Source organism: Nelumbo nucifera, chromosome 6 (genome assembly GCF_055504915.1).
Source record: "Nelumbo nucifera cultivar China Antique chromosome 6, China Antique-T2T, whole genome shotgun sequence".
Classification (NCBI taxonomy): Eukaryota; Viridiplantae; Streptophyta; class Magnoliopsida; order Proteales; family Nelumbonaceae; genus Nelumbo; species Nelumbo nucifera.
Genome location: NC_142654.1, coordinates 30,019,079 through 30,148,464, shown reverse-complemented (window position 1 = coordinate 30,148,464; position 129,386 = coordinate 30,019,079). Strand labels below are relative to the sequence as shown.

At 37.7% G+C, this 129,386-nt stretch overlaps 7 protein-coding genes and 1 non-coding gene across 9 annotated transcripts; 4 read left to right on the top strand and 4 right to left on the bottom strand.

Annotated features, from left to right (window-relative positions):
- The first annotated feature begins 11,285 nt into the window (after positions 1-11,285).
- LOC104598460 (sphingomyelin phosphodiesterase) lies at positions 11,286-24,994 on the top strand. Of its 2 annotated transcripts, XM_010260534.2 has the most exons (5): positions 11,608-11,741; positions 11,822-12,991; positions 22,975-23,121; positions 23,853-23,969; positions 24,125-24,994. In XM_010260534.2, exons 1-5 carry the CDS (start codon positions 11,658-11,660, stop codon positions 24,758-24,760), a joined length of 2,154 nt encoding a protein of 717 aa, XP_010258836.1. In that variant the 5' UTR covers positions 11,608-11,657; the 3' UTR covers positions 24,761-24,994. The 2 variants fall into 2 exon arrangements, with proteins under 2 accessions (XP_010258835.1, XP_010258836.1); XM_010260533.3 differs by having other exon boundaries at positions 11,286-12,991.
- Positions 24,995-37,244: 12,250 nt separating this feature from the next.
- TRNAS-GCU (transfer RNA serine (anticodon GCU)) lies at positions 37,245-37,326 on the bottom strand. The gene has a single exon. It is a non-coding gene; the product is annotated as a tRNA-Ser (tRNA).
- A 67-nt stretch (positions 37,327-37,393) lies between these two features.
- ATG3 (autophagy 3 (APG3)) lies at positions 37,394-53,204 on the top strand. Its single transcript, XM_010260535.3, has 10 exons — positions 37,394-37,732; positions 38,147-38,217; positions 38,743-38,859; positions 38,937-39,103; positions 40,530-40,615; positions 42,239-42,290; positions 48,203-48,268; positions 50,990-51,117; positions 51,286-51,388; positions 52,969-53,204. Exons 1-9 carry the CDS (start codon positions 37,572-37,574, stop codon positions 51,380-51,382), a joined length of 945 nt encoding a protein of 314 aa, XP_010258837.1. The 5' UTR covers positions 37,394-37,571; the 3' UTR covers positions 51,383-51,388; positions 52,969-53,204.
- Positions 53,205-59,160: 5,956 nt separating this feature from the next.
- On the bottom strand, positions 59,161-60,135 carry LOC104598463 (PLAT domain-containing protein 1-like). Its single transcript, XM_010260536.3, has 2 exons — positions 59,977-60,135; positions 59,161-59,856 (listed from the first exon to the last, which is right to left on the bottom strand). Exons 1-2 carry the CDS (start codon positions 60,049-60,051, stop codon positions 59,383-59,385), a joined length of 549 nt encoding a protein of 182 aa, XP_010258838.1. The 5' UTR covers positions 60,052-60,135; the 3' UTR covers positions 59,161-59,382.
- A 23,905-nt stretch (positions 60,136-84,040) lies between these two features.
- Positions 84,041-85,159, top strand: LOC104598464 (PLAT domain-containing protein 3-like). The gene is made up of 2 exons (XM_010260537.3): positions 84,041-84,256; positions 84,419-85,159. The coding sequence occupies exons 1-2, from the start codon at positions 84,173-84,175 to the stop codon at positions 84,917-84,919; spliced, it is 585 nt and encodes a 194-aa protein (XP_010258839.1). The 5' UTR covers positions 84,041-84,172; the 3' UTR covers positions 84,920-85,159.
- An 11,325-nt stretch (positions 85,160-96,484) lies between these two features.
- Positions 96,485-105,872, bottom strand: LOC104598465 (type III polyketide synthase A-like). The gene is made up of 2 exons (XM_010260538.3): positions 105,106-105,872; positions 96,485-104,978 (listed from the first exon to the last, which is right to left on the bottom strand). The coding sequence occupies exons 1-2, from the start codon at positions 105,335-105,337 to the stop codon at positions 104,005-104,007; spliced, it is 1,206 nt and encodes a 401-aa protein (XP_010258840.1). The 5' UTR covers positions 105,338-105,872; the 3' UTR covers positions 96,485-104,004.
- Positions 105,873-107,180: 1,308 nt separating this feature from the next.
- Positions 107,181-116,455, top strand: LOC104598466 (uncharacterized). Its single transcript, XM_010260540.3, has 10 exons — positions 107,181-107,342; positions 107,484-107,542; positions 107,652-107,709; positions 107,836-107,875; positions 113,243-113,365; positions 113,452-113,504; positions 113,639-113,699; positions 114,339-114,430; positions 114,547-114,783; positions 116,096-116,455. Exons 1-10 carry the CDS (start codon positions 107,298-107,300, stop codon positions 116,228-116,230), a joined length of 903 nt encoding a protein of 300 aa, XP_010258842.1. The 5' UTR covers positions 107,181-107,297; the 3' UTR covers positions 116,231-116,455.
- Positions 116,456-123,608: 7,153 nt separating this feature from the next.
- On the bottom strand, positions 123,609-124,733 carry LOC104598467 (transcription factor MYB114-like). The gene is made up of 3 exons (XM_010260541.3): positions 124,488-124,733; positions 124,244-124,373; positions 123,609-124,083 (listed from the first exon to the last, which is right to left on the bottom strand). The coding sequence occupies exons 1-3, from the start codon at positions 124,621-124,623 to the stop codon at positions 123,771-123,773; spliced, it is 579 nt and encodes a 192-aa protein (XP_010258843.1). The 5' UTR covers positions 124,624-124,733; the 3' UTR covers positions 123,609-123,770.
- Positions 124,734-129,386: the final 4,653 nt, after the last annotated feature.

Sequence of the window (129,386 nt, the reverse complement as noted above, 5' to 3'; positions counted from 1 at the left end):
AACACACCAATAATAACATAAAACAATTATATACTTTAATCATTTACCGATAAATTTTTATATTTATCAAGAATAAGAAGAAACTGAGGGCAAGAAAGGAGAAAAAGGGTATTTCTAAACTCTAACTTCTTTCTACTAATATTAATGGTTGAATGGTCAACAGGTCAAACGGCATATTTAAGTACTTTCCTAAAACTACAAGCATTATAGAAATAAGCGCCTTTACCGGTGGTCAAAACTACCCCAAAAGGTGCTCAAAACTATCACTAGAAGTTTTATCGATAGTTGGCAAAAACGCTAAATCAATAGTCACAAAAAGAAATAGTACCAATTTTGACGACTACCAGTAAATTAAAAAAAATGACACTAATAGTGTTGTTTTAGCAACGATAAGACCTATTGCTCAATGTTGTCTTCTATGTGACGGTTGTACAACTAGTAGCAATCCTGATTGCAACTAATGCTGATTTTGGAAGGAGTACAGAAATTCGTAGAGTGAAAACCTTATATTTTATATTTTGTACTATACATATTTGTATTTGTATTCCTTTCAAATTAAATCTAAAGTTGCTTTTGATAGTAATATAAATAAATTTGCACTGATGCGAAATCATAGCAATGCAAATGATTTGAGTGTAAATTTTAACCTATTTTTGTTTCTAATTTTAGCTTATTTTATTTGATTGCAGTAAAAATGAAGTAAATTAAGACATGAAGTAGAAAAAAATGAAACTTAAAACAAAATTAAATGAGAATTTGCATTTTCTTCATTTGCACTCCCATACATTTGTACTACAAATAAAATTGCACTTCAACCAAACATAACCCAAAGGACTAGTTACCACTATAGATGTCTAGTTTTGTGCCTTTTTTGCAATCACAACTACTGCTATTGCTATCCTAATCTGGTGTAGTGACAATATTGGACTTTTAGGCTATGTTTGGTTTGAAGAAAAAGAAGGGAAGGGGAGGGAAAAGAAAAAATTCTCCATCCATTATTTGGTTAACCAATGGAAAAGGTAAAGAAAATTAATTTTCCCTTGTTTGGTGAGGCAGGGAACACATATGGAAAATTAATAATCAAATTTTGATGAAAAATAATGAGACAATCTATACTATATTACATGGTTTTCAAAACTGGACCGGACCGGATGGTCAAATCAGAAAAATCGGTCACCGACTGGTTCCACTTTTGCCCAAAACTGGATTTTCTCCAAAAACTATTGATTTTGGTCAGCAAACCGCTGACCTAGGAGGTTAACCATTCGAATAGTCGGACTGTTCAACCCAGTAACCGGACCCCTGACCAATTTGATCTCCGGGTCGATTTTAAAAACCATGTTATATTATAGAGCGATTAGGTCCCACGCCAACGCCCCTCTCCTCCCATTCCCCCTTCTCTTGTCTCTCCTTAAACCTCTCTGCTTTCTCACTTACCCCTTTCAATCTCTCTTTCTCTATTTGTTCCCTTTCCCCCTCATTAGGCTACGTGGCAAGAGAGTCTGTTTGCCAACTAACATAACCTATTGATCAAAGCATCGTGATTTTGTGTTCCCATTGAGAGAATCTTTAACTCCTTGTCTTACTCCTCTCTCCTAAAATCTCTAACAATTCCTAGATTATTGCTCTTAACTATACATCTTTCCCCACGTTCTCCTTTCTCCTCTCCCACACGTTCCTAACAATTCAAGTTCGGGAGTTGGTCACCCGAAACCAATTGACCATTAGTGAAAACTGGCCAACTAAAGTTGTATCGCTTTGAGTCAATTTTTAGTTTAGTTAGTTAGTTAAAAATATTTAAACTAAATTTAAATTTAAGTTTAAAAAATTACACTGGTATTATTAAAAAATAAATTAAAAATCAAAATTTACGATATAAAATATTTTACCTAGATTAAGAAATTTGGAAAATTTCCCCCTTTCCCATATTACAAATTATATTTAAAATATAAAATATTATAGTATATCCATAGTCGGATCAGTTCAGTTTTTGTAGGTTTACAAATGGACAAACCAAAACTGATTAGAAAATACTAGAAAATTGACCAACTTAGGTCGCGTTGGGTCAAGTTGGTCAGTTTCATTTGTTTGATTAACAATCCTGGCTGAAATTAATTATTATTATTATTATTTGTATTGTAAAAAATTATTAAAAGTAGTATTAAAATATAAATAGTCATTAATTATTTAAAAAATTAAAATATAAAAATAATTGTATACTCTTATGTATTTTTATTGTTTAACTATCGCTTAACAAAGCCGTGCATCACATGGATCCCGGGTAGTGATATATAAATACTCAATGACAAACACATAGCCAAAACATGTGAAGCCCACATCAAGAAAGCTAAAATGAACATTATGGGTCCCACAACAACTACACATGAGAGATATGGCCATATTTAGACATTTCTTCAACTAACCCCATTCCAATTAAGAATTCAATAGACAATAGAGTTGCTTGAATGAAACATGAACTAGTTCTCACATTTGAGACCAAAAGAGGTAATCTTTACAAAACAGAGAGACAAAGAACCACGAAACTTACACCCACATACAACTCTCTTCCATTTAGCCACGGATATAGAAAAAACCCAAAATCTGATCCAAGCATCTAAATTCCCCATTTCCCTTATACAATAAGCCTATAATTATTTCTTGTTGCTTTTACCATTCACATCTCCTCCTCCAACTGTAGCCTGTGCTACTTTCTTCGCTGCCTTCTCTTGCAGAACCTTTGCATCCCTGAACATAAGAACAGATTGGGGAAAAAAAAAGCAACTTGGCACATAGAGTTGAATCCCTCTAATCACATTCCACTTGGTTTTGATTTTATGTGTATAAAACTAGATAGGGTGATTGGATCAGTGCTTGGTGGCAACAATAAAGCAACTTGGCTACTTGTTAGGAAGGATTTGGTCATTCGACACATAGCACTTACATGCATTTCAACTTGAATTACAAGAGGAAGTTCTGATATATGATAGATCATAAACTTGATATATGAACATTGGAATTAAACCAATGTAGAATCCATAACTCCACATAGAAGAAGAATTTCTTTTTTTTTTATCCAAATGATAATTCTCTTGCTGTTCTTATGTTAAATATTTCCTGTCTTTTTTGAGGCTCCATTCATTTGGAACTTGTAGGGAGTGAAACTTTATTTTGTCTAAGCTTTTAGTTATTGGGACCTTTGACACTGATTTGATGGTTACCACTGGGAGCTTTGACATATTGTGCTAGAAAGGTTTTGCTAATTCCAATGAATATAAGAAGCTTTGAAGAATAATGAAGAAGGGATTTGAGTTGAAAGAGATGTTTAGAGATATAGGTTATGATAAAAAGTCAAGCATGTACTTAAATTTACAATTTGTCCCTATTAGATTTGCATCAATCCATCCTAAAAACATAACTCTCTAAGTCATAATCTGAAAGGCTCTCATCCCCATTAGCACATCTTAGGCCAATAGGGTCATTGTATGACATGGTTGGCCAATTGGGTCTATATGTGAGTTGTTTACTCAATGGAGTCAAGATCAATCTCTCCCTACTAGACAATAGATGTATGCAAAATAAAACACAAAAACCATAGAAAGTAAAGAGGGCAAAAGGCAAGACACAAATAGCATCATGGGGTTTTGAAAGTGTTTGTCTCCATCTGTACAACAAGAACTATCTTAATAGGAACATTTGCAACATAGACAACAATGTTGATGATAAGCCATTGTTTTGGCCATCTATTATCCTAATCTCTTTCTTAATTTTCATGGGAGCATAGAATTAGCATCGGATTCAAACTCCTCATATTCAAAGATCTTAATATAGGCTTTAGTAGTTAAAACAAAACATGCTCAAACATCTTGTTTGCCTCATTTGATTTCTGTACAGCTTCCTAACTTTTGGGCAATGAGTATTTGAGCCTAAGCAAACAAAACAGGATAAAGCCTTAAACAAAATTAAACCAGAATTTGCATAGGCATATCTTCCACTAAGACACTCCAATTTCCATTGGATGTTTATGTTTGATTTAAATTGGTGATCATTTATGGAAGTGCGGGACATGCTATGCCATCCACATTCATAAGCTAAATGATGTAATATCCTTGTGCATGCTTATGATAAGTTACCTAGGCTATTTCCAAAATCCAAACTATAGAAACTATTGAATGCTTTGAGTGAATTGGAGGAATTGAAGCCAACAATTCAATAGAATATTGGAGAATTAAATAAGAAAAATATGAACCAAGTAACTAGGATTCATCAAAATGATGTTTTTGATTCTTTAGTTGAGTAACCTCCTGTCAAGAAGAAGATTCCAACAAATTATGAAATCACAAAGATATAAGTAGAGCTTTCATAGATTTGGGCTTGATTTTCTTACTCTTTCTAGAGTAGAGCTGAAGTAAATTGGATTGAAACAATTCCCTGACTTTCTATTTTTTTATAATAGAATGGTGAAGTAATGCAGGAGCTGAAGAATCAAATTTAGAATTTTCTTAAGTTTTTTTGTATTTTTGTATATTTGGACAGTATGGGTATGTTTGTCATTTTAACTAGTCATGTGTGGGGCTTAGGCTATAACATCTTGTTCGTCTAGTTTTGTAGGATTTATCTTTCAATTTTCAGTTTATTTGCATTAATAGATAGAAAGTTATTGTGTTTCTTGATGCACAAGATAAAGAGTGGCATTTGAACAGTGTTCCGGGCCACACAAGTCACTCTATAAATAGATGTATTCTCTTCCTTTGAAGCTAATGAATGAATGAATTAATGAAAATTTCTTAAGAACTCTCTTGCTGTATGGAGTGATTCCTACAACCCTAGAGTGATTTTAGGACCCCTTGGAGTGATTCCTTGAGATTTCTCTCTCTTTTCTCTTTCTCCACCCTTTCTACTCTTTCTTCCTCTCTCTTTCTGTCTTGTGTTAGTTTATTCCAGCCCTATGCATCATGAAGATCTCATTCACTTTTTATATTACAGCCAAGCTGCTAATCTTGCATGGCTTTCTTAATTTTTGTTTTTTTTTTCTCCATATAGCTCCTTGTTTCACAGTGGCAAGCTTCATGTTCACAGCAACAAGAAGACCTAGCACGATAGCTTCACCATCAACAAACTACATTGATCCTAACCTAATGTACAATGCACCTTCCTAACTCACATACCAAGCCTAAACTCTTTATTTGGAGGATCAATGAAAGAGAAACCAGCACTAAGTGATTCACCCCATTTTGAAACAATAGCTGCAAAGAATGGTGCAAATGTCAATGCTAAGTACTTTTTTTAACTTATTTTCTCTCAAACACCATAAGTTTTGCCTACTCTCAAAATGAATAGACAGCAAAGCAAGATTCATATAGTCAACCCAAGATTAATTAAGATAAGACCTAGTTGAGTTTAGTTCTCTGATAAACCTTCTGAACTCTCAATATGACCAAAAACACAACATTGCCTATCTTTTTGGATTTGTCAAAATGGCTCTAAAAGAAGCAAGGTTGCATGATCCATATAGATATGCATGATGATCAAGAGCAATCAACAATTTATTATTATTATTATTATTATTATTATTATATGTATGTAGTTATTCGAGCCGGCTTGTGAGCTGAATTTTATTAGGCTCAAACTCGACTCTATTAATAAACGAACCTGTAAATTGGGCTCAAACTCAGCTCAAAGTTTGGTTGAATTTGAGCCGAGTTAAGCTCGAATAGCTCATGGCCACCCCTAAAGGTGGATAAGGAGAAAAAAAAAAAAAAAGGGAAAGTCATGCATGAAGGCAAAAGGAAACCCATGGCACTTTGTCTAGGAAACATCATTCGTTAAGCATCATCTTTCTTGTTTTGAGAAAACTTTAGTTGTTTGGAAAAAACAGCCTAGGCTGCCTTTTAAAGCTTTAGGTGCATGGCACAGTAGCATGGGGTAACATGTCATTTGAAAAAAGCCTTCAAAGAGCCTAGTCGTTCCCTCCTATTCTCACTTGTAAATCTATTAAATAGTGTTTGGTAGCATTTTGTGGTTCTCTCCCAATTTTTGAAAAAAAAAAGCCTACACCTATAAATTGTCATTAAATGTTTTTGACAAAATATTCTGTTTAGAATCGTTTATGCCACATAGGCATTGGAATAAATCTTTTCTTCAACTTTGCCATTTGGTAAGTGTTTATATCATGGTTTTTAAAACCGGATTGGACCGGAAAAATAGGGAGTTCCCCAAAAACCGATCAGGTGATCAATTCTGTTTTTCCTCAAAATTGGAATTTTGCCAAAAAACGTTGATTTGGTCAACAAACTACTGACTCGGGCGGTTGAACCGTTTGAACCGTAATATTTAATAGTTTTGACTATTTTTTTATTTGTTGTTAGAACGGGCCATCCATTCGGTTCAAATAATTGGACCGTTTAACCCAGGAACCGGACCCCTTACTGGTTCGTTGTCTGATTCGGTTTTAAAACCTTCATTTTTATACCGTTTTGCATATGTTGGAAAAACAATCTAGTATATGCCATATAAGGTTTAACCCATAATTCTACACCTACTTTAATTCCCACTAAACTACCAAATGTTGATAAGCATATTTTACACAATTAATCAACCAATTTCAAATCCAACAGCTGAAATTTGTTATAGATCACATCCGATGGCTCATTTTTTACTTATTCAATGTATCCTATGTGAGCTAATTACAAAATAGGAAACTTTGTATAGAATATATGGCCATCACAACTCGTAAATTTGCATAATTTGTCCTACAAGATGTTAGTTAACTTGTGAATAGTTCTAACTCATAATCCTTAACCACAATGGAATGAGAGATCACGAAACTGAAGCCTAAACCAATAGAGCTTCTACCATGAAGTTGGTTGGAAGTAGGGGTGATCATTTTAGTCCGGCCTGAAAATTCTAGGTTTGGGCCTGTGTTTTATGTTTAGGCCTGGCCCAGGTCCACATCAAACCCACAAATTTTAGGGCCAAGCTTAGGCTTAATATTTTAAGCTTGGCCCGGCCCGCATATATTTAAAGTTACATATTTTGTGTATAATGTATCCATATATATATATATATATATATGTATGTTATTTTATATTATATTATATATTTTATATATAAATATTATAACATGACATGTATAATTTATATTATATGTAATATTTTATATTTTATAATGTATAAAATAAGTTTATATGCATGTTATGTCATAAAATATTATAGATATGTAATGTTTTATATATGAGTGACATTGGCTCAGAATCAGGCCTGGCCTAGCTTGGGCCCGTATAGACCTGGGTTAGGGCTTATGTTTCTGGCCTAGAACCCCAGGCTGAGCCAGGCCCGGGCCTAAGCTATAGACCTTATCATAAATGCAAAGCCCGGCCCATGATCACCCATAGTTGGAAATTAATGTGCGTAGTACCGGTTGAGTTAGGTGAACTATTGCTACATTATTAACAAGCTACTCTCAATTGAGCATATGAATGGCAACAAGGTGGGTTCAAAGTGGGGTGGGCCCCAATTTTATGGGGACCAAGGTTTTTAAAACCAACCCATACAATGAACTGGTTAGAGGTCCGGTTCTCAGGTCAAATGGTCTGACTGTTTGAATCGAACGGTCGACCCATTCTGACAAAAAATTAAAAAATAAAAAAAAAGGTCAAAACTGTTGAACAATTCAAACGCTCAGATCAGCGATTTGTTGACAAAATCAACGTTTTTTGTCAAAAATCCGATTTTGGAAAAAAACGGAATCGGTCACATGATTGGTTCCCGATTTTTTTGGTCTGACTGTCCGATTTGGTTTGGTTTTGAAAATCATGATGGGGACCATTAAAGGTTTAAAGCCTTGAAACAATAGAAATCCCTACAATTAGCTCTTAGCCTAAGGGAAAAAGTGAGAGGTTAGGGACCTTCCATGAATAAACAAAACTGTTAGTTGGATTTGAGCAGTGATGACAACCCTATGGAGCTGGTTATACTTGTTAGGTTTGTATGGTGGTGCTCAATAATCGTGATTTTTCCATTAACAAATGAATGGAAAAGAAATAAGAAACATTGAAAGAAGGATAATCTGTGGCGAATAGTAGTAATGGGAAACAGCAAGGTGTTGCAACGATGATAAACTTCTTCGATGTATGGGGAAGAAACCCTCAAATCCCCACTTGACACTTGATACACAAAACTCCCGCGGTGCATCATATTGTTATTTATCAAAATTCATGGGTGGGTTTTGATTAGTCAAAACTCTTTCCATATCGTATCATAGATATTCCCATTGTATCTTATTCACATGTTATATCGGATCCAATCAGCTTTATATCATTATGCCGTTGGGGACAATGGTGGGGCGACACAAGAAACATCACTCTTAACGTCTCTTATATCGACCACTTCTTCATTTATGAGGCATGAGCGTTTTCAATGTTTTTTTGTTTTCATAAAATGCCCCAACCAAATCATAATTTTTACCTGAGAAATGGAAATGTTGAGTTGAGTTGGCACTAAAAGGACACAATTTTTTTGTAAAACGATAACACTACCAAACATCCTCTTAGATGGTGTTTGGTTTTGTTGAACTCATTGCCATGGTTTTTAAAAACGAACTGGTGACTGAATTGGTCAGGGGTCCGGTTACTCGTTTGAACGGTCCGACCATTCGACCCGAATGGCCGGCCTATTCTGATAAAAAAAATAAATAAATACTTAAAAAAATTGGAAAACGGTCAAAACCGTTCGAACGGTTCAAATGGTTAACCGACCAGTTCAGCAGTTTGCTAACCAAAATCAGCGGTTTTGGGGGAAAACAGAACCTCTCGATTTTTTTGGTCCGATCGTCCGATCCAGTCCGGTTTTGAAAAACCATGCTCATTGCCACATAGGCATTTATTATGAAATATTGTATTGTTGGGGAAAGCTTCATTTTAATGTTCCCCTAACACCAGTTTGGGGTCAAGGAATCAACTAGACCATATATAAAAATTTGAGTTATAGGCCAAGTCAAATACTAATATCATCTTGTTTGCATATGGAGGTAGACTTCCTTCTAGTGATGGATCTTTTGGAGCAATTTGCCTATCTAACTTGTCTTGCCTTGTATTGTAGGGGGGGTAGAGTAAAGGACTTGAACTCAATAGAAGTGGAAGTGAATCCCATTTTGCAAAGTGTCTTGCTGGGGGAAGGCTATCTATCAGAGGGTCATCTGTTGATTTGCTCGGACTCTTTGTGAGTTATTAAAGCTCTAGAGAAAAATCTCCTCTCCCCTAGACTTGTTGCTCTCTTCATTTTGTTATGTTAATAGAACTTTTAATGCCGTAACCCATTGGTAGCTCAAAGGGCTAAGGCTATGTTTGGGGGTGCTTAAGTTAAAAATAAGTGTTTAAAAACATGTGCTTATTCAAATAAGCACTTATTTGCATTTGACACCCAACTTTTTCAAGTGCTTATATAAGTACTTATTTTATATTGGACGTTTGGTAGTCTTTTTCTTCAATAAGCAATTAAATAAGCATTTGTGACTATTTTGTCCTAAGAACTTTTACAAAAGCACTTTATAAAAGAAATTTTACAAAAAATACTTTTATAAAGTACTTTCATAAAAGTACTTTTGTAAAAGTACTTTCATAAAAGTGCTTTCTTAAAAATACTTTTATAAAAGTATTTTCATAAAAGTGCTTTTGCAAAAGTGGTTTCATAAAAGTACTTTTATAAAATTCAACTAGGGATAATATTATAAGTGGTATTTTAAAATTCAACTAGGGATAATTTTGGAAGAAAAAATTTGAATAAATGCTTATTGTATAAGCACTTAAAAAAACTAGAAATTTGGGCTTAAAAAATATGCTCTTATTTTTTAAAATAAACACTTCTTTTGGGCTTATTTCCCAAATACCAATAAATGCTTAATAGTCCAAATAAGAACTTATTTTGAATAAGCACTCTCGAACATGGCCTAAGACTTTTACTCGGGACTACTTTTTTTTGGATCATTATCCCCAAGGGTTCCAAATGTAAAAGACTTCATTAATCTCTTGCTGTTATAGTTTATTTACTCATAAAAAAAAAGTTGTACTTGTTAGTTCAAGCAAGAATGGAGAGAAAAATTTTGGCTGTCAATATTAAACAACACAAGACTCTCCTTGTTTGACACATCAGTTAATAAACCGCCGAGGCAGCCCCTTAGACTACACCATCGGCTGTCGAACGGTGACAACCAAAGTGAGTTTGGCTTCCGTCAAGGCAATACCCATTCGATTAGCCTTTATAACCTTGCATTAGGAATATTTTCTGTACCTATGTGCTTTATTTTATGGAGAGATATTCTCAGAGTTCGGCTTTGGTCACGGAAAACCTCGTTCGAGCAGCCTTTATAGTCTTACATTGAGAATATCTCCATGCTTATGTGCCTTATTTCATGGGGAGATATTGCTAATGCAAGGTTGCAAAAGGCGGTTGGAATAGTGTGGGCATGGGTTTGCCCTGACGAAAGCCTATCTCATATTCCTAATGCAAGGTTGCAAAAGGATGTTGGGACGGTGTGAGTAGGGGCTTGCCTTGACCGAAGCCGATCTCAGCCAAAGTTTGGATTTGTGGGACAAATTGTGATATGTTCCAAGCGCCTAACAACGACCTTACAGGCACATCCCACTGTGCATTGGAAACATCTCTCGAAAATAATATAGAAAAGTATGGACTGGCCCAATGTAGATTTCTTATTTCCACTGCAAAGCTATAAACATTCAAAATGGCAACAACCCACATTCTATGCACCAATGCCCGCTCATGAATTGGCATCAATTCCAAGTTGACACTTACCCCAACAATACTTTAGGCCTACAAATTTTGACCCTGAGTTGAATCGTCATTCTCCCAAAATAATAACACATAAGTACGGGAGATGTTCCTAATGCAAGGTGGGATGTGCCTGTGAAGTCGGTGAGGCGCCATGTGAAGAGCAGATCCGGTCTCTTGTGTGACCCATGCTTTAGCGAAAGATGTGAGCCACGTTAACAACCATGACGCTTCTGGTCTCCTCCATTTGCAATATAAAGAAGGCTCAAAGAATGACAATTCAGCCCAATATCAGAATTTATAGGCTCAAAATACTATTGGAGTAGGTGACAGCTCGGAATTGATGCCAATTCACGGGCGGGTATTGATGCATAGAGTGTGAATTCTTAGCATTTTAAATGTTTATAACTCTGCAGTGCAAATTAGAAATCTGCATAGCATCTGTCCGTACTTTTCCGTATAAAGGAATAAGGGGGGTTTTAGACATCTCCAATATAAACCCTCGCCAAGCATAAAAGGCGCCATTTGCCCCGCGAGACATTTAAAACTTCAAAAAATTTTCTGTCTGTGCCCTAAAATCCTCATTTTCTGCAACAAAAGCAAAACTACTCTTCACTCTTCACACTTCCCTCTGTTTTACCGTGAAACCATATCCGAACTCCTCAGCCGCGCCATGATTCCTCACCCCTACGTCATGGATTCTCAGAACAAAGCTCAAGAACTCGCCTCAATGATTCTTGACGCTTCGTCTCCAGCTAATATATCTGCTTCTTGCACTGCAATCGAAACTTTCCTTCAAAAGTACAACGCCGACCAGAGCCGATCGTTCTTTTCGATTGCATTTCCTGCGCTTATTTGCAAGATTTTCGGGTTCGATGAATCGTCGTCACAGAAATCGCCCTCGTCGTCTAATGGATGGATTGATCAGGTTCAGGCGTCGAACAATTCTGAACTTGCAGGTAGGATTTTTAATCTCCTTTCCCCGCATGGTGTTTTGATTTCATCGATTTCTGCTGTTGATCGGCATTCCTTGGTGAAGTATGTCTTTCCGTTCGAGAGATTGCCGGAATGGGCCAAGTTTATGCTTCAGAACGGGAGGGATTGCGGTGTTTTATCTGATTTATGTCCGTTGTTTAAAGGGAGGATTAAGGAGGGTCCAGTAAAGGGTATTTACCAAGTTCAGTTGAACGTGTTCGAGTACTACATGTTCTGGTTCGCTTACTATCCTGTGTGCAAAGGGAACAGTGAGAATTCCAATGCAGTGGTGGTTACGAAAAGCCGGCGGTTTAGGATAGAGAATTGGACGTCTTCTCTTCCAGTTTTGGGTGGTGCCAACCGTGGTTTAGGGCAAAAAAGCGAATGTGGCTTGTACATACGACTTCTTTATGCTTACCTGCGAGTGTTTGTGCCGAATTATGGGTCCAATTCCAATCAGCCGTACCGTAGTTCTCTCCTTAATTATTCATCGGGATATGACGGCTCGATTGCTTCGCAAGCGGAGTTCCTGGTTTATACTTTAATAAACTTTTGGTTGGTTGATAATGATTTTTCACCACTTCCTGTAAGTGTATGCCAATCTTTCGGTTTATCTTTTCCTTTTCGAGCAGTTCTGGGTGAGACTCCCCCAGCATCTGGTCTGGGAGAAGTTGTTAAGTTTTTTCTAAAGTATCTCATGAAAAGCTTGGTAGCCCCGGGGGAAGGTTCTGATTCAGTTGAATATAGCGGAAGTCCTCATTGGAGGAATTCAGGTTCTTTTGATGCTGTTAATTCTAGGGTTGCGGTATCATCTTTATCTTCAGGCAGTTCTGTTGGTTCCTGGAACTCTTTGATCCAAAGGCCGCTGTACAGGTTTATATTAAGGACATTTTTGTTTTTCCCTATAGAGTCTTCAGTTAAGAATGTATCTCAAGTATATGACCTCTGGATCAGTTACTTGGAACCTTGGAAGCTTAGTATGGAGGATTTTGTGGAGCTTGATGCATTAGTAGATCAACCTATTGAAACATCAAAAAATGGGAATGCTGAGTCTCCAGTTCAGAGAGATGCGATCAAGGATACTTGTCAATCAGCAGCTGGATATTCATTACCTTGGAAAAGCTATGTGGTATCCAATTACCTGTTCTACAGTTCATTGGTAATGCATTTTCTTGGATTTGCTCACAAGTTTCTTCACACTGACGTGGAAACAATAACCCAGATGGTGCTGAAGGTTTGCATCTCACTTGTCCATCTGCTATATTTGATAAGCCAATAGAAGGTCAAATTGTCATTGTGTAGTATGCACTGGATTTGTAACTAATCACTTTCTGCTTTTGATTTATTGATTGCAATATTCGTTCGCTCTCTAGCTTGTGGTATCTATGGATCTGTAAATATATATGCATGCTAGTGTAATTTTTGAGGTACTTTATTTTGGTATTTGTATCAAGCCTTGGTAACATGCTTTAAGTGGTCCTTCAGGTTTAATTGTTTGCCATGAGGGAAAGTTAACCATTTCTATATTGTATGCTGTTGCATGTTTCTTATCCCAGTGGAAACTTAGAGTACAGCCGAGTATGCTTCCTATGAGGGAAAATATGTCCTAGTTGTTACCTTAGAAATGAAATGGAAAAAATGGAAAAATTATCAATAGATATTCTTATTTAACATGTAATAATGTTTTAGTATTGGATGGATTGACTTACGAGAACATTTGATTATTTGGTTGGGGTAATACTATGGAAAACCGTCTGAGATCTTGTAAAATTTATACTGGACAAGTCTGTCCATTTACACTTTTAATACATGACAATGCACTTTCATTTGGTACTATTTATTACTAGAAGAAAGCTGAAGATTCTCTGATGTTTCTGATTGTCCACATCTTCTAGTTGGCATCTAGTCTAAGTTTCTCCTGGATGTTGTTGATGAAGTATTTGAAGCATTAAAATCTTTATCAATTTAGAGAATTTCATGAAGTTATGTTAGGTATGGATCATGAAAATGAAACCGAAAAGTCATATTCTTTGATTTGCTGAAACAATTAGGGGAAGAAGAATTAAGAATAAAATCATAAATGGAAGAGATTCCTTTCTATTGATTAAACTCCAAATTTTGTCAAGCATTGCTAAAATCAAGGCAAGTTAGAGTAATAGAGTTCTAAAGTTTGTGCACTTGTGCTATGAGTTGAAGTAGCCAATGTTTTAGGAACATGACCAGATGTTGGTTATAGATCAAATAGAAAAAGCCTGGACAGCTTGACTAGGGGTTGAATTGAATAAATTGGCAGTTTGGTTAAAGTCTGGTTGGACCTGGTTCTTTAGGTTTGACTCAGAAAATACATTGTAAATTTGTAATATATCCTTTATATGTCTTTGAACTTTATGCTATTCCACTAATATCTATTCCATGTGAATACACTGTTAAGTGTTAACCACACCTACTTGTGCATATTCTCAACTCCACTTCTCACCTGAATACTCTCCCAATCTCTTATCCATGCTGGTTTAAAAATTAAAGTGAATCCCTCTCTCCCCATCTCTACCACATATTTCTTAAATTACTTTAACCAAAATTGGGCTTAATTAGAAACAATTAGAGAGAGAGGACATAAAAGAAAGAGAAGCTACATAACCAAGAGGAGAGAGAATTTAAAGGAAAGAGAGGAGAGAGAAACATATAAATTGGACTTCATAAAAAAGTTAGAGAGAGAAAGGCTACAAAAGAGTGAAGCCATATAACCATGGGGAGAGAGAAAGAAGATAGGAGGAACATAAAATTGGATTTCATAGGAACAAAGTTGGAAAGAGAAGCCCACATAATCAAGAAGAGAGAATTTAAAAGAGGAGAGAAAAATGTAAAAATTGAATTTCATTAGAAAAATTTAGGGAGAGAAAAGACATAAAGAGAGAGAGAAGCCTCATAACCAAGAAGAGAGAATTTAAAGGAGAGAGAGTAGGGATATGAGAGAGAAATAAAAAACTGGACTTCATTAGAAAAAAGTTAGAGAGAGAAAGGAGATAAGGGAGAGAAAATCCACATAACCAAGAGGAGAGAAAGTAGGGAGAGAATAGAGAAACACAAAAGTTGGGCTTTATTAGAAAATAGTCAAAGAGAGAATGGGCATCCACTTCTCTGTTCTTTCTCCTTTAGGTTCTCTCTCCACATGAATATGTTGCTTCTCTCTCTCTCTATGTTTCTCTGTCCTCTTTCTAGTCTCATGCCTTTAGATTCTCTCTCCTCTTGGATATGTGGCTTTTCCTTTTATGTCCTTTCTCTCTCTCTCTCTCTAACTTTTTTCTAATGAATAGCTTTTTATGTTTCTTGACCCCTCTCTCTTCTTGTTTCTCCCTCTTCTTAGTTATGTGGATTCTCTCTCTCTCTCTTATGTTCTTTCTCTATTTAGTATTTTCCTAATGAAGTTTAATTTTTACGTTTCTTTTTCCCCTCTCTTATCTTGTTTCTCTCTCTCCCCCTCTCACTCCTTTATATTCTCTCTTTCTCTCTCTCCTCTAGATTCTTTCTGCTCTTGGTTATGTTGTTTTTCTTTCTTTTATGTCCTTTCTCTAACTTTTTACTTATGTCCTTTTTTATGTTTTTCTCTTCTCTTCCCACTCTCCTTTAGGTTCTCTCTCCTTTATTACCTCTCTCTCTATTTTTTTAATGAAGTTCAATTTTTTATATTTCTCTCTCATATCCCTACTTGCCCCATCCTTTAAATTGTCTCTCCTCTTGGTTATGAGGCTTCTTTCTCCTTTATCTCTTCTCTCTCTCTCTCTCTCTCTCTCAAATGAAGTCCAATTTTTATGTTTGAGTTGAACAAATTAGGTATGGACATGTGGCACTACAGAGAAATCCAAATCTTCTTTTTTTCCTCAAGAAAGATTGGTTTACATAATTTAAATTTTAAATATTCAAATGGGTGGGTTCAGGTGGGTTGCAACCCATTAACATGCAATTAGTACGGGTGACAAATGGATGTGGGTCATTAATGGGTGGGCAGGTACTCAACCTGCATACCACCCAACCCAACTCACCCATTTGCTACCCCTGAACTGACATAACCCACCCTGGTTTAAACCTTAGTTGTGTCACTTATGCAAACCAAAAGCCATAAAAAATGAGAGGATTTTTGTTCACTCTAAATTGCCTTATTGCCATCCACAAAATCCAGAATGTGGAAAGTCTACTTGTCATCCCATCAAATTCAGTCATCAATTGGTTCTAAAAACCATTAGATTCCTGCCATGTTGCTGGCTTAAGTTTTTTTTTTGGTAATACAAAGGAAAAGGGCTACAGAAATCGGGGGTAGTGCTACCCCACAAGTCCTCACAAATAACATGAGACAAGTCTTGGCAATTTTTCCTCACTAATCTCTCAATCTCTTTTGTCTCCTCTGCATCAGTTAGCCATTAGATCTTCAATTTGAGTTCCTTCCTAGAATTGATGAATTGCACACACCTGAATATCCTCATTTCTAGCAATCTACCTTGTATCTTTCATTATGGGGTGTGTTTTCCATGGAATTATGAAACTACCCTGGAGGCACCCCATTGTCATGTTACAATCTCATTCTAGCCATACCTTGTGAATATGCTACTTTTTGGCTAGCTTGATTGCTTCCCATGCTGCTTAGGCTTTGACTATGTCAATTATCATGCAGGTGCAGCCAATATACCTTGCATTTGATTCCTAAAGGTATCCTAAAAATTACAAGCCACTACTCTTATTGCTGCCCCACCATTCTTTCCAATGGGGAGGAGGTATTGAAGCCTGAAGATCATTTTAACTTGTAGGAATGCAGGAGCTTTCTATCAAACCATTACACATTTAATTTGTTTGTTCCCACTTTTCTGATATTAATATAACATATTACTGTTTAGAATAAATTAATTTCCTTAATTTTCCTGATTTCTAAGGGGTGATTGATATAATTAGGGCTGCAAATGGTATCCAATTATCCAAATTTGAATCCAATCCTATTAAGTGTGATCCAAATTCCCTTCGTTTATAATTGGATCAAATATGGATCTACCTCTATCTGATCCAATATAATCCAATTCGATTCGATTTAAATATATATGCTCATATATACTTGAAAATTATATTATATCTATCACTTAAATTGGTCTCAATGTTGTATTTTCACTAAATTGTGATAGGTTCAAGTTTTATACAAGTAATTTTCAATTCATTTTGTTGATAAATATAATATTGAAGTCTTTTTTAGCTCATTTTATTAATAATATATAATATTTTAACCATTTTTAATCTAATTTATTTATACTATTTAATATCCAACAAGCAGCTTGGCAAGACAAAAATTGCATGTAAGAATAAGGGTTTCAAAGGGTCTAAAAATAAGTGCATGCATGCATCAATCACTATAGCTACTAAATCAGAAGGAAACCCAAAATTAGTATCGTAACTCATAAGAGAACAGCAGATCAATTCAGAAACAAACTAAACTAAGTTAAACCTACAGCAGTTTCTGCCAAATTACCTTGACAAACAAATGAAGCGGACACCTCAGTTTCGTATATGGGAGCATCATCGGTCCTGTTAAATAGCAGAAATTTTAACAACAAAACCGGGAATGAGAAAGTAGAGACATGAAACTCTAGAACTTAAGGGAAAGGTGGACAAAGCAAGTCTTCTGGGAACAACTTACTGCCCGAACTCCAAACCACACAAAATCTAGCTAGAAAAATATGCTTTTTTCCCTAATTTGGAACTACATAAACAAAAAGCAAAAGAACAAATAGACCATAGACAGACAGAAAGCACTATACCACAAAAAGACTTCAGTGATCTTGAAGAGAGAACCCAGGGCTCTGATGGTAGACGCTTCGACTTCGGCCTTGGCTTCCATGAATTCTCAAGGTTTCAAACTAGAAGATGAACAGTATTCGGCTCTCTGAAAATGAGTCGAGCAGGCCAAACCGCCGCACCGCCGCTACTTGTCCCTGTTGATTCAAGAACTCAATAGCTCAAGAGGGACAAGCAGCTTGTGAAGCCTTCGGGAGGGCATCCTTCGTTCTCCCTTCGCAACAACAGGGAAAATCGAAAGGCCAAGGAGCTCTCTCGAAGAGGGAGACTCGCATGGAACTTGGAAGAAGGATCTCGAATAGAAGAAATGAGAAAGAAGTTGAGACATGCATGTACCATGCAATGGATACATGCGCGAAACATTTGCACGTGAGACTCCTAATCTACCGTTTTCTGCAAGGAGAAACCACCCATTCCAGATTAATATATATATATATATATATATATATTAATTTGAATTCAATTCGAATCTGCTAGATATCCGATGGATAAGACGCGATTCGAATTCGAATATAAACAAATCAAATTTGGATATTCCTATATCCGATCTGATCCGTTTGTGGCCCTAGATATGGCTAGCTTTTATGTATTTAGTGAGGATTCTTTGCACATCCTCTAAGATGTTAGTGGGTTTTGATATGATTTTTTGCAAGTTCAAAACTTCAAATTATCACGTTACCATAGAGGTAGGTTATCAATGGGTCGCTTCTACCCAACCAAACTGAATTGATTATATAAGTCCTAGTTCTGTGATTTTGTTCTGATTAATAATTGTTTTGGGACTGGTTCTTGCTGTTCCAAACTGATTTAGACTTGAACTTATTATTGAGTTAGTAATTGTTAAATGTTTCCTAGTTTTCTTGTAATTTTTATTATATTTTATGTCTATAGAGTATAGACTAAAAGGGTAAATTTGATAAAGAATATTTAAGATAATTTTGATTAAAAACACTTGATTTATTAACATATAAACAATTTACTATTTTACTGTCATTTTTATTAAGGTTATATTATCAAAAATGAAGTTTTAAGTTGTTATTAACATAGATAATTATAGATGTCAGTATAATTGGGTCTAATCAAGTCAGGCCTTATCCTGATTAGTAATTGAGAAGGTTTTGTGTCTATGATTTTGTCCCAATTAATAATTGGTTTGGGACTAGTACGCCCTATCCTGAGCTAGATCTACCTATTGACAGTTCTATCCCCCCTATTTCCCTTAGTAGAAATTCTTTCCACCTTGAGTTAATTGAGGTATCCTTAATTTCTTCGAGGACCCACCGGCCCAAATGGTTGGGCTCAAGTAGCATCAAAATCTGCTGAATAGTTGTGCATTTTTTATAGATTTGCTCCATAGACACTTCATTGCCACAGAAGTGACAAGTTAGGTCCATATTCTTGCCTATGAATTTGTAAGAAGTCTGTCCCTTGTTTCTAGGGTTTCCTTGATGATGTGGATGCATATTGGGAGCAGCAACAATGATCTGGTGTTCTCATCCTATCCAATTCGGCAACAACAGTCTTATCCATTTGGCAAATTAGATTAGACTATCTTGTTATTCCTATCTTATCTTATTAAGTTAGTAGATTAGATTATCTTATCTTATCATTTCAGTAGGATAGATTAAGGGAGTCTTATCTTATCAGTTCAGTAGGATAGATTAGTAGGGAGTCTTCCTAATTAGCAAGGAGTCTTCCTAAAAGTAGGACTCTTATCTCTTGTAATCTTCTATTTAAGGAGCTTAGAATATTGAATAAAGGCATCGAAAATTTCAGTCAAGAAAGAGAATAAGGAGAGTTAGGTGATCTCTTGGACAAATCACCATTAGGGCGGCCAAGATAGGTTCATCAAGAGATGGGAGGAACAAGGGAAAACAGGAGGTTTTCCCTGTGGACCGACCCATGACGAGATCCTATTCGCGGGCCCATAACATTTTGGTATCAGAGCAGGGCGTCATGGGTGATCTGGAGCAGCTGTTGTCCAGGGTTCACGAACTCGAGCACCGGCTCGTGGAGACTAGCTCGGAAGTACAGGAAATCAAGGACGAAGTCAGGGAGATACGACGTCTGATGGAGTTATTCCTTTCTAGCAAGGAGAGGAGCACAGAAGGGGAGGCAGCCACTAGCGGCCGCCGACCGAATCTGTCGGAGTCTTTCGGCGAGCAGCAAATCGTCAACTAGGGGGCTGTGGTCATTCCCAAGTACAGCAGGTTGGAATTTTCGTCATACAACGGCAACCGAGATCCCTTGGGTTGGCTGTATCGGTGCGAGTAGTTTTTTCGCAATCAATGGACAAACGACCGAGACAAGGTAAACCTAGCTGCCTTTCACCTAACGGAGGAAGCACAACTCTGGTTTGGGCCCCCACTGACAAGCAACCCCTTAGGTGAACTGATCAACCTCAAACAGACGGGAACAATGGCTGAATACCAGCTCCAATTCCAGACCCTCCTTGCCAGAGCAGCTTCGGTACGACCGGACCAGCAGGTAGACATGTTCACCGCAGGGTTAGCAGAACCCTTGATTGTGGATGTGGAGATGCAACACCCCCCAACCTGGTCACAACCATGAATATAGCTCGCGCCTTCGAATGCATGCTACAATTCAGCCGTAGGACCTTTAGTATGGGGTGGCCTCCATCAGCATGGGCATCCTCGGAACCACTCGGGATGGCTCCATATTCAGCAGCCAGCCAAGAACAAAAGCCACATACGAGCAACAATTCCAGATCAGCATCCAGTGTGGGGAGCAGCGTCGTTGCATCCCCTATTAAGCACTTGTCCAGGGGTGAGATGGCGGAACGCAGGGCGAGGGGACAATGTTTTAATTGTGATGAACTCTACTCAGCAGGGCACAAGTGCAAGAGACTTTTCTGCCTCCTAGTGAAACAAGAGGAAGATGAGGATGAATCCTCTTCATTGGAACCCGATCCAGGAGGGCAAAGTCATTCCACCTATCCGGGATTCCTTTGATTGTGTTTCAAGACACCCATCGGCCCAGATGGTTGGGTTCAAGTAGCATCAAAATCTGCTGATTAGTTGTGCATTTTTTATAGATTTGCTCCATAGACACTTCATTGCCACATAAGTGACAAGTCAGGCCCATATTCTTGCCTATGAATTTGTAAGAAGTATGTCCCTTGTTTGTAGGGTTTCCTTGATTGCCATACTTATACTGGCAGCCCAGTGCATGTGGCTCCTGTCAATGTGGGATATGGGGAGGGAAATGTATGCAACCTTATGAATTTCTTTGAGGACCCACCGGCCCAGATGGTTGGGTTCAAGTAGCATCAAAATCTGCTGAATAGTTGTGCATTTTTTATAGATTTGCTCCATAGACACTTCATTGCCACATAAGTGACAAGTCAGGTCTATATTCTTGCCTATGAATTTGTAAGAAGTCTGTCCCTTGTTTGTAGGGTTTTCTTGATTGCCATACTTATACTGGCAGCCCAGTGCATGTGGCTCCTGTCAATGTGGGATCTGGGGAGGGAAATGTATGCAACCTTATACATAGAGAGACTGTTTCCAAGATTTGGACCCTGGTTACCCAGGTCACAAAAGTTTCTTGATTGCTGTACTCGTAGTTGTGCTTTATCAATATTTTTCAAATATACTTTATGACATTTATTATACAAGATATGTTATGGGTATGGTGCCATATATACCTACATACATACATATATATATATACATATATTCATGAGTGGTGATTATTTTGATTATCCATTTGTAAACATAATCAGCATTGTGTATGCATTAAAAGTTATATGAAAGTAACTGATATATACACAGAATATAAAATTGAAACAATATAAAAAGTTATATGTGCCTGATAATTGGCCTATGTATACATAATTTTTTTTCATAAAATTTACTAAAGGAATATATAAAATATAATGTAGTGTATTCTATGTTCTCCTGCATTTAGTAGAAAATTGTTGTATTTTATTAATTAAAATACTAAATGAGAAATCAAATCCTTTAGGTTACATAATAGAGCTAATTATCTTAGAAATTGACCTTATTTTTTTGATATCATTCTTTTTATCTCGGGCCTTGGCTAATGAATCTTATTATGTGCAATTATTCATGAGTGTTAGGTGGTGCTTCTTTGTGCATTTTGTGAGTACTATTTATAATTTTTGTATGCCACAATGTTGTAAGTGCAACTTGTTTAGGTTTTTAATTTGAGAACCATGTATTGACAGTATTTTGAATGTTAATATTATGTGGTGACTGCATAATGAATGGCCACATGTTTCTGTGTAAAATATACTGTAGAGCCATGATTTAAAAATCAAAACTTCCTAATATATCCTACAAATTAGTTCGATTTCTAGCTGGCACAAAGCATTACTATAATGTTCATTTGTTGCATTTTGTTCAGATCAATGTACTCTTTTATTGACATAGATATGTATTTTGTTTCAATACTTGTGTATGAAAATTTAATCTGATCCAAAACTCTGTACTCAAACATGTAAAACTCCTTTTTAAGCCTCCAACCGAAAAAAGTTTGTAGTTAAGAGTCAAGATTAACATGTGTTTGTGGTTAACTTTTACCACAAATTTCTAACTTTATGCATAATGTGTTTGCACTGTGGCCCTTTGCCCCATTGTCTTAGAGTTTAATGAAGAGATAGATGATTAGAGTAAAGCATAAAAATCACATTAATATTTAAAGTTTTTTTTTATATTCAAATGATAATAAAATAGTATGTAATATCCAAGGTTCAGGGTATCGATTCACCCGATACAAACAGACATCTGTATTGGGTGTTTTGATACTATGAAACTTTTTTTTTTTTATTTTGATATTTTTACAGGGGGTCAGTTTTAGTATTCTTTAACATTTAAAAACACAAGTTTCTTTTTGCCACATGTTCTGTGCTTCATAAAGTAATAATATATATTGAACATGACAGTTTCAATGTTTGTAAAAATGTATCTTTCATGGTTTACTCTAATGTTAATTGGATTCGACCATTTTGCAGCGTTTTCTATATTATTTACAATATTTTGTTATCGTTTTTCTAAATGTTTCCCATTGTTATGTATTTGACATTTTAACTAAAACTCACTCTTTGTATGATGTGGATAACCATTCTAATGGTGATTAGTATGTTTTATTGGAATGTTGCTAATGATCTATAATGAGATTGTGAGAGGAGGAGGTTTGGACATTCAACTGTCCTCTCTCCAATTCATATTTTCTTGGAGAAAGGAGCTGTTAATTCTCAATTCGCTAAATGCTGATACTTATTTTATCTGGTTAAGTGGTTATGGCTAAAAGAAGTAATGTTTACTACCCGTTTCTATGGTAATTGTTGTTTAGTTTCTCTATTTCTTTATTGTGTAGTTATTTTTTGCTTTGTTTCTTTAGGTACTGACCATTCTAACATCATCAAGAGAGCTGTTGGACTTAGTAAAGAAAGTAGACGCTGCATTTCATTCTAAACCATCTGGGTCTCCTTCACTGATACTTGATGGCTTATATAAATATGTTCCTTCCATTAGAGAACAGTTGCAGGTATGCTACTTGCCCTCTCTTCCAACACACAATCACCACACACACACAAGGCAACGGTAACTACTTAAAGATGGTTATTTGAATTCACATCTGCTGTTCTTGTGGTCACAGACTCACAGTGCACTACCTTGAAACCTCCAATTAAATACGGGCATGTTGGTGATGGAAATTAAAAGGCAATTCATGTGATGTAATGAATTTATTTCCATCCCAGGCCTGTTTGTGTTGGATTGGGGTTGCAACTTGCAAGGGAGTGTTGCGACCACAGTTGCAGCAGACATGCTCTCTGGTAATTTAGTGGCAGCAAATGCATTTTTCCAATTTTCAGTTGCAAAGATATCCTTTTGTATGTGGAATGCAACTTCTGCTATATTTGTATTAACATGTTGTAAGCTCCTTCAGATGTGTGATCTAAGCAGAGGGACAGAATGGTTAAGGTTTGTTTTGCAAAAATAAGCTGGATCTAGTATCATTACCAATTACCATAACCCTATTACATTATCAAGAGAACTTGTAATTTAAAAAAGCAATTTTGAACAAGAGAAAAAAATATGGACCAATGGTTACCATCAATAATATCATGTTAATTTTAATACATGATGAGTCTGTTGTTGACCGGCATTGATGATACATAAGGTCCAACTTTGCATGCAAATTGAAGACGATATCTGTTTAATCTTCTAGAGCATCCAGTCTTTTATTATTTACATATTATTTTGTGATGGAGTCAGGACTGGGAAGATGGCTTGTGTGAGAGTGACGCTGATGGATCCTTTTTACATGAGAACTGGAACAAGGATTTACGTCTCTTTAATGGTGGTGAAGATGGTGGTCATCAACTCCTCCAGGTATTTCTGAATATCTGGGATCTTTACCTGAAAACAAAAGAAGAATGTCTTTGCTAAGAATTACTTGTATGTTTAGGAACCACAATATATGATTTACAAATTGTTGACATGCTAGAATCTCAATGTTCTTTCTTTGCATGCCAATTTCTGTGCAGTTGTTGATATTACGAGCGGAGTCTGAGATCCAAGGTACTTGTGGTGATAATGTGGCAAACAACCTTCAGACCGTGGGTTCTCTGAAAGCTCAGATGTGTTGTCTATTTGGTGGGTCTGTTGGGGATTCCAGGTCATTTACACCAGATATTAGGCAGGGGCAGCACCAGAGGGATGAAATATTCAAGCCTAGGAGGATTGGGAACCAGCCATTGCCCGCAGTTAAATACAAAGGGGACTGGATGAAGCGGCCCATATCTGATGGAGAGGTTGCATGGTTAGCAAGGCTGCTGGTCCGATTGTCAGATTGGCTGAATGAAAGTCTTGAGCTAAACCATGAAGAGAGCAGCCATGAAGAAGTTCCATCTTTGTCTTATGTGGAGGTGTCCAATGATGAACCGGTTAAGGTTGGTGGAGGCAAGGATGCTCTGAGGATGGTTTTGTCTTGTGTTGCCGCTTGGCTTGTTATGGTGGGTTCAGCTGTACTGAGGTTCATGAAAATACATGGGCTGAGGGTGAATCTGAGGATGTTGGCATCGAAGAAGGTCGTGATGGTTTTCCTTGTATCATTTGTGTTTGGTGTTTTGAAGAAGGCTTTTGCCTGCATTCACAACCCTGGGGTTGTCTGGCATCTTTGACATAATGACATGCTTGAAAGGAAGGATACAGCATGATTTGGTCCCTTGCCGTTGCTGATAAGGTCTTGGTTATAAGTTAATCTCTCTGAGAGTAGTAGCCTAGGCCTAGCCTCCTTTAGCAATGTATATGCGTGTGTAATTGTAAAGAAGGGAAAGAAAAGAAGAGGTACAAGTTTTACATTTCGCGAGCATTTTCCTTCATTTTTGTTGGAAAGAAATTCTCCGTTTGATGCCTCGGTAGTTCCTGCCCTGCGTCAGTCTTTTACGTGTTCGAAGTTTGTTGCTAGCTGTTCTGTTGATATTGACAGAATATTCCCTTTTTAGTTAAACATATGGTATGATCTACTAAATGGAATCCTTCTGGCAATATCAAAAAGCAGCTAGGGCAATAAACATCTAATTGCGTGTTTTGAAAGGTTCTACCGTCTACGTGCAATTTTAGTCATTTGAAAGTAGTAATTATTATGAGGTCTGTAATTTAGACGCAATTCTGGTTCTGAATAGGACCAGTCCTGTGGAAAGCCAGATTAAGCAACATATATCATATTGATTATTTTAAATGTCGGATATGGTTGGAAATGTATGAATATGGATGTAGTTTAAATATCGGATATAGTTGGAAATATATGCCGTGAAGTCTAAAATTGGTATGAATAGGGTGTAAAGCATGGTTTTCAAAATCGGACTGGACTAGACAGTTGGACTGGAAAAAACGGGAACTGGTCAGGTGACTGGTTCTGTTTTCCTCAAAAACTGTTGATTTTGGTCAGCGAACCACTGAACCGAGCAGTTAACCATTTGAACCGTTTTGATTGTTTTTTATTTTTCTTATTTTTTTTAATTTTTTTATTAGAACGGGCTGAGCGTTTGATTTGAACGGTTGGACTGTTCGACCTAGTAATTGGACCCCTGACTGGTTTGGTCTTTGGGTCGGTTTTAAAAACCATGGTGTAAAGTATAAACATGTGAGAAATGCATATTTTAATAAGTTATATGAAGAGAAACATTGCAATCAACAATATTAGGACTTTAAAAATGTATATGTATATCATATAATAATTATCACTTATTTTTTCAAATAATAAATATGATCTCATTTTTAACATTTAGGTGTTTTTTATTTTATATATAATTATAAATTAAAACATATAAATCATTTAAGGTCGATAAAGTAAATTAATTTTATAATTTTTTGGGAAATTTGTTTGTTTAGTATATTTATATAAATAATAACTCTACTTTTTTAAATAATAAATATGCTTGTTTATTTTTAACATATAATTTATATGTAAAATAGAACATATAAATCATTTAAGATAGATAAAATAAATTATTTTTATAACTTTTAGTTTTATAATTTTTTTTTGGAAAAATTAATTCTTAAATTGTTTATTTTAATTTTTATAATGATACTTTTCGATTTTTGTTAAAGTTCAAAAACAACCCAAAATTGGTCAGCTTACATTTTTGTCAAACTAGATATTAATATGCTTATATATATATTGGACGGTCCATGTGAGCATGTCTCTCCTATGAGAGAAGCTATTTATCTATTTTTTTCCATTTTTTGTATTTATTTACTTTTGTTTTAAAAACATAAGAAAGTAATAATTGCCTATTTTGATTACACTAATATAGTTGCACGATGTTGAAAAGAGAGAGAGAGAGAGAGAGAGAGAGAGGGAGTAGTAACACAACATAATAAGGTAAAATATTAATAAATCAAATAATACAAATAGGTTGATATTAAACAATCAAACGTAAAACAACAAAAATAAAAAATATTATTTTAAAAAGCCACTAAACTTTCACTTAAAACTAATAAATATTAACAAAAGTTAGTAAAAATTAAACCAAATTTAAAACACTAATAAAAATAAGAAATTTAAATATAAAAAATTTTAATTGATAGTTTTAATAATATTATGATATAAATATGGGTTTGATATGTTGCAAATAGAACCTGTGTTCTAATGTTGTATTTTTTGGTTTATTCTTTTTTATTTTATTAGATAACTTTGTATTAATATATTTTAACTAATTAATTAATAATATTGTTAAAATTAATAATTTTTAGGGTAAAATATAAAAACCTCGCCTGAAGTTTCTAACAAACATAAAAACCTCCCCTATAGTTTCACTTTAGCAAAAACCTCCCTTCTATTTTCAAAAAAAAAAAAATCGATAAAAACCTCCCTTCTGTCAATGAATAAGACAAAAAACATTAAAGAGATGATCATATTTTTCAAAACACCTATTTTATCCTTTTACAATTAATGTGCATCTGTTTTTACTAAAATAACCATATCTCAACAACTCCATAATCCAATGCTGTTCATCTTCTTCCTCACGATGCACAGCAGTAGGGGAACCATAAGTCCGTCTTTGGCTGACCCCATCCCCAAATTGAACAGATTCACATCATGAGGCTTGCACTCCTGTACAACATTTGGATCATTCTCAACCCCTTCAACATCATACTCATTGCTGTCGCTAATGGCGAAAGATCCACTCCCCGCTGTTGATGACACAAGAGGGCAGCTCTCAGGGTGAAGCTTCCTGTACAATGCCTCTTCTTGGTTAATGATGGCAAGCCAAGTCGCACTTTCCTTCGCTGGCATCTTGTCTTGCAAGCACTTGGACTGCCTGACAAGCTTCCAGATCTTGGCAATGAGATCCAGAAGAGTATGACGGTGGGCCGCAATTGCGGCCACCATTCCTCATTCCCTGTGGGCCACAATGGTGGAGCAACACCCTTCTCCAATGGGAACCGCCATTTTCCCTTAGTTTGCTCACTTGGTCGTAACTAATCCGACCATATTCGACTGATCTTAATTCCTTTAATCTGTTAAAACACTCATGGCTAATTCTCTAGTTATTTTTCTCCTAGCCTACTTCAATAATTAGATTTCATCAGAGTTTATCATTTGTTTCTGTTCGAAACTGTTTCGTCGTAGAATGCACCTTTAGCTCCGAAGTCCCCAAGCCGGCAGAACACGAGGCCCCCAGTGCGGGTGAGCCTGGGGTTCCCGGGCTGGTTGAGCTCGAGCGCCATGAAGTAGCAACCAGCGCGACCTCTCTCCTAGTTAGGCCAAGCACGAACTGGGACGAGGAACCCTGGATCCTTCATGTAGATGGCTTGTCAAACCGGCAGGGCAGCGGAGCTGGGATCGTTCTGTACAAGCCAAGTGGTGTGAAACTGGAGTACGCCTTACACTTTCTGTTTGCGGCATCCAACAACGAAGCAGAGTATGAGGTGCTACTAGCCGGACTGGATCTGGCAAAGGAAGTGAAAGCCAAGCACATTGTCGTCTGTAGCGATTCCCAGCTCGTGGTCAATCAGGCTATGGGTGAGTACGAAGCTCGCGAGCCAACCATGGTAGCTTACTTGGCCAAGGTAAAAGGGGCTCTGCTCAACTTTCGGTCACACTTCAGCCAGCAAATCCCGAGATCAGAGAACGCTGAGGCCGATGCCCTATCCCGATTAGCCAACACTAGTGATAACACCATGAGGACTGTGTATATAGAGAACTTGCCTCGGCCTAACAATCTCAAGGGGGCAGAGGAGGTCGCTTCCATTGTTCAAGCAGAGCCGAGTTGGATTGATCCGCTCACGAGCTTTCTGCTACATGGGACCCTCCCCGTAGATCGTAATGCCGCCAGGAGGGTAGAGCGTTAGGCAGCCAAATACGTCATGATAGACGGATGGTTGTACCGAAGATCCTACACGCTCCCTTACCTGCGCTGCCTGCGACCCTCTGAAGTCGAGCTCGTCCTCCACGATACTAATGAGGGCCTGTGCGGTGGACACTTGGGGGGCAGAGCCCTCGCTCAGAAAGCACTACGATAGGGGTATTACTGGCCAACGATGAAGGCAGATGCGACCAAGGTCGTCAAAAAATGTGACAAGTGTCAGAAGCACGCCAACATCCACCACCGGCCTGCCGCCGACCTAAAATACCTCACTAGCCCGTGGCCATTTGTACAATGGGGGATTGACTTACTCGGGCCATTCCCACCAGTGACAGGGCAAAGGAGGTTCCTAGTGGTGGTAGTTGACTATTTCACGAAGTGGGTCGAGGTTGAACCCCTCACAACAATCACAGCCCGGAATGTGTAGAACCTTTTTTGGAAGAACATAGTGTGTCGTTTCGGATTACCTCGGGTACTGACTCCGACAATGGTAAGCAGTTCGAAGACATCAAATTCCAAAAGTGGTGCCAAGACATGGGAATTCAGCAGAACTTCACCTCAGTGGTGCACCCTCAGGCAAACGGTCAGACGGAAGTCACGAACCGAGCTATTCTCCGTGGACTAAAGGCGCGCCTGGACCAAGCTAAGGGACTATGGGAAGACGAGCTTCCCAGTGTATTATGGGCCTGTCGTACCACGGAAAAGACCGCCACAGGAGAAACCCCCTTTAACCTCACCTACGACACCGAAGCAGTCATTCCAACCGAGATCGAAGTCTCCTCGCTGAGACTAGAAGCGTATGATGACAAGGCAAATGAAGACGAGCTACGTACCAACCTCGACTTACTTGACGAATTACGGGACCTCGCGTACATCAGGACCGCAGCCTACCAGTAGAGGGTAGCTCGGTACTATAACACCAGGGTCAAAAAGCGGACTCTCCACGTTGGCGACCTAGTTCTCCGTAAGGTTATGGTGCCTGAGCCCGGTGTTGGTAAGCTCAGTCCGAACTGGGAAAGACCCTACCGAGTAAATCGAGTACTTGGGGAAAGAACATACGAGCTCGAAACCTTGGAAGGGAAACAAGTACCTCAGGCATGGAATATTGTCAACCTAAGGCAGTATTACCTATAAATAACCGAGTGGACCACGTGTCATTCTCAGAGCCTAAGGGCCTAAATCCCGAGCTAACAGAGACCTTGGCGCAATAAAACCCAGTCACTTCTATGACGTGGATGAACTCCAAGAGCAGACCACGAGTCACTCTCAGGGCTTAAGGGCCATAATGCCGTACTAACAGACTCTGGCATAATAACCTAGCCGCCTCTATGACACGAATGGATTCTAAGGGTGGCTGGAGCCACTACCCTCCCGGCCAAGGGACTAAAACACCGAGTTGAACAAGGAGCTCAACACCACAATACATAATGTATCGAGGGTGCAAGCATACCAGTAGATTCCGCGATGCTTAGCTCACATCGACTAACAACCAGAAGACAGTTCGGGCATATGCCTTACTATGCCTTACTATGTCAATCACCTCGGTGTACGCCACAAGACAGTTCGGGCATATGCATTACTATGCCTTACTATGTCAGTCACCTCGGTGTACTCCACATGACAGTTCGGGCATATGCATCACTATGCCCTACTATGTCAATCACTCCACACACTCAACTATGATAGCTCGGATAAAACAACACTTGGAAAAGAAAAGTCAATTTCATTAACAAGTAAGTTTTGTACAAGAGCTCGACACAAAAAAAAAACAATAAAGACTAAGCTCGCAGGCTCGGAATACAAAGACAATCACTTCGGGGGCTATTCATCTCCGCGCGAGACCTCCTCGGGAGCTTCGGGCTGATCAGGGGCGTCTGCTTCTTCGTCACCGTCCTCCTCTGAATCCGGGTCCTCTGTGGCTTGACTTGCTACCTCATCCGTGATTTGCGAGGTGGTGATGGCGCTCGTGTCAAGCTCGGGGTACGTGTGCCTTATCAACCACCTGCTGAGCTTGAACCCCTTGCGGTAGGCCTCCCTCAAAACGACATCGAATTTTTCAGACTGGATGTACTCCACGGCAGGCTTGATCTTCGTCTCTTCTATGGCCTGAGTAAAAATCCCAGTCTTCTCCTCGATGTTAGCCTTGAGAAACTCCACCTCATGCAAGAGGGCCTTCTTGTTCTCCTTAAGGCCTTCCATCTCTGCCCTGAGGGCGTCCAGCTTGCCCCTCAACACACCCTTCTCGCGTGCCAGCTCTGCTTTGAGGGTCTCCACCTCACCCCTCAGCACATCATTCTCGCGTTCTAGCTCATCCTTCTTCGCCGTCAGCGTCGTAATAACGCCCCTCTGGGCCATGGCGCCGCTCTCCAGTCGGTGGATCTGCTCGCGAGCTGCCCTCAGATCGGTATGGGCAGCGCGGGATGACTCCTCGGTGGTTAGAGCACGCTTCAGGTTCCTCTCGGACTGAAGAGCTAGGGCGTGCACGACGGAGTTCGCCTGACAAAGAAAGTTGGTTAGTACCGAAGAAACATACATATAAGAGAGCCATGAGAAATAAAAGGAGAACTTACCACCATAGTGTGAGTACCAACCCGGGCTCCAAACTGAGCAGGGTTGAGCATATCGGCCCAGATCAAGATTTCCTCGGAGTAAACGACCCCTTTGCTTTTCCGAAGGCCGCACTGGGGGACCAAGATACATCGGCCCCCATCCGGGCTCCCCGAGCTGGAGACCGCCGTCTCGGCTGTACGAATGGGCTCGACGGAGACCTTAGCTGCTACATCAGCAGCCCCGGTGGCAACCTCGGGGTCAGCTGCCGCCCTCGTAGCGGGCTCGGCCGAGGTCTCAGGCTCCTGAGTTGGTATGGACTCCTCCAAGTCAATGATCGGAGGAGCGCCAGGGAGCTCGGGCTCGAAAGATGGAGCTGGTGGAAGCTTGGGCTCGGGAGTGGGGGCTGGCGACAACTCGACACGAGCTCTCTTAGCAGTCCGCCTCTTCCTCCCCTTCATGTGCTTGAAGAGCCTATCTCCCTTAAGCTTATCTGCCTCCATGGGACCTGCAACAGAGCTCGGCATTAGTACTCGAGTAAAAGAAAGGAGCATGCCAAACAACTAAGGTACTAACTAACTACTCGGGCTCAACCCAGCCTGGATGAGTATGCTCTCGGTGATGTAATCCTTGTAACTACACCCGACCTCAGCCCACGACTGGAATGCCTCCCTTGTCTTCTTGTCAAGGATGATGTCGGGGTCTTGGATAGCCGCCCTCCAATGAGTAGGGAAGGGCCACCCCGTAGGGTTCCGGACTACGAAGTAGTCCTGCTTCCAAGCCGGGATCTTGCTCGAAAGCTTATGCATTAACTTGAAGCCTGAGCGAGGGGACAAGTAATAGGCCCTCCTATGCTCGGGGAGAACACATGAAGCGTTCTTCTTGATTGTGAGGATGGAACAGAATATGTCCAAGTCAAGGGGGAGGACATACTCGTAGCAGAGGGAGATGGTCTCGACCACGTTACGGACCGAGTTCGGGTGAAGATGGTCTATCGTAACATTAAAGTGGTTCAGGACCTCCACTATGAGTGGGTGGAAAGGAAGGCAGAGCCCGGCTATGAGCTGCTCCTGGAAGATTACGACCTCGTCAAGGCCGTGCTCCCATGGGAAGTTACCCGCAGGTAAATTGTAGGTGTACTCTTCGGGCAGGTTGTACTGCTGAATAAGGTAGCGGAGCCTCTCCAGGGTCATGGTGGAGGGTCCAAACCTGTTCGGCATCCGACCTCGGTGAGAGGTGGACGCCAAGTTACCCGAAGCCTCCCGCGCCTCGGGGAACTGGACTCTAGTAGGGTCACCCTGAGCCGAGGTACCCACCTCGGGCTCATCTAGCTAGCTATCAAAGGAAGACATAACTAACGGAACTGAAGAAGAGCTAGGGTGACTCACCAAAGAGAGCTGGACCGGACTGGGAAGAATTGACCCGAGCAAGAGGCTTTGGATGCGAGCTCAAGACTACGACTGAGGATTTGTGGCGAAGGAAAATGGCCAGGGCCTCTGCTATTTATAGCCACTATACACAGGCGTCAACGGTTGAGATCGAAACGATCTGACGATCCTCATGAAAACCGGCTACGCGACCTTCGAGGCAAAATCGGTTTAGCGCATTTTTTGACGTTCACGGAATCCATAAGTCGTGTGACGCCCGCGCATAGACCGTACACGACCCGAGCAGCACCTTGTAGAGCCGAGCAGAGAACCGGTTAAACCGATGAGCTGGCAGACAAGAAAGCTCAGGCCCCGAGCCAAATCCACCTGGCAGACCGCGGATTCCCCGCGTTGGGTCAGAACCCCTAGCATGGGGAGTGGGGGGCAATTGATGTAGGGTGATTAGGCCTGACCTTGTAGGACGGGGACACGTGGACATGCCTTGGCATAAGTGACAACTCAGCGTGACAACCTGGCCACAACTTGGCGTAACAAGCTCGCCGAGGCCTGACCAAACGACTCAGCGGGTGTGACAACTCGCCGAGAAGCAAGGCCCAACTCGTCCCAAGCCTGAGGGTGGAGCACCCCGAGCTCCCCCTGTGCAAAGGGACCGAGCTCCTCCTAAGGGGCTCCGAGCTCTCCCTTCCTAAGAAGGGAGCACCCCAGCTTTTGGCTAAGTGTCCCGAGGGAGAAACACCTCGGGACAGCACCGTCGAGATTCCTGTTCGTACTTGCTTAAGGCTCACTTCCAGTGCGAGCACCTCGACGTGCCTCGGCACCTCGGTGCAAGGCAAACCTACCCCAGGCGGTTCGGTGCAAAGTAGCTTGGCAACCTGCAGGGGAGATCCGTCTAACATCCGTTCCTACCGAATCCGATGGCAGTGGCCGCATCCCTTGCCAGGCGGCGTTGTGCCTGCCGTCTCTGAAAAGCATGGCATGCCTGACGAGTCCGTACCCTACAACAGCAGCCTGCACTTGCCACCTCAGCCTTGGCAGTAACGGCTAGGGCAGTGGCGGTTACACCTGATGTGACTGAGCTCCGGTATAAGAGGACCCCGACCCTCACGAAGCAAAGGTATTGAAGCTAGCACTTTCAACACTCTTAACTCACTGTGTTTTCCTTGAGTTTTCGTCAGAGTTCTAACTTAGCCATCGGAGTGTTCCCGCCGGGAGAGCTCCCCGGGAAACCTTCACGTTCCTCTTCATCTCAGGTGCCATCTGTTACAACTAGGAGCCAAGTTTTAGCCAGTTAGGAGTGCCCAGATTGTGCTGCATCAGGAGGCTTTCGTCATCTATTGATCCTACCATCAACACCTTCGAAGAGAGCCCAAAGATTGTCAAAATCGATACAGTAAGACCCAAGTCGAGATCTTGTAGAACCAAGACCTCAATGTCAGAGTGCGGAAAAGACCCAACTTATTAAATGGTCTCCTCTCCCCTTCCATGCCAGATTCCTACTCGTCTCTCAATACCGGATTGCCGTAATTTCCAAGACTTCGACTGGAGCTTCACTAGCGACGAATGCAGGTTCTCCACCGCATAGAGCACCCCTCAGTTTGTAAATTCCGGTGGGTCCAATGCACTTGTTACTCCTGCTAAGAGCGCGTGCGGCGATAGCTTCTTCTTGAGACCTAGCTCTGGCCTTTGATTTAGGGCACTGTATGACCTCACCTTTGGAGCACTATTCAACCTCAGATGGGCTGTGCTTAGATCGTAATGAGAATCTGGATGGGTTGTCCATTGTCTTCCTGTAAAAGGGAATTGAATGTAGAAGTTGTTGATCTTTGATTTCCTTTTCGGCGTTCCTCCGATCGGCCTTCTTTTGCCTGAAAAAAACAGAAAACCACCATTAAGGAAGTCGATCGGCCTTGTCATTTTCAAGCAACTAGAGGAACAGAGTTTCACGCTCAGTATAGAGGGCAAAGGGTATTTTAGTAAAAATAAGTATACAATAACTCATATAGGGGTAAAATAGGTATTTTGAAAAATATATTGGTTTAATGTTTTCCGTCTTATTCATTGACAGAAGGGAGGTTTTCATTGATTTTTTTGAAAATGGAAGGGAGGTTTTTGCTAAAGTAAAACTATAGGGGAGGTTTTTTTTATGATTGTCAGAAACTTTAGTGGAGGTTTTTGTATTTTATCCTAATTTTGATGAATTGAGTTGAGACCTTCATTGTGCATGGTGCCCATACTTCACAAGAGACTTATATAAAATAGAAGACTCATTAAAAATGGTATAAAAGTAAAAAATTAATGCAAATTTAAAATGTAGAATATGTTTTATTACTTATATGAAGAAGACAAGCTAAACGGGTTTGCCTAAAAACCCGTAACATGTGATACACGACATATAATAATAATAATAATAATAATAATAATAATAATAATAATAATAGTAATAATAATAATAATAATAATAATAATTTATATATAATTTGAAACCTAATAAATAATAACTATAATTAATAAAAAAATACAAAAGTTAATACAAATATTAAAATTTAACAAGCTTTTATATAGTATAATTAGAATCAATAGAAATATAAAATTAGTATAATTAATATTAATAGGATAGTTAGAATTAATAATAAAAAGTAAAAATTATAAAAAATAAATAAAATAACCATTTATTGAAATATAAAATAATAATTATATTTGTATTTATAAAAGTTAGCATATGCATTTATCTATATTATCTATTTTATATCTTTTTATTTTCTTTTGTTTTAAAATATAAAATAATAATTATTGTCATTAACAAAGTTGTATATCATTAATATTTAAAGTTGCACACTATTACCACGATATTATATTAATAGAGAGAGATTATATTATAAAAGAGAGACAATTAAGAGAGTATTAATGAGATCTAGAGAGTGATTGCATTTATATTATTACACACACACACAAAGAGAGAGAGAGAGAGAGAGAGAGATGTAAGACGTTTGGGTATTTTAGGCTCTCCTTAAGGACTAAAGAACTCATGATACAAAACCCCTTAATTATAAAATATTATAATAATAATAAGGTATAAATAAAATATTAATACAATATATTTTGGGGTAGGAAAAATAATTTTAGTTATAATAATATTACTACTAAGTAATAAATAAATAATAAGATATTAATATTAATAATTAAAATTAAAACTATTAATATTAATAATTAATAATAAAATATTCATTATAAATACTAATAAAATAATAATAAAGCACTAATAAAATAATAAATTATTAATAAAATTGTTAGTTTGTTCCAATTCCAACTCCAAACAACAACAACAACAATTGAAATCCAATAAGATGGTTACAAATTAAATGTGAAAATGATCCAAAACCCAACATAATAATCAAATGCGAATGTAGATATAGATTTCATAATCGAATGTAAATGCAAGTTCATTTGGTTGTGATATGAATCCAAACCATTAATAGTCCTACTGTCTACATCGTGTGGGGTTGGTGTAGATTTGATCTAGACCTAGCTCAAAAGAAAATAATTGCTTGAGCTCGAAAATTTGTTGGTTTAGCTGGGTATAGGCTAAGTTATAAATGATCATCCCTAAGTAGGAGTCTTAAAACATTTATAATTAGGTCATTGTTAGTCTTAATATTTTAATTAAATTTTATAATTTTAATATAGAATGCAAGTGGTTTATTTTATTATATTTAATATTTTTTTTACTTATTATTATTATTTTATGAACTACTAATTTTTATTAATTTCTTAATTTTTAATAGTTGCTAGATAAAAATTTGCTAAAATTTAATTTTATTTATTAGGTTCCGAATTACATTTTTATGACAGTTAACCAATTAATAGGAGTCGAATGTGAATAGGGATGGTAGTGTTCCCCATCCCATTGGGTACTCAGCTTTCTCAATCCGATGGGACTAAGGATGGATATTACCTTGGTAGGGATGGGGATTGATAATGATACCCAAATGAGGATTTGTTTCACAGTTTTAAACCTTGAGCTTGGACTTGATTAATTTAATTATGACTAAAAAAGTTAATCTATAGATTAATTTAATTATAACATTTAATGATTAATAAAATAAGATAAATTAAATAAAACACTAACGAATAATATAAAAAATAATTATCTATTGAGTAATTAATAGTAATTTATTGTTTTTATTAATATAATTAATCTAAAATATTAAATTACTAAAATTATTAATATAATTATGAATTTCCATTATTTAACTTTTCCTTGATGCATGGCACAGATCCCCGATTGCATATCAGATTGTATCCATCTATACAACATGATTCATAGGATGCGTATCCTTTATTGACATATACCCCCAATCCCAAATTCCAAAGACCATGTGCCCAACTGTACCTTTGTGTGTACCTGCTGCTCTGCTTATGTACGATAGGAAATTGCATATGCGTATGCCTTACTGTTCCACTTCTTACGGATCCATTCTCAACAGATATGGCAAGTCATATAACAACAACCGAAGGAATTTGTTGAAATAATAATAATTATTGTAATAAATAGGATAAAATATAGAAACCTCCTCCCCTCATGTTTCTATCAATCATAAATCTTTCCCTTGGTTTCACTTTTTACAAAAACTCTCTTTGTAATATAATATAGAAAAAACCTCCTTTTTTTTTGAAAAATCATTAAAATACTCTCCAAAAACTTTTCATTTTTACTTGAAAAAAAAAAACTACTGAAAAGAATAAAGTAATTTAATTTTATAAAAAACATTAAGAGTAGTAAAGTCTATAAGGGCAAATCTGGTTTTCTTTTGATCTAAAGACCACAAAACCTTAAAAAAAAAAACCAAAAATGCAACCGTCGCCTGAGAGATTCGAACTCTCGCGGGGAAACCCCATGTACTTAGCAGGCACACGCCTTAACCACTCGGCCAAAGCGACGTTGATGTGACCACCGGTTTCCCACAAATGAAAACCGGGAAAAGATTATTAAAACAGAAAAGGCATTCACGCTTCGGAACTTCCGAGTTTAAGCTTCAAGCTATCACCGAGATTGGCACTAATTTTGCGTGTTAACTGTTAAGTCGTCGCTTTAATCTACAAATTCTTCTTCAAAACTATCGATTCGAACTCCTTGTTGAGCGTTTTCTGGAAGTTTAACCCCTCAAAATTATTTCTTTGGAGCGATGGTTCTATCGCAGAAGATTCATGAAGCCTTCAAAGGGACCGTCGAGAGGATTACAGGGCCTCGTACGGTCTCCGCATTCAAGGAGAAAGGTGTTCTTAGCGTCAGCGAATTCATTCTCGCTGGCGATAATCTCGTCTCCAAATGCCCTACCTGGTCTTGGTAAATTTCCTGTCTTATCTCTCTTGATTTGATTTCGTGGGTTTTGATTGTCTGTTCCTTGTTCAGTTTCCTTAATTTTTTTCCTTGATTGGAACAACGTTTTTCTCCCCCTTAGAATCGTTGGGTTTTGATTGCTGTTTGTTGGTTTTGACTGTTGACTTGAGATGCTTTATTGGTCTGGAAAATTGAATGGCAAGAACTTGAGATTGGGATCAAAATTTTCTCTAAGTTTGCTTAACTGATCAATAACCATGTCCTGTCTATTTTCTTTGTTGTTTCAACTTTCAAGGATTTTATCTGAAATTCATTTAGTTACCGTGTTTTCCTTAACTAATCTAGTTTGGGTTACTTGTGTTATGTTCTGTTATTTATTTATTTTTCTAATCCACTCACTGGTTAGTTATCATGCATCAGGGAATCTGGGGAGCCGAGCAAACGCAAGTCCTACTTACCCCCTGATAAGCAGTATTTAATCACTAGAAATGGTATTGAATCTTCTCTGCTATTTTACCCCTTTGTTTTAGTTTCGGTGTTTGGAACCTTTATATATTTTGTTAAGGGCTCTCCTGGCTTCATTTCATCAAGATTGCCTTGAGCAATGATAAAGGCCAATGCAACATATTATGTTTTAGTTTTTGGTTTTTGCCTTACTTTTCTTTCTAGCTTAAGATGTCCGTTCATGTTTATTTTTGAGCCTGAAAAGAAAAAATAGTTGAAGTTTGGTGATCTGTCACTTACCATTGGTAGTGGTACAGTGGGCCCGTCTGTTTTGGTCATTGTGTTTCTGAATGTACACTTCATATGCTGTTAAGGTTTTATCTGCTGTTAGTTCACGTAGGTTACTGTCGTTGTGGATGGGAAAAGAGTGTAGTTTGTAGCCGGTAATAGCTTTCTCTCATTCTCCCTTCATGATATGAATATTCTTGTCATCCAGCAGTTGTTTCTTTTGGTTTCCTTGAAAACATTGGAGATGAAAATCTTTCCTGACAAGCAGTGGGTTTCCTTTGCAGTGCCTTGTTTACGAAGGGCAGCATCTGTGGAAGAAGAATATGAAGCTGCAGGAGGGGAAGTACTTCTTGATAATGAAGATAATGATGGTTGGCTAGCAACTCATGGGAAACCAAAGGGTATGCTACTTTGTTAAGCTAGACATAAAGGAGTAGAAGTATGTCTGAAGTCTTGAATGACCTTCTATTTTCTCCAGAAACCAAGTGTGACGAGGAGGAAAATTTACCTTCCATGGAGATCTTAGAGATCAGCAAGAACAAAACTATTCATTCAATCCCCTCATATTTTGGTGGTAAAGAGGAAGAAGATATTCCAGATATGGAAGAGTATGAAGATCCTGATAACCTTATTGAGACAGATGCTGTAAGTTAGTCATTGGTGCTATTCTTGACGAGAACCTTCAACTAAATGAGAAAGATTTAATAACTTCTACGCAACTCTTGGATTTGTAGCAAATAAGACTTCATACATGAAGCCTTAAATTCTATTAGATAGTTTATTTATTCACTATAATCCTGACAGCAAATCTGATAGCATGTGACTTTTATTCTTGCTTAAAATTGAATGACTTCATATATGTTGAACTAAAGGATCATCTACACAATTGTCAATTCAATAAATCCTTATCCTGAGTTCCTAGCTATCTGGGTTAATCTACCTTTCTACTCTAGATGGACCATGAAAATATTACCGGTCAAGAAGTTCATTGATGGCTTGAAGGTTTTGTCCGTTACTAGAGCATTCTTTAGAATGCTGTTATAGGGATATTTCCCAGCATAGGAAATCATAAATTGTAACTTTACGTTGAATTTGATTCTCTTTATAAATATTAGCACTAGGAAAAGTAGGTTGTATGATATTGAGGAGGGAATGTGTCTATGCCCTTTGTTCTACACCACTTTCCACAGCTTTCTTTCTTCCTAACCATCTTATAGTGTTTACTTTTGGTGGTTTGTCTTTGTTTGCCTTTTGCATCGATTTGAGGCTTTGCATGTAATGATAGATATACTGATATAACAAAAAACAAAGCATTAGTTCTTTTTATGCTGACAAACTGTCGGTATTATGATAGATCCTCTATACTTGTGGGATCAATCAACCTTTAATTGAGAGTCCAATAATATATCTGTTGATTGGAATTTTCTCTTTAATCCTCCATTTCTCACAATTGTACATTACCAAAATACCAATAAAAGAAGATTCGACTTTACATAAATACCATTACCAACCCTTGTCTATTCCTGGATTAGTCTTCTTTTCTGTTTTTATTTTTCTGATCATGGTAGAATTAGTTTACTTAGTCTAAGAGCTGGTGGTTTTGCAATTTTCTTTTTTCCTTTTTGTATAATCAGTCAATTGAAGCTGGAGGTACAAGTTCAGGCATGAATTAATAGTTAGGTTTTGAATTCAAATTGCATTGAGCTGGGCTGTTCATTTTTTTTTATTATTTTTTGAAAGGTAATTCAACAAATGTTTGACCCTGGTCCAGCCTACTTTACCCCCTATTGGATCTTGTAAATGTTAATAGAGATCAAACTTTCCCGGTTAGTCAATGGCTCACATTCTTCTATCCCATTTCTGATTGTAGACTCATATTGATGGTTGAAATGGATTTATCTTTCTCTCTCTCTATTGTGAAGCATCTAGTTTTTTCCTTTTCTCCCTTTCTGTTAGGTGTGCTAACCGCAATTTTCAGCCATCCTCTTCTTTGTTTTTATTTTAATGAATTTCACACATTCCTTCATTAACAATCCCTTTCAATACTTATGGTATACTTCTAAAAATTCAGGCAACACTTCAATCTACATATCTTGTGGCTCATGAACCTGATGATGACAATATTCTCCGAACTCGAACATATGATGTTAGCATCACGTAAGTAATTGTTTCCTTTGATAATAAGCATGCTCCCTCTCTACAATAGGGTTTAGTGTTTTTATATGATTATAACTTTCTTATAATTTTTCATGAACTTCATTTATGGTTTCCCTCAGTCAGTGAACGCTGATATGGTGCATAGCTGGCATTGGGGCTATATGACTGTTTCTTGATATGTATTTTCATTTTTGATCTTCTTAATGTTTATATGAATGACCGCATTATCAAACTTTGATTATAAGGTTTCATTCTCTCCTCCTGCCTTTGATATTTGATTAAGCAGTTAATTTGAATATGGCTAAGCTATCATTTTTCTTGAAGTTTGTGAATCGTTTAGTTTACAATGTTATCATTTACTGAATGTGAAATTTGATGCTTAATCTTTTGAGGAGCAGATGGGGTTATGCTATATCAAATTCAAAGCAAATAAGGACATTCATCTAATAAACTTGATTACATCAATGTTGTGTAATTACATGTGAATTATAAACTATAAAACTACAAATTAAATCAGTTAATGATTAAATGACAACTTTCACCTGATTTTCAGAAAATAACTAGTTTCTTGAATAACCTCCTTGGTTGAAAAGAAATACACATATGTACAGGGATCAAGACCCTAATTTTTAGCTCTACATGCTCCTTCCAAGTACCAAGTCAAAATTGGGTTGCTTACTTAGGTCTCTCTTGGTTGGGGGGGAGATTGGTTTTGAGTACTTTTATTTCATGTTTTGGAAGCTATAGTACTTCGATACTTATACATGCCAAGCATACTGGTGTCGTACTTGTACATGATATGACACTGGATACTGCATGGGTACTTGTATATCTGCTTTAAAGCTGTACTTTATAGCATTGAAAGATTGAAAATATATAAATTGGTATGTTTTTACAGATTGAACTATAAAAGAATCTTTACATGTTAGAAGTTTAATTAAATTTGGCAAGAGGTAAGTCTTGAGAAATGACATTTAGATATAAAAGTATGATATAAGCATATTACATGGTACGGTGCATCTTGGGCAAGGTTAGCCAGAACCCCCCCCATCACACAAACACACACACACACAAAAAAAAAAACCCTAAATAGATAATTCTAAGTCTAAATGAGAAGATTTTTTTCCTAAAAGAAAAAACATGAAGAAATTGGGCCAACCTAATCCCAACCCAACCCTATGGGGGGCCGTTGGTAATTGAACAACTTGGGTTGGGTTAGGGTAGATCTCAACTGGACCTGACTTGCAATATCCGTGTCTGGGTTTTAGGAAATTGAGAGTTGTATGGCCATTTCCTGTATCAGTGTTTGTATCTATATCTGGGCATTATATTTTGGAAGGAAAATGGATGTGAGGCTATTGTGTGTATTGCACTTAGCTACTCACAGAAATGTTGATGGTGATGTCCACTGATCAGCCAAGTTAATAATATTGGCACTCCTGGAGCTAGAGTTTATGAAAATTCATGTTTATCACCAAAGTTTACATACTGTTTCTTAAAAAGCCTGCATGCATGGAAATATTAGATGTTCTTACGATCTTCTAGCATTACTAAAACACCTCCCGTTCTCATTTCATTGCATTGCCATGGATTGTGACTTCTCTTCTTATTATCCTTTTCCAGGTATGATAAGTATTATCAAACTCCACGTGTTTGGCTTACTGGATATGATGAGGTTGGTGTCCACCTTAATTTTGCTTATTATTATAGTTTTGGCATCCATTGGAGAATATGGAAATGGTAAACTCTAAGTCTGTTAAGTGTGGGAACAGGGGTTCAAGTCTGAGAACAGCCACTTTGTGTGAAAAAATGCTAATGGTTAGGTATGTATTCAGCCTAGGGGTGATCATGGGCTGGACCCAGGCCAGTCTGGGATTCTGGGCCTATAACTTTAACGATAAAATATTAAATATATAGCATAAAGCATTAAGCATTATAATATAAATATAAAAATAACATTTTTGATAGATTAAATCATTAAATATATAAATAATATAGAATACAAAATGTTCATGGGCAAAATGGAGGAAAAATTATGATGCTGGAAAGACATGACACTGGAAGAGCTGTGACCAATCAAATGCCCTTGTGAATTTTGATATACTGCAGTTGGTTACCGCCTTTATGATACTGGTTGATTGGTTACAAGTTTTTCTAGTATCACGTCTTTCTGGTAACTGATATCATAGTTGAACCTCAAAATGCAATGTAGTGGCAGCAATTTATCATCTATGAATAACTAAGAGTTGATCCTTAAGATTGATCTTGTATAACCTAGAAATGTCAGCTTCTCCATTGGCTTTCTCTTTGCATCTGCCTGAACCATAGTTCTTGGGAATATTGCATGCTAGGAATATAGACTTGTCTTCAGTAACAATGCCCTAATTTTGGCAGACCTGAATCTAAATGATCCATATATCTGTTTATCAAGCTGGGTGATCTAAAAATGGAGAGTTACATCATTAAGAACTTCCATAGAACATTCAATACACATTCCCATCACAACCACGAGAACTAATTGCACTGGTTGATTCTCTTCCAGCTAAGTCTTTGGCAGGCAAACCACCAAAATGTTCTTTCAACTCCCCTGTTGCCATTACTTGAGTAGAAATCTGTTGAAATAAAAAATATGAAAGAAAAGTGTGTTTTCTTGAAGAGAGAAGGAAGAGAGAAGAAGAAGAAGAGAAGAAGAGATCTTGAGAAGAAAGAGAGCAATAATCTGGCGGCCCCCTTCTTATTATTTATATTAAAAATATAAGACAAGTACAAACACTACTATGTCCTTATAGGGTGGCAAAACATAAAACAGCATGTAAAGGACTCAAAAAACTAATAAAATTTGGACTCACATAACTGCTGTGGTCCCCACTTCCTATCTAACAACTAACATAACACAACTACTCTTAAAACAACACAAAACTAACTAATCTTCAACACTCCCCCTCAAATTGGGACTTGGGAGTAAATGTCACACATTCCCAACTTGCGTAGATCATGTTCAAGTTTGTTCTTTGCAGCCCCTTTAGTGAGAACATCAGCCAACTGCAACTCTGAAGAGACATAAAACAAGCAAACTTCTCCAGTTGTTACCCTCTCTTTTATGAAGTGCATATCAACTTCAATGTGTTTTGTCCTGCCATGCTGAATTGGATTGTGGGTAATATTGATTGTTGCCTGATTGTCACAGTACAACATCATAGGGTCCTTTGCTTTCATCCCTATCTCACTCAATAGGGATCTAACCCAAAGTAGTTCTAAGACACCATGAGCCATGGATCGATACTCAGCCTCTGCACTTGACCTAACTACAACTGCTTGCTTCTTACTCTTCCATGAGATCAAGTTTCCACCTGCAAAGGTACATACTCTTGATGTAGATCTCCTGTTATCTAAACACTCTGCCCAGTTTGCACCTATATAGGGTTCCAACTTCAGATTTTCATGGTTTGAGAAAAGAATGCCTCTACTGGGATGCTTCTTCAGGTATGCAAGTATTCTCTCAATAGCTTCTCAGTGCTGAACCCGAGGTGCATGCATGTACTAACTCACAACATCGACGAGATAGGAAATATCTGGTCGTGTCATATACAAATATAATAGTTAGCCCACCATTCTTTGATATCTCCCCACATCTTTTACCAACTCACCATCCATAGCATTAATTATATGATTTGGATCAATAGGGGTGTCGGTTGGTTTGGTTTTCAACTTCCCAGTCTCTCGCAGTAGGTCAAGTACATACTTTCTTTGAGAAATGAAGATCCCATGCTTGGATCTTGCAACCTCAATCCCTAGGAAGTATTTGAACTCACCAAGATCTTTGATCTCAAATTCTTGCTGCAATAATTTTTTGAGAGCATCAATCTCCTCCAAATCATCCACATATACAATTAGAATTGAGACAAGAGCATCTCTCCTCTTCATAAAGAGGGTGTAATCAGACTGGGTTTGTGTGTGCCCAAAACGGATGAGCACCCCTCTGAACCTGTCAAACCAAGCCCTAGGTGACTGTTTCCGGCCATACAATGATTTTCTGAGTTTGCACACCTTTCCTTTACCAACATTTTTATAAAAACCTACTGGAATGTCCATATATACCTCCTCCTATAAATCACCATTGAAGGATACATTTTTAACATCAAGCTGAAACAAGGGCCATGAGTAGGTGACTGCTAGAGACAAAAGAATACGAACTAAACTCATCTTAGCCACTGGAGCAAATGTTTCCATATAATCAATGCCATAGGTCTGAGTATACCCTTTTGCAACCAACCTTGCCTTGTATTTCTCTATCCTGTCGTCGGCCCTGTACTTTACAGTGAACACCCGTCTACATCCGTCTGTCTCCTTGTCTGGAGGAAGATCAATTTTTTTTGATAAATAACATCAATTTCATTAAAATAATGAATAAATACAAGAAGATCCCCTTAGAGGCCTAAGGAGTAGCCTTTCCAAACAGCAAATACACAAACTACAACAGAGAATATTTCCCAAGTTTGGTAGAGGGGATAGGAGGAAGGGCCTAAAATGAGGAGATTATGGCCTTTTCATGGGTTTTTTGCTATTTTGTCTTGATGAAAATTATTAGCTGGAATGTAAGAGGGTTAGGGAGTGCAAGAAAGAGAAGGGTGATCAAAGACCTACTTCGAAGGGAAAAACCCGATATTGTGCTGTTACAAGAATCCAAAATGATGGAATTAGATGGGAGATGGGTGAGGAGTTTTTGGAGGTCTAGAGGTTTAGGTTGGAGCTCGTCTCCTTCTTGGGAAGCCTCGTGGGGGATCGTAACACTGTGAAGGGAGGATATGGTGGAAGTAGTGGAAGAATTGATAGGCAGATTCTCAGTTTCCATTAAGTGTAAGAATGTAGAGGATGGGTGTGTATGGGTCTTAACCAATGTTTATGGCCCTAATTCCTATAGAGAGAGGAATGAGATGTGGGAGGAACTATATGCAATCAAGGGGCTATGGGATGGCCCTTGGTGCCTGGGCGGGGATTTTAATGTCATTAGATTCTCTGATGAAACCAGTAATCCCCAACAGGTAATTACAACAAGCATGAGGAAATTTAATGGTTTTATTAAAGAATGTGAACTGAAGGAAATACCTCTGCTGCAAGCCAGTTACACTTGGTTTGACCTTCAGGAAACTCCTTTGTGTTGGCAGGTTCTTATTTAACCTTGCCTGGGAGAATAGTTTGGAAAACTTGGTTGCTAGAGCGTTACCTAGGGTCACCTCCGATCACTGTCCTATCCAGATAGGTACTGAGTTTTTTCCTATAGGACCCAAACCTTTTAGATTTGAAAATATGTGGCTTACCCATCCACATTTTGTGAAAAAAGTGAAGGAGATGGGTTTTCTTGAGTTTTCCCACCGGGGTCACACTGTTTTGGTGCGACCCCAAATCCACAATTTTGGGATCTGGCATCCCATCTTTTCTCATCCCATCCCCCTCTTTCCCTCAAAACAAATATGAGAAAAGGGAATATTTTTGGAATATTCCCTTTTTCTCATCCTCATGCCAAAGGGTTTTCAGCATGGAGAAATACATGGCAAGGGGTTTGTCTCCCTGTTTTATACTAATCACCTAATTCCTTAGCTGATAGGCTCTGGCTTATGTTTCTGAGAATAGGTTTCAGTCACTCCATCCCAAATCTCCTTTGCAGTATTAGCCCTTAGAAAACTTTTGCCAATGTGAGGTAGCATAGAATTACACAGCCAAGACATCACCATGTTATTCTCCTGTACCCATCGAGAGGAATCTATATTTGGTTTCCTCTCCTCCCCAGTGATGTACCCTAATTTCCCACGGGCACCAATGGCCATCTTGGCTGATTGTGCCCATTCTAAATAATTTGTACTATCAAGTTTTATTGTAGTAATGATTCCAGACCCAAAAATATCACTACCACCTCCAACGCCCAGTCCCATGGTACCAGTTGATTTCAGCTCGATACTCCAACTCTCCATCTTGCTTCAAACAGTTCAACAGTCCGAAAGAAAAAGGTTGAGAGCCTCCAAGAACAATTTAAAACCACACACACAGGAACAAACCCTTATGGGAAAAGAAAACCCTAATAAGAGAGAATTCTCTCTCCTCCCACATCTCCCAACAGAGAAAGAGTGAATCGCCCACTCCAAAGGCCCAGAAAGGTCCAAAAAACTAACCGCCCCCTATAGAAAAATAAAAGAAATCCAACGATACCTGTGCACCCAAGATCAGATAAAAAACAAAGAGTCCAATTTTTCTAGGACTGTTCCCCGTACTCCAGTTCTTCCTGATTTTGATGCCAAAACGTAGATCACCTTCCCGATGACTAGATCTCACCAAAAAAATCCAAGAATTGGGCAATTTATAGCAGATCGATCAGCCCTTTGTTACTTCATGCAGTCGGCCGATTTAGGGCTTAATGAGAATGCTTCAAGAACCCTAGCCGAAGCTCTGATACCAAGTAGAAATCTGCTGAAATAAAAAATATGAAAGAAAAAGAGTGTTTTCTTGAAGAGAGAAGGAAGAGAGAAGAAGAAGAAGAGAAGAAGAGATCTTGAGAAGAAAGAGAGCATTAATCTGGCCGCCCCCTTCACTTATTATTTATATTAAAAATATAAGAGTACAAAGACTACTATGCCCTTATAGGGCAGCAAAACATAAAACAACATGTAAAGGACTCAAAAGACTAATAAAATTTGGACTCACATAACTGCTGTGGTCCCCACTTCCTATCTAACAACTAACATAATACAACTACTCTTTAAACAACACAAAGCTAACTAATCTTCAACAACTTGCACAAAATATAAAAGGGAAATGTCAAATCTAGGAAATATAAGATTTGCGGCAGGGATGTCTATTCTCTTAAACCCAAATAGCATTAAAAGCTCTCAATTCCAAAGCTTTCACAATGGCGGCCTCCCAAGTTCCTAGGTTTAGGGTTTGTAAATTAGTTTTGTGTAGATTAAATGATCACCCCTAATTTCAGCCCACCCTTCCCATGACCATTGATAATAGCTGGGACCAACATTGGTAATGACTTTAGTAGTGTTAGATGACAATGACATTTGATTTATTACTTTGCTATAGACATGGTATGGCATGCAAATTCTGTAGTATGGGTTACTTACGCAGAAGAGTTGTGCTAGGTTGGTGGCCTATTGCAGTCAAAATTTGGTTTTCTGGTTCACTTCTGTGAATTCACTTAATAAGCATTACATGTTATGGAAAGTTATTATTTGTGTACAGATAAGAAGAAATTAATGAGTTCTCTTGCCAAGGTAATTTTGTAGGGAAGTCAATGATTGCATTTTCCTCCAAAAACTTGAGCATATTCCTATTTGGACAGAGCAAGAGCCTATGCAAGTCCTATTTCATATGATATTAAAATAAGGAACTATTTAAGTTTCTGAAGGTCGATTTTTCGGGGTTTTAAATACCTTGACCAGGAGGGAAACATTGGCTTCCTGTACTTAATTTCTCTATAATACTGATCTTATGTTTTGTTTGTAATTTTGTTTTTCGATTTCCATATGTGATTGCTAGAATTGGCATTCATTTATAAGAATACTTTTTTTTGTTATTTTTTTTTTTCAGTCAAGGATGCTCTTACAACCAGAGCTTGTACTTGAAGATGTTAGTCAAGACCATGCCCACAAAACAGTAAGCTATTTCTGCCTAATGGTTTGACTTATTGCATGAGTCCCTTTAGCATTCTGATTGATGGTTCCTTTTCATGGAAAGTTTGTTTCTGAACTTGTTAAAATTTGGGCTTCTATGTGTAATCCATATAATCCACAACCCCTGTGTTTATTGAAAGGCACTCCCTTTAGTTTCTCTGTCTTGTATGTCTTATGTTTTGATTATATTTTGCTTTATTGGACATCCAAAATGGTAAAATAGTTAAGCATATGAACTCATAATAGGAAAGAGAAAGCAAGAAGCTTTCCTAGAAGTGGGAGGAGAGGAATGCCAGTTTGTGCAAAATTTGCTAAAGCTTAGGTTCAATCCAGTCTCTGCCTCCCAACACCCCAGATAGCAGGGACCATCATAGGATAATGACCCTTATGGGAGGTGAGGAATATAAATTTTTCTTGGGAAATGACTAGAACACTGTTGAGTTACTAAGAGTCACCTGTTCGCTGTGCATGGGGATGACTAGAACACTGTAGGTAGGGTTGTATTACAGTTGTAAACTGTCTGTATCCATTTATCCTAATTTAAATCCAATCTGATTTATGACCCAAATTCAATAATCGGAATATATCCATCTCAAGTCTCTTACGAGTTATTCATTTGTTTATTTGTATCCCTACCCAAAGAGTCACCTGTTGGCTATGCACTAAGGATGCGTTCAGAGACTAACTCATCGATGACATGATTAGGGAAGATACCCATGGCAAACTCATCTACATCGAAGGAAGATATACAGTCAAGAATGGTCTCAATGACTTCAAAGAGTAGTGTTGATGGGTATTCCCTAGGAAACTGATGGATAGCAGGAAGGAGAAAGTTCTATTAGTTAGCAATGGTTAACTAGTAGGGTGTGAGAAATACTTCAGATCTAATATAGGAGGGAATGGGAAATGGTAGGGTTTTTTGTCTTAATTCAGAATAAAATGGAGAAGCAAAGGTGAAGAAAGGTCATACCTTTAGAGAGATATAGATAGCAAAGACGGAGAAAGATCACACGTTACCTGTAGGTAGCTTGAAAACAAAGTTTTGATCAGTATTTTAAAAGGCATGGGAGGCGTATGCCTGGAGGTGGGCGTCCTGGTGAGGCACCCCCAAAATGCCCTGAGGCGTATGCTAGAGGCATTGATACCTGAGGTGTATGCCTCATATGCCTTTTTCATGAGGCATGCTAGAGGCGTATGCCTCATGTGCCTCACACACACCTCATGCAAAAAGACAGGAAAAAAAAAAAGAAAAAAAGAAAGAAAAAAGAAAAGAAGAAAGAGAAGAAAAAAAGTGAAAAGAATGAAAAGAAAAATGAGATGCTCCTTCCTCTTCTTCCTCATCCCCTTCCTCTCAAGGAGGCTTTATGCGCCTCCTTGTTTCCAGGAATCTTACACCTCTTACGTTCTGAACTGCACCTCACACCTCTAGGTATTGGAATGCCTTGCATCACACCCCTGCATTTTAAAACATTGGTTTTGGTTCCATTATTTCATTTATTGAAATTCAATGCTTTGGATCTTTTACAGACTCCTATTTAAACTCAAAAACTGGTAAGAAACGGTAAAATGGCCGTAACTCTCTTAAAATATGTTTGAGTTACAAGATATTGGTCTCATTGGATTGGTAGCTAAATAACCTATCTAATAACACCCAAGCATACAGACAAGTTTTGTCAGGCCAAAAGAAAGTGATGTTATTTCAATTTCAACTTTTCAAAACTGTAGTAAGACTCTTTGAAAAAAAAACCTCTAATATGACTTTTTGAACTAATTTGATCCTTTAGGGCAATTAGTCCTATGATCTTATCCATACAGTACTACTAAAGTCAAATTGTGAAATTGCCACTGGTAGGGTAAAACCCTTGGACCCTGGAGCCAGCCTGGGTGGGGATCAGTTCCAATAATTTGGAACCAGACCCTATAACAAATTGGGTTTGAGGTCGGTTCCATTTGGTTCCAGGAAGACCTACCCATTTTCTCACCCCTACTTGCCTTATTTAGTATGTGTTTTGTACAATATTTATTTTGGAAAACAAGAAAAATGGTTGAAAAACACTTTTTGATGTTTCTTGGCAGCTTGGTGTTATTAAACGTCATTAGGCATCACATAAGCTGAATATTGAAAAAATGTATTGGCGTTGGGAGAAACATTAAAAAGAGGCTTTTTCCAACAGATGGCTTTCACACAAATAGAAACAGGTTTATTTGATAAATGATTTAATCAAACAACACTTCAGGGGAAATGCCTATGTGACAAGCTAACACATAGGTGATTGTATTCTCTATCATATTTTTATTATCAACAAAGTTCTTTTCATCTTGTTAACAATCAAGAAAAAGTAAAAAAGAAAAAGAAATAGAGGAATTAGTGATTGGGCCGTACTTCCCTATATCTGATTTTATTTATTTTTGGTAACATATCTGGCTTCATTGAACTTGGTGCATCACTGATATGTCGTATCATCGTACTCTCAATTACTCGTTGATGTGAAATTAGTTTTAGTTGTATATCTGTTTGCGCTTATATGAATATTGGAATTACTAGTGAAAAAGGAGTTATAACTTGCATTTTATTGCACCATTTCTGGACAAACATGATATCTTTTTAATTCTTCATTTCTGGGACTGAGGTTATTCTAACTGAATGTGGCCCAAAATTTATGTATCAGTGTAATATTTTTTATTAAAAGAATTTTCACTGCAGGTGACCATTGAGGACCATCCTCATTTGCCAGGGAAGCATGCATCTGTACATCCATGTAGGCATGGTGCTGTGATGAAAAAGATCATTGATGTTCTAATGTCACGAGGAGTTGAACCACAAGTTGACAAGTAATTTTCTTTCTCTGCCACCTACTTCCAAAATTCAGAAACTGTTTTTGCCCACAGAATTTAGTTCTTCATGTTGTGATGCATGTGATTTAGATGTAATTTTTTTTATTTGTTGCATGACTTTGAATTTTCTTTCTGTTTTTTGAATTTCTATTTCTACTTTTATAGGTACTTGTTCTTGTTCTTGAAATTTGTGGCCTCTGTAATTCCTACTATTGAATATGATTATACAATGGACTTTGACATGGGTAGCTCCAGCAATTGATTTGAGGTAATGACATAAACCTATACAGGATCCTAATTTGTTCTTGGTCACTGCTTGATTTAGATATTCTAGATAGCATCTTCATTACTGGGGATTCTTGGTCCTTTTTGTCACAACCCTCTTATCTTTTATCATTAATTTCTGATTTGGGTAATTTTCTTTTTTCTGTTTTCTCTTTCTCTCTTGTTTCCTTTCTTGGGTCTCAAGTTGAAGTTGGAAGATAAGAAAGTTTGTCTTCCTCTTTGTAATTTTTATAGTGATAATTAATGAATTGTGTTATTGATAAAAAAAAAAAATTACAAATGTCTTACATATACCCACTTGTCTTACAATTACCCCTCCGGTCAAAACTCCACAAGTGACTCTTGATGACAGCTGCACAACGTCACAAGTAGGCCTAATATTTCACATATATGTTTTATCCTAATTCTCGAATACCAACTATGTCCCAATTTGTAGATTTCTAATTCTACCCCCACTCTTTCATGTTTAAAATATGATCAAAAGCCAAAAGAGTTTCAGCTTGTGTTTAGTCACTCTATATGATCTAAATGTCCTACATACGAGTAGGCTAAGGATGTAACCAGTGTTTAGAAAACTGGACTGGATTGGCCGGTTGGACTGGTTGAACCATGACCTGGGGCCCTGATTGGTTTGGTCACAGGACTCACCCCAATAACCGCATTTACTAAAAACCTGGTGAAAACCAGCTGACCAGTCGATTTAATCGAAAAATCAGTGAGCTGGTTCCGGTTTCATGAAACCGCTTGGGCCATTAAATACTCAAAATTTTAAAATGAGGTTAAGAAGACTTGAACCCATGACCTATTTTTGTATATTGCTTAATTACCACTAGTCCACCCCATTACTTGTGTTGTTTAGGCTCAGTTTGAAGTACAAATACATACAAAATAATACAAAATACAAAGTTTTGCGCTCTATGTATTTGTATTTATACTCCTTCCAAATGGAGCCTTAATGACTCTTTATTGTATATATTACTTTATTACACATATATGTTAAAGAAAATGTAAATTATGAGACTTAACCCTGGTCATTCTGAAGGAACTTTCCATCTATCCACCATATTTAAGTTTATATTAAAAATTGTAAAATATATTATATATAGTATTTATATAACCCGTAGTATATATACATATATGTCATGTCATCACAGTTTGACCTCCGGTTCAACCCTGGTTGAACCTCTAACCCATGAACCTCTCCCTTCTCTGGTTCTATGCTCGGTTTGGTATTCTGAACGTTGGATGTAACCATTATTCTGAAGTGTCAAAAACAATGTAGCAAAAAGGGCAATTTGGTTATTGAAAGGGTTTTGAGGGCAACACTCATATAGGCAAAGGTTAAAACTGTTATTATGAAAGCCTAAACATATCATTACCACATGCTAATTGACAAATGTACGATATCTGTAACTATTAGACTTTAATTAAGTGCAGGGTAATTTTAGAAACTTGGGGTGGGTTGTTATTATTGTTATTGTTGCTATTATTTTTATTAGAAACTTGGGGTGGGTTATTATTATTATTGTTGTTATTATTATGTTGGTTGTTTGTTTGAACCAGATGGAAGATGTGATGGTAGAGCCGTAGAGGAAGTGCTTATGCAGCTGCATCTCGTGTGGCCCTTCCAAATCAACCCCACACTCAAAACGTTCTTGTGCTTGTACATATGATCTCTACAAGATGATATATATAACTGAAATCCTTGTGGCATTGGTGACGATACAAACTCATTTAAAGCTGTTCAATCCCTGATTTCTTCTGTAACCACAGCATGCTGAATCCATTCAGTTTGTTCAGTGTGGAGTTGCTTAAATGAAATTAATTTAACGTAGGGTGTGTTTGGTTCATGGGAATAGGGGTCGGAATTGGAATGGTGCATTTTGATTCCAATGGAATCACAATCTGACTTCCATTCCTGGAAGAATAACATTCCCCCATTTGTGGGAATGGGAATGGTCCTTCCCTCTCCCTCCCATTGGAAATGAGAATCCATTCTAGTCGATTCTGATTTCAATTCCTGTCTGAACCAAACAGGTGGGGGAATAGATCATTCTGATTCTGATTCTGATTTCAACTGCAAACTAAACGGATCTTTGTTTCTTTGCACCATCATTCTCATCAAATAAAACAAGTTGTTTTATTGTGTCAAGGTTTCTGTGCCACAAGCCCTTTCCTGTAACTTTCTACTCAAAATGAATGGTCAATCTTGAGATAACTTTCTGTTGACCCTTCTGCAATGGTCCATCCATCAGAGCCTCTTAAGCTGGAGAATCAATTGTGGGATTCATGCAGTAGGATTTTGGATCTGCTCTCTACGATTAAGAAGGCTTCTCTTTTGTCCCTCGACAAACATGCAACGCTTAAAATGATTCAAGCGGGTGGATTCAGTTGCAGTTTGCTCATGGCACAGGCTCGTTCCAAGCAAGTCAGCAATTATCACCTATACACCTACATCAATATGATGGATTGAGAACACAACAAAAAGGAAGAGAAATGCGATGACCGGCCAGACGCTTGGAGGCTGTAATTCTGTTTTTTGCGCTACCTTACAGGAATACACCATGAAAATCGTTAGATCTACACATTCATTATGTAGATTTGCATAAAGATGGCAGATTGCATGAATTCCAGACCGCGAGCAGTGGTCTCTCACCGATGGTTGATAATGAACGAAAATAGCAATAAAAAAAAAGAGGAAGCATAAATGTTTTGGATCTGGTCTTACCTTGGCCGGAGATGGCATGAACTGTTGGTCAGAGATTCAACCGTTGACAGGGTATGGAGGCGGTGAGATGAAGAGGAGAGACCCAGAACTTTCAGCTCAATAATATTTTCCCATGTGTTTCTTTTCCTAGTTGGGTTGCATACTTGTACCATTTCAGTGCGACCCCACATACTTGAACTTGCATCCTACTCTTTGTCCAATCAAATCTCTTAACGGTCTTACCCACACTTACCACAGGACACTACAGCTGCACATCAGAAACATCTTTTCATGAATGGTAACATATAAATATCGTAAGATGTTTTCACTGTACAACTGTTAGTTCGTCTTTCTTGTTCCATCACACAATTCAGATGCAGGATGAATGAAATCTATGGAGAATATTCCCTATTTCTCATGCATCCCAGTCTTGGCAACCGCATGCACCCTTAATGTCATATTACTAATGGGACCAAACTAATGATGGTTTTGATTTTTCACCCACAATACGTGAATTGGAAATCTTTTCCCCTTGACATTGACCCGAACTGTACGATACAATTGCATTGGGAATTCTGAGGAGACTCAACTCAAATTACTTAAAAAAGAAGGTTTCTTGGGACCAAAGACGGAACACGTGGTAGTATGTCTGCCTTAACTTCTGTGCTCCATTAGCTTTTTGATAAATTACTAATTCAAGTAGGTAAGTGTTTCCCGGTAAATAGGCAGATAAATATATTTACTCATATTCTTTTATTTCTCAGGTAAACAAGACAATGACTATTTTAGCTTTAAATATCCATTATTAAAAAGGGTATTTTTGTCCCATTCAAATGTTGTCATTTGTCAACTTTCCCAAGTGAGTGATACTCAAGAAAATAAAATTTTCTTGGTCTCTAAATAAACCTGAGAAAAGAACATGGGTTTGTAAATGGGAACCAAAATCCTATTAACCAACTCTCCTCTTCTCAGAATCCAAAAAAAGAACGCCCCCACTAACATAAGAGTCATCCGTGGTGAAGCATTGAAGTTTGTAGTCATTTATAGTGGATGATAGCAAAGTGACACTATCTAAGGGAGATGGGTTGGGAATTGTATCGCCATTAGCATTTGCTAAAGGTGAAGCAGTATAAGGGCAATGAATCTTGGATGGACGATTGGGAAGTAATACTCAAATGTCCATTGTGATGTGATCAACCAGGTGAGAGCTTTGACCTGTTCTTGGGTAGTCGGGGGAAGAGCAAGATGAGCAAAAGCGTGGGAGACATTCATATTGGAGACGAGCATCAGAAGCAAGGCTTTTAAAAACGAACAGGAAATAGAACTGGACAGGAGACCGATTTACAGTTAAGTGGTTCAACCATCCGAATCAAACGGTTCGACCCGTGATGTCATAAATAAATTAAAATAAAAATATATTTATAAATAATAAAAAACAGAAAATTAAATAAAAACAGAAAAAATACAGTAAAATATAAAAAACAAAAAATAAAATTATCTAAATACAAAAATAACAAAGTATATAACAAACAGAAAATAATAAAATACAGAATTGTCCTCTCTATTCTCCCTTCTTCTTCACTACGATAAAGAGTAGAGCCGACAATCTCTGTTCTAAAGATGGAGAAAGTTAAAAAAAGAATAAAATAAATAAATTAATAAAATAAAAGCAAGAGTATGAGGGAGAATGAGCATGAGAACAAGAATCAGGTAAAACAAACAGAGAGATGGAAAGGGGAGGAGGAGCAACGACACTGTTCTCGCTGTTCGCAAAGTAGAGTAGATGTGCTCCTTCAAAAACAAAAGCAATAGTTTTGAGAGAACTTATGTAAAATTGCCGACCGTCACTGCTCCATATTGCTTTTTATTGCTGCTGATTACAAGAGGAAAGAAATCCGCCGCTGCAAAATCGCCGGTCGCTGTTTCTCTTGTTGCTGATTACAAGAAGAAGAAATCCACCACTGTTCCTTGTTGCTCACCGCCGTAGATGAAGCCCTTTTGAAGAAGGAAATCCGGATGATAGTTGTCGGTCGTTGTGATTCACCATTGGTCGACGTTAGTCGTGCTGCCGTAGGTCGTCGATCGACACCGGTCATGGCTGTCGTAGGTCGTCGGAGTATGAGAAGGAAGGCTGGAACTTGGAAGGGTTAGAAGTGAGAACGAAAATGAACTTTCGTTTTAACCCTAACTTGTAAGGGAAAATCGTGGGATATGAATGGATTTTTTTTTTTTAAATTAGATGAAAATAAATTTCGCCTACCTGCGAACCGTTGCCTGGGTTGAACGGTTTAGCAATTCGATCGCCCGGGTCAGCGGTTTTTTGACTTTTTCAATGGTTATTACTAAATAACGATTTACAATATAACCGAACTCAGGGGCTGAATGGTTACCAGTTTTTTTGGTCCCATCTGGTTTTGAAAACCATGATCATAAGTATGCCCATTTAGTAGGGTATATGGAATCACTTGTCCTAGAAGCTTGGGCTATATTTGATTTGAAGGAAAAAAGTAGGGAAAGGAAGGGAAATGTAGGAAACCTTAAACCTTGTACAGGTTTCCTTTCCTTTCCCTTTCTTTTCCTACTTTTTCCTTCAAACCAAACACAACCTTAGTGATATCGATTTACACTTTAATAAGAGCATAGTGGTTCCAATTCTACACTTCTTTTGCAAGAGGGTTCAAAAGGTTTACCAAACACAAATATAATGCATTTAATAGTAGAGGCTTTAAGATAAGAAATGGGTAAACCGAGAAGGTGAAAGAAAAAAATCAACATATTGTAGAGCATAATCATTTGGAGTGGTGTTCAGTTCTCCTTTTTGCAAAACTAGCATATCACTATCAAAGAGCCATGGTGTAAGTACATATTGTCCATCATGATTACGATTGCAATGGAGGTATTAAATTGGAACCACAGAAACACCCATGGTGGCATGCAAGCTGATGTGGATCTGCGGCGAGCCTGTAACTCATTACAAACTTGCGATGAGCTTGAAGTCATCGCAGTTCTACGACGAAAATACCATCAACCAAAATCACTTGTAGCAGGGCATCTAGTAGGACTGAGCAAGACATGTCAAACTAGTCTTGACGTCACCCGCACCATGTCAATATAGGAGACCTGCAAAGGGAAGTAACACATGTGTACTATGAGAATCCTTAGACGAAAAGAAATTTCGTCTTCGAAAGATCTCATGAAACATGTGACGAACTTCTAGCAGTGTCCCCTTGACAAGTAACACCGAATCGAAAATCCTCTTTCCAAATAGGAGTCAAATCCTTTTTCGCTCCTTCCCTTAAGGGCCTCGGGATATCCCTCTATAAAAGGGAGTGTATAGAACATAACAAACACACAATTTTGTCAACAGAGAATCGCAACCTACGTTTGTTATCCAAGACCCCTAGCCTTTCTTCGCCTACACTTAACCTTGCCGTAGCACTTACACATGGGTTTTGATCTGTGTCAAAAGTTGTGGGGAATTTCAAAAGATAGGAATTTGGGCCAAAGTGAAGTAAAGGGCATTCTGTAGTTTTCTAATATTGGAATTCATCTCTTCAAATCTTGCAATTCTAAATTAGTGGTGTCAATTGGACTGGATTTGGTCCAATCCAACCCAGTCCAATGTGAGTCCATTACAAATGGACTAGGTTCAATCCAATTCAATAAACATTTTGGACCAGTCAATTTAATGTCTGGACCGTCCAATCTGTTCAAGTTTGTTTTAATTTAGCTTAATTCTAACCCAAACCTGGTTCATTGGCACCTATATTGTTATCTTCTAACAATGGACAAGATATTAACTCAATCCAACCCAATCCAATATAAATTCATTATGGATGGACTAGGTTCAATCCAATCCAATAAATACTAATTTGGACTATTAATAAATTTTGAACTGACCCAATTTAATGTCTTGTGGGTCCGTCTAATCTGTTAAAATTGATTTTGGTATGGACGGGGTCCAATCCAAACTGATCCATTGACACTACTAATGATCAACTCGTAGAGTATCTTCTAAGGAGTAGCCTGGAAAGACCACGAAGTAAATCGTCATCTTCCATGGTGATTGACAACCAACAAAACTAGATACAGAAGGAGAGTGGACCAATAGCAGAGAGAAGTGTAAAACTGTGTGCGTATAGTATAGATTTATAGACAATTGAACCTTCGAATTTATGTTCTTGATGTATTTATAAGATTTATTTGGATTTTTGATTATTCATTGATGGTCCTTTAAAGGCGAATGCTATGGCATAAAAAAGAAGTTGTTTTTCATTACCTAATTAAAGTTTCTTTCTTTCTTTTTTCTTATCTTTAATTTACACCACAAGGTGGAACCTTACAAAGTGCACCTCACACTGACTTCACAGTCTCATCTCACTGTGTAAATGGTGAGATGTTCCCAATAAATGGTGCGAGATGGGACAGTGAAATTGGTGTGAGTTGCGTTCTGTGAGGAGCAGATCCCGATTCGAAAGGAAGGTTATGGATTGGAGTTCACATGCTGCCACCACATGTACTCTTTCATGAAGCCAAAATCATCAATCATCACTAACATTTAAATTTTGTCCCAACTATATGGATTAGCTACATGAATCTTGTTTCTTCATTCCATTTTATTTGTGCTATAGAGAGTTTTAATCATTTCTTCCTACTTCCATTCAACTCTCTTAAAGTCAAAATAAAAATTAAAAAAATATCTATTTTTGTTTTTAGATATTATTTTTTACCTTTTAAAATTTAGTAGTTGAAATAAGACTTAAATGATGATGATAAATAAAAAGATATATATCTATTTGGCTAGAGCCCATAACTGCAGTCTCCAACTCTATTATGTAAATTTATTAATTTAAACCAATAAACAATGGCCATAAAAATAAGCTAATATGTTTGGTTTGAAGGAAAAGATAGGCAAAGAAAGAAAAAAGAAAGAAAATATTTACAAACCTTATGTGAGTTTCTCTACCTTTTTCTTCCTTTCCTTCCCTTTTTTTTTTAAACCAAACACAACCTAAAAGAAAACAGGAACCACGTACAGTTCAAGCCTCTTTTTTGTAGTAATATAACTATGCAAATTTATTAATTTAGACTAATAAGCAAAGACCATAAAAAGAAAATAAAATTAAGAAAACAGAAAACTAGCCGGATACTGAAATTGCAAATCCATAATCTTTGGAGATTAACTGATTAAGGGGGAGAATAACCAAGCTGACCCACACAATCTCAAAAGTCTAATACTTCTTTTATCTGCATCACATCATCACTCTGCATCACTGTGATTCTGAGGCTGCAGATCCTCCTTCTCTTAGAACGCCGTTTCCGGCCACCGGAGTCCCATTTCGAGGAGAATGCACCTTACGATTGCATTTGTCCACTGAAGCGCTTAGATGGCCGGCAACCAGCCATTGCTTGACGTCGAAGATGGTCTTGCTGCAGTTTTTATGGGGGTCTGTCGACGTCACGTCCACATATTCGCAGTACCAGCTGTTTAACAGGGTGCCCCCGCTGACCGTGAGGTTCAGCTGGCAGAGAGGAAACGCAACGCAGGGAGCCCGGCTGCTGAAGACGTCAAGGTTCCCCCGCTGAAAGTAAGAGTGGCCGTGTTCCATGATCCCCCACTTCCGAAGATCCGGCACCCGCACCGATTTTCCCTTTGCGTTAGTCAGGGTCACGCCGATCTTGGCATTGGTTCCTATCGTGAGAAAGGTTCCCGTCTTCACGTACAGCGTGTATACGCACTTTTCCTGCATCTCAAAATCACCGCCAAATTAACGCGAAGATGAAAGAACGATCCGGCGGCGAACGACGTCAATGGAAATTAAGGTTAGAAATGAGACTGTGAATCACGGCGGTTGTGATCTTACCGACTTGAATAACCCCTGCGCGACGGACAGGTATAAGGCGAGGAAGGTCAGTGTGCAGAAGAGGCGATTGGTCATCTTTGTCCGTTGTTCTGGTGATCTCCGAACTGAAGAGAAGATAGTGTCTCGTCAACTCAGTCTGGGTGTTTCTTCTTGAGAGGGTGAACGGTGTATTTATAATGGCGGTGTGTGGATGGGGATGAGAGGGAGAGCCATTATAAATTACGAAATTACCCATATAACGACGAAGATTATCATGATATATCATGATAAATGATCCACACAGTGACGATACAAATGGCGCATCATGTGAAAACGCTTGTGTTTCGTTTCAATAAATACAATATTATTATAGTTTAAAAGTTAGATTATCATAATATATTAATAATCTATGTTTCAAATTTATCATTATAATTTAAATTTTACGAATAGTAACTTTTACATTACTCATATTATTAAATCAGTTAACTATCTCAATGGTAGAGTGAGATCATGAACTTTGTAATTATGGATAATTGGGTTTAAATTTTTATATCTTATTTTAGGGTTTATTTCAAGAAAAATTCAACTCCAAGGCTGATTCCATGAAGGCTGGTTTAAAACCGGCTTGAGTGGAGGTCGGTTTTAATTATTTGGGATCAGACCCTACATTATAATAAATTGGATAGGGTTGGTTCGAGGTCGGTTTCATTTGGTTTTGGGTAGAATCTATTTATCTGCTCACCCTATTATTTGGTCCCATTGCCTTATTTAATAAATGACATGAAAAATGATTGAAAATGCATTTTGATAAATGATTTAACCAAACAGTATTTCAAGGAAAATGCCTATATGATAAGCTAAAACCATATAAATGACACGAAACCGATCGACCACCACCATCCCAGTTGGAACTGATAGTGAAAATGTTCTTTATTTTACTGCATGAGTAAGAAAGGGTAATTGCATAAGTTTTGGTTTATTTTATATATATATATATATATATATATATTCTTTTTTGTGTTTATATGAATTATATAGCTTAGACTTTGAAATATGAATTGAAAATATATAATACATTTTCTTTATACAAGCTTCTTGTTTGTTTGTTTTACTTATGTTGATGCTTCAAACCACCTCACCTCTACAACAACCAACCGCCTTAGGCTCTAAGATGAGCCTTTTCAGAAAATGGAGTAAGGCCACAAATAGCAACCCGCATTTGTTACGATAGTGTCGTAAGCCCTGTGCTGAAACAATTAAATCAAAGCCTTTGATTTATTATCATGGGTCCACCTTAAATCAGATGAAGTGATCTCTTGATGAACCATTGCAGTACATGCCATGATTTTCTGTTTTAGACCCAGGCTAAGGCAGTGTCGTAGCAATAGTGAACTCCACAAATAAATGAATTAACAAATTAACAATTTGCACAGAACTTAAGAGATTTTCTAACTATTGAATTCGGATTAATTAATTATATTGAATTGTATTTGAGATTTTGAATTAGGGTAAATGGATAAAGACAGTTTATAATGGTTCCTGCCTTGTAGAGGTAGAAAGAAGATAAATTTGATTTTGCTAAAAAAAAAAAAAAATCTTTGTGTAGGTTGGAGGTAAAATGGGCTGATCTCCAATAATTCATCTTTGATGGCGAAAACCCCCCAGCGGAGGTACAAATGATGTATCGTTTTTTGTTCTTCTAGTTTAATCGAGTAAAGAGGAAAAGGGGCCCAAGGTCCTAATGACTAGTGAGGAGCAATTGAGTATTCATGAAGACAATTAGTAGACACATTCATACAGAACGGAGGAATTCATTTTCTTTGCTTAATTCAAGGAAAATTCTAGATTAGTACTTTTGGGCTTAGTGTCACTTTGATCTCCAAATTTTAAAATATGCCAATGCAGTATTCTAATTTTCAAAATGTATTAATCCGATATATATCGTTAATGAACTATCAGTTATGTGCATTATGTGATGATTAGACTTGTTTGTGGGCCGGGTAGCCCGATGGCCCGGCCCGGCCCACACCCCGATCGGGTTTGGTCATGTAATTAGGTCCGTGAGTGAACTCGGGCCTAATATAGTAAGTCCGATTGTGTTTTGGGCCGGACTCGGGATTTGTCAAAAAAGCCCAACTCGGTCTGACTCAGCATTATATATTTTATAAAATATATAATATGTATTTTATATATTATATACAATATATAAATAATATAATATTTATTAAAATATATATTTATAATTTAATATATACATTTTTTATTATTTTCTTTATAATTTCTCTCTCTCTATTCAACCGCTTCAGTAATAATATAGGCTAAATTTCGGGCTCGGGCCTTAAAAAAATCTGTTAATACAGAGTGAAAACCCAGCCTGGCCCGGCCCATGAACAGGTCTAATGACGATATATATAACTTAAATATTTTGAAAATAACAAAATTACCTTTCAAAACTCTGTTCATTATCTTCCTCCACGAGAATATAGGACACTGTTCTGTGTATCAATGTCGACACTGTTCATCATCAAGTGGTGGCACTGAACGTCTAAATCTGTCGTGCAAACTTCCCAAATTGATGTCAAACTTCGCCACCAATTCTGTCATCTGACAGTGAGGAATTTGGTCTAACTTCACCTGTTGATGGCAATTCTTTCTTGTCAAAGCCAAACAAGGAGCATTTACTAATTGAGGTCGAGCAGCGTCGGTCTTGGCGTGTGGCAGAGAATTGTGGTCAATTTCAGCACACAGAAGATGGAAATTTTTTCGGAGAAGTACGGTTTTGCCCAATGAAGATTTCTGATTCAGACTGTAAAACTATAAACATTCGAAAGGATCATAATCCACACTTATTGCACCAACGTTGACATCAATTCCGAGCGGCACCTCCAACAGTAATTTGAGCCTACTAACAAGGAGGAGGGAGAGCTGTTATTATAATTTTTTCAGCTGTGGACCTTTGATCTGACACGGTTACGAAACCAACTAAAGGCAAAGATTTTTTTGACGATGACGTTGAGATCGAGGTCATATCGATCGAGTGGTTCAGGATATTTCGGTTACTGTCAACGCTCTGAAGCAGAATTGTGGGGCTAACATGCCGCAAGAGATACTTAATCAGAAGATGCCTGGCCTCCTCGTTGCTTGTGCGATTGTGCTGGCATTTGCAGGAGTTTGGAGGAAAGTGACGAAGGAGATCGTGAAGACCTCCGAACTTTCCGGCAAGTCGACGTTTTTCATCTCACTGAAGTTGCTTCTCTTCTGCTGTATAAATAAAATCCATAGAATAGAATTTCCGTCATCTCATTTTTCTGTTTAAAAGGTTAACTTGAAAGTGTCTTTTTTGCATTTGTAATATCATTATTCTTTTCCTACATTTTCCGTGTAGTAGAATTAATGTCATGAACTGGTTAATAAAGAAAATTTGATTACACCTAAAGGGCATTTATATCTTTTTACACGTTTTCAAAATTAAAAAGTTAATAATTAAACATTTGATTTATGACTCCGGACCCAGCGAGTTTGAACTCGAAGGAATTATTTCTTTGAACCCACTTATTTTGTGAGACGTTGGTGGGGTTTAAATTTTTAGCCAACAATTCCTTTCCTTTGAAAAATAAAATATTGTAATTAATTATTTATTTATTTCTATGAAGAATCCAGCATCATACAAATCGTTCGAAACCCTTTCACCTCCATAAAATGAACATTTTCCCCACCGTTAAAACCCTTTTCCAATCATCAATGAACTTGATCTTGAGTGCTTCTTCGACCAAAACCCTAATAAAATATTTATCATCTCAATAAAAATGATGCAACCCATAACAAAGATAACTAAAACTCAATTACAGCTCAACAGCTTTGAGCAGGAAACCAGATGTTTTTTTCTTTGGCAAAAAAATAAATAAAATAGATTAACAAAGGAAAACAGGTTGACCTGAAGCGGAAGAATCAGAGATAAAAGAACAAGTTTAATATGGTGAACAACATGCTCACTGAGCCCTTCAATCAATGTATGAGAATCAAACGAACTAAGATCAGAATTAAGGATGTTGAAGCTCAATGGAATTCAACCAGCAAAGCCAACAGAAAATTCGAAAACATCTGGTTAAAACCTCTCTGGTGCGTTTGGAATGATTTATTGTTCATTATTGTGGTAGTTCTTATAAACCAGGATGACCTGCATAGATCCTATGTATAGAAGAAGTGATGAATACAAACTACAGCGTCTGAATATTATTATAAATTAAGACAGTTGTCACAAACTCTAGTGACGTGTCATGTCTGTTACGCTAAATTGTCCAAGTTGCATCGACAGTTGTCCAACTTGTGTCTATATATATATTGCTGTACAGAAATTATTTAATATGAATTCTTCATTATGATTTTTATTTTCATGGTATCAGAGCTTGACCAGGTCAGGGTGTTTTCGTGTCTCTCCCACAAATGTTCTCCATTAGACGTTCTTCATCTCCGACGTCGATGAACTGCAACATCTTTGTTCCTCCGCTCTGACGCTGCTAAACTCCAATGTCGCCTTTCTTGAACCATGTTTTCTTGAAGTCTGAAGCTCTGCCTGTCATGGCCGGAGATCTAGATCCATCCTCTCTGTATTTCCTGCACCCATCGGATAACCTGGTGTTGTTCTTGTATCATGACTCCTCACCGGAGAAAACTACTCAACGTGGCAACACACGATGCGAAACGCGTTGAGAGCAAAAAACAGTTCTACTTGGTAGATGGTACTTTAGCTCAGCTAGATCCTTCTTCCTCCTGAAAACAGAGCATGGATAAAGTGCAATTCCATGGACATATCATAGATTTTCAATTCGCTGGCTCGAATTCTCCATGAGAGCGTATCTTATGCTGATACAGCCAGAGAAATTTGGAAGGATCTTGGGGAACCATTTTCCCAAGGTAATGCACCTCAAGTATACCAGCTCAAGGGCTTGCATCAAGGTGAGCTTTTGGTTGATTATTATTTCACCAAAACTAAACGATTATGGGATGAACTTGGGATATTGTTTTTAACACCGGATTGTACTTGTGGAGGTGCAAAAGAATTGACAATCAAATGATAAATAAACAAACAATGTATTTTCTGCCCTTAGTTTCAATCAACAATATACAACATATTGTAAATGAATAAAGTATAGATTTGATTGATGTTATTGTGTTATGTTTTTAAATTTGATACATATGAGATTCGTGTTAGTTTAGAATCTTCACAGTCGTTTGATAGATTTGGGGAGATTTATCCTGTCAAGGCTGATATTGATGTACTGTGAAGGTGAGATTTGAGGTACATGCAGTGTGAGTTTTCTTGAAATCCTGAACTGGACCAAAATTCCAGTATTGCCCTGGACCTTGGAGATAGATGAGCAAAACTGGAATGTTACACCTAACCCCTAGACTTGATTATGGTACTGCACTAGGTGTTGGATTGGGCTGTCTTTGATGTGCTAATCAGTGAGATCCTTAGAGGGGGTTAAAACCTGGGTATGTTGAGACAACCCGAGAATTTATCTGAGTGGGTGATCAGTGACAGGATCGGGGTTTGAGTTAATTAAATAGGGGCGGATTTGGGTTTGGATCAATAGATAAGGATAAGAGGATAACTCTTATCCACTTAAAAAGTCCAAATCCAAATAAAGATTTGGATCAGGAAACTCCTAATTTGATTAGGAATAAACTGATCTTGAACTGCAGATAATATAAGGGATTATCATTATCATTTAAAGAGTTCAGATCCAAATAAAGATTTGGATCAAGAGATTCTTAATCAGATTAGGAGGTTGTCTCTTTAAGGCTATAAATAGAGAGCGGGAAGGATCTGAAAAAGACACAGACATTATAAAAGACAACTCAGTTTGACTGATTTTTGCCTTCAGCTCCTTTTCTCCCTGCTCTTGCCGTCCTACCCTGTTCGATCTCCAATTCTTGGTGAAGAACTACCTGCTGATCCTACCTCATCCTAAGTTGTGTCATCTTTAGTGGAGGGAGGATTTGGTATACTCTTTGGGCGTGAACACCTGCGTTGGGATGAGCTTTTGCGTGGATTTCGTATCGGGTATATCCCTCCCTAATCTTGGTTTCAGACTTGGTCCAGTTTGATTACAAGAACGAACCTTGAAAATGTAATTTTCTAAACTGGGAATAGGATTCCCGGATGGGAGTAAAGAAATCTTTTGAAATTTCGCCCAACCTTCTTGTAGGGATCGGCCATCCATATGATGGATCTCCCATCCCTTCAGTGGTATCAGAGCTAGGTTCAAGTTTTGAACCAAATTAGATCAGATCTGAATCTACGCAAATGGGCAGAAGGTGTTCTACCTGATTTGCGCAGTTAACGTTTTTTTCTAGGAATTGGTTTCTAGATTTTGGGTGAATTATCTGGAAAATAAATCTTTATTATTCTGTTATATTTATAGAACTGTTCTGTAAATGTTTCTTAAAATATTTGGGCTGTACATGTGGTGGAGATTGTATCTTTCTGGTGCCAAGATTGGCGCACCCTACTATTTCTTTTCTTTTCAATTTGGTATATATATATATTATTTTTAGACAAATTGTATAGGAATTCGATGTGATGTAATAATAGAAAAAATTAGGTTTTTCTGTTTTATTTCCATCTGGAGATTGCTGGAGTGCGCAACAGAGGAGAAGATTTCGTAGAAAGAAGTTCTGCGATCTGCGATTTTGTAGATATTGATTCTACAATCTGCAATTAATTGTTTTTTGCAAGTTTGTAGGATGTCCAAGAAAATCACAGTGCAACCCTCTGATTTCGTTTTTTTGATAATTTGATTATCTAGATTTAATTTATTTTTCATATCATTATTCTTGAATTAAATCTTGAACTGGACACTAAAACTTGGGTCGATTTACACTAGATTTGGACCAAACTGGTTGGACCGAATTATTGGTTTGATGGGGTTGGTTTTTTTGACCCAAATTCGATTTAGGCCAGAGGGTTGATGGCTCACTTCAAGTTTTAACTCGACCTATCTCTGTAAAAACCCAATTTTAATATGATAAAACTGAATCAGCCCTGATTTAGCTACATGGGCCGAACTGATTTTTGCAGTATAGCCCACGTACCTAGATAATGTTATATGATAATATTATGGACTCTGTTGGGTTAATACTGATTTAATCTAATTAATTAAGGGTTTTATAGATATTTTAATTGATTGGATCAATTTGTTTCATGCATGTGATGTATGGATGTGTGATGTGCTACGTACATGGGTCATAAGCACTTGGCCCATGCTAATTCGATAGTGGCTCTTTCACACACCATGGATGAATGCACATCATTGCCATGGTGTCCATAAGATCATTGGATGATCTCCCCGTTTGATGGGCCCCACATCAGATTCCTCCCTAAGAGGAACCATGCGGAACCCTAGCCGTTTAGGGCCCATTTAAATCTGGCTTTGAGAAAGTCAGTGGGAGCCACTTTGGTTTGACCTAAATAAAACTAAGGCGTAATATTTCGTTCCCTCTACTGAAATATAAATGCATGTGATAGGGAGATTTATATGATGAACTCTCTAAAGGCCTTTCATTATTAGCATGAAGATGGGTCATTCAGTAATGAGGAGGTGCACCATAAAATTGGGCTATCCATTTGCTACTGGATCTGTTGGATTGTTTCATAAGATGATAGGGGCGTCAAAGACCAATGTGGGAGGGGCCTATCTTAAAATGGAAGACTCTCTCACGGTACCTTGGCATTCATGAATATGATGAATAAGCACTTATTGGATAGAAAGGTTTAACCTAAAATGGCAATGAACCTTGTCTGACAGAGGCCAAAGGGAAAGCTCGTGAGATGAGTGGATATGATCCTTACAGAAGGTGGTGGGGTTATGCAACTGAAACAGTTGGCCCCATGCACTATATGTGATTTACCACATTTCTAGAGGCATAGTTCACAGTCTCCGTCACTGAAATAGGAGGGAAATCTCAGAGATGAACAAATGGAAATGAAACAGATTAAAATCCATATTTATGTAGATAACATGAATCAAATCAGGTTGTGGACTAATATTTGTTTTACCTTTTAACAGAAATGGCAAATGGACAATTTGCCAAATTGTTGGATGATAATAAGCTTAAGGGTCCAAATTACATTGATTGGTTTCGTAACCTTATGCTGGTTCTGACGTTCGATAAATTGGACAAAGTTGCTAAGAACCCTGCTCCGGATTGTCCGAGTGATAGGACTTCTGAGGCCCATAGGAGAGAATATCAAGAATAGGAAGAGAAAAACTCTATTGCCCGGTGCTACATCATAGCCTCCTTAGACAATCAAATACAACAACAGTTTGATCAGATCAAAGTGTCCAAGGATATCTTGGATAGTCTAAGGACAATGTATGAAGAGCATAATCGTTCTACTCATCAGAAGGTCCTAAAGAAGTTTATGACTGCACAAATGTCCAAGAACCAACTAGTTCATGACCATTGTTTTAAGATGATGGGATACATCAATGGACTAGAGGCTCTTGGATCTAGGCTAGATCATGTCACCAAAGTTGATGTCATCCTGAATTCTTTGCCTCATTTCTTTAATCAGTTCATAATGAATTACAATATGAACAAGCTAAATGTTAGCCTTCAGAAACACACCAATATGTTGCAGATGGCCAAAGAACTGATAAAGAAGGATGAGCCCATAGACATGCTTGTTGAACGTGACAAATCGGGCAAGAAGAAGAAGAAGGCAAAGAAGAAACTTCAAAAGAAAACTACCAAGCCTAAAAAGTAGAAGAAGGACAAGGCATCATATGCCTGTCACTTCTGCAAGCAAACCAACCACTGGAAGAGGAATTGTCTTCAGCAGCTGGAGACTAAGAAACAAGGTAATTTCGAATCCTTTGTCATAGAGACCAATATGTTGGTCACTTCTATTTCCTGGTGTATTGATTCCGGGGCTTCTACTCATGCATGTAATACATTGTAGGGCTTCTACTAAAGTTGTGCTCAATACCCCATTCGATTCTTGCTGAAGAATCACAAGTTCTTAGTGAAGAACTACCTGGTGATCTTACCTCATCTAAGCTGTGTCATCTTCAGTGAAGGGAGGATTTGGTACACTCTTTAGGTGTGAACACCTGCGTTGGGAAGAGCTTTTTGCATGGATTCCATATCAGGTATATCCTTCCCTAATCTTGGTTTCAGATTTGGTCCAGTTTGATTACAAGAACAAACCTTGAAAATGTAGTTTTCTAAACTGAGAATAGGATTCCAAGATGGGAGTAAAGAATTTTTTTTTGAAATTTTGTCCAACCTTCCTGCAGGATTCGTCCATCCATATGATGGATCTCCCATCCCTTCATAAACAAACTCAATCAATTCCTGATGGACTAACGACACCTTCAATAGTGTGCGATCAAGCATCCTTGCTTTTGATCCACTTTCAACAAAAAATCTTGCTTATGCACTCATTATTCAAGAAGAAAGGCAGTAACTCATGGTATCTCAAAAAGGCACCTTGATACAAAAGTCTGCTGCGTTCAATGTGTCAGTTATTCGACCCCTATTTCCAAAGAAAGATATCAGCACTCGCCCAAGACCACGATGTGATTACTACAAAAAGATTGGCCAATCCAAAGAAAAGATGTTATGAATTAAATGGATATCCAGAAGGTTGGGAAAAAGGCAGACCCAACAAGAAGAATGGATCTGCAGGCAACCGTTCTAGAACTCAGATTGTAGCCTATGCCAAGGCTGACCAAACAAATCCTTCTACAACATCTCTAGTGGCTGGATTGCATGGTACTGCGAATATGTGGTATATCAACAATAGCATACCTGTGATGCATGATAGCAAGCTAAGCATACTCACATTTCTTTCCAATAAGCATGTCTCAAGCCCAAGACGCTCAACATGGGTGTTCCTCATGAAGCACAAGTCTGAAACATATCAGCTTCTTGTAGCATTTTGTAACATGATTCACACCCAATTTGATCGTATAGTCAAAACAATAAGATCTGACAAAGGAAAAGAATTTCTCTCTAGTCCTATGCTTCAGTTTTACATCCAAAATGGCATTATGCATCAAAGAACTTGTGTTGATTCCCCTTAGTACAACGGGGCTGCTGAGACAAAGTATGGACACCTCTTGGAGATTGTTCGGGCATTACGATTTCATGCCGGATTGCCAAAATTATTTTGGGGTGAATGTATTCTTACTACAACCTACATTATTAATCATTTGCTCACTGTGCCTCATCAAGGCAAAACGTCATATGAAGTTTTATTTGGTAAGCGTCCTACTTACGATGGCATGTATACATTCAACTGTTTATGTTACACTCAAGCACAACCTCTTTCCAATGATAAATTTGAGTCACGAACCTCTAAATGCATATTTGTGGGTTACCCTTTTAGGCAAAAGGAATACAAAGTTTATGAGATGGACACTGGACGCATTTTCACGTCTAGAAATGTCACATGCCATGAACACTCATTTCCATATGCCAATATCGCTGCACCCATTAGCCAACCCACACAAATTGTTGTTCCATTACTTGATCTTAATTATCCCTTTGAGCCCATTAACCAGCCCATTGACCACACCACTGTCAATAGACTTACCATTATTGATGAAACAATTACAGTTGATCAGCCTATCGTCACAACTGATCAAATTGAAAATACCATTACAGGTGGCCAACCCACTACCACCATTGATCAATCAATTGGGATTTCTAGGCCCACTTGAACTAGGAAACTTCCTTTTCACCTATAAGATTATATCTGCCAATTTCCCACTTCACTATCTTCATCTGTCATTTGTCATCTGTCAGTCTGATCCCTTGATTGAACCCACTACATATTCACAAGTGGCCAAAGACCCAAAAATTTCTCTCTCTCCCATGTGGGAATTATATTCCCTATTTTAGAAAACTGTATTTTCAAGGATCAATCTTGAACCTAAACCAGACCAGATCTAAAACCAAAAGGGAGTGAAGGGATATACCTGATACGAAGTAATAATAACATCCAATGAAGGTGTTCACGCTTAAGGAAAAATCCAAAGACTGCTTCCACTGAAGATGACACGGTGCAAGATGAAGCAGAATCAACATGATGGTTTTCAGTAAGAACCAGATTCTTCAACAAGAATTTGATGGAGGGCTAGTGAGCACGACTTCAGATTACCTTTTCTGCCAAAAGGTAGTATCAAGAACCCTTCTTGATTGCTCCCACAGGTGGAGATCGAACTGGTCTGGCGGCAAGAGCAAGAGAGAAGGAGACAGTGCAGTCGAACTGTGTTGTCTCTCTCTGGAAATCAGTAGTCTATTAGATGATTTCTGTTCTCTACTGAGGATTCGCCCTGCTCTCCTATTTATAGCCTTAAAGAGAGGTTCTCCTAATCTCATTAGGAGTTTCCTAATCCAAATCATGTATTTGGATCTGGACTCTCTTTAAGAGATAAGGATAATCCCTTATCTTATCTGCAGATAAAGATCAACCCTCCTAATCTAATTAGGAGTTTCCTCATCCAAATCTTTATTTGGATTTGGACTCTCTAAGTGGATAGGGATAATCCCTTATCTTATCTGTTGATCTAAATCCCAGAACTGCCCCCTTTTAATTAATCTCATTAAGCCAGTTCGAATTGGGCTTTAGGCCCATTAAGTCCATCTGCTCACTTAGCCTCCTAACTGCTATCCAGTTGGTTATCCTTGTATGGCGTGGGACCCAAACATTGATATAACATCAGCCACATGGGTTCAGTCCTGCCTCTGTTACAAGGCCTGGCCGAATTCACTGTAGGAAATAGTAAACCCCTGAGTCCATCACCATGGGCTCTTAATGGGTCCAACATTTACACTAAATGGTCCTTGGGTCAATCCACGTTATGAAAACCCAAGGACTATGGGCAGATGCAAGATTAACCCATCAGGTATTACCCTCAATGGTCTTACACTTAACCTCTCAGCCCATAATGATCTAACACTCCCCGATAAGAGAGGACCTTCCCTCGGCTGCAAGGTACAGTGCTGCACTCTCTACTCACATGGATCCCGAGAATTAAAACCTTTTGCAAACATTTTGAAACCATAATATATATATATATATATATATATATATATATTGCAAAACAAATTTCAACGGTTGAAATCGATTGCCGGCAGTTTTGGTTTCCATCAGAGAGAGTGCATCCCCGATCATTCACTTTGTCCGACAAAGGGGCTGATCCTGTCACTATGATCACCCACTCAGATGAATTCCCGGACTGTCCCAACATACCTAGGTTTTGACCCCCTCTAATGATCTCACTGATTGTCATATCAAAGACAGCCCAATTCGACACCTAGTGCAGTATCATAATCGAGTTTGGGTCAGGTGTAACATTCCAGTTTTGCCCATCTATCTCTAAGGTCTAGGGCAATACTGAAATTCTGGTCCGGTTCAGGGTTTCAAGAAAACCCACACAGCATGTACCTCAGGTCTCACCCTGGTAGGTGAGACAAGCCACCCCAACCAACTTGGCGGCACATCAGTGTCAGCCTTGGCAGGATAAATCTCCCATATCTATCCAATGACTGTGAAGATTCTAAACTAACACGGGTTTCATATGTGTCTAGTTTAAGGGTATTACACAGAAACACACCATAATAACATGGATCAAATATGTACTTTATTCATTTACATTAAATGTCATAATGTAACCTGGTATAAGCCGGAGTCCCACTTGCACTTAGGTCTAACCTGGTATAAGCCGGAGTCCCAGACTTTCCACGTGTTTCTCAAACACTTTTTGTGTTAGTGGCTTAGTCAATGGGTCTATCACATTCTCCGCTAATGCTACCCTTTAACATCAATCTCCCGTAGATCCATTGTTGTCACACAACAGTGGAATGGGTGATGTGCAGAATTCCAAATTCCAGAATGAACACCTTCATTCATTAGGCAACCTCACTTACGGCAATGTGTTCGGCTTGGATTGTGGACTGTTATTCTTATTACTTAGGACCCCTATTTGCTGCTTTTCCAACAAACAACACACAACCCTATCGTGAAGATATAACTAGATGTAGACTTTCTATCATCTGGATCTGACTAGAAATTGGCATCAGTATGCCCCTAGATCTGTAGTGAACTACTATCGAATACCAGACAAAACTCTTTTGTCCTTCGAAGGTATTAGTATGTTTTTCACAGTAGTCCAATGCTTTTGCCCTGGGTTAGATTGGAATCTGTTTACCACACTTACTGCCTGAAAGATGTCAGGACGAGTGCACAACATGGCATACATGATGCTCCCAACGACTGTGGCATAGGAAACATTTCTCATGCCCTCAATCTCTTTTGGAGTCTTGGGAGACATGCCCTTGGAGAAAGTGACTCCATGCCTGAAATGAACATTTCCTTTATTGGAGTTCTCCATGTTGTATCTCTTGACTATTTTGTCAATGTAAGCAGATTGCGATAATCCTATTATCCTCTTCGATCTATCTCTATGGAGTCGAAGACCCAATATGTAAGAGGCTTCTCCAAGATCTTTCATGGAGAATTGTTGTGAAAGCCACACTTTCACTGTAGTCAACATTCCTACATCATTCCCAATGAGTAGAATGTCATCTACATATAAAACCAAGAATGTAACCTTATCACCACTGGTTTTCCTGTAAACACAGGGCTCATCTAGATTTTGCTCAAAGTCAAACTGTTTGATGGTAGAGTCAAACCGGATGTTCCAACTCCTAGAAGCTTGCTTAAGTCCATATATGGATCGGTTGAGTTTACATACTATGTGTTCCTGACCTGCAACTATGAAACTTTGTGGTTGCTGCATATAGATATCTTCACTAAGATCTCAATTCAGGAACGCAATTTTGACATCCATCTTCCAAATCTCGTAATCATGGTATGCCATTACAACTAGCAGGATCCTAATGGATTTAAGCATGGCCACCAGCTAAAAGGTTTCATCATAATCGATTCATTCTTTCTGAGTGTAACCTTTCACCACAAGACGAGTGAAATGGTTGAAATTCTCACTTCTTTCTCATTTAATCCCACTCTTCATTTTTTTTTCTATATAATGGTAAATATATACATTTAAGGAAGAGGGAATTCACCATGCCAATTGGTTTCCCTTCTCTTACTTTTGACATGTCATGAAATGGTTGGAATCAAAGGAAAAATCCCTTCAAGTCCAAATGCACTAGATTCAGTGTGACAATTTATGCATTTTATTGGTGACTTTTGTCAAATATTTATATTTGTGATCATTTTTCAATTTTTTTTTATATGAACATAAGTGGGCCTGATGATGATATATCTAAAGATAGGGAAGAAGTGTGAAAGTTGTGGGGTTGCAACTTAGAATGCAATACAAAAAAGCAAGAAAGTATCTTATTTATGGGTCATTTACTTAGATACCCCAATAATTTCATGTATTTACTAAAATCTACCCTGGATATTACTAAATCATCCCCTTACCTCTTTACTTAATTGACCTTAGGAACTATTTTTATTTTTGTTTGGGAATGGTCATGTGAAAAGGGCATAGGCCCAAGATTTTTTATTTCAAAAATGTGCCTAGCAGCTCCTATATCAACTGATGAGGGCATATTTGGCCCTCCGTTGACCTAGCGACACATGGCAATTGCCTTCACCTCATCGCCATGTGGATAGACACATATCTCACCCAATCAAGGGGATGCACCGTAGAATTAGTTTAGAGCACCTCATGTACAGTTCGGGCACCTCAGTAGGGCGGCTAGTAGCACCTCGTCCAGGGCCGACCTGTGTTACCTTGTCATTACCGGTCCAATGGACCTCGGCATGAGTAGCGACCTCCTTGAGGACTTGCCGACCAATGGTATCTCGTCAGTATTGGTTGAAATGACCTCGTTGTAGGGAGCGACCTCCCTCGAGAACCTACCGACCTAACTAAGGTCAATGTAGCGACCTACCAGACATGCTCGCCGACCCCCTCAACGTGCATCCTGTTACTCTCGGGTCTCCCGGAAGGCAGCTAACATACTGAATGTTCCAGAGGAAGGCGCAAAGCCTGGTCTACATGCGCAACTACCTCCGAGGACTTCGGCCCGGCTAGCCATGACTTCCCAGAGATCTCGGACAGAGTGCATGAAGCCCCGCCAAACAACGCCTGTACAAAAGCTTCATTTCCAACTTCAAGAGGTATACGCAACTTAACTCTCACAGCTCTCTAACTCTCTTGCTTTTAGCTCTCTCAAAAATCTCCAATTCCCTGACTTAAGCATCGGAGTACCCACCCCGAGTAAAGCAGCCCAGACACTTTGACACTGTCTTTCTACAAGTCGACCCGACAAACTAGCCAGCTCGACATCCAAATTGCCCTCCAGTAGGGAGTTGTCGGATCACACATCATCATCAACCATTAAGAAATAAAATCCAGGGGAAAAGTTGATATTTTTCTTTTATTTTCTTTTAACTAATTTGATCAAATGGATGTTAGGGTAAAAATGCCATTTTCTTCTACCATCTAAAAAATGTAAATTACTGAAATCTCCTCTAAGGTTTCTGCAATCATGGTATCTACACACACCCCTTCGGTTATGTGAACGTTAAAAAATAATAGAAAATTCTATGTCATGTTCTCAGCATTTGTAAATACCAAGATTACTCTTACATGATAAGATAAGGTTTTATACTAATTAAAATACCTTTAAAGGACTGTTTTCCTAAGTGAACAAACCTAGGCATATATTTGAAGGATAAACAATGCCATAAGCACAAGCACATAGAAGCATCTACTCAGCTGCCAAGTGGGTCATCTTTCTTGTTGTTATGATAAAACTGTTGATGGTTTACGTAAAGATCTTTTGGTTGTATGGCAGTGGCATTAATCCTCCTTCAAACATGTGGATAGGTTTCTTTACTCTGAAAAAAAAGTCCTTTTGGTGGTATTTTGGTCAAGATGAATTCCTATCTTTGTTGCTTAGACTGACAATTCAAGATGGGGTGAATTGGGTTTTATTACCTTTTAATTTAAATTGTTATATAAATGCAAATAACAATCAATAATTAGAACCCATTGATTATGGTTATGGGTGTATTCGAGCTGAGCTGAGTTCAACATCTAATTATTCGAGTTCGATTTTCGAATCGAGTTAAAGATTTGAGTTTGAATTCAGTTAGAGTTGATTATGAGACAAACATTTTATATATGTATACATATATACATATATATGGAAAAGTTCAATTAAACTTAAGAACCTGACAAATCAAGCTTTATTAAATTTAAATTTAATTCTAAACTCGATTTAACCTGAACCTAATCGAACTTTTTATGAGCTGAAAATCTAATAGCTCATGAAAAAATTGCCTCTCGGCCACCATAATTATGTTGAAAGTCTGTCTTTGTAGGGAGGGAGGAAATGTATCAATGGATATGCAAAGTGCATTAAATGATGCACAGTGGTAAAAAAGATAAAACAAGTAAAACTTTAGAGTTGCATGTAGTGTTCAGGTCGTGTGCAGTAGATAAAAGATTTCTACGCCTCTCCCCAAGATTTCACGACTATTGATTGGTCAAACTTTTTACACAACTCCATCATCTTCACCGCTTTCATCCGATTTGAATTCAAATTATTTGTTGATAGCTGTTCAGCAGGTTGTGGAACTAATGATGAAGTTTTATATGAGTAATAAATTCATGGGCTTTAACGATAGAGTTCATGTATTTCAATATTAATATATAATCTTATCATTGGTTCTACAGCTTGCTGAATAATTAAAGCGTTCAGCTAAATTTTATTCATCTGAATTTGCACATACCACCACTTTAATTTTGAAGTGATAAAACCAATGTTTTAAAAGTTGATTTGGAATTGAAACCATTTTGGCCACTTAGTTTTTGAGTCAATGGTTTGACTATCCAATTTGAATGCATCAATGATTTGAGTACCTGAGTGAACGGGTTGTTGATCAAATCAATGATTTTGGCCAAAGAATGAATTAAGGGTGAATGAACAATTGTCTAAATGGTTTTTGGTCCAACCATCCGGATCAATGATGGTTAGAAAACAATAGATAAAAGTGCCAAATACTATCAGAGTATAAAATGAATGAATACAAATATGATATTCTTTTTATCCATTTTGGATTAGAGATGACAATTACAGTACAAACCACCTCCACTCAGATTCACGTACACAAGCTACAAAAGCTCATTCAACAAATTTTCACCTGACTTAATAACTTCCCCTTGACTCCCTTTTTTTCCCAAAGTGCAGGCCAGCCCTCAGTTGGTTAATAATTTGCAATCAATTATTTTATGCCAGTAAGGAGAAGGCTTTCTCAAAGAGTCAAATTGGCTCGTATGGACATAATAATTTGCAGCTTGATTATTGATTACAACATTATGTCCTTTTTTGACCATTTTAAAGTTAACCCAGGAAACATTTACTTGGACAAATACACTTACCCAAATAAGTTACAAAGTTGTAAATGAACAAAACCTTTGAGGCACCAATAATGTATCAACATGCAAGGCTCCATAGACTTGAGGCTACTGAACTTAACATTCAACTTTCATAGATGATTAGGGCGGTGTTTGGCATCGACGTCGTTGCTCCAGAAAACGGTGACATATCAGCACCACATTGGAAAAATCGGTACTTCAGGAAACGTCAATATGTTTAGAACTATTTTTTCCATAAAAAACGGTACTCCAATGAGGACATGATGTGGTAGTGACGTGGACTTCCTATAATGTGTACCAATTCTGAAAACATATATGGACACTGGTACCAAACAGAAGGTGTTGTTGTTGTTCTAGGAAACATCCTACCTAGCAACAACATTTCCAAACAAAGAAAAAAAAGATACCATTTTCTCAGAAAACGGTGCTTCCAACCCACACATATACAACACCGTTTTTTGTATTTGCAGCATTGATGCCAAACATGTACTAGAGACTTAGAGAGTTTGTTATCATTAAGGGGATGTTTGGAACCGTGGCCGTTTTCCAAAAAAACGGTGCCACATCAGATCCACATAGGTGTTTCAACAAATGCCCATGTATCTCATTGTTTGGTTCAATCAATTATTAAAAAACCGGGTATGTCTCGAAAATCGGACTCAATCGATGCATGAAACGCCAAATTTTGAACTGATGCCTTGAAAATTTGGCATTTCATGCATCAGCCGTTTCCCCCAACGGCTGACTGATGTGTATCCTATGTGATGCTTACCTGTCAGCACACATGAAAATCGGTGATGAAAATCACCTTACCAAACAGCATAGTGTTGCTCACTGCCTACCTGGCAGAAGCGTTTTTTTGTGAAAAATGGGTCTTAAAACACATTTGAATTCTTGCCAACAACCCTCTCAAATAAGGGCAATCTTTGCATTTACAAATGTTGAGAACATGACATCGGCATTTTCTTTGTTATCTTTCTAATGTCCACAATCCACATATATAGTGGAAGGGCTATAGCAACCATGGTGTGAGAAACCTCAGGGGAGGCTTCAGCAATTTACCCTTTTTAAGATGAGAGTAGAAAATGACATTTTTTACCCCAATGTCCATTCGACCAAATTAATCTAAAGAAATAAAAAAAAAACAAAATATAAATTTCCCCCTAGGTTTTGCTTCTAAAAGTCGATATAGGAGTTTCTAGGCACACTCTTGGAATAAAAAATCTTGGTTAGCATTTACTACTTGTTTTAAGAGGACACATGACCATTCCCAAATAGAAATACAAACAGTTCCTTAAGTATGGTCAATTAAGTAAAGCAGTTAGAGGATATTATAGTGATATACAAACTATAGAGTAGATTTTAGTAAATATGTAAAATTTTAGGGTGTTTGTAAGTAAATGACCCATTAATAAAGCTAATTTTCTGTTCTTTTCAAGTGCATATTCTAGTTTGCAACCCCACAACATTCCAATTCATTAGACCCGGTCATTAATCTAGCCTTAAATTTTCATAAAAAAAAAGACTTGAAACATGACCACAAACACAAATATTTGATAAAAATCTCCAATAAAATGCATAAATCGCATGTTTAATTATTAATGTGTGATGATAGTGTTAGTCCAGCTAGCTTGGTGTAGGCAATCTCTATTTTCTAGTTCCTAGATGATGATGGAAACCAAATTGTGGGACAACTGCACCTCTCAATTGTACAGCCCACATTTACTCATCTCTACTGCATCAAAGGCAGCCAAATTAAACAAATAAAATGGTGCAGCGAGATAGCAAGAACAAAGTTTTAGAACACATCTTAAACGAAAAATAGATTGAGCCTTACTGAAGAAGTATTTCTTATTATGAGTGCTTTTTGGACGGGAGACTTATAGGTCTTTTTTTATAGCCTCAAAGTCCTATCTTATTACGGAAAAGATAAACTAATCCTACTTGGACAAAACCTTCAAAAGCCTATCTAGTTAAGGAAAAGATAAATTAATCCTACTTGGAACCAAACCTACAAAATCTTACCTAGTTAAGGAAAAAATAATTAATGAGAGAAAACAAAAAATCTATATTTAAACTACTTTAAAAAGCATAAATGATCTCAAGAATATTTCTGTATTTTTTAGGACAAAATTTACCCCTCTATTTTTAAATTTATTTATAAAAAATGAGGGCTAATAGGGTAACAAGTTATTGATCTTAAATGAGTTGAAAAGAGGTAATTTTAAGATATTCAATGCATTTTCCCTCTCATTAAATCCAACATTTAAGTTATTAACTTGAGTTCATGTTCATTGAATCATATATTTAAGTCATTTTTGTTTCTTCTCATCATTAAGTTCTATTAATTGAATCCATACTTAATAAATTAATAATTCTAATAACATAAAAGCTTATACTTTTAAAATCTACCTAGAAAAAAATAGTGTTTTCATCTAGGTGGTGGTAAGAAATTAAACTATTGTGGGTCAAATGGGTTAATCCATGTTGCCACGGAAAAATAGATAAAATGAAAAAAAAAATTGGGAATATTTTTAACATACATATTAAACAATAATAAGTATGATAAATAAGAAATATTTTTATCAATGATGGAAATGAAATGTAAAATGTTAAACCAATTGGAAATAAAAATATTTTTGCTATTCTCTCTCATTAAATCCTATATTTAATATATATTTTTCTCATCATTAAATTCTTGTAATTAAATCCACAAAATTAATTTTAATAGTATAAAAATAAATATTTTGAAAAGTAATTTGAAAATAAAACCTCTTCCCTCCCGGTGGTAGGTAAACAATTAGACCATTTGGGGTCAAATGAATTAATAAATAATGACATAATTGAACAATAAAAAATTAAAATAAATAAGTTTGAAATGTAAAAAATATTTTTATTAATGATGAAAATGGAATCCCATGTTGGCAACAACCACATAAGCCTCCGATGACATGGTGGGGGTTTTATAATTTGAAATGTAGAACCGATTGTTGGAGTTTTGTTGGTTTCTAGACCAACCTGTAGCCTAATTTTAAATGTATAATCGACTCTGACTATAATTTTCCTTAATTTAAAACTAATCTGAAAGCAAAGCTATTTTCTTATCTACATGGTGGGTCAATGATCCAACTTTTCAAAGAAGCCCATGATGTCATAATTGAATAATAAATATTCAAAAAAGATAGAACACCAAAAATGAAAATGTACAAAATTTTGTCAAAAACATTTGAGAGCATTTCTAATGTTATATACATTCATCATATTAAATAAAAATAATTGTTAAAATAAAATTTATTTTTATTTATGATAGAAATGGAATACAATATTTAATAATAATAGTTGTTATTTTCTACAAACATTTAAGTTTGTTTTTAATCATATTGTTACATTTGTTAATTTTCAGTTTCTATCTTAACTGTAAGATACCTAAATTTTAATTAATTAATATTAAGAAAAATTTTTCACGTTCAACACATGTGCTTAATTACTAGTTACATAATAAACACTAAAATGGAGAAATCCAAAATAACCAAAATTATGTTGTAAGCATGTCCGGATCAGAAAATGAGTTAATTAGTTATGTTTTGGGTCCTAATTGTCTTCATGGATACTTAATTGCTCCTCAGTCATGAGGACACTAGGCCCAAGTGAAATGACTTGTCCTCCTCACTCGATTAAACTACAAGAAAAAATAGGGTATATCATTTGTAGCTCCCCTAACATTTTTGCCATCAAAAGATGAATTGATTGGAGTTCAACCCATCTATCCCCCACATTTTTGCACCAACCCTCCCTACTCAAGTTTTTAAAATGCTCTTGGTAGAGAAGGAGACGACTGTAAGTTTTTTGTTGTGTCCAACATGGATTAAAAGTCCCGTGTTGGCAACAACCACATAAACCTCCGATGACATGGTGGGGGTTTTATAATTTGAAATGTAGAACCGATTGTTGGAGTTTTGTTGGTTTCTAGACCAACCTGTAACCTAATTTTAAATGTATAATCGACTCTGACTATAATTTTCCTTAATTTAAAACTAATCTGAAAGCAAAGCTATTTTCTTATCTACATGGTGGGTCAATGATCCAACTTTTCAAAGAAGCCCATGATGTCATAATTGAATAATAAATATTCAAAAAAGATAGAACACCAAAAATGAAAATGTACAAAATTTTGTCAAAAACATTTGAGAGCATTTCTAATGTTATATACATTCATCATATTAAATAAAAATAATTGTTAAAATAAAATTTATTTTTTTATTTATGATAGAAATAGAATACAATATTTAATAATAATAGTTGTTATTTTCTACAAACATTTAAGTTTGTTTTTAATCATATTGTTACATTTGCTAATTTTCAGTTTCTATCTTAACTGTAAGATACCTAAAATTTAATTAATTAATATTAAGAAAAATTTTTCACGTTCAACACATGTGCTTAATTACTAGTTACATAATAAACACTAAAATGGAGAAATTCAAAATAACCAAAATTATGTTGTAAGCATGTCCGGATCAGAAAATGAGTTAGTTAGTTATGTTTTGGGTCCTAATTGTCTTCATGGATACTCAATTGCTCCTCAGTCATGAGGACACTAGGCCCAAGTGAAATGACTTGTCCTCCTCACTCGATTAAACTACAAGAAAAAATAGGGTATATCATTTGTAGCTCCCCTAACATTTTTGCCATCAAAAGATGAATTGATTGGAGTCCAACCCATCTATCCCCCACATTTTTGCACCAACCTTCCCTACTCAAGTTTTTAAAATGCTCTTGGTAGAGGACGAGGCGGTTTGGTCTTGGTGAAGTGAGGCACAAGTTCGAGGAATTCAGGTTTGTTCCTCACAGTGTCTCACACCAACCTCACAATACTTTCAGCAGTGCATTGAAGACATCTCTCTTACTTGATTCTATCATTTATAAGGAAATTCTCCTAATGTAGGGCATCGATATGCAATGAGATTAGTATGAGGTACACTCTGTGAGGAGCAAATCCGATCAATGTGGTTTGAACTACAAACCATAAAAAAATGATAAAACAAATATAAATATATAATGCACCCAAAAAATATAATTCGTATAATTAAGCACCAAAGAGAAGAAGATCAAAATACATAAATTAAACCAAGACTTCAGTATAAGCAATAACAGTTCCCGGACTGCCAGATTTATTAGGTTTATCTGTTGAGGCGTGCGCCTCACACATAATCCCGCGTCAAGGCCTTATTATTTGTTTGAAGCACAAGCTTTGATCCGTTGTGAATCAATACACGTTGTTTTGTCTGTTTTGTCCTTTTAACTAGCATCACATGACAAGCCAATTTTGTATGCAGTACTATTAATCATTTCCCTCTTTGTTCTGGGTCAGTTTCGTAATTTAAAGTTGGCTATCCCTCTCATTCCTCTCCGCATCATACACCACCATTCCACCATTATAAATAGGGAAAATTCTCGATCAGGGTAGTCAGTACCCTACTTTGACTCGAGTGATTATTTGGTCCCCCAATTTTAAATTGCGATGATTTAGTACTTGGAGTTTTTGAAACACCATAACCTAGTATCTGTGGTTAATGTAACGTTTGATATGTATATTCGGTGACTTCATGCGTGATTTAAGACTTTTGAAAATGTCAAAATTATCCTTAAAAATAAAATATACTGTTCATCATCAAGAAGATGGAATAAAGCTCAAACTCTTTATCACGAACACCACAAAAACGATCTTTTCCGACAATAATGTATTAATAATTGGCAGCAAAGAGAGCATCTACCGATCTGTTGAAGGGATTTCGTTCAACCATTGTCTACAACAGTTCACTCCTTTTCAAGCAAAAAAATTTGAGGCGGAGAACTACTGAAGGTGATAAATTCTAAAATTCGGATGAGACCATTACCAAAATGCTACCGTAAAATTCAATTACGTATGAACGCAAAAAAATGACACACTTCGTAGCTTACAAGAGGCACCGCAGAAGGAAAGAAGTAGAGAAAGGTTAAAGGAGTCCAAGTCAGGCTGGCATTAACTTGAACTTTTGAGCTTCATACCTAACTTTTCTTTCTCTCTGCATTATCTTCTTCTCTTTCTATTTTTTATTTTTCCGACAATGGGAGTTATTTTCTAGGCGTAGTATATATTATAGTGTTTTACTTATACTCTCTCTCTCTCCCCCGTTTTTCTCTTCACAGATCATTTTTGTTCAGTTTACTATATTACTGATTATCTCTTAGAAGGGGCATTTTTGTCATAAAATTCATTTTAGTTATAAAAATTCATTATTAAAAAGGATAATTTTGTCCCATTTAAGTGTTGTTAATTTTTCCTTATGTGGGAAAATATTTACCCACCTAGGAGATGGGTATACCAGGAAAATAAACTTTTCCTAGTCCCCACAAAAAAGAAGAGGGATTCTTTGTGAAGGGGAACCAAAATCCAATCCCCTCTCAAAATCCAAAAAAAGAACACTCTTAAAGGAAAAAATTAAAATGAATGAAAAATTTGAGGATTAATATGATTGATAAAGAAAATTAAATAACACTTTAAGAAGGGTATTTATATATTTTCATATACCTATTAACGTCAGTGGTCATTCCAAAGTTCAGGTACTTGTTGCATCTTAAAATTTGGGGACTAAATTATCACTCGACCTAAGGGCAAGGGTTCTGATGAGGAATTTTCCGTTATAAATACACTTATACACCGATCACCTTTTCAAGAAACACAGAGACTGTGAGTTGAGACGACACTCTCTTCTCTTCAGTTCGGAGATCACCGGGAGATGAAGATGATTACGAGTCGCCACTTCTGCACACTGACCTTCCTCGTCTTATTCCTTTCCGCCGCGCCGGGAGACTCTTCGTCGGTAAGCTTTCTGAAAATATCTTCCTCGAACTCGATCTCTCCTTTATTAGACGATCATCGTTCACCGTGCTTCACAGTTCATCTCTAATCTTTTCATTATCGTCCGGCGCCGCTCGATCGTTCTTTCGTCTTCGTGCTTGATAATGATTATTATGAGATGCAGGAGGAGGAGGAGGAGGAGGAGGAGGAGTGCGTGTACACGCTGTACGTGCAGACGGGACCGATGATCATGGCAGGAACCGACGCCAAGATCAGCGTGGCCCTGGGTAATGCCGAGGGTAAATTGGTGCAGGTGCCGGATCTCGAGAAATGGGGGATCATGGAACGCGACCACTATTACTATCAGGAGGGGAGCCTCGACGTCTTCAGCGGCCGGGGACCTTGCATTGACTCCCCTCTCTGCTGGCTGAACCTCACGTCCGACGGGGGCTCCCAGTTTAACAGCTGGTACTGCGATTTCGTGGACGTGACATTGACAGGACCCCATAAACGCTGCAGCAGGGCCTTCTTCTTCGTCCTGCAATGGCTTTCAACCGACCATCCTCCTTTCCGACTAAACGCTTACCTAGATGGCTGCAATCTGCAACAGCAGAAGGTGCATACTCCTCGAAATGGCACTCTGGTGGTTCGGAACAGCGTAATAAGAGAAGGATCTTCAGCCTGATGCAGTGTGATGATGCAATGAACATAAGTCTCAGTTCGCAGTGTAAAATACAGGGTTTACTCTTCTCGCAGTGTAGACTTTTGGAGACTAGGTCTGTGGGTCAGCTTGGTATTCTCCCTTTATCAGTTAATCTCCCTTTCGAGATTAACCTTGTGCTTGTGGGTTTGCAATTTCAGTATCCGATTTTTCTGTTTTCTTAATTATATTATCTTTTTATGGTTTAAATAAATAATTATGCTCTGTTTGGTGCGTTTTTTGCACGGGCTGTAGGTTTTTTAGAAGCCCAACAATCAATGTTTTCGGTTTTTTTCATTTGGTTGGAAAAAGATCTAACTGTAGAAAGAAATAGTCTCGAAAATATACGAGAAATCAGTTCCGGACTATCAGAAAACTCCAAATGAAGTTTTTTGTTTTTTTTTTGTTCAATTCATCTTCACACAAGAAAAAAAACACACCTTAACCAAACAATCTTCTGCTAAGATTTTAATACAAAAGATCAAATCATCTTTTAGTTATCAAATTTGTCAGAAGATTTTATAAAAAACTTACCAAACGATATCTAAATTTACATAAACCAAAGAAAAAAATGCTTAGTGTGGCATAGAGACTTCATTTTAAGGTTCTAGCCTACTTCATGGAAGAGTAGATATATTTTTTTTTTTCATTATTATCAATTATATCTTATCCCATAATCATGCCACTTGCATGGAAATAGGAAGAAATGATTAAAGTGCATATGGCACTTTGAATAGAATGGAATGAGCAAACAGGATTCTATGTAATTGGGACAAGGCTTAGATGATAATGGTGATTTTTTTTGTAGATAGATGATAATGATGATTTCGGTTTCAACGGTTCATCACTGGAATAATTAAAAACCCAATTAATTCTTATTAATACACGAACATAAATTATGAGATTCAATTGTCCACAAATAAGATATACACTTAAAAACCTTAAACTTCAATTTGGAGCTTCCTTGTGTGAAGTAAATCATTATATTAGACATGCATCAATTATATTTATAATTTATATATATACAAAATATACATTAATCCTATATACATCAATGTTTTAAAAACCGATCCGGAGGTCGAATCATTTTTGCCTTCGGGTTTACAGGTCACCAGTTCAATCGGCTAGGTTGAATGGTTCAGACCGTGCCATGTCAATGCATATATATATATATATATATATATATATATATATTAAGTATATCTATCTATCTATCTATCTATCTATATATATATATACATACTAGTAATTAAGAACATGTGTTGCACCCAAGAAATTTTTCTTCATATTAATTACCTAAATTTTAAATATATCATAGTTAACACTATAAAAAAATAGACCTATAGCTATAGACACAACCATAGTTATAGGTCTATAGCTACGGACTAGCTACAATAAAAAAATAGTAGCTACAGTCACGGTGGCTATAGGAAATAACTACGGATGATTGTATCCGTAGCTAAAACTAACATATAGCTATAGTTTATGCCTATGGCTAAACCCTATTATAATAATTATATATGCATTTTTTAGTTACGGTTTTTAAGTTATACATAGTTACAAATTTAGCTTTATAACTACGGCTGTAAAACAACTGTAGTTAAATGTCACTTGGCTACAGATTTAAGTTGTCCATAGAAGAACCTATAGCTACGGTTTAAGTAGCCTATAGCAAAAGAGCATTAATCTATAACTACGGTTTCTAATACGGTTTAAGTCAACTGTAGCTAAAAACGAAACCTATAAATACAATTTAATTTATAGCTAGATCCTGAAATTTTTTCATTATTTTTTTTTGAAACCTGTTTTTTTTCTTGTATCGAATACAAACACAACTAATTTCATTCATAATATAAGATTGAACTTCAATGTAAAAATCCCTTAAAAGATTATATAATAAAAAAATGAATTATATCTCAAAGTGCTTTAATACATCAATGTATTTAAAATCTGTTACAAATTCAAGGTTATTAAATACATGAAATTCAATAAAAAAAGTTGATGTGTAAAATTTGTTCAAATGTCTCCATCCGCATGTGTGAAATCCTCTTTTACAATGTTCAACCTATAAAAAAATAATAGAAAATAAGTTAGAAGTCACAATTTTGGAAATATAAAATCATGTATGAAAATCTAATTATTAACTATGCAATATAAATCATGCATGATAGTGCAAATAGGCCAAGTACAAATTCTAGTTTCTTTTGTCTACGGCTTTACTTTTTTTGTTTGTTTGGGAATAGCAAAATTGAAAGTAAGATGATAAGACCCGCTTTGTTTCAAATAATATCAAAGTAAGAGGAATGTTTCTTTTTTTGGAAGGACTCATATGGAAAGTAAAATGATATTCCACCCAATTTATATGATAGAGAATGTGGTTCAAATCTTTCATCGGTTTGCAAAATTTGTACCATCAATAGGTGCAAATGAGGCAAAAAAAAAATGCAAACTTTACAAAGGCATGCAAATTTAAATCTGGTGAAAAATTTGCATCTAACTGCAAATAAATGAGGCCTGAGGAACTTCTTTGCTACTGATCAATTCAACAGTCTTTTCCAACTATATGGGGCCAGGTGTAAATCCCCTTTGGTCATCATTCTAAGTACTCTTACAAAGAGCAATGTAGAGAACACTAATATGGACCCCACTGAAGTGATCCCCACTGTTCGTATGTCAACAATAAGTTATGATTAGGATTAGTTCTTTATGATAAGATTAGGACTAGTCTTTTATAAGATTAGGGTCAGTCTTTCTTCAGCTTTATCTTATCTTGCCATGTAAGCAATTCAGTCTTTTTACAAGTATGATACTATGTATATAAATTTAAGAGGGGGGTGGCTGTTTCAAACACAACCAACCACTCTCTTCTCCTAAAACCCTTCCACGAGTTCTTCTTCTCCATCTCTCTTCTCTTCACTTCACTTATAATTTTTTCTTTTATTTTTTGTTCAAATATGTAGTCTTGTACGACTACTTGGTATCAGAGCTTGGTTCAGGGAGTCTCATGTGAGTTTGATCCAGCCAACCACATGAGAGTTGCCTAGGGCTGGAAGAATAGAGAAAGCTCTCTTCGGCTGATTCTTGGAGGTTATCTACAGCAGCAATTCAAAGATTGGGATTGGAATCTACAGCAACAATCCAAAGAGAAAAGGATCAAGATCAACCCTTGATCAGTACTGGAATTGGCGATCAAAATTTCATAGGATTTTTGTTCGATCAATACTAGAGGTTGCAATTAGAATTTCAAAAGATTTATGGTTCAAGATCAGAACTTTCAGAATTTTTCGGTAAGTTTTTCAACCTTTCTCAAGATTGGTAGTAAGAATACCTTAATAAGAGGTACGAAAAAAACTCTAGAAGATTTATGTAGTTCCTTTTAGGGTTTAAGAGAAAACCCTCAAGTTTCAGAGCTGTTTTAGCAGGACTGTTACAATAAAACTGTTATTTTTTGTTGTCAGTCTCAATAGGCCGACTGTCACATTTTTTTTATTGCTATTACTACTGTAGACCCAGTAGGCCGAGTGGTACACTAATTAGGAAGTCTTTTTACTGATTATTAATAGAGTTTAAAAACCAAGGGGAGGGTGTTTTGGGGACTGGTTCAGTTAACATGTCTGAAAACACCTTCCAAATTACAACTGTAAAGTTTGATGGTTCAAACTACTTAGAGTGGTCCCAATCAGCCGTGATGGCCATTGGGGGAAGAGGAAAGCTGAACTACTTGTTGGGGGATGTGAAGGAACCAACTAAGGAGGACCCCACGTATGCTAGGTGGATTTAGAAAAATTATTTGGTAATGACATGGTTGTACAACTCTATGCAGCCACACATCAATCGAAATTACTTATGGGCAAAAACAACTAAAGAAATATGAGATGTTGTAAAGGAAACCTACTCTCAGCCCATTAATGTTGCTAGGGCTTATGAGCTGAAATTGGAAGTTAGAAATCTTAGACAAGGAAAGAAACAAATCTCTGTTTATTTTTCAATCCTAAAATCTCTGTAGCATGAAATTGACCATCTTGAGATAATAAAATGGGAAAGTCAGAGAGATGCACAGACTTACAGAAGACAAGTTGACACTAACAGAGTATTTGAGTTCCTAACTGGTCAAAATTCCAAGTATGATATTATAAGACAATCGTTGTTGACAAGAGAGGGTGTGGCTCTGTCTCAAGCCTATTCCCTAGTGCACAGTGAGGAGACTAGAAGAAAGGTTATGTTGCAGCAGTAGCCTTTCGAATCTTCCCTGGTAGCAGTTAAACCCGAGTCTGGGGGAGATGAGGAAAATGATATGAAGATAGAGGCTAAGAAAGACCTAGTGTGTGAACATTGCAAGAAACCTAAACACACTAAAGACACTCGTTGGAAGTTATATCCACATCTGGTTCCAACAAAACTCAGAAACAAAAAGGGGAATGTCAATATGGTCGTTAACACTAATAGTGCAGCCTCAAGAGGCACACCTCTAGACACCCTAGTTGATGTCCGAGCTGCTCTGACACAATTGGAAAGTGAAATTAGTAACTCAGTCTCGTCTCCTCAGCCACCATCAATTCCTTCAACCTCAGGTAATCGGGCTATCTTCTTGTACCATATCTTTTATTTTTCCCTTTTGATTTAAATGCATGTCAACAATAAAATATAATAGAATAATTGTTTAAGCATAAGGTCAGCTAAAGATGAATATGTTTCTAATAGGTCAGATACTCAGATTGTTCTAAAATAGCATTAGAATGCTAAGGATAGCTTCAGGAATGTTGCATGGCTTCCCTCACAAATCCTAGATCCTTCTAGCTCTCATATTTGTTTATCGTCTGAAGATAATTTTTTCTCCAGGTTTCTAGGACCATTTTCTCATATCATCTTCAGCTGCTCAGCATTAAATTTAACCCTGGAAGCTTGGTAGGAACTAGATCGCTACTAACAACAGACTGACAGACAATAATGGGAATGAAGATCTCTGAAGAAATTAAAGGAAAGATGAGTTGATAATAAATAAAATAAAGATGATTACAAGCCAAGGTCCAACACTAGACACTACCTATCATGAGACATCCTAATTATAACATGTCTATGTCTACAAGGTACCATTAGATTTCTATAATTTACTGATTTAGCTAGCCTCATCCCTTGTTGTATTGTCATCAGCTTTGTCCTTATTGAATCATCATGATCAATGGGCCCAAATGAATGCCATGTGTCCAATGTTGTTCTTGAAAACACTTCCAAATCCAGAATTACCTGGATTTCCAAAGCTGCATCCATCAAAGTTCATCCTAATTTTGTTGGGAGAGGGAGGAGACCATGATATGACTAAACACACTCTTACTTCTTTTCTTTTAGGTTTCGATGGCAATTGGTAATTGTAGGCACTGATGTTTTTTACGATGGATTATCAGCATATTGAAAATATTACTGGTATGGCTTTGTATATCTGGTTCATTGTTCACTAATCTGATTTGATAATCAAGTTCCTCTTCGAAACACTCAAGGAATGCAAACTAAGCTTATAAAGTTCTGTAGAGATACATTATATATTATATTTAAGTATGCAAAGAAACACTTACGACCTAGCATGCTTAAGCACAAAAACACACTTAATTGATTTTAAACAATAAGAAACACAAAATGTAACACACCCAACACACAACCTTAATACGATGAACCATTAGCCTAGTTTGTATATCAATTGACATATGAAACCAAAAAATACCCTAAATAATTAATTGTGTTTGAGGGAAGAATGAAAATGAGAAGTGATTCATGGGTTTCATCTTACCACAGCTCTTTCTGTGGTAATGGTGCTATAATGCCATTAAGGTTTTACAAGAAACACCCAGTTCCAAATCAGATGCTCCACTAGGCGAGTGCTTCTTCTCCAATATACTTAGCGTGCTTCTTCTCAAGGTACAAGGTTCTTGCAAGATACTAGGTCGATGATGATTCTTAGAGCGAGAGATTGAAAGATAGAGAGGGACAGCAGTTGCAACAAGCAGGGGTTTGTTTGAGTGAGAGTGGGGGAGATATTCTAGGTTCTAGGCTCGATCAATCGCTTCTTGACAGTGAGAAAGAAGGGGATGGATAAAATTTGTTGGAACGAGAGATTGAGAGGTAGAGAGAGACAACGGTTCCAACAAGTTGGTGTTTGTTCAAGAGCAAGGGAGATGCTTAGTCGATTCTTGATGGAGTGAGAAAGAAAGGGATGGAGATTGAGTATTGGGAGAAGAAAGTGAAAATTTCCCACAGGAATGCCGAGGCATTCTTGTCACAACATTTGTAGAGTCTGAAACGACAACGACATAGAGACACTCCACTATCTCTCCTCTCCTTCTGCTTCGTTTTCCTTGTTAGGGTTAGAAAATGGGAATGGACACCTCCCTTTCTCTGTTCTTTGATTTCATGTGCGCAGTCGCGAGGGTATTTTAAAACTTTGGCATTGCACACATATTTTAAAAATTTGGCTATTTTGTTTACTAAAGAGTCGTGTTCCAGGTGTGGCTCTTGGCAAAATTGGGAGTTCAGATCGGCGCCCTACTCCACAGTGCCCCATAGCACGTCTGAAGTCTGAACTGTGTATTGGGAAGATTTCCAATGATAAGTATAGAGATGTTATTAACGTACACTCAAATTATAAAAACTAATAAAACTATAGTTTTAAATTAAGGAAAATTATAGTTGGAGCCAATTGTACATTTAAAATTAAGCTATGAGTTGGTTCATAAATCAATAAAACTTTGACAATCGGCTCTATATTTCAAATTATAAAAACTCTCGCTATGTCATCGGAGGCATATGTGGCAATTGCCAACATGGGACTCTTAATTAGACCTATTCATGGGTCGGGTAGCCCAACGGGCCAACTCAGCCCAGTCCGATCTAAGTCGGGCTTGGACAAGATTTCAGGACCATGGGCTCGGGCCTAAAATATTGGGCCCGGTTTTTTTCAAGCCAGGCTCAAGCTTTCTCAAAAAAGCCCGACCTAAGCCCGAGTCTGGCTTGATAATGTATTATATAATAAAAATATATTTTATACAATAAAAAACATATATAATACATTTTTTTCTTTATTTTTCTTCTCTTTTTTCATGTATTAATGAGATCTTTACACCAACTAGAGAACAATAGAAATTGAGGGAGAAAGAGATATTGACTGAGAGGAAGAGTAAGGGAGAAGAATGAGAAAGATTGAGGGAGAACAATAGAAAGAGAGGGATTTTTGATTGAAGCTGAGAGAGTGGGAAAGACAGAGGGAGCGGGAGGTCAAGAGATGATTGTGAGAGTGAGAGAGACAGAGGGAGTGGGAGAGAAACTAAAAACCTATTTTTGATATAGGTTTTTTGTTGTGTCTAACATGGACTAAGAGTCCCATGTTGGCAACAACCACATAAGCCTCTGATGACATGGCGAGGGTTTTTATAATTTAAAATGTAGAGCTGGTTGTCAAAGTTTTAATTTGTTGATTTTTGGACCAACCTACATCCTAATTTTAAATGTACAACCGACTTTGACTACAATTTTTCCTTTAAATTATATAAAATATTTTTTACTTATTATACTTAATTTTTGTTTGTCTATGGTATCATTTGACTCAAACCACTAACCCACCATCTAAAAATAAAAAATGTTTGATTTATAGGTTGACATTAAATTTTGTATTACATTGCCATCATTGATAAAATTATTTCTTATGTATAAAACTTATTTTTGTTCAATATAATGAATGCACAATATTAACAATGTACTTAATATTTTATTTTTTATAAATATATAACATTAGATATGTTCCCAAAATTTTCTCCATCTTTTTTTTATTATTTTTGTGATTCTTTGTATTTCCGATTATTAAAAATTTTATTATTTGACTATGACATCACTTCATTTCTAGGTAGATTTTGAATTTGACATTCCATTTTCATCATTAATAAAAATACTTCTTACATTTCATAGTTATTTATTATAATTTTTTATTATTTAATTATGGCATTATTTATTAATCCATTTGACCCCAAATGGTCGAATTGCTTACCCACCACCGAGAGGGAAGAAAATGGTTTTGTTTTCAAATTACTTTTCAAAATATTTATTTTTATACTATTAAAATTAATATTGTGGATTTAATTAGAAGATTTTAATGATGAGAAAAATATATCTTAAATATAGGATTTAATGAGAGAAAATAGGAAAATTTTTTTATTTCCCAATTGATTTTAAATTTTACATTCCATTTCCATCATCAATAAAAATATTTCTTACTTATCATACTTATTATTGTTTAATATGTATGTTAAAAATGTCCCTAATTTTTTTAATTTCTATTTCTTTTCATTTTATCTATTTTTTACTTTTATTATTTGACCGTGGCAACATGGATTAACCCATTTGACCCAAAATGATTTAATTTCTTAACACCACCTAGATGAAAACACCATTTTTGCTAGGTAGATTTTAAAAGTATAAGTTTTTTTGTTATCGGAATTCTTAATTTATTAAGTATGGATATCATTAATAGAACTTAATGATGAGAATAAACAAAAATGACTTAAATATATGATTCAATGAACATGAATGCAAGTTAATAACTTAAATGTTGGATTTAATGAGAGAGAATTGAATGTATTGAATATCTTCAAACTACCTCTTTAACTCATTTAATATCAAGAACCGATTATCCTATTTGCCCTCATTTTTATCAATAAATTTAAATATAGAGAGGTAAATTTTGTCCTTATAAAATTTCAGAAATATTCTTGAGGCCATTCGTGCTTTTTAAAGTAGTATAGATATACATACATACATACATACATACATACATACATACATACATACATACATACATACATACATACATACATACATACATACATACATACATACATACATACATACGTACATACATACATATACATATATATATATATATATATTAGCAATAAATAATGTATAAATATATTTTAATATGTTATATGTATTTTTGTATTTAAATTATGTTTTTTAGTTTAGTATTTAATTTTTATTTATAAAAATATTAAAAATTGCAATTAAGGCCAAAAAAGGGCTTTTTCACGAAAATAGTGGGCAATGTGCCTATGGCTCCTTGGGATGCATAGATCTCGAAAAGTTACTAAAAAAAATATCACCTCAATCGAACATCGAAGTACAAAGTTATGGCCTCTAAAAGTTTTCATGCATTGAGTGTGCAACCTATGATACGATCACCGGGTCGAATGGGTCAACGATCGAACCAGACGGGTCAAGCGGTTCTTGACCAAGTCAACGGTTTTTGACAGCTTAGCGGGTCTTAACTGAATCGGACCTAAAATCCTAGCCAGGTAACGGTTCGAATGGTTCAACCAACCGGATCAATGACAAATTGAAAACATTGATACACATAAACCATTACTATTAATACACACACATACATACACTTAATAATTTTTAGGGTAAATTGTTGAAACCTCCCCTAAAGTTTCTGGTTGTGGTTGAAACCTCCCCTGAAGTTTGGTAATTGCAATCACCTCCCCTTAACGTTTCGGCATAGTTGCAACTTGCAAGTAAACCCCCTCTAATAGAATCTTCTAAAAAGAGACATGAAAATGTTAAAAATACCCATTCAATTACTTTTGACAAAAAAATGTTTAAATCACTACCCCAAACCCTTTCAATCTCTTTTCTAAAATTTATTTAATTTTTAAATTTATCCTTCATATCAATCACTCAAAGGTAAAGCTACCTGGTAGCTGCAACTTTAAATTCTCGTTGTTTTTGTTGCTCATAAAGTTTGTATTGTTTTTTAATAGAAACTAGACTCAATAGTACCTTCATGGATATTTTGGGCATTTTCATGTCTTTATTTAGAAGATTCTACTGAATAGGGTCTACTTGCAACTATATCAGAAAGTTTAGGAGAGGTGATTGTAATTACTAACTTCAAGGGAGGTTTCATCAACGAAAAAAAAAATAAAAACTCCAGGGGAGATTTTAGCAATTTACTCTAATTTTAAGGGAAAATTCCCGATAGGTACCCTATATTTTAGGCCGAGTGCCAGTTTAGTACCCGAACTTTCGAAATGCAACAATATAGTACCTACTATTAACCAGCCGTTAATAGTGTCATCTAATTATCTTTATGAACCATCTACAATCTGTAAGCCTATAAATCTGCAACAACTAGAGAGAGAGGTCAAACACCTACAGACAGGTGAACCATCTGTAGACCCAGAAACCAGTGGCTAGAATGGCTCTGGAGAGTGACCTCTCCAGACAATGAAGGAGTTGTCAGATCCTCTACAATGAAGGCGCCAACGAATAGTGTTGAGTCAACCGCGAATGTGTGTGAAGGTTATTATTTTAACTCCGAAAAAAAATGCTTGTTTTATATTTCTTTCCAGCCATTATGTACTTTAGGCTCGGTTTGGAAGCAATACAAATACAAATATGTACAACGTAAATACATACAAAATATAAGATTTTGCACTCTACATATTTCAATTTGTACTCCTTCCAAACTCGGCCAATGTGTTCCAATAAACACACCCTGGTTTCTAATAATCTGAATGGAAGATCTGTGATTGTACAATTCCTTCCGATCACATCCAAGAACTGACCAAGGGACCATCTTAATATCTCACCGCTGATGTACTTTTTGTTTCTACGTTAGAGTATGTACTTTTGTTTGTATGTATTCCTCTTCCTAGGCCGTATAGCTTGGGAGCTAGCCAGCCGTGACTCCTGAGTATCATGCAATAAGAAGCTTCCTGTATGTACTTTTGGTGGTCACTTAGCTCTGAGTATCATGCAATAAGAAGCTTCCTGGAAAGTGCCGTGACTCTCATAAAATCATTCTCGAGCTCTGAAATATTGGTTCAAACATCAATAGCTTATACAATTCTCTAATAATAGCATCACTCTCTTCCTCACCAAAGATCTCCAGTCTTCTACATTCTTCTTCTTCTTCTTGGTTGTAGAGCTTAGAACAAGCATCATGGCCTCAGAGGAGCAGTGGACAATAATGGAGAACGGCCACGGCAATGACGGCAGCCTCAAGGGATCGAGCGAGGAGATTCGGCACGGAAGGACTGCGCACAACATGTCATCATCGTCGCTGCGCAAGAAGTCGAACCTCAAGCTCGTCTCCAAGCTAGGTGCGTTTCAACATCTCAAACTGTGCTCGGCAAACATCCAAGAGGTCATCCTGGGAACTAAGCTCTCCGTTGGAAAGCATCCATTCCTCCGCCTCCGTTCCTCTGGTCATGGAGGAGCCTCCATAACGACAATACTCATTCGTTTCCTTTCAGATTTTAGGAGAAACCTCACCATTTTGCTGAAGTCTTATTATTCCCCAACATTAAGGCTGACTTCTTTCAACATTTCGGCTCCCCAACTCACCGATCCTCTGTTTCAAATGCCGGTTGAGAAGAGTGACGACAACAGCGACCCATGTCTCCATTCTTCACTCATACGTTACCCACATCTAAAACATTGTCTTCACCGACAAAGCTCCTGATTATAGGCCCGATTCAGCATTGCACTAAGAAGAAAATGTTCTAGAACAAAGGTAGCTCGGCTTCCCCCTGTTGCAACATCAAATCTCAGGCTATATATGATTTGGTAATATCTTCTTTTATTGTAATCCACCCCCTTCCTTTTAGCGTATTTCTAGTATTTGGATGGTGGTTAAAGTTGGTAATGAGACCGTCGTTGAACCAGCTCCCGTTAAGAGACTGTTAGTTACGTTCGATCGTGCTCAAATGGCGAAGATGAAGAACTGGGGAGATCAGTAAGGGGTTGGGAGACCATTAACGGTAGGTAATAGATTGTCGCATTTTAAAGTTCGGGTAGTAAATTGGCACTTGGCCTAAAGTACAAGTTCCCGATCTGCAAAGTGATTTACAAGAAGTTTACTAATTTGCTCTTGACTTACAATCCAATTTTCACTCTTTTCAATGTAACAATTCTATTTCAAGCTCTTCTTCTCAAAGTTTGCCTTAATTTTTGAGCCCAAAAAATTTCTTCCCTTCTTAGTTCTTCATCTATCTATTTCTATAATTGATTTACCTTAGCCTGCTGAAAGGAACATAGAGGGGTATTTTTATTTGTGCTCAACTCAACTTTGCAAGGATTTTATACTTTTTTCACTTTTCCAAACACATTCTTATTCCATTTCCTTAGTTCAACTTGCAATTTTTTTACACCTTTTAATCATTCAAGACTGTCTATTACCTTCCCCATCCATACTCGACATCTGACATCTCCTTAATGAAATTGGAACAATCCTCATGGATAGTCCAAATCTGAAAGGTCTTTTCATCCACTATTTTAGGGGAAGTATCTAGAACTATGGGGATATGATCTGATCCTCCTACGACCAAATGAATCACCCTAGCTTCCTGAAACAGATCTAACCATTCCCCATTTGCTAGTGCCAAGTCTGTTCTTTCCCTAACATTGTCATGTCCCTCCCTTTTATTATTCCAAATATATTTTAGCCCATGGCTAGTCAGAATTTTATTACATATTTTTCACAGAAAATCTTTATTTCTAATTAGGGCCGATTTGCTTATCTGTTTTCCACCAATCTCGTCTTTATTGTTAAATACTAGGTTGAGATCACCTATGCACACCCATGGGCATGAAACAACTTGATCAGCCAATTTCAGCCACTAGTTAAAAAAAAAAAATCTTTTTTTTCTTCTATTAGTCTCACCATAAATGAATGAAATGCACCATTAAGACCGTCTGTTTTCCTCAACCTCAGCTGAAATAATTATTGGATTTGCAAACTTAATTTTTAAGTTGGCATCCTCATTCCATAACACCAATAGCCCCCTAGCTAGAACTACTGCATCCACTCCCCAACAGTCTTAGTCTTTGAGCCAATAGAGTAGGTTTTTGGTTCGTTTACATTTTTTTTCATTCAACATTTGTACTTTATTTGTTTGTAAAACTGAGAAAGGTAATAATTACAACCATTTATGATAACTAGTCATCATTAGGCACCACATCAACATAACAGTGAAAAAATGCCTAACAGTTGGGGGAAGATTTAAAAAATAACTTCCCCAAATGGTAGGCGTGCACAGAAACCGAAGTCACCTTTTACTATTCTCCGTGTGTATGAAAGAACATGAGAGGGGAACCACTGAAATGGCACCTATGTGGCAGCGTTTATTAAATAAAAGCCCATGGTTCCAAACACCCTCAAAGTTTTTTTTTGCACATGAACACCGAACTTTTAATTTCTATAAGAAAATTAATACTTGGTTTTGCTTCAGAACAAGTTCTTTTCATGGTTTGAACTGTCAAGGGGGAGCCTAATCTTTGACGGCTCTAACTTAAGACTAAAATTGCCATTGTGGGGGTTGAGAGAGGGCAGTTGCACCCACACCCTTTCAAGTGAGGACAAATTCACTAATAATAGTATTTCCAAGAACAAAGAAGCTCCTTTTTCTCTCATGAAACTTGAAACTTTTAATTCTCACTGGCAATCTTTTTCGAGAAACTGAAATAATCTGTTTTTTCTTTTTTTTCCCTTTTTATGGATTTTTTTTTACAAGCTTCCACTTCATTGTTTTTAAATTTTCTAAAAAACTTTTTCTTTTATTCCTTCCTTTTCTTTTTCTTTGTTCCCATTTTCTGTCTTTTACTAATTGCAATCTTTCTTTACTTACCTTCAAGATTATTTATGTCCCCCAATAAAAACATTTCTTTTGTATAACAGGCAAATATTTTATGAAGTAAAATCTTGAGTTGTTTGAGCATACCTCCATTTCTGCATTTGGCTCATTGCCTCCATCTTTTATGCTTTTGGTTATTTGGGGATCCAAATGTATCCCAACTCTTGGACGTCTGAAGTTTTCTTCCACTATTTGCATAGATGCCTCTCATGTAATCTTCAAAGCTCGATGAGACTTCTTCCACTTGTTCATAATGGTTATTATGCAATTTGTCTTCAAACATCAGTTGAGTTTCTGGGACACACTCTACCTCATTCAAATCCGGATTTTGGATTTCCTTCATTCTCTTGGATTCCTCTCCACTCTCTTCATCACTTGAGTCCACTCTATCAAGTTTGCTTCTTTTTTTTTTTTTTTTTTTTTTTGCTATTACCCGAGCCCATATCTAGCTCTGGCCTATTTTAGAATCCTCTAGATTTTCTTGATCCCCTCTATCTTTTTTTCCAAATTCTCTCCAACACCAGAAGGTTTAGCTAGAATCTTGTTCATGAACATAGTTTGGGGATTTAACTCCGGTTCCCACTCTTTCGGCAGAAATGAATATTCCTTGATCAGCCAACATTAATTCCTTTTTCAAGAACATAATTTTATCCTCCATCAATTTCAACCTAAACCAAAGGATGCCACCTCTAAGCATCTTCATTTTATATCCTCTTTCTTTTATGACCCATTAGTGCCACATCGGTAGTATGGGATGTCATTGTGGGGTGTATATGTGTCTAGGTTCTCTCCCTCTAACAGCTAGCTTTTAGGGACGAGTTCTCCTAAGGCATGTAAGAGATGATATCAGAGCTTACACTATGCCTCCCAATTGCAATCGTGTGACGCAAGTGGTGACGTCAGTATTGTAGTATTCGGCCGAGACTAGGGGGACTAGTGCAAAGCCAGCCTATGTGAGTGTCGGGGCTGCGGAGCGTGGTGAAATATTACAATCCATTAGTCCCACATTGGTAGTATGAGATGCCGTTGTGGGGTGTATATGTGTCTGGGTTCCCTCCCTCTAATAGCTAGCTTTTAGGGGCGAGTTCTCCTAAGGCATGTAACACTTTCCAATAGCAGCAAGTTTTTCACCCTTCCTAACACTCTTTTTGCATTCATTTTTTATTTGCTACTATTCTCCCAAACACGCTTTCCATACATTTCCCCTTTGCCACGTCTTCTTCCCTAATCTCATCTCCATTCCAACCTTCCTTTTCTTTTTGTACTCTATCCACCTCTTGATCGTCTGAGCTCGCCGACGACATGAGTTTGAGTTTTGATTTTCTGTAGCCTTCTTTCTCTATCTTTTCCCTATCTTCTTACTTTTTTTTGTTCTAGATCTCTATCATTGCTCTTCATAGAGCACTTAGCAAGAGGTTTGTTTTGAGTAATACCCTGTGTATCACTGCGTTAAATCTACACAACTAATTCTTTCAAGTGCTCTTCACATAGCATTTATCCGCTCTTAACAAAGCTATTGTTTCAACTTTCAAGTTCTATCCCTTTTTCCTAGAAGAAATTAACACTAGCACATTTCTTCTTCTTCTTCTTCTTCTCTCTCTCTCTCTCTCTCTCCCTCATGCAAGTTGGAGCTAAAGATAAGATGGAGTCATAGAGAAACTAACAAAATTTCAATTGACACTGCCACATTTTTTCTATATTTGTATATTTTCTTTTTCTCGTCCTATTTTTGGGGGTTAGAGATCTATTGTGCTTTGGCATTTTTTTTATTGATATGCCCACCACCCACATGGATTTGAAAAATTCAAAGTATAATTTTGAAAGAATATGAAGGATAAATGAGTCACAAGATATATCTAAGTCTTTTTGAAAAACTTAAGGTATTTTTTAAGTCAATTTATGTACCCTGATTTTCACTCCTATTATTATTAAATTGATATATCATATATTCTATTTTAGTCCTACTTATTTTAAATCTACTTGTTTCTAAGATATTTGTCCATAAACTGAATGTTACATTTAATCCTTCATTAGTTACATCAATTAAAACGATACCATAAGTGAACATACATGCACCTTAGCACCTCCTAAATATGTTTAGTCAATTCATCTATGATCAGTGCAAATAAATAAGGGTTAAGTGTTGAACCTTAGTGAGGACCAAGGTCTATTTTTGACATCTCAAAATTTAGGTAACAACTAGAGGTATAGACTTGAGATAGTTTTTGGATTTGAGTTGAGGAGCAAGTAATTGCATATGATGATGATGGCATGTTATCTCATAACCAGTTGTTGGTCACTAATAATCAAGTCAAGTAGAATAATTTTGACACCCACATTGCTAATGACTTCATGTGCTACCCTAACTTTGATTTTATATACAAGAGATTGAGTGGGCTGAGATTCATACATTCCTGCTCACCCATATACACCATAGAGAAGCTGACACTTGGTTTTTCAATCTTGATACTTGATAGTTGGTTTCTCTTTTGGCATTCTTTGAATATTGACTCAATGGGTTCATCATGGTCATCCATATAATAAGGAAAATAATGGTGAATGGTTCTCATTGATGTCCATTAACGAGATATGTTATAGTGGTATTGGCCACATTACCTACCTATTGGTGGATTTGAGCCGAGCTAAGCCCAATATTTGGTTATTCAAGCTCAATTCGCTAAGAAACTATGAGGCCTCGACTCAAAAGCTTATAAGTTTGAGCTCGGTTCGACTCAAATTTGACTATGAGTCAAACTTTCTATAAAAATAAAAAATTATACATATGAAAAACTATTTTTTGTTTTACATAGTTATTATTATATATAATAAACACACACACACACACACACATATATATATATATATTCATTTATATGTGTGTAAAAGATCGATTAGACTTGCAAGCCTCACAAGATAAGCTTTATTGGGCTCAAGCTCAGCTTGAAGCTCAGTTTAGACCAAGCCGAATCGAACTTTTCACGAGTGGAGCTCAAATAGTTCGTGAAAAGCTCATTTCGTGTCTAGACCTACTTGGTCTTTTCTTAAGCAAAAAAGTCTGATAGTTGAAATTCTCATATGGATGACCATCATATCTAGACCATGTTCATTAAGAAACTCTAACATTTTAGTTTCTTACTTTCTGATGTATGGGTTGAGGGAAGCCCTTGGCATGACAGTTGGGTTGCTCCATTGTGACTTGGATGACCACGGTTCAAATCTCAAAAACTGTCAAGGGTAAAGCTGCATACATCTGCCCCCCTCAAGACCCCGCATTGGTGGGAACCTCATGTGTTGGGCTGCCCTTTTTCATTTCTGATGTATGGTTTGCCACCATATGTTGTAAGACAGCCTGAAATAGGATCATTGCTGTTTGAGAAAGCATGAATTATGAATTCCTGTTAACTATTAATCATTCTATTTTTATTGTTAGAATATTGCATATGTTGTTGGTAACAATTGGGACTTGGATTTTTTGGTTAGACATTACAAGCATATGGAGTGGTAATATTTACCTTCATAGTTGATAAGATAGGGTTTTCAACATGAGTCAAAAATAAATCATAACAAGGGACAAGAGAACAGGTAAATGGGATCTTTTTACATGTGCAATACAGTGAATTTAAGCTTTTAATAACCCACTAGCAAATATTGGGATCTACACCATGCCAACATGAATGATTATAGGCTACATAAGTAACTCTATTAATTATGACTTAAATCATCTTTTTCATTTTGTTGATTATATAATAAGGCATGAGTTGGGCTATCCTTGTTGGGATTTCACTAAGATTGATTAGGATGACTTATCTTCTCTACCCAGTTTTTGCAGAAGAATTCTTTGGAATAATCAATAACCTATTATTATACATGCATGGAGTTGATAACAGTTAGTAGCTAGCTAACTCCAGAATCACAGTGACCTTTTTGTGCAGAAGGGATACTCATCACTTCTATCCTTCACTGTCTCTGATATTAACAGCAAAGTGACAAAGTTAAGTGGCATTAGGAACTGAGCTGGATGGTCCCACCAAATATGAGATCCATGGCTTGCAAGGTAAAAGTGTATAACCCTCTTTCTCACAAGTCATAAGCATCATTTCAAGTTTGCTCTTCTATGTTAGATCAAATCAAATCCATGGAGTTGGAAAGTACTGGCTGGCTCAGCTGATAAAGTTAGTGGATGTAATTCCCACTAACCTACCTAGGACCGATTCATGCCTTCACCCTGCCTATCCCCACCCCAACCTCCTAAATTTGTCTAAAATAAAGAATGAAGAAGAAATTCATGGAATTGAATTCCAATGTTTTAACAAATAACAATAAAGCCTCTTCTAACAGTTTTAAGAAGTTGCATATGGCAAGACAACACCACTAGGGATGATGAAACCTGGACCAGAAATTTCCGGGCTTGGGCCTAGGTATTATATGCAGATGTAGCCTGGCCTGGCCTGCCCTGCCCTTCCTAACATATTGCATCACACCTGTAATACGTTCATATGTTACATGAATATAATGGGTTTAACGATAATAACTTTGCAGGAATATTTGGGTATTCACCTCGTTCTGACCCTAATAGGATCCATTTATCAAAATCCAATAGGGCTTGGGATGGATTTGGATTTTGATCTTACGGTGGTATCTGATGCCCAAATCCAATTATATTTAACGCGGGTACCATTTATGTATATTATATATATTTTTAATATATATATTATATATAAATAAATATAAAAACTGAAGAACTGAATCGATCAAAAATAGAAACCGGTCAATCAGTTAACCAAACCGTGAGCTCCCCTAACATCACAAAATTCTTCAAACTTTAAATACTTACTCTTCAACACTTAGAAATTTGACTCGTCTTTGAATTTGAATGAACCAAAATGCCCATCTTAGTTAAGTTTTAATATAACATGTCACCAAATCTATCTTCATACCAACCAATCTGATATCTTGCCAAATCAAGAGAAAATGAGTTCGTTCTCCCCAACCTAACACTTAATATGTATAACCATTTATTCTATTATTATAAACTACAAACATTTGCCAAAGACCTAGTAGTCGAGATGGTCATTCGACCCCTCTAAAAGCCCATAAGTTCATTCTCACTATTTCTCTCTTATTTGTGTAACTATTAACAGAAAAGTCTTTTAACAAGGGATATGATGTTCAATGAGAGTATTTAGGATGATACCGAAAATTCTGAAATATTGAGCCACAGAATTTCTTTACTAGAGAACTTTATGATAATGTCTATTTAATTTGTTCACAGCACATGTAGGTCATCAACATGAGTACTAATTGATGCATCAACTCTATAAAACATAATCCAACCCCAGAGACAAACAACAATAAACCTTGAAGAAATTTTTGAGGGTCTGCTTTTGGCACATATCATTGCAGCAGGCTACGAACAAGGATGCCTTCAAAGGTGATCCCAGGCCCAAATGCCAACACTAGCCCCCACTCCTCCCCACCTCCCCCCTTCAGTTCTTCCCTCATGTAATCCATGACATAGAAGATGGTATTGCTGCTCACATTCCCATAATCCATCAATGCCCTCCTGCTGCACTGCAACTTGTCTGCTTTCAGACTGAGACAGCTCTCTAGGCGGTTTAGTATTGCAGGCCCCCCGGGATGAACAGCCCAGAACAGGTCGTTGAACTCCTTCAGATTGGCCTTCTCCATGAGCATCCTGCAGAAGCTTTCGATGTTGTCTTCGATCTTCTGTGGGAGATCTCTCCCCAGTTTGAAATTTATACCCTCCTCGGACAGGCGACCATCAATTATGTTATGCGTCCCTGGCAAGAACTGTTGCACTGCGAAGTTGAGCTCCATGAATGGAGATTCTATCTGACTTATTGGGTCTGTCCCGATGATGAGTGCTGCAGCGCCATCGCCGAACAGAGCAGCACCAACGAGATCGTAAGGGCGTGCCATGTTAGGAGGGCGATAGCCCAAGATGGTAGTCTCTGATGTCGTTAGCAGAACGCGACTGCCGGGGTTGTTCTCGGCTATGTCCTTGGCCACGCGAAGGCCGGTGACGCCGCCGTAACAGCCAAGAAAGTATAGCATTACACGACCGACGTCACTGCGCAGGCCGAGCCCGCTCGCCAGGTAGAGGTCTCCTCCTGGTAATCTGATTTCGCTGGAGGAGACATAGACGATGTGGGTGATGTCTCCTACTGGTCTCCCCCATTCCTTGATGCAGGCAAGGCTTGCTTCCAGTGCCATCTCCAGTACTGCTGGGTTTGCTATTTCGAGCCTTTGCTTGATCGTCGGTGAGCCCTCTGTTGTCAGTTCTGGGTACTTGTCTAGGATCTCCTTGGACATGACTGTGTACCTCGTCTTCACAGTGGTGTTCTTGCCTAGTAAATGAATGATCAAAAGAGAAAGGACGGAATTAGAAAATTAAGAAGATGAATGTCAATGTTACAGAGGCACAAGACATGATGATGATCTGCATTCTCAAGGAAAGATTAAGTGGCTGCTTACACAGACGCTCCAACTTCTCTTTAATGGCGGAGTCATCACATTTGGTGTCTCGGAAATAGCCTTCGACCAAGCATTCCTGTGGGATGAGTTGGCTGGGGAAGGCCTTGCCTAGTGCCAGTACAGTTGCCTTCCCCGGCCTTCTTGGCTCACAATCACAGGTGGTAGTGCTAATAATACTGTCGATGTGGTTTGTTGTAGCACCATTAATGGAGTTATTGTTGGTTTTCGACATCTTTACGAGAAGCTGGAAGCAAGAGGAGGATGAATGGTTTGGCCTTTGGGTTAGTGTTTGATGTAAAATGTGCTGCGCTAGAATTCCATAAATGGGATTTTAACATAATGTTAGCTCGTTTTTTGGTACCAAGAATTTGGTAGCAAGAAAGAATAGCATGAACCATGAGATCGATATTTCCTAGTTAATTTATTACGGTCTGGTGACTCTTTAGGTTGTGGGGGTTGGAAGTGTGAAAGTTTGAATCGGCCACCATCCGTGTTTCTGTAGAGAGAGAGAGAGAGGTGGATGGATGAGGGCTGTCAATAATGGACCGGATATTGGTTCAACCCAAATTAATCCAATATAAATCCATTACAGATGGATCAGGCCCAATCCGATCCAATAATTATTTTGGACCAGTCTGGACTGCTCCAATTCAACATGTCATATTGAACCTTCCGACCCTTTCAAATTGGTTTTGATTCGGATGGATCCAATCTAAACCTGGTCCATTGACACCCCTAAATCTAAATAAAATTGGAGAGTATGGTACCGTTTTTTTTTCTGATAAGTAGGATCTTACCAAATTGGTTAAGTAACAGATCCACATCTGCCAAGTTCGATTCTCAAATAGAGTTTTAACCTTGGGGTAAGTTCGATTAATTATTCAAGCTCAAGGTAGATTAATAAAAAGTTTGGTTTGAAAGCTCATGAGCTTGATTCTATTAGCACATCCATGCATATATACATAAATTATTTATGTATGGTTGGTGTCATACCCACTGAGATTCATTGTAAGGTTGGTGTCAGGAGGGTTATGTGAGGAGCAGATCCGAACTTACTAGCAAGTAGCAACACCTAGCTCACATTTTTCTTAAGACAACCAAAATAAATTGAATTGGGATCTACTCTTCACACAAGGTGCCTCATCATGACGACCTCACAGGTACATCTCACCGTGTATTAGGAACATTTCTCCTAAATAATAACACATAAGTAGGAAAGATATTCCCAATGTACGGTGGGATGTGCCTGAGGTCAGTGTGAGGTGTCATGTGTGAGGAGTAGATCCGGTCTCAAATAAATTATGTAAACCGAGTATTGGTAGCGAAAAAAAAATTGTCAAAAATAAATTATGTATATGTTTGTCATCGATGTTGTAGATACAACACATTTTTCTCAAAAAACAGTATTGCTGATGTCAGAAAATGATATCTTTTTTTTTTGTTTGGAAAACAGTATTGCCAGGTGGGATGTTTCCTAGAGCAATAGCAATGTTTTCTGTTTGATACAAATGCTCCAAGAAACGTTTTTAGCACTTATACCTATTATCTAGTGCCATGTCATGTCCTTATCACTATTACCTCATGTCTCTTGGCAACAATAAATTACAGCTCCAAGAAATGTCAAATTCAACATTACTCCAAACCATGCTTTCTCAATTTTGAAGGCATGGCCTGGAGTACCACTTTTTGTGGAAAAACAATTTCACAACATATAAGGAGCATCATTTTTTCTAACGTGACACTGATAAACTGAACGTGGATCCATTTACCACAATACGCTCATCACATCCGTGTGTAGATAACACTAATGCCGCATATTGAAAATATCTCCGGTGAATGATTATGATAGGATAAGAGATGTTCCCGATGTGCGGCTATAGATGTTATTGTACACACGTTTTTATGATCTACTGATCCGATCTCGTAAAAACTCAGCAGCACATAAATTCCTGGTGCCAAACAAAATCAGGACTGACCTGACGTGGACTTTTAGCTTTGGGACAGCGGAGTTTTCTCAGGCCTTTTTCATTTGGACAAACCGCGGTTTCGTATAAAACCCCTGGCCTTGGGTTCCTCCCTTTTCCCAACTTCATTAACTACCCTTCTCTTCTCTCTTTCCCTCTCTCTCTCTCTCTCATGCATTTCTAAAGTTTTCCTGAAAATCCAGTCCAGACAAATATTACAAAGCGGAAATGGAGCAAGAACCATCTGGAACCCAAGCTCGTTCTACTAGGAAGGTCTTTGTTTAATCTTTTTCTCACCACACTTCTCAATTTTTCATTCTAATTTTTTCACCCCAATTTATAGTGTGGAAATGGCGGAGCTTATCTTCAAAGCCTATGAATTTAATTTCGTGATTTTTCCTTTATCTTTGGCAGGTCAGATATGCACCCAAAGCCCCTCCTCGCAGAACGCACAAACCCATTGAAACCAAAACGTAATCTTCAACTTGTATTACTTCTGAAGCTGTTTCCTTAGGTACCCGTTTCTTGAATTTGTTCATATCGTTGAAAGATCTTGGGTTTTACTCTTTCTGACATTTGCAGTGAAGTTGTGGAGGACGCGGAAGCTGCCCAGTCCAGGGAGTTGCTTCGCCGTGTCAACGTACTTTCTTCTTACTTCTATTTTTGTTTGTTCTCTTTCCCTTTTACGGATTTAAATGACGAGTTAGGCTTCAATCTTTCTGGAATTTAATGGTTTGTATTGAATTTATTGTTCTGAACTGAAAAGGAAGCTTCGGCAAGACGAGGACCTAAAGTTGAAAAGAAACGTAAGTGCTTTCTCTACTGATTCCGCAGCCCCTCTTTCTTGTTTGGCTCAATTTAATAGATATCCTGAAATTTCCATACGTAGTTTATCTTTCTTGTTTTCTTGTTCCTTTGCTTTGCTCCGTCTCAGGTTGGTGCAGGGGCGGAGCCAGGGGGTGGCAGAAGGGAGCCATCCGCCCCCCACCACCACAAAAAAAAATCCCCAGGGGAACTTAAGACTATGTTTGGTTTGATAGAAAATAAGAGAAAAAAAAAGTGAAAGTTGAGGGAAAGTTCTTAGCACTGTTATTGGGTATGCCAACCAAATTGTTGATACCGACTATGCCAACCTTGTATGATTGAACTTACTAAGGGGCCGTTTGATAACAAATGAAGTGGTTGAAGAATGATATTTTAAGGATGTCGGGGTAGGTTACTATACCCTTTAGTATTTTATTATTTAATTATTCTATTTACTAAAAGACAAAACAATAAATCATTCAGTTCAGCAACTTCTGCCGTTACCAAACGGCCCCTAAGACTTTGTCGCCCAAAAGGGCCAAAACCAGTCATAACCCTGAATTTGAATGTTGAGTTGTGCCTTGATTTTTTGCATGGTTTTGAAAACCGGATCGGACCGGAAAAACTGGGAGCCGGTCAGGTTCCGTTTTACCCCAGAATTGTTATTTCGCCAAAAACTGTTGATTTAATCAGCAAACCACTGACCTAGGCGGTCAAACCGTTTGAACCGTCCAACGGTTTTGGCCATCTTTTTATTTTTTTGTCAGAATGGGCCATCTGTTCGATTCGAACGGTCGGACCATTTGACCCAGGAACCGGACCCCTGACCGGTTCGTTGTGTGTTTCGGTTTTAAAAACCTTGATTTTTGTTTGTGGCCTGCTCTCTGACCCGACATTTGTGGAGAAAAACCTAAAGGCTGCACTTGTTTGCGGTGAAAATACCAAACCAGTGTTATATTACACTCTGATCCGGTTTTGTAGCGTAATTAAACACCAAAAATCGATGTAAAAATCCACTCAAATTGAGTTTTACATCAATAATCCTGGTTTCCATTTACATCGAGCATAACTTTTAAACCTATCAGTGTATAACTCCAACAGTGTAAAAGTACATTTACACCACAACCAAAGAGAAAATTTATTGAGGGTTGTGGTGGATGCAGAAGGTTCGGACCCAACCCAACCTATTTTCTGCTTATGGGGCTGACTCGAATATGTTATGTTTTTTTTTTGAGAAAAATTAACTGATTTCATTAAAAAGAGAAAGATGTACAAAAGGAGGTATACAGATACATAACAGGGGTCAGACCCCTGAGAGCTATACACTCGAATATGTTATGTTGCTTAGGGTTTGCTCAAATATGTATCTCATTGGCACTTGAATAAGAAGGGAGTGAGTGAGTGCTTCGGGTTGTATTGGGGGTTTAGGGTTCTCTATGTGTGGAGGCAGATAACTTTGTATTCTCCATTGCCCATTGACTTGGGCCAAAGGCCGAAAAACCTAAATATGTGTTGCTCTGCTTTTTTTTTCTCATCTCTTGCTTCTCATATCTTTGTTTTTTAGCTTCACTTTACTGTACCATTCAAATCTGTGTTTCTGGGTTTTGTGCAACATTCAAAATGGCCTAAGATTGTTAAAAATTCAGTGCTTTTCTGGTTTGGTGTTTAAGGTAGTAGACTGTGGTGAATTAGGTATTTTATTGTTCCTTTCAATCAGTAAGGATCTATATAGGTAAAAAAAAAGTTTACTGGTTGACCTTTGTGCCCTCTATTGTGTTGTTAGTTTTGCCTCCTTTGTCATCATAAATTTAGTGAATTGTGCAAAACAGTTGCAGAAGCCAGAGAATACTTGCTCTAAAATGATCAAAGCATATTGCTATATAATTTATTAATGAATTGCTATTTCATAGATAATGAGCCTGTTCTATCTGAAGTAAGGCTTCACATCAAGATGTTCACCTGATGGATGTCTGAATGAATTAAATTAAGTCCTAGGAAAATGGAATTAAATTAACAGAAGCTAATATAATTAGTGCTGGCATATAATTAGATTATTTGATTTTCTTTTGAACTAGGTTGGGTTATGCCTGGTTCGCAATACATGTCCCAAGGAGGAGAAAAACTCACCTCATAATGCATTTCAATGGGTGACATCAGGCCATTGGAGTAAGGTTTAATCCATCCATACAACAAATTCACCATCTAATGGAGCCATTTATGGTTGATAAGAACATATTGAAATGCAACCATTTCAGGATTTCAAGAAGTGACTTACTTCAGCTTTGAGTTTGCCTTTTATAACAGGCTGTATCTCTTTATTTGTTGTACTACTTGGGGCTGGAGGAGCTGGATTGTTATGTTAGGTTGGGGGATATCTTCTTTCTTCTTTCTTTCCTTCTTTTCTAGTAGAACCTCCTGCCACAGCCTTGGCTTGGTTTGTATACCTCTGCCTATTATTTTTAGTAATCTATAGTTAGCTGTCCCAAAAAACCCCTCCATTTCTTATGGCAATAAGCATGCTTTTAGTGAATATCATTTTTGTTCATTGAGAGCAAGACATAAGCTCTACTGTCATTTATCTGTGTTATTCAAGTATCACAGATACTTGATTGATCATCTTCACAACATGATGGTCCAATAGAATAGTTCTCTCTTCTGTTATCTACTAAGTAAAAGACTATTAATATGTCTGTCCAATCTCCATGACATAACAGCATCCCCTCCAAATATGACCCCCGTCATATATTTGGGATATCTTTTGATCATTCCAAGCATGGGAAGTGTGGAGTTTGGATATTCCCTAAAAAGTTAGGAATTTTATTGTTCTGAAGCAATCACCATTGATATTAATTTACAAAAGAGAAAGATGGCAACTGTAAACCCTGCCTGAGATATGTGGGGCCCAGGCTGCTGAAACCAGTTTTCAGATGATCTTCCACTGCCCAACAGTCCAAGTAGTTTGGTTGGATTCCTCCTTTCCCCTGTCTACTGAGTGTTCTCTGAACTTTGTTGCTTACAAGGTTCTCAACTGGAACCCATGGAGGGATTGAAGTAAAGAGGAGCAGCAGGAGTTGGAGGCTTGCATGCTGTTAATTGGGAGATCTGGAAGTTTGTGATGCTCTAGTCTTTCAGAAGTAGACTCTGCTTTCTGTAATCCTAACCATGTTGCAGAAGTTGGAGGAGGCTTATAGAATAGGAGATGAGCCCATCACAATAGAGTCCAAACTTTTAAAGTGACCAGGATCTCTAACAACAGCCTTACTGACCCCACCCCTCCAAATTTCACAATTTAAATTGCAACTTTTTTTTTGATAAATGAACGGTTTAAATTGCTACACTTTGCTATCCTCCATTTTGGCAATTAGACCAGTTATGGTTGGATTTTCCACCACCTGGACAGCAATTTTGTGGTAGCAGCAGTGGCTCCCTCAAAGATGATTCTTTGGTGAGTAATGAAGGCAATCAAGTTTGGCATATTGCATGCAATTGCAAATAGATTTGAATGCCTGCTGGCTGAAAGTGGTGCCAAGTCTGACATAGAGGCCCTTAAGTATGAATAAGAAGGCTCCCTGTCCAATTACTGCTTGCATGTTTTTGGAAGACATTAGGGATCTCACTAACCATTTTGTGTCCATTGCTTTTTACCTCTCTCCTAGAACTTCTAACTTGGCTGCCTATGTAATTCTAGGAAACATTCTCAGCATTTCTAATAGAATAGGTTGGTTGGATGTCCCCTTCTGGCTCACTGGAGTCCCCTTTATGTTTCTTGCCTTCTAATGTCCGTCAAAAAAAAATATGTTTTTCCGGAGATCCATCCTCCATATATTTTTTGATTTCTTTCCCCTCACCCACTCTCTCTGTGTCTGTGTGTAAAGCTTCTCTGTTGTATATTCATCTCCCTTAGCTCATCAGCTTTGAGGTTTTGGGTGTTTTCCACTTTCTTTTATGTTTACTTTTGAATGAATTCCTCTTGTAAGAATGTGGACTCCAGTGAGGCAGTGATGGTTGAACTCTGAAGGTCCAGGGAGGAAGGTGGTGGAGAGATCAAATTGGTGGAGGAGAGAGAGAGAGAGAGAGTTGGGAGAGGGGAAGAGAGAAAGGAGACTCAGGCGTGGATCTGTTAAGTGTATTGGGGCCCCATGTGGGTATGGGGCTCCTATTTATAATATTTTTAGTTCTTTAAATTCTATAACATTCTTTAGAAGTGATATCAGCCCAACTGGCCAGTTGTCAACCACTTGTTAAATTCTGGCCTAGTATATTATCTTGTAAACTGGGTTGAACCAGACTGACTTGGTCCAGGTCCATATTGAATCAACTGGATTTATAAGTCCATTGTCTTACACTTCTTTGATCTTTGTTAATAATGATGATGATGATATTCATGAAATTCAATGCTACTTTAGATTTTAAAGTCAGCTACCTGTTTTATGCATAAGGCAATTGAAAAATGCTGACAATAGTAAGTGCAGGCAAGGTCTTCACAATAGGTTATTTGATTTTGCAGTTAGTATTTGTTCACAGGCCAGGCTTTGCCTCTATATAACAGAACATGTTCAGGCCCGAGCATGAGCCCAAGCCCAGCCCTCATATAAAGTCTGAATCCTGGGCCCGAGCCCAAAGCCCAACCAATATATCGGGCAGGAAGATTTTTTTTTTTACTCAACAACAAAACTGGTTTACCTCAAAACCCAAAAATACTGAAAGATATCACTGTGGATTAAGAAAAGAGAAGAGGAACAAAATATTATCAGGTTGGGCTCAGGCCAGGCCTTTTTGAGAAAGCCTGAGCCCATCCCCCAAAAAAAGTTGGGCTTAGTGTTTTGTGCCCAAGCCTGATCCCACAGGCCTAAGATCTTGTCCAAACTTGACCAAGAACAGGCGGGCCGGGCTAGCCCTTCAGGCTACCCGGCCCATGAACAGGTCTATCTGTTGATTCCTCTATTTGACAAGGTTTTGTTGTAACACTTTAGGCATCAACCCAGGTTGCTTGATTTCTTTTGCCCTCTCCTCTACAATAGTAAACATGGGAGAATAAGTTTTATAGTTAATGGACCATCCAGTAGGTCAGTCGAAGTACCCAAACCAGGTAAGCAGACACCTAATTGATCTTTTGTTTGCAAGGTTAATTATCTGTTGGAAAGTCACTATAAGGTCCTTTATTCTATATGCACCACTTATTTCAGTTCTAAAACTTCTAATAATTACCTTGCAGAATTTGCTGGAATTTGAAAAACACAAGGTTAAAGCCTGAGTTTGGTCTGACCTACAGAACAAAACATCTATCTATGGATAGCAGATAACAAGTTTCTTGGTGATTCAATACATCGTTTGTACCAGTTCACTTCTGACATCTGAACTTGCTGCAGCGGTTCAAGTAGCATTTGGTTATGGAGGTGCATCACCTGCAATAAGAACATTTGGTGTTCCTAGGGGAGGGACTGGTAGCAGCAGCACCAGTAGAGTGGAACCTCAAGTTCATATTCCTGATGGTAAGAGAATTGTCTTTTCCTATTGATGATTTCAACAGCCAAGCTTGGTGGTTCTAATGCATACAACCTTGCCTGGGATTCTGCAGATAATACTAACGAGTCAGACCAGAAGAAGAAGAAAGAGTATGTTGAACCCTGGGTATGTAAACCTAATACCCCTCTCCCTCTCTCTCTCTCTCTCTCTCTCTCTCTCTGAATTACTATACTTACTATCCTGGTATGCTCAGAGTTACTATACTTACTAGTAAATGATCTTTCCTGATGTCACTGCAGAATTACTATACTTACTACCCTGTTACCCTTCCCCTGAGGAGGCCATACTCAGGAAATCCAGGTATGCTGTTAGGGGCATCCCCGAATGGTTGACACTATTATTGCAGCATCTATTTAATGGCAAACAACCACACTAATTAAGTACAGGATGAAAATTTATCTTGACCACCCTGCCATATAGTATAATTATATCAGTTCCCTACTCACAAGCTATAACTTGGGAGTGGCCAGACCACCTGGAGGGGCTCAGCTGCACTATATACCCTCTGGAGAGAGATCGGACCAATGTAGGTCCTTGCGGCTTTGTCTTTTATATAAAAGAAACTGGGGAAAAAGGAGAGAGCAGCTGTTCCCAAATGTCTGTTGGGGGAGATTGTCTCCTCTCCATCTAGGAGCATCTATTATTATTTGTGTTCTGCTCTGACTTACTGTTGGGTGATCCAGATCGGTCATTGGACCAGGTTAATTTGGTTCTGATTCAGAATGGTTTAAACTGGGTCTGTGGTAGTTTGACTGTGTATGCTCTTACAACAGGTGCCATGTGCATCCAACCTTGTATCTGGGGGTTTTACTCCTGCTACACTAACATGTGAAGCACAGTGCTGATGTAGCTAAATTATTTCTATTGCTCTTTCCTCATTTAGCTGGCTGCATTATTTCTCCTTTTATTTCCTCTTATAGCTTGTCCTGTCTTCTGTAGAACTTCTTGATGAGGAGGAATTTGGGAAGGATTCATCAGACTTGCCATATGAAGAGAGCACTATAAAACCAGCTGTAGAGCTTGGACTGATGGTAAATAATTTGATTAATACAATTTTAGATAGTGAAAACACAATAAATGCTGGCAAATCCTATATATTGTTATAATGGTGGATTGCTTGTAAAACTATATTGGTTGTAAATTGCAGGAGGAAGGTGAAGAACAGAAAATGTTCTTCATTCAGCTACCTGATTCTCTGCCATTAGTTAAGCGGTCAGCTAGTGCAAAGGGGAAAGATATGGCTCGCAGCTCAAAACCATTGAAGAGTGTGGGTGCTGCAGATCAGGGCTGCAGTTTAGAAGAGTTGCCTCCTGGTTTCATGGGCAAAATGCTGGTGTACAAGAGTGGCGCTGTCAAGCTAAAGCTTGGAGAAACCCTTTATGATGTGAGTGCATAAAATAAATCTCATCTCTAGACCTTTACTATTTCCTTCTTTATGTTTCCCCCCTTGTTCCGTATAAAATTTTGCTGTTCATTCTTAGTTGCATCTTTAATGCAGGAGATTAGGCCTATATCCATGATCCTCCGATACCTGTACAAGGCTAATATATTGTGTCAGATATTTAAATTTTTAGTGTAAATTTCATATCCAAAACCTTGTCCAGCTGTGTCCTTGTCATATCTGGGTAACATAGCCGATATCTAGTCCACCATTCCCAAGACCCCAGATAGCTGGGACCAACGGTAGTGGCCCTCTTTATCTTTTGTTGCATCTTTTTTATTTTTCATCTTCACCCAACTTTGTTCCATTTATTTTGGGCCAGTTATACATATCTAATTCTTCATTTCCTTTCTACCATAGGCCTTATTCTCTGCTTTGAAGTTGCACTTGCATGCTCCTTTGCTAGTGGTACTTGTGTGTTCACCCAAAAACTTACTTATTTGAAAATTTTGGAAATTATTTTCTAATATCTTCATAAGACTTTTGCTGATTTGTAAGAAAATATGGAACTTATATTTCTGTTGTAATGTTGAACACAGACACACACAAAGACAAGGCTGTCTATTTTTCAAGCAAAACAATTTTGAAATTTTGTACCTGCATGATTAGTACATGCGGCTGCTGAAGTGGCAGCTGAAATGGATCCATATGGTTGCATGTCAAACACTTCACACGTCAAAAATTTCCAGCTCAATAGCCTTATGCCACTTGGAAAAGTCATGTTTTTCATTGTTTATTTAGTAATATTCATTAAAAACTGGCTGAAAACAACCAATCAAAAAATACTGGACTGAAACAAATTCAATGAACAGTGCCACATGGGGCTGTTTGAGAGTGAAAGTTTCTTACTCCAGGTTGTTATTCACCAACGGACAGGTTGGATTTGTGATATGAACTGGCCATGAGGCAGAAAAGAACCAATTACTGCAGGCCTCAAAGCAATAGCGAGTGACAGAAACAGAAAGACTCCCTTTGCCTCACAAAATACTATAGAGAAAATAAGAAATTGGAAAATAAATGCTAGAATTATTTAGGAGCTATTAAAGGCATCGCATTACTATCATTTAACCCATCTATTTCATCATCTGACCTTAGTAATGATCTGCCTACTAACATCATCATCAGATCCACAAGTAAAATAAATTTTTTCATGTTTGACACCCACCAAATTTTTTCATAATGTGACCCACAATCATTACGAGGAAATTAGAAACGCATTTCTCTAGAGTTACCTAATTTCTGGTCATTTGTGCAGGTTTCCTCTGGATCAGACTGTATTTTTGCCCAGGATGTCGTAGCCATCAATACCGAAGACCGACACTGTTGCGTCATAGGAGAGCTCTACAAGCGTGCCATCATAACCCCTGATTTTGATTCCCTCTTATTGTAGATTAACATAGTTCGATTCCACAACAAAGTCATGGAAAACTTCTTTTGTGTAATGTCAGGTATTGGTTCGGCCCTTCCAATGGAACAGTTTTACCCTCACTCCTAGATTGCTTATGTAAAGTTGCATGTTCTAACAACTTGATAAGTTTGGTAGCAGCTGTAACTTGTAACAAATAGTGATGTTAAGCTCCTTTTTTTGATGTAATTATCTTCTATATTTGTATTAGAATGAGGGGAAGTGAAGGATCTTCTCGCCACAAAGTTCACACGGACCTCCTGTTAGTATGGTTGTCTATTTTTATATTAAAAATATAAGAAGTCATAATAAAACTCCTTTTCTTTTGCCCTTAATTTTCTCTAATAAAATCTATCATTGTTTTCTTTAAAAAGATTGACCTCTTGGGTATAAATTTGATGGGTTGGGTCAAGTTGAAGGCCAACCCAACACTAATCCTAGACATGGACCCTGGCCTGGATCCAAACAGATACCAAAACCCAGATTTATCAACCCAACACTACCCAAAATTTTTAGAGAAAATTCATGATCAGTATCCTGTATTTTAGGGGTTGTGTCAAGTCAGTCTCCGAACTTCAAAACATATCTTTTAGAGAAAATTTATGATTAGTACCTTGTATTTTAGGGGTTGTGTCAAGTTTTAAAACATGTCCATACAGTACCTTACACTTTGAAATTGTGTCTAATAGTCCCTATGTGTTGCATCCGGTACGTTAATGGATAAGTGAAATGACAGAAATACGTTAATAAATCATGGATAAGTTTTAAAACATGTGTCAAGGTTTAGCTGAATGCTTTAACTGTTCAGTGGGTTGTGGAACCAATGATAAAGTTTCACATCAGAATTTAAATGCATAGGGCCCACAACTTTTACAGTGGGGCCATGATTTATTACAGGCATGGAACCTAATCAGAATTCTGTAATTACTTGCCTGATAGGTAAAAGTATACATGAAAGGCCTTAGATATGAGTTAGTGATTGTTATTCCTGGGTACATGTATAAAGATTAGTACTTTTACACAGGGGTTAGCCATATACACCACAAATTGATTGCTTGTGCAACATGTGCAGGAAAAAGATGGTGCAGCAGTTCATCTTCTTTAATTACTACTACATTTTTTTTTTCTGAAAAGCCTATATAAAACTGAGCCATTAATTTCTTTAATTACTGCTACATTATATCTAGAGTGGTGCAGCGGATACACATCAAAAACCTATAAGAAAACTGAGCCATTAACCTCATTTCATCCAATATAATTTAAGGTGGGGGGGCCACATCGATCCATGGAGGGTGTGATCGTCTCTACTTCCATATTTGGGCTTAACCCAATTAGAAAGCTCAAATAACAAATATAATTTAGATATCAACTTGACATATAACAAATGCCACCTATTACTACTATATAAATTGCATTCACGCTTTTTCAAAAATAAACAGTTACATATTATATACATTAATAAGTATTATTAATAATTCAGTTTAATATGATTTGTCATTTGGTCTATTTTATAAAATTTAGTAAACCAGACTAAGCCACCAATTCCAGTTAGTTTCGGTATGGTTTAGCGGTCTAGACAACAAATGCAGCCTTAGGATTTCCGAACGATCTTATCTGATAGCATTGGCATTAGGGATGTCAATGGATTGGGTTAAATGGTGAATCCAGTTTTGACCCGATCATATGGGATGATTTTTGTGTTAGGTTTAATCAGGTTAGGGTTTTGATGCTTCATTCCGATTGTGTTTGGGTTCGTTCCCCAATCCTACATGATCGAGGCAGGTTCAAAAATTACATGTTATTAAGTCTTAACGTGGAAGAATTAGAGGATGGGTTTAGAGAGAAGATAAACCGTACCAAACCTGATTTATAAACCGTATCAATCAACCCTCGACTCAGAAGCAAATTTACCTTATTACCCTCGGTTCGTCCAAGGCAGAAACAGGATATATTCAAATTCAATTTAATAATGTAAATTTTATATCCCATCCGATGATTCGATAGTGTAAATTTTATATAAACGGGCCATAGTTTTCAATCTAATCCAATTTAAAAATTCAGTTAAGGTATATCTAAATCTTACAAAATAGGATTGGATTCAAATTTGAATCGGATAATGGTACATTCCATTTTGCACCCCTACAGATAGTCACTTGATATCGCTGCAAATGTAGAGGCACGGGATCAAACAACTCTAGGGTATCCGTAATAGGGACAGTGGACCTCAAGTGTAGTGTAACTTGCTCTGTCCCCCATCTCTTAATATCTCTCCAATGTATAATAATCATCAACAGTTCATCACCATCCAAGTCTTAGCCAAGAGTACTTTAGAATCAATTTTTACTATTTCCACCTATATCCATTTTGGTCCACCCTTAACCCTTCTTGTTGGCGGAGGGAGTTAAACTGCTCCTGCATCATTGGCTGATTTTGAAGCTCTCGGGGTGATGAGACATGCATGAAGTGTGAGCCCCTGGAAGAAGAATGAGTGTGTAAGTGGTCTGAGACATTCTTTGGAGGCATTATCATCGAGATGGAGAGAAAAGGGAACTGAAGGACTTTTGTGTTAATTTCCACAGACGATGTCAGTTTGATATACTATCCAAACTAAGGTAGACCAGTTGAGTTAGAATGCCCTACAAGCACAAAAAGGTCAAATGCCCCACGGTGGTTACCTGGGAAGAGCACTCTGACGCTCAACTTAGTGAAGAAGTCAGCTAAGTCGAGCTAGTTAGGATGAGCTGGTTGTAGCCGAACAGAACTAAAAAACTTAAGAGAGTAAAACAAAATCAATGTAGTGAGAAAAACAACACACACTCGTGAATTTTATTGCTAAGGTTTAAATACAATAAAGAGGAAGAGTTCGAATGAAACTCTCATTATTTAAGATGAAGGTAAAATAGGGTAATCTCGGAAAACTAATTTTAATACAGTTCAAACTCTATCACGATCCAGATTTTGGGTAAGCCTTATCTTTTGCTTATCTAATAGAGAGATAGAAAGCAAGAGAGCTAGAATTTCAGAGAGTGGAAGTAGAACGTAGACCTGTTCATGGGCCGGGTAGTCTGACAAGTTGGCCCAGCCCGACCTATTATTAAGTCATAATTTTAGGCCCGCGGGCTCAGGCTCAAGACTAAAAAACACCGGACCTGACTTTTTTTCGGGTAGGGCTCAGGCTTTATCAAAAAAGCCCAGCCCAAGCCCGACTTGATACTATATATTAAATAATAAAAATATATTTTATTTAATAAAATATATTTTATTTAATAAAATATATATAATATTTTTCTTTGTTCTTCTCATTTTTTCTAAGTAATAGTGAGATGTTTATTATTTTTGAGTTTTAAAGGTTTTTAATATAAATAAAACACTTTTTTATTGAATAAATAAAGAAAATAATTTATGTTTTCAAATTTCTGGTCGGGCTCAGGCTCAAGCCCAAGCTTCGGACTTTATATGAGGGTCGGGCTCGGACTCAAGACTTAGGTCCGATGGTCGGTCCAGGCTCGAGCTCAGGCCTAATTGTATTTTATTAATACATATACAAAGCCCAATGCAACCCGACTCATAAACAGGTCTAGCAAAATGTACCTTGGGTGGTGTTGATGCTTGGATTGGCCGAGGGGTCAATAAGGTAAATTTTCTCCCAAGCCGAGGTGATCAGCTGAGGTGTCCGAAGTGCGAGATATCCAAGGCCCGAGGTGTCCGAGGCGGCCGAAGACAAGGGATCAGATCTTGCAAGGGGAACAGTGTCAGAGACCTCGGGTGTGAACCCGAGATAAGGACTCCGATGATCAAGTTAGTATGTGTATGTGGAGTGGCCGAGGCTGAGGTACAAGGGAACTTATACGAAGCCACAGGAGCGAGCAAGAAACCTCAGGGTGAATTTGGGAGTCTTGAGTTCTGGATCCCTTACCTTCGTGGTGGTACACTTGAGGCCGCCGAGTCATGGCAGGTCTCAGGCGGCCAAAGCGCGGCCATCCAAGGCCGCCAGGTGACGCAACGAGTGGTCCCGCGAGACCTGCTGAGTTCATCCCTAAGCGCGCCCTGATTGGCCCCAAGAGATGCGTCGAGCTTGACTCTGCCTATGCTCTGATTGACTTTGCCCTGCAATGCAATGACAGACACGTGTAGGCCTGTTATTGGGCTAGCCAGATGATCCTACATCAGGTGGCATGCCCTTAAATATTTGTGGGCGAGTATCATTGTGCTCCTCCCCTTATAGGACATGTGCCATGTCTCGAGGTCATCCTCGACCAAGGTTCCAAGGTTGGTTTCATATCCCTTATGCGAAAGGCAAAGCAAAAGGCACTGTTTTCAAAATCGGATTGGTTGGATGGTCGGATCGGACTGGAAAAACCAAGAATCGGTCATCTAACCAGTTCCGTTTTCCTCCAAAACTGTTCTTTCCCCCAAAACTATTGATTTTGGTCAGCAAACCGCTGAACTGGCCGATTAATCATTCAAACCATTCGAACGATTTTGATCATTTTTTATTTTTTTTTATTTTTTTATCAAAACAGACCGACCATTCGGGTCAAATAGTCAGACTGTTCAAACCAGTAACCGGACCCCTGACCGGTTTGGTCACCGGTTCGTTTTTAAAAACCATGGCAAAAGGTGAGGGAGATTGAATTTCGACTAGTGTTCGCTATATGTCTCTCTTCGTCCTAAGTCCACGATGTACACTGTTGTTAAGCTCCACAACAATTCACGTTGGCTATGCTGCCAACTCGTCTAGGGAGGACAGTGTCCACATAAGCACTTACGTGGCAGTTCAATCGGGGCGATTAACGCCCCATCAAATTTAATAATGTAAATTCCATATCGATCCCATCCAATGATCCAACGGATATATATATATATATAATATGTCAAATAGAGGGTGATAATATTTTTCGATTCAATCTAATTCAAAAAACCCAACAATCCGATAAAAGGATTAGATTAGAAATCAAAATAAAAAAAAAAAAAACGAAAAGTCAAATCAATCATAACCAAATCGAAAAATCGGTTAATCGACTCAGTGATTTTAAAAAACTGAAGATATCAGTCCGATTTCAGTTAATCAATATAGAAAATCAGTGATTAACCAAACCGACCAGTATACATATATTTTTATATATTTTATATATTTTTTATATTTTTATATATTATAAATTGATAAATATGTATTATATATAAATAATATTTATAATATATTATTTATTATTTATTATTTAAAATATAATCCTTTATATATATATATATATATTTATAATTTTTATTATATTTTTAATATATATTATAAAAATTAAAAATCGACAAACTAAACTGATGATCAACTGAATCGGTCAACCGATTAATTGATCGGCCTGTCCGGTTTCGATTACCGATTTTTTAAAAACTAATAATACCGGATCGATTAAAAAAAACCCACAAATCGATCGGTGAACACCCCTAATCTGTATTGAAATTTATTTATAAGAACAAACATCGTCCGCGCTTATTTTATTCATCCGTTTGGTAGCCATATTGATTCGCTACCTCGGAATTTATTTCGAAGTTTCTAACATTTTATGCCAATTTGACCGGTTGTGAATATAATTGTGATTTGGTTTTGGTGAAATAAATTAATATTGGACAGAAAACAGAGAAAGGAGAAAGGAGAAATAATATATCTAGGTATGACTGCCATGTGATTTTGTCGCCTCATGGGACCCATTTGAAACGACACAATATTCCAGATGTCTGATATTGGGTGCATTTACTTAGTCAAGAGTCAAGACCATCGTATCAACTGATCAAAATAAAGACATCTCTATTGAACCAGTTAGAGTTTAGACAACTACGGTCTACGATCACTAACAACGACAATCAACGATCATAGAAAAAATGGGACCCATCCCTCTGATGGTCAGATGCGTCTTCCCGATCATCAAACTTTTATTTTCTCATAATTGAATTTGATGAAATTAAGGGGTCTTGGTTGTGGCCAGAAAAATGTTGGATGCATGTGTTTTATGGAGTTGACATCTGCGCCTCGCAATGCCTTGCACCACATCCCCACTTTCTATTGTATTGAGAACATCTCCCAACAACAGTATGGGAGATGATGAGGCATATATGTCAACTCGTGTTAATGATGATTCATGATTTTGAAAATACTAGTAAATGTGTATGTGCATTTACATATGGCAGTTTTATCTTCAAGAAAAAACTATTTATAATTCATATATAGTTTTTGAATAGTTATAAGTTGATAGTTTCTGAAGTGAGAATAAATGATATTTATGCCCATTTCATGCTTAAACAAGGGGTAGAAAATGTTGAAAATTCCAGAAAGAAGGGGCATTCACTCTTTTATGGATAGTATAGATATAGATATATCTTGTATCGTGTTGGGTGTATTAGATGAAAGACCGGTATCCTGACCAAATCTCAGCACATAAAATGTAAAGCCCTTGGTTTGCGGGAGTAGAGGTCTGAAATTTGAATCTGAATGGGCTATTCTGATTTCAATTGTTTGGTTGGGAGGAGATAGAATTCCATTCTTATTTTTAGTGGACTGGCATTCCCCCATTTGAGCCTCCTTTTCTGGGAATGAAATCATATTTCTGTTGATTCCAATTTCCATTCTTATTCTTGTCGTAACCAAATAAACTATGGGAATAGACCATTCCAATTATAATTTCAATTCCGACTCTAAACCAATCAAACCCTAAATATTCTATACTGTAGTAGCAGAGTTTTTGCTCACTTAGCATCCAACCACATATTAACAATATCTCATGGCATGTTTTTCTTGATAGAAATGGGGTTTATTTTCTTTAAACAGTCTCTATCTGGTTCTCATATAGGATCCCAACAACCATTGCAGCCCTGCATGCTGCGATGGCTGTTGGGACCATGTGTTGAGACCAAATACAAAGTACATGTGAGCTAACCAGATAGAGACTGTTTAAAGAAATTAAACCCCATTTAACATACAATTACAAGAGATATTCTTGATGTTGGGGTTGATGCTGTGCTCAGGTTGTTCACATGATTCTTAGCTTCTTGAAACACTAAAAATAATAATCAAGCATACTAGTTTCTGAACGTATCACATTCTTAACAGAATGCATTTTCTCCTTGGCGTGTTCCGGTAAAATGAGATTTTGCTACAGTACTCGGTAAACCATCTAAATGATCCTAACCATCCATTAGTCCACCTTACTCCTTTGAATTATGAATTATGACACTGGTCAGAAAACTGAGAATGACAGAGAAATCAATCAATAGAAGAAAAGAAAAGAAAAAGTCTGTAATGGTCGCCGTCCATTATAGTGAACTGTAGATATGCTCTAGAAGTTGAGAAATTATTAGCAGATTGCAGAAGGGGTATCAATAACTATGAAGTCATTACTCTATTAGCACCAGAAATGGAATTTTTAGTTCCAAACCAAAATAGAAAGTGAACCAATTCATTCACTCACACTAAGTTTTTACAAGTTGGATATAAATCAAATCCACACAGTTCATGAGCCAAAAACACTATTTGGGTTCACGAGAAGTATAAGCCCTCGTCAAGCTCAAGAAATGTGTTCATCCACTCCAAACCGAAAGACTCTTCGCTTGAGAAGTCGAAGAAGTCGTCCACATTAAAACCAGTCTCCGACTCTCCACCTTCCTTCTTACTTTCTTCACTCACTTCTGTATTTTCCCAGGTTTTCTGGGGTTCGGGTTCGTGCTTCTCCGCTGAGCTTTCACATGGTTTCGGTTTCTGCTGGTTTATTTTCTTGCTCAAATGAGAATTCCAGTAGTTCTTGATCTCGTTATCCGTTCGTCCAGGTAGTCTTCCAGCAATCAAGGACCACCTAGAAGAAGAGCACGAAAGAAAGAATTAATGAAAATTAAAAATGCAGAGGCCAAGTGATCGTGAAGTGAATTAAGTACTGTTTCTAGCTAAGAAAAGCGATATACTAGGAGTCACTGGTTAGTGTTTGTTTGAGTAATAAATGATAATTAACCAGTCACCTGTTCCCGAGGAGTTTATGCAGTCTAAGTATCAAATCCTCTTCTTGGTCTGAGATATTTCCTCGCTTGATGTTGGGTCTGAGATAATTCAACCATCTCAACCTACAACTCTTGCCACACCTGTTCAGACCTGGAAAATTAAAACATGGCAACCCATCAAGCTCCATCTCGAGATTAAGATGAAAACAACGACATCTATAACAATTCATGAGTTAGAATTTGAGTTCAAGAACCAAGACAGTACCTGCTTTGACTGCAACTGATTTCCACTTCTTTGCACCATGGATTTCAATGTACTGAGCCAGCTTTCCATCCTCTTCGGCCGTCCATGCTCCTCTGTTCACTAACTTCTTTGTGGGTTGGTCGTTCTTTGCTGCCATGTTTATTTGTATCTGAGTCTAATAGAGAGAGAGAAAGAGAAAGAGAGAGAGAGAGAGAGAGAGAGAGAGAGAGAGCAGCTTCTTTGTTTGGGGTAAGGGAAGAGAGGACAATGTAATTTAAAAGTATGGAGAGCTGGTTGTAGTTTAGGGGGGTGATATGGGTCCCCTTATTCTTTCATCTACCCTTCTTGGGAGAAGAAACCCAACTACCATTGTAGGAGGAGGGGGATGAGAATGGGACGTGGAAATTCAGGAGGTTGTTGGTTTGTTCATTGAAGCCATTCATAAAAACACAAACTTGTCCTTTTTTAGAGATTCCAGAAAGATCGTTTGGTTTTAATCGGCATCACAAATTTTTGCTTAAAAAGTAAAACCTAGTTTAAATGAATAGAAAATCAATCATAGGAGTTACACAAACAGTACTTCTCTACAAACTAGAGTAACTTCTATTACAATTACATGGTGCTTCATACTTTAATAATGGGAGCCAGCCATATTTTCCAATAATGAGGACCTCATTGATCTTTCTATTTTTGACCCACCAAACCAAAGGTCTGTCTTGATATCTAATTTCTGGACCTGGACCACACAATTACCATCTGTGAAGGTAAAAAAGTTTGATCAGATTCTGCCTTTAATTTAATTTGGATACTTTCTGCACTGTACATAAAGATGTGAATTGTGATCTAGTTTCACCATCCAGCTACTGTTGTGAGGGTCTTTGAAGTCTTGATGACACCAAAGAATAACCATGTCTAAACAAAGAGAAAAAGAAAAAAAAAAAAAGCAGAAAAAAACAGAATCCTAAGACATTGGCTATAAGTCAAAGCAGCTATTAATTTGTTATCATCATTGTCTCCATTATTCTTCACAGTCTTCACTCTTCTCTATGGCATTAACAGTTTAAAGAAAAATAACCATACAACCCTTATCTTCTACCCCATGAATTGGGGTACTAGCATTTTTGGGAGAGAGATACATTACAAAGCAACCCATCCAGATTGATTGATATTTTCTTAGTAGGTATGGCTCAATCAGCAAAACCATCTGCAGATCCTAACCATCCAATTAGACAAATCACCTCTTTTAATATCTTGATCTGGGGGAGGAAATATTTTGGTTGAGTCTTTATAAAAGGGATTGATCTTTTATTAACTTTAAAGGATTAGGCGAAGAATCAAGGAATATTGCTTGAACAAGTTGGTCATATTGACTTGGCTCTGAACTCAATATTCTAATTAAATTTCTCATCCAATGCCTCATTCTAACTCCTGCCATTACTTAATTATGCAAGGTGATAAGCTCAGCATTGAAAAGTGTGGATGAATAATTAATACTATTATTATTATAAAATAGTGGTTGAAACTCTGGTATTTAGACAAAATAGATTTGATATTTGTGGAACAATGATTCCGAATGGTTGAAATTTTCATTCAGATTAAAGAATTAATTACTGAAAGCATGTGCTGTAAAGTTGCCAACCGTTTGGCTCAAAATTCTAGAGAGAATATTCAAAGAGGAATTACTCCATTAAATTCGTAGAGTGTGGTGTGAGAGTCTGAGAAGAAGTTCAACTTTTATTGAGAGATGATGACTTCAAGATGGATCCATGTGGTTCTTTCTTTTTACATGTGCTATGGGATTTTTGTCTAGGGTCTCCATGGAATTAATGAAACTAGGGCTAGACTCTAGAGACTGGAGAAAAGTCAATAGACCATAGATTTCCTCTCTCTCTCTCTCTATCTCTCTAAAGAAAACTGATATCAGATGGGAAAGACCTTGTGATTTTAGCTGTTGACCTGGGGTGCATTAGATTGATCCTCTCTATAATGGCAAGCTTTTCTACTACATAATGGTGCTGAATGGTAGAAAGAATTTTTTTATCAGAGAATATCAATAATAAGTAATATATTTTATTTTCCGAGTTTTTTGCACGTAAAATATTATTTTTTTCTTTACAATATTCATTCCCAGGTAAATTTGTATAGACTAGTAGGTCAATTATTTAACAAGAACAAGTATAATATAGTTTATTAAATAAGTATATACATACACATGAACTTGACATCTCTCTCTCTCTTTCTGTTCAGTGCCACGTTTTTGCACATACCCCATGTTCTGACTTCTTTGGATAAAAAAACAGTGGTACCAGAAAAAAAAAAATTCAGATCAATTACAAGCAAATCCTTATCTCTAAGCACTTTACAGCTTATCTGCTCATTCTTGAATAAACCAAGTCCCAGGACCAACGCATTTATTTTGGAGTATGACAAAGAAAATGGATACAGTGTTTCACTTTTTACTTTGTCTGTTTTTTTTCTTTTTTCCTTCTTTTTTCTTTTTTCTTTCTTGAGGGAATAGGTTAAGAGGCATTAGGGGCTTTGGAGCATTAATCTTTTTTGAACTTCTATATGTACTCAAGGTTATAAATATCGACATGGGCCAATAGGGTGTATCGGCCTGTGTCGGTGTATTTATGAAGGTGTATCGGCCTGTGTCTGTACTCAAGGTTAATCAGTAGCTGACCTGATACAACTCTTGTAGGGGCGTATCGGAAAATCATCAACATAATACATATCAATTAATGTATGTCGATACTTTGAACCTTGTATATACTATGGAGTCTCTCTAATTCTACAAGTATATACAAGTTGAAATAGTGTCACTATTTAGAACCTTTTTGGGAGGACTTTCGGGTAACGGCTTTGTATTTATGAAGGTGGGCCATACCTGGACAGCCCATAAGCTATATTTGGTGAAAACACAGGAAACCTCAACTGTAATGTAACCGTTTCTGGTCACGTACCATTTTTTGTGATGTATAAATTTTTTTGGCTAAGTACCTCGTTATTTGACCCGGTGGTGACGTGCCTTGGTGATGAGCTACTTGGTGGCGTACTCTCTGGTGGCGAATTGCCTGGTGGCGAACTGCTTGGTGGTGAGCTCCCTGGTGGCGAACTGCCTGGTGGCGAGCTCCCTGGTGGGCGAACTGCCTGGTGGCGAGCTGCCGGGTGGCGAACTGCCTGGTGGCGAGCTCCCTGGTGGCGAGCTCCCTGGTGGACTCGTCATTTGACCTGCTCCTAGGCGGCCTACAACTCAGAGGATGGTGGAGCTCCCTGGTTTAGCGCAACTCGACTACCCTCTGCATGAGGTGATTTCCTCTCCTTTGTAGGCGGCAGGAGCTGAGGGACCTGCGAGAACTGAATCAGAGGACCTGGGGGTATTTTCCCGGCGGGGACTCTCCGATGCCTAAGTTAGCATTCTGATTACAGAGAGCTTGGAGAGAAATGAGAGCGCTAGAGGGCAGGGGTTACCATCCCTTTTCCCCTCCTCCCCCCCTTTGGGGGGTGAGGTCTTTATATACCGAAGTCCTCGCGGGTTAGGTGGGTGAAAAGCCTCCAAACGGTAAGACTCGTCACATCCCGTCAGAACCGGGGTACGGTGGTGAACTCCTCGAGGTCGTCAGGCTGGCGCTTGTGTCAGGTGGCCAGGTCGGCGCCTGGGCTAGGTTGTTAGGGCGGCGCCTGAGTCAGTCGGCGGGTCGGTGTTTGGGCCAGGTTGTCAGGTCGGCGCCTGTGTCAGTCGGCGGGTCGGTGTCTAGGCCAGGTTGTCAGGTCGGCACCTGTGTCAGTCGACGGGTCGGTGTCTAGGCCAGGTTGTCAGGTAGGAGATCTTCCTGCGATACGCCAAACTACTCCTGTACCGAGCTACCCTACAAGTGGTGAGCTGCCCGGGGGAGCTATGCCGAGTTGCTTGTGGCGAGCTCAGCCGAGCTGCCTGGCTCCTTGGTGGCAAGCTCCTTGGAGAGCTGCCTAGCTCCTTGGCGAGCTCTTTGGTGAGCTACCGAGCTCCTTGGCAAGCTCCTTGGTGAGCTACCAAGTTCGCGGGGTATGCCGCTATGGTTCATCGGTGGGTGTCATATGGGCGGCTTGGTCGGCCAGGTCAGATCATGTGCCAGGCCGATCCAGGTCGGCCAGGTCGCGCCAGGTCGCGCGCAGGCCACGCTAGGTCGCGCGCAGGCCGCGCAAGCCGTGCGTAGGCCACGCCAGGTCGCGTGCAGGTCACGCCAGGCCAGCCAAACCGGTGCCCGGGTGGGATACCAACTTGGTAAGTTGCTGCTTGGGTGTTTGCCTAGTTGTCACGAGGTGCCACGTGTCACAATTTCACTGGAGGGCCAAATCTGCCCTCATCAGTATTCCAGTCAGAAAAAGGGCTTCCTAGTGAAGCTTCTTTAATTAGCCTTTCCAAAGTTGCAAAAAGCAGCTAAAGACTCGGTTTGAGAGGGCTTTAGTATTAATTGAACTATGTTGACTGAAAGAAAATATTTGGCTCCTACACACTGGACGACATGCATTACCACAGACATTTTAGGGTTTAGGGTTTAGGATTTACACTTTAGATTTTAGGGTTTAAAGGTTTAGAGTTTAGATTTTAGGATTTAGGGTTTAAATCTAAAAATTAGGAAGTAAGACACATGTCCTCCAACATGGTAAGAGCTAAATATTGCCATTTCAAAGAAGCTGACAAAACTAGCTTCACCGGAAAGTTGATTTTTTAAGCTCAACATAAGTGTATTTTCAGCTTTATGGGGTTTATCATGATTTCCATGTGGGTCCTACCTTGCAACACTAGAAGAAAATGCATGAAAGCATTCCTAAATGGGCACTAAATCAAAGCTTTAGCCCTCCCAAATAGACATGTTCATGGGCCGGGCCGGGTCAGGCTTTTACTCTTTATAAGCATGATTTTGTTAGGCCCGAGCC

What these genes read in the sequence shown, in the direction of transcription:
- LOC104598465 (XM_010260538.3), bottom strand. Translation starts at nt 105,337, where the DNA reads ATGTCGAAAACCAACAATAACTCCATTAATGGTGCTACAACAAACCAC. An exon ending in AGAGAAGTTGGAGCGTCTGT is followed by an intron (nt 104,979 to 105,105) that starts GTAAGCAGCCAC and finishes TTCATTTACTAG; the next exon opens with GCAAGAACACCACTGTGAAG.
- ATG3 (XM_010260535.3), top strand. Translation starts at nt 37,572, where the DNA reads ATGGTTCTATCGCAGAAGATTCATGAAGCCTTCAAAGGGACCGTCGAG. An exon ending in ACCTTATTGAGACAGATGCT is followed by an intron (nt 39,104 to 40,529) that starts GTAAGTTAGTCA and finishes CTAAAAATTCAG; the next exon opens with GCAACACTTCAATCTACATA. An exon ending in GGCTTACTGGATATGATGAG is followed by an intron (nt 42,291 to 48,202) that starts GTTGGTGTCCAC and finishes TTTTTTTTTCAG; the next exon opens with TCAAGGATGCTCTTACAACC.
- LOC104598463 (XM_010260536.3), bottom strand. Translation starts at nt 60,051, where the DNA reads ATGACCAATCGCCTCTTCTGCACACTGACCTTCCTCGCCTTATACCTG. An exon ending in CGCAGGGGTTATTCAAGTCG is followed by an intron (nt 59,857 to 59,976) that starts GTAAGATCACAA and finishes TTTGAGATGCAG; the next exon opens with GAAAAGTGCGTATACACGCT.
- LOC104598460 (XM_010260533.3), top strand. Translation starts at nt 11,456, where the DNA reads ATGATTCCTCACCCCTACGTCATGGATTCTCAGAACAAAGCTCAAGAA. An exon ending in CCATTAGAGAACAGTTGCAG is followed by an intron (nt 23,122 to 23,852) that starts GTATGCTACTTG and finishes TGATGGAGTCAG; the next exon opens with GACTGGGAAGATGGCTTGTG. An exon ending in GTGGTCATCAACTCCTCCAG is followed by an intron (nt 23,970 to 24,124) that starts GTATTTCTGAAT and finishes ATTTCTGTGCAG; the next exon opens with TTGTTGATATTACGAGCGGA.
- LOC104598464 (XM_010260537.3), top strand. Translation starts at nt 84,173, where the DNA reads ATGAAGATGATTACGAGTCGCCACTTCTGCACACTGACCTTCCTCGTC. An exon ending in CGCCGGGAGACTCTTCGTCG is followed by an intron (nt 84,257 to 84,418) that starts GTAAGCTTTCTG and finishes TATGAGATGCAG; the next exon opens with GAGGAGGAGGAGGAGGAGGA.
- LOC104598466 (XM_010260540.3), top strand. Translation starts at nt 107,298, where the DNA reads ATGGAGCAAGAACCATCTGGAACCCAAGCTCGTTCTACTAGGAAG. An exon ending in CTGTAGAGCTTGGACTGATG is followed by an intron (nt 114,431 to 114,546) that starts GTAAATAATTTG and finishes TGTAAATTGCAG; the next exon opens with GAGGAAGGTGAAGAACAGAA. An exon ending in TTGGAGAAACCCTTTATGAT is followed by an intron (nt 114,784 to 116,095) that starts GTGAGTGCATAA and finishes TCATTTGTGCAG; the next exon opens with GTTTCCTCTGGATCAGACTG.
- LOC104598467 (XM_010260541.3), bottom strand. Translation starts at nt 124,623, where the DNA reads ATGGCAGCAAAGAACGACCAACCCACAAAGAAGTTAGTGAACAGAGGA. An exon ending in ATCAGTTGCAGTCAAAGCAG is followed by an intron (nt 124,374 to 124,487) that starts GTACTGTCTTGG and finishes TTAATTTTCCAG; the next exon opens with GTCTGAACAGGTGTGGCAAG. An exon ending in CATAAACTCCTCGGGAACAG is followed by an intron (nt 124,084 to 124,243) that starts GTGACTGGTTAA and finishes CTCTTCTTCTAG; the next exon opens with GTGGTCCTTGATTGCTGGAA.